The 144,179-nt window shown below is 47.6% G+C and overlaps 1 protein-coding gene across 1 annotated transcript; it reads left to right on the top strand.

Moving 5' to 3' along the window:
- Window positions 1-46,171: 46,171 nt before the first annotated feature.
- Window positions 46,172-132,336, top strand: LOC140386865 (TNF receptor-associated factor 4-like). Its single transcript, XM_072469651.1, has 7 exons — window positions 46,172-46,597; window positions 109,955-110,006; window positions 122,077-122,181; window positions 122,805-122,966; window positions 125,174-125,335; window positions 126,574-126,729; window positions 130,103-132,336. Exons 1-7 carry the CDS (start codon window positions 46,455-46,457, stop codon window positions 130,733-130,735), a joined length of 1,413 nt encoding a protein of 470 aa, XP_072325752.1. The 5' UTR covers window positions 46,172-46,454; the 3' UTR covers window positions 130,736-132,336.
- The last annotated feature ends 11,843 nt before the right edge of the window (window positions 132,337-144,179 follow it).

Raw genomic sequence — 144,179 nt, 5'->3', positions numbered from 1 at the left:
TGGGGAGAACGTGCAGATTCCGCACAGGCAGTGACCCAAGCTGGGAATCGAACCTGGGACCCTGGAGCTGTGAAGCAACTACTAACCACTATGCTACCGTGCTGCCCAATGTTTCTTACACTCTGGTGCAGAGCGAGGGAAGAGTGAAATAACTTTGCCGAAAGAAAGACTCGCTTATTGTCCACTGACCAAAATGGTTGCAAAAGAGTTGGGAGCTGTGTTTTTAATTTCTTTGTGGCACCTGCTTCGTCCATCCATGTTGGTGATTTCTGCTTTCAAATTCCGAATGGCACACAATGTATCTTAATATTGACATGGATGTACTGATTTCCTAATGTCATCATCCGTGCTTTGGATGTGCAGCTGTCTGAACAGATCTGTTTTTCTTTAATATGCTAACATGAATTTGGAGGAGTTGCACCACCACCTCACATAATTTACTCCTTTGGAATGTCGAAACCAAGGCAAGTAGGAGCCTGGACATGACACGTACTAGAAACTTAAAGTGAGGATTAAACTGAACCTTGTTGAATAGACAAGAATTCCATGCACGTCACTTGCTGTGACCTGTGCGATTTGTATCTGTGTCTACATGGATCTTTAACCTTCACAGTAGCTCACATATACCTGTACCCAGTTTACAAAAGCAACCCCAAAAGTAGAATCCAGATAGGTAACATTAATACTGAATACAGTTGCAGTCAATTACTACAAATCGTACACAAAAGGCAAACAGAATGCAAGTAAGTACATTTAAACACTGCAATATCGAGCCCCATGGTACTTCCCTTGATCAATGCACTACCCAGTGTAAAACTGAGCTACACAGATTAGGAAGATCTCTGTTTGATTTGCAAACTGTACTAAGATAGCTGAATGTGGGTGCGGATAGGGGTTCTACAATTGGCCTGAGCTTGGTATAAATGCAGCTCCAGGCTGTGCCCTTGATCTCTATCCAGCGATTCCGGTTGAAAAGTGGACACTGACGTTGGATGAGACTAAGTTGGCCTTTGCTGTGACGCTATCTGCATCGGAACAAGCAAAGGTATACCTGGGTAGGTACATGTGAACTACTGTGAAAGATAAAGACCAATGTAGACCAGCCAAAGGTTTCGCTGCTCCAGTATTACCTTCATGATTGTGGTGACTTGCTGACAACCTCACCATTGAAACGCACTGAATGGCATAACGATGCCACGAAAGCTGCAAACTCAGTTCTCCACAGAAAGTCATTTCGAGTCTTTAATATTCTTCCCATAATGTGACGTGTTAATTATGAAAGTTGCTGCATGGGTTTGTATGAAACTGTCCATTGTGCCAGTGCATGTTGGGTACATGTCATCAGCTTCTCGTTTTGGGCCCGGACACTGTTTTCAAAATAATGGTGAGGCTAATGTTACTTGCCATGATTATGCACAAGTATTACAGCAATTATGGGCAGCTACGGTGGCGCAGTGGGTTAGCCCCGTTGCCGCGCGGCGCCGAGGTCCCAGGTTCGATCCCAGCTCTGGGTCACTGTCCGTGTGGAGTTTGCACATTCTCCCCGTGTTTGCGTGGGGTTCACCGCCACAACCCAGAAAAAAGTATTACAGCAATTATAACTGAGGGGCAGATATGCAGTTAAACTCAAAAATCCAAAACTTGTGGTCTGTGTACCGTTCGCTCCCTCATTAACATCGTGATCACAGCAACTTGCTGACAACCTCTTGGCATTATTAAAGTTGCTGTATTTACATGACAGTGTTAATTACTGCTAATCAACCTCCCAGGTATCGAAAAGGATCCCACAATGTGGTGTTTCCTTTTTAATCATTTTTTTTCCTGTCTTCTACTCATTATTGCCCTTCTGTACCTGTTTTGATATTGCATTCACCCACTCTAAGGCCAGGAATTTCCAATCCCGCTCGCAGCCTGAATCGGAATGAAAGATTTGATAGACCAGTCCATTGACTTTGGACAGGATTTTCCAGGCTGGTTGTGGGTGGGACTGGAAAATCCCTGCCTATCCTGCACTTGTTTCTCAGTCCTTGGGTTGTTAATTTAACAATTCTAGGGGCGACATGGTGGTGCAGTGGTTAGCACTACTGCCTACGGCGCTGAGGACCCAAGTTCAATCCTGGCCCTGGGTCACTGTGTGGAGTTTGCACATTCTCCCTGTGTCTGCGTGGGTTTCACCCCCACAACCCAAAGATGTGCAAGTTAGGTGGATTGGCCACGCTAAATTGCCCCTTAATTGGAAAAAAAATAATTGGGTACTCTCAAATTAAAAAAATTAATTTAACAATTCTTCCATGTGTTTAGTTGAAGAGATAATAACAATAATAATCTTTATTGTCACAAGTAGGCTTACATTAACACTGCAATGAAGTTACTGTGAAAAGCCCCAAGTTGCCACATTCCGGCGCCTGTTCGGGTACACAGAGGGAGAATTCAGAATGTCTGAATTACTTAACAGCACATCTTTTGGGAGGAAACCCACGCAGACACGGGGAGAACGTGCAGACTCCACACAGACAGTGACCCAAGCCGCTAATCGAACCTGGGACCCTGGCGCTGTGGAGCAACAGCATTAACCACTGTGCTACCATACCGCATGCCACAGATACAATGTTGTCTGCCTTGGCCACTTGGGTCCCTTAATGTCCTGTTTCCCTCACTGAGCTGATATCAGCTCACAATTTCAGCAATTTGCCGCAAAGCACTTAAAAACCTAAATGTGCCAAATCCCATCTAACTATATGTTGGGCACTGTTACATGGCCTGTCAGAGCAAAAACAGCCCATTTTATTTTATAAATTTATAGTACCCAATTCCTTTTTTCTAATTAAGGGGCAATTTAGCGTGGCCAATCCACCTACCCTACACACCTTTGGGTTGTGGGGGTGAGATCCACGCAGACACGGGGAGAATGTGCAAACTCCACACGGACAGTGACCCAGAGACGGGATCGAACCTGGGACCTCGGCGCCCTGAGGCAGCAGTGCTACTCACTGTGCCACTGTGCTGCCCTTCATTTTCTTTTCTTAAGAGTGACAATAAGGGTCACTAAAACCAGATCTGACTACAGACTTGTTTCAGTTTTGTGATCACTTGAGCGATTTAAGGATGATTGTTTGACATCAGCGAAAAGTGAATTCCATAAATGCCAAAGGTTGACTGTAAAGCATTTCCCTATAGCTACATGGGTTTATTTTACCAATGCTATACTGTGTAATCAGTTCCAGAAATGGCCCCGTCCCAGCGTTATGATTTTTAATACACTGGGTAGTGAATCTCCCATGGCTTTATCATAATAAGTCATGTTTAAAGTGATCGGAGTGTTAGACTCAAATGCACAATGTCTTCAGCTAGAGGAGATCTGTCACTAACATGGCCTGTACTTTTAAGGCCACAAAATCTAGCCCCTGTAAATAAATACAGCCCAAGGTCATTCAGAGTTTAAGTGCTATTTGGTGAAAGACATTTTCTGTTTGCAAGGTGCATATAAATTGCCAGCGCTAAGACAGAGAAAGCAGCCTGAGTTTGACGGCCTTTCTTTCAGCTTCTTACAGTCAACATTTTGAAGTGTCAAACAGACAATGTCAAACTTTTATATAGACAGCGCTTGTCATGATATGCAGACATGCAGATAATGATATACAGACAGGCACAGACAGGCAGCTAATGAACACAGAGAACAGGACATGACCAATGAGCAGGCAGGACACTCAGGGGTGGTATGTCACTATAAAAGGCACGAGGCACTCACACTCCATCTCTTTCCACTGATGAACATCTACAGAGTGAGTCAGGGTGTATGTACAGTATCACATCTCCAGCACGTGGCTAAGAGCTAGTCTGGTTCAGTCAGACAGAGTAACCACACTTAGGTTAGCAGAGAGTCGAACTCATAGAGAACTGTGCTAACTGTGTGACAGGTTCAATAAATCAGATTGAACTAACTTCAAGGTCTGGAGTATCTTTTGGTTAAAGCTGCACCCAGTTGCAGCCTGTGTTATCCCAGAGTACATAACATGACAGCACTCACTCACTGTATCCATAAAATTCTGTAAAGAACAGCTTGAAGTGCTTGTCATGTGATGCCATTGCCTAGCTTTCAGGTCAAAAAATACATAAGATGCAAAAGTCATGGTTCCAATCTCATGGTACCTCAATCTGAAAATTTGCAATTAGAAAGCTGGCCACTACGATAAGTGAGGTGCAAACTCCACACGGACAGTGACCCAGGGCCGGGATTGAACCTGGGACCTCGGCGCCGTGAGGCAGCAGTGCTAACCCACTGCGTCACCGTGTCGCCCTCACCGATAAGTGAGTTTGATTGCGTAATCATATCTTCTGAAGACATTACGAACCACTCAGACTTCATTAGTGAATTCTAGATTTGAATTACGACTTTGTTTTTGAAAAAAGTACTTGAGGCATCTTTTGTAGATGTTTCTTTGTCTCACTTTTCCATGGTTTCTCTGCAGATTTCTGCCCTGGCCACCTGAAGGCGTCGATGCCACCATTGGAAAATGGTCAAGCGGGTGATTGTCATTAGGCGGTTGGGAACCTTGGCAAGATGTATATTTTTCCCTTTTCCGGACACAGGGGCACAATACCCCAACTCCTGATGGAACTGAGAGCAGCATAGTTAACTGGGCCTAACCTGGCCCATGTGTGAATCACAAATAGTGCTTTTACCTCTGAGTTATTGGAGAGCTTAATTTCTACTTTCCCTCCTCCCGGCGCCATCCAGCATACTCAGCAGCCAGGGGGTTGACAAGTCCTATCTCTGTCTCTACTAAATGGCCATTTTGCACACCAGCCCAAGGTGGTTCAACGTTCGCTTTGCATTTCCTTGGTGCCTGTGTCCAAGCAGAGACTCTTATCTTTTGATCTTCACCCTTACTTTTTTCACCTCTTTCCCCACACTCTGGGTGGAATTCCCCCCCCCCCCCACGCTGGGTGGGAGAGTCGCCGGGTGGGGGAGGGGGGGGGGGGCGGCCTCAAATTGTGTCTGGATCGTGATCGGTGCCCACCGATCAGCGGGCCGGCCTCTCTGAAGGAGGACCAGCCGACATCCGATGTCCATCCGACATCTTCTTGCGGGGCGGCCTCGGGGAGGACGGCAACCGCGCATGCGCGGGTTGGTGCCGGCCAACCCGCACATGCGCGGATGACGTCATTTACACAGCGCCAGCCGCGTAATTTACATGGTGCCAAGGCCCGGTGCGCGTAAATTACGCAATGCCACTCCTAGCCCCCCGGGGGTGGGAGAATAGGGGGCTGGCAGCGGGCTCCATCGCTAGAGTGAAACACTTCGGTTTTCACTCCGGTGTCAGCACTTAGACTCCCGATGGGAGAATTGCGCCCTCTGTGTTTGTCTGTCTTAAGGGTGTGTGGGTAGAGGGCGGGACAGTTAAAGGAGTATAGTAGGTTAGCTTGTTGTTATCCAATTGTATACATAATCCATGAATACTGAAATACTATGCAGAATGTGTTCGCTAGAAGCAAAAGAAAAAAGCTCAAATAAGCAATATTCAATGATCACGCAATGAATGCAGATTTCTATGGCAAAACAGCCCCTCTAGTGAAACACATGAGTAATAAGAAAAATAGTGCCATTAGTACACAAGAGGAGTTTAAATTCCATAGAGATAGTGGGAACATGACCATGCCATCAATCCTCAGAATACCCAGCTTCCCGAGATTGCCTCAAACCTTCAGAAATGCATTTCAATTTAGAATATCAGTGGTGCTGTCAGAAAGACTGCAGAACTGATAGCTCAACCAATTTTTGGTGCATTTGAAATCTGGGGATAGAAAATGTGCTTAAAAGTCAGAAAGTGCCCTCATGTCCCTCTCGCTGTATTTTACCTGCAAGAAGGACAATCCCACCGTCCAATAAAGCCTGCCGATGCAGAGCGATGACACTATTACTATTTAAATTCTCTGGGGTGGTACCTTCTGTGAATGAAAATTGAATATATTCTCATGTAGACAGGGCAGGAGGGCAGCACGGTGGCGCAGTGGCTAGCAATGCTGCCTACGGCGCTGAGGACCCGGGTTCGAATCCCGGCCCTGGGTCACTGTCCGTGAGGAGTTTGCACATTCTCCCGTGTCTGTGTGGGTTTCACCCCCACAACCCAAAAGATGTGCAGGATAGGTGGATTGGGCACTCTAAATTGCCCCTCTATTGGGAAAAAATAATTGGGTACTCTAAAAGAATTTTTAAAAAAATAATGTAGACAGGGCAGGAGCAGAAAAACAAATTTAGTTTCATTGGAGCTGAGACTCTGACTATGTATTCATGTCTTATGGCGTTTCGCTCTCAAAAGTAAGCATTTCATCAGAGTTTGGGTTTCCAGAATTGACTCTTCCTTAGAGGCAGTAACAGACTGGACTGGATTAATCTGCTGTAGTTGTTTTTAGGTGTTACAACACCCTGGGCTAGTGTGCAGTCACTTATAGCCCCGCTCATCCGAGTCACAATACAAGTGAATTAACCAATAATCCTCATAATAATTCCCTACGTCTTTGGCCTGTAGCCGCCCAATGATTACAGTCATCAGGTTTGTAAATTGAAACACAATTACTGTTTATTTGTAACACGAATAATGATGGATTATGTATACAATTGGATAACAACAAGCTAACCTACTACATTCCTTTAACTGTCCCGCCCTCTACCCACACACACTTAAGACAGACAAACACAGAGGGTGGGGAAAGAGGTGAAAAAAATAGGTGAAGGTCAAAAGATAAGAGTCTCTGCTTCCAATGGTGCTTCTGTAGCAGGCTTTCCTCTCAGCATGCTGGTTGATCAAAGTCCAGGTTAGCATGGACTTCTTTGCAGACCCATTCATTCAGTACAAGACTTACAGGCATTGGGCCTTCTGGAGAGTCACTTTAGTCCTTATCAAACTGGGCCTTCAACACGAAGCTCACTTTCAGGCCTATTTCTTTCATTTTCTTTTTATAAATTTAGAGTACCCAGTTCATTTTTTCCAATTAAGGGGCAAGTTAGCGTGGCCAATCCACCTACCCTGCACATCTTTGGGTTGTGGGGACGAAACCCATGCAAACACGGGGAGAATGTGCAAACTCCCCATGGACAGTGACCCAGAGCCGGGATTGAACCTGGGACCTCGGCGCCATGACGCAGCAGTGCTAACCACTGCACCACCGTGCTGCCAGGCCTGTTTCTTTCATGAGGCACTTTATTCCGCATCAAACCTTGCCTTCAGAAAGGGGTTTGACTTCAAGCCTTTGCAGTCACAAGAAAATGACACCCAGTCTTGTTGGGGAGAGAGGGTCAGCCCTCACAGTGACCTTATGACGAGAGTTTAGCTGGATCTTTTGGGAGAGAATTAATTAGATTCCCCCATCCAAGCTGCAGAAAACTCCACCCTTGAAGCTCTGAAACATTCCAGTGGGATCAGATCCAATCACCACCTGTTACCGGGCAGATCACAGATTGGCCTTTGGGCCAATTAATTCAAACCAAGTCAGCATGGATGTCAGCCAATCTGCAATCACCAGTCTAAAATGGCTCAGTCCCCTGGAATTTGCTTGTTTGATTTAAAGATACAGGCTCCTCCATGTTAAAGGCATAGGTCCATTAAACATCCATGGATCAAAAATGCAACGGCAAAAATAAAAGAAAGTGGAAATAAGGGAGTAAACAGGAGCAAACAGAAAGGACCCTTACATAGGGATGGGACAGGGCATTGGGCCTGGGTGGGGTGCTCTTTCGGTGGGGGGGGGGGGTCCGTGCAGACTCGGTGGTCCGGGTGGCCTCCTTCTGCACTGTGGGAATTCTATGGTTCTATGGAACGCTATGGTTCTATAGTCAATGCAGTTAGCAGGTTGGAGTGAGAGTAAAGCCAGAATCATTATTAGAAATGTCGCTCAGGCCATCTCTGTTTGGTTATCAGTCAGCTGTGGGTCATTAGGTAGCACTTTCATCTCTGCATCTGAAGGTTCTGGGTCTGAGCCCCACTTCATAGACTTCAACACAAAGTCTATCCTGACATTCCAGTACAGTATGAGTTGTTTGGTAGCATAGAACATGAGAGTTGCTGAAATAAGAGACAGGCTGTCAAAGTTTTTCATCTTGCACTCATCAGGACAGACAACAGACACCCGTCTGGCCAATTCTGCCCTGGCTCATGCAAGTCAAAAAGCTTTGGCAGCAAGTCTCTTTTTCCATGAACTCTCTTTCAGGGAGATGGTAAATGAGATCCCATCATCTCTCTCAGGTGGATGTAAAAGATTCTCTGGCACCATTTTGAAGAAGAGCTGGCAGGTTATCCTTGATGGTCTAATCCATTTTTACCACTCATCCAGCATCATTTTGGGGTGGCCCAGTGGTTAGCACTGCTGCCTCACAGCATGAGGGACCTGTCTTTGATTCCGACCTCGGGTGACTGTCTATGTGGAGTTTGCACATTCTCCTTGTGTCTGTGTGGGTTTCCTCCAGGTGCTCCAGTTTCCTGCCACAGTCCAAACACATGTGCAGGGTAGGTGGATTGGCCATGATAAATTGCTGCTTCAGGGTTGCAGGAATAGGGCGGGGGATTAGGCTCTTTCAAAGGGTCGGTGCAGACGTGATGGGCCGAATGGTCTCCTTCTGCACTGTAGGGAGTCTATGAAAAAATGATTTATCTGGTCATCATCACATTGCCCTTGGTGGGATCTTGCTATGTATATAAATTGGCTTCCCCATTTCCTACATTACAACAGTGACAACTTTAGAAAAATACTTAATTGGTTCTAAAGCATTTTGGGATTCCCTGAGGTTGAGAACGATACTGTACAGATGCAAGCCTTCGTTATTTTTAATGTAGCCAGTTATTCATTTTTCAAGAAGACATAAAATTACCCTCTGCTTTGAAGATTAGTAAAACTGTTCAAATTTAATGCTTAACCTGTGGATGTGTAACTTATTCAAGCCGTGTCACCCAGCTATAATTTCTTCTGAAGTCGTTATACTGACTTTCCCAGAGCGTTCATCAATATTTGCATTAGATATGGAATACCTTTTTACAAGTACACTCGTTTACAGAATAAATAAATCGCAGCATGGATTGAATGCGATTGACATTCGTACCAAATGAAGCAATGTTCATGGTGGACAGTGCTTTAAATTATTTTGGTCTACCATCTAATTCCAAACAGTAGAATTGCACAAATGACATGGGGACAATGTGGAACTTGATACCAAGTAGACTAATTGAGGCAAGTAGCAGAGATGCATTTAAGGAGAAGCCAGACAAGTGCATGAGGGCGAAAGGAGTCGCGGAAATGCTGATGGAGTTGGATGAAGCAAGGTGGGAAAGGCTGATGTGGAGGGCATAAATACTGGGACAAATCAGTTGGGCTCAATGGTCTGTTTTCTGTGTTGGAAATTCAACGGGTGGAAGATAAAATTGCTGCTCTCTACCAGCGCAATCTTGTTCGATTCTCCCGGTGCAAAAGATAATCTCATGGGCAACACGGTGGCGCAGTATGTTAGCCCTGCAGCCTCATGGTGCTGAGGTCGCAGGTTCGATCCCGGCTCTGTTTCACTGTCCGTGTGGAGTTTGCACATTCTCCCCGTGTTTGCGTGGGTTTTGCCCCCACAACACGAAGATGTGCAGGGTAGGTGGATTGGCCACGCTAAATTGCCCCTTAATTGGAAAAATTAATTGGGTACTCTAAATTTTAAGAAAAGTAAATGATAATCTCATCTATTTCATTGCTGTGCACTGTTAATGTTGCTGCCTGCCACCCGTGTAATCTCGTTTGCCTGTCTGATCCTTTTGTCTCGTGAGTGGTCAGAGACCATGCAATCTCACTTATCCTGCTACCTTGTCTAGCCCATGACTTCGAATAGTAATTTTGTCAGTGGTATAATTTTTATCACCTCATATCAATGCTGCATAATTTTTGACAAGACTTCCAGAGTACACCTTTGCAAATGAGACAGTTCACTAATAAATTCAGCTTGATCATTTTCTTGAATTTTACCAGTCTAAATGTTGTGTTGAACTGAATATTTAACTGGGACCCTTATGCTATGCTTGTAGCTGCGGTGTATAAATCTGAAATTAAAGCCATTATTTCCCATGTGGCCCTTAACTGCATGATCTCCGTTGAGACGCCCCCATCCTGACGATGCGCTAACATTTACCTGTGCCAGTACTCTCTGATCAGTTGTTAAAATAGCCTGTAAACCACCAATATTGTGTTATGAAGAGTGTAGAAGCTGCCAGTCGTACCCACCAACTAATGAAAACTTTTCTGGGTCAGTAACCACACGGGCCGGCACAGTGGTTAGCACTGCCGCCTCGCAGCGCTAGGGACCCGGGTTTAATTCCGGCCTTGGGCGACTATCTGTGTGGAGTTTGCACTTTCTCCCCTCCGTGTCTACATGGGTTTCCTCCGGGTGCTCCGTTTTCCTCCCACAGTCCGAAGATGTGCAGGTTAGGTGGATTGGCCGTGCGAAATTGCCCCTTAGTGTCCAAAAGGGTACTGGATTATGAGGATAGGCTGGGGGAATGGGCCCAGGCAGGGTGCTCTTTCAGAGGGTCGGTGCAGATGCGATGGGCCGATTGGCCGTCTTTTGCAAGGATTATATGAATCACACACACTGACTGCTCTTGTCGACTCTGAAACCTAGAGGACTAACCTGCAGGTACAGGCCTACACATGCATCATGATGTGTGGGGTTTTCAATTCTTTGTGATTTATATGATGTTTCTTGATGCAAGTTGGTGGAAGGTTAGGTTCATAAAGCTTTGATATTAAAACAATATATAAAGCAGTTCAAAGCCTAGTGTCATTATTGTCTTGAATATACATGTATTGTATGTATAATGAAGAGCTATTAAGATCACAAAACCTGCACAGCCTGAGATTAAGGATGTACATTGTTTCTCCTCCCTTCTTGCTGTAGCTAATGTTATCTAACTTAGCCTAGAACAAGAATTAGAACTTGGAGCCTTCTGACCTAGTTTAGACAGATTATCCCATGATCCCTTAGCAGAGCTACACGTAATTCATATTTTTTTGAAAAAGTAATATTGTACTTTACACTGTATGGAAATTCTCAGAAGGGTTATTTTTGTAAATTGCAGCAGTTCTCTTGAAATTGCTGGATTGCATTTTGAGACTTAATGCGCAATTTGAAATCTCACTCGGAAGTAATTATAAGGAACAATGCTTTGGTATGTTCAAAGATGGGCTGATAAACAAGTACATTTAGCAACAATCTGGACTCAGACATTTATTTTCATTGGGACCAGATGCTTGGTATAGAATGATTTATACATGCTCAATGTAATCCGCCCATTCTTTATGTACTGGTAACTCCTTGAGTACTGGTTTCTAATTCCACCTTCGAAGGAACACAAATTGCTGGTAATATAATAATTACCAAAAATAATTTGCTGCGAAACATTGAATTCAATTTGAATTATTGTGTCCCTTGCTCCACCCACAGTTTGAAATTGCTGTTCTACAACTGTTTAGTGTCCTTGGTGTTAATAGTATCATAGAGTCACTGCAGTGCAGAAGGAGGCCATTCGGCCCATCAAGTCTGCGCTGACCCCACCCCAACGCAATCTCGCGAGACGTTATGGGATTACCTTTTGATAAATCTGCATGTTAGAGCGAGGCAGTAAGCCTCACTGTAATATGCAGATTCCCGAAGTACCTGAGGCTTTGAGATTCATCTCCTTTGCCTCAGAGACCTCAGGCGATCACCGTTCAGCACTGGTTCCCACAAACAGGGACTAGGTGGAATGGCACTTGTGGGAGGGGGGGCTCCCAGGGGAGCAGAGGCCCGCAATCGCATGCCCTTTGGGCAGGGTGGTGCCGAGGCACCTCTGGTGCCAACTGGGTACCGTGGCAGTGCCAGCCTGGCACCTTGGCAGTGCCAACCTTGCACCTTGGCAGTGCTACTTGGGTGCCAGCCAGCCACTGCCAAGGTGCCCAAGTGGCGCTGCCAGCTGCCATGGGCACTGCTAGGGTGCCAGGTTGGCACTGCCCAGGTGCCATGCTGCCATTTTCTGCACATGTGAGGCAGAGGTGCTAACCCGCTGTGCCAGCGTGGACTTAATGCTCCAGATGGGGATCACAGTAGTGACATTCCCGAATATAGGACAATGGTGAGGTACCTTGTCCACCATTAACATGATTTGGAAATCCGTGGGCATGCTGCCAACATTTTCTTAAACAAGCGGACACACAGGAGAGGTGTCTTCCCACCGGGGCGTAGTGTGGAAATATAGGTAACCTTGTGACAATTAGTAACTTCATTGCAGTGTTAATGTAAGCCTACTTGTGACACTCATAAAGATTATTATTAAACTATTGATTTGACCCAATGCTGATCTTGTAATTTTCTTCACCAGTTGGGTTTGCAGTGTTGGTGGTATCATTGTCCCGTTTAAATGTATGGTTATTGTGGTAGAATGGGTTTAGTTTACTAGCTTTACTCCTATGGACTCCATTTTAGACCAATTGGATAATAGCACTGTTTCTACCAGCTATGAGGAGTCTCGTGAAATTAGTTCTCGGTGTCCCACAGTACAAGGCTCAATATTTGCCATAAATTGTGAGTTCTGAGGACCGTGTGAGTAAGAAAAACATTCTGGGAAGCTGCTGTTAATTTGTCAGCATTTCTTCCAGATTTTTTAGCATTTGCACATTTCTATTTTGATCACTAACTAAATCAGCAATTTGATTTACAGCAGCCAATATGATGGCTCGTATGTGAAAATTCTCACTAATACTCGGGGGATAATGTACAATGTAGAGAGTTATCCGGTTGTACTGTACTGGAACGAGTCCAAAATAATCAGTAAACCACTGATGAACTCAATGATTGTCTTCTTACAGGAAAAAATATAAATTCTTACTCCCCTAACTACCTGGGCGGGATTCTCCCAGCCCCGCGCCAGGCCAGAGAATCCCCGTAACCGTGCAACGCCACACCGGCGCCGGCACGCGATTCTCCGCGGAGCGCGCGTTTAGCACGGTGCCGGTCACGGGCCGCTCTACGTGGCCGGGCCGCCGATTCGCCGGCTCGGATGGGCCGAGCGGCCGCTCTGAAAAGACAGAGTCCCGCCGGCTCCGTCCACACCTGGTCGCAGCCGGCGGGAGCTCTGCGCGCAGGGTCAGGGGGGGGCCTCTTGTGTGGGGGGGGGGCCTCCAACACGGGGGGGGGGGCCTATGATGGGGCCTGGCCCGTGATCGGGGTCCATCGATCGGCGGGCCGGCCCCTGTGGTTGGGGGCCTCCTTTCCTACGCGCGGCCCCTGTAGTCCTGCGCCATGTTGCGTCGGGGCCGGCACGTTGAAGGAGGTCACTGCGCATGTCCTCGTTGGCGCCGGCGCCACTGCGCATGCGTGGGTCCCGCGGAGCAGCACGAACCGCTCCAGCACCATGCTGGCCCCCTGTAGGGGCCAGAATTAGATGTGGGAGCGGCCCGTTCACGCCCTCGTAAAACGCGACGGCGTTTATGACGGCGTGGACAATCTGATGCGGGATTGGAGAATCCTGCCCCCTAAGGTTTGGCCAATCATCAGTTTAGTTCCAGCTCATCAGCTCAAAAGTGATCCACCCAGATTAATTCCACTTTGCTGCATTTGGTCCGGCAGATTACGGCACCCCAGACCCCTTTACAATGAGTTGACAGTTTCTGCCTCCCTTTTCAGGCAGTGAGTTCCAGACCCCCACAACCTTCTGGGTGAAATATATTTTCCTCACCTCCCCTCTAATCCTTCTACCAATCTCTTTAAATCTATGCCACCTAGTCACTGACCTCTCTGCTAAATGTAATGTGCCCTTCCCATCCACTCTATCTAGGCCCCTCACAATTTTGCACATCCCAATCCAATCTCAGGGCAGCACAGTGGCTTAGTGGTTAGCACTGCTGCCTATGGCGCTGAGGACTCGGGTTCGATCCTGGCCCCGGGTCACTGTCCGTGTGGAGTTTGCACATTCTCTCCGTGTCTGCGGGGGTCTCACCCCCACAACCCAAAGATGAGCAAGCTAGGTGGATTAGCCACCGTAAATTGCCCCTTAATTGGGAAAAAAAGAATTGGGTACTCTAAATTTTTTTTTTTTTAAATGGCAGGTAGTGGAATTTTTAAAAAAAATTAAGTGGCAATTTAGCGTGGCCAATCCACCGAACCTGCACATCTTTTGAGTTGTGGGGGCAAAACCCACGCAAACACAGGGAGAATGTGCAAACTTCACACTGACAGTGACCCAGAGCCAGGATCGAACCTGGGACCTCAGTGCCTTGAGGCTGCAGTGCTAACCCACTGCACCACCGTGCTGCCCTAGGTAGTGGAATTTAAACGCAGTTAATAAATCCGAAACATACATTGTCCTTTAGGGAAGGAATCCTTACCTGGTCAGGCCTATGTGTGACTCCAGACCCACTGCAATGTGGTTTACCCTTGACTACGCTGCAAAATGCCCTAGCAAGCCATTCAGGCCAAGAGAATTAATAAAAATAACCTTTATTATTGTCACAAGTAGGCTTACATTAACACTGCAATGAAGTTACTGTGAAAATCCCTTAGTCGCCACACTCTGGAGCCTGTTCAGATACACTGAGGGAGAATTCAGAATGTCCAATTCACCTAACAGCACTTCTTTTGGGGCTTGTGGGAGGAAACCGGAGCACCCGGAGGAAACCCACGCAGACACGGGGAGAACGTGCTGACTCCGCACCGACAGTGACCCAAGCCAGGAATCGAACCCAGGAATTAGGGATGGACAACAAATGCTGGCCAGTGACGCCAACGTCCTATGAAAGAATTAATTAATAAATTGGGGTGGGTTTAGCACAGTGGGCTAAACAGCTGGCTTCTAATGCAGAACAAGGCCAGCAGCGCAGGTTCAATTCGTGTACCGGCCTCCCCGAACAGGCGCCGGAATGTGGCGATGACGGGCTTTTCACAGTAACTTCGTTGAAGCCTACTTGTGAAAATAAGTGATTTTTATGATTAAATAAATCTCCTCTGTATCCTCTCTACCGCAATTGCAACCTTTCTTAATGAGGTGACCAGAACTGCACACAGTACATGAGTTGTGACTGAACTAATGTTTGATGTTCTTCCAGTATAACATCCCTGCTCTTATATTGTATGCCTCGGCTAATCATAGAATCCATACAGTTCAGAAGGAAACCATTCGACCCATCAAGTCTGCCTGATCTGCTGAAAAAGCACCCTATCGAGGCTCAAGTCCCCACCCTATCCCCGTAACCACAGCTAACCTTTTTTTGGGACACCAAGAGGCAATTTAGCATGGCCAATCCAACAAACCCACACGTCTTTGGACTGTGGGAGGAAACGGGAGCGCCCGGAGGAAACCCACGCAGACACAGGAAGACTATGCAAACTCCACACAGTCACCTGAGGCTGGAATTGAACCCAGGTCCCTGGTGCTGTGAGGCAGCAGTGCTAACAACTGTGCCAACGGATTTGTTATGTTGTAGGTGCAACATAAGTGGCTTCCTTGTGGGGCACTTGACAAAGGAAGGTTCAGACGTGGAGATAACTTTCACACGTTTATTAAACTATTTACACTTCTATTACTCGGGTTCAACACTACTGCTAATCCTACTATAGCTACCCAGACTGACTAACCAGCTGCTGCAATCCACGTGGTGGGTGTAATATTGAATCAACCCTGTGTCTGTCTTCACTGACTGTCTCCACTGGAAAGAGGCAGATCATGTGTGTGGAGTCCTTTATATATGGGTTGGTGTAATGCCCCCCGTGGTCGTGTCACCTCCTTGTGTATCGTGAATGTTTATTGGTCGTGTCCTATCTACTTGACCTATTGGTTGAGTGTGTGTGTGTGATGTTTCTGGTGCTCCCTCTAGTGTCCAGCTAGCTTACATGCATTTACATTGATGCACATCACCACATCCCCTCTTTTTTATATGTTCATATTTTCTGTACAATTTAAGAAAATTGAACAAAGAACAGGTAGAAAAGGTAAGGTATAGACAAGTCATGGGAACAGTGGTTAAACAATAAGTCCAAATCATTTGTGTGAGTCCAAAAACCATCAATCATCATGGTCAAATGTCTCGTTTGGTTATGAACGCCATCAACGTCCCTGTCTTTTTTCGATGTTTGTGATGGTGATGTTGGATGGCATCTTGTAGCTGATAAGTCATTGACGTTAAAGAGGTACCATCAACAGTATCATTCAAGGTCATGGATGTGCCATATGTTGAAGTTGGATAAGACTGTACATACTGGTTCTGGCCACGTGCTGCGCTGGAAGGGTGATCCTGCTGAGAACCGTTGAAGCTTGTCGAATTGGAAACAGAATTGTTGCTCGCATATATACCTGGTGATGGTGTGAAACTAGAACCTTGCATCTGATAGGAATATGCCGTCTGGCCAGGCTGGGGTGCAGCAAATCCTGGACTGTAACTAAGGCATCCAGTCTGTAGTGCAGATTGCGCTTGCGGGAGTCCTCCTTCGGTCTTGATTCCATTAGTGGGCAATCCGTAGTGCTGGCCTGTTTGAGAATATGCTGCATAGACTGCTGGCTGCTGCATGCCTGAATACTGGGTTTGTCCAGCATGAGCTGTCATTGGCTGCACTGCTGGTGTGGGAGAGATGTGTGGATATAGCTGTGGTGAATATTGGTGTATTCCTCTTGGACTGTAGCCACTGCTTGTTATTACTGACCCAGTGTGATTGTTAAGTGATCCATCTCCTGTCGGTGTGGCATTGCTGTCACCCTGAGCGAGACATCACTGAGGTTGCAGCACTCCCTGTCTAGAGTAAAGTACGGCTTACGTGAATCAGAGTCGGCGATTGTTTGCCCTCCATCTGGAGTCTGGTCTGTTTTAACTGATGATGTGGAGATGCCGGCGTTGGACTGGGGTGAGCACAGTACGAAGTCTTACAACACCAGGTTAAAGTCCAACAGGTTCTGGAACAGACCTCTTCATTCACCTGAGGAAGGAGCAGCGCTCCGAAAGCTAGTGACATCGAAACAAACCTGTTGGACTTTAACCTGGTGTTGTAAGACTTTGTACTGTTTTAACTGAGTCAGTGTTGTTTTGTTGATGCTCCCTGTCCGCAGTCTTAGCAGGTTCACTGGAGTCAGCTGAGATTTCTTGAAGCTGCACGTCTGGAGTCGGAACATGCAGGAATGCATTGACTTGTGTAGAGGTTTGAGCGAATGAGGGTGGAAGTATTGTGGTGTCATCGGAGTCACCAGTGGTCTCACAGTGATCGTCGAGTGCCTCTGTACACACTAGCTGAGGTCTGTCACTTTGCACATCTTGCATGGGAAGTGGGATGCTGTCGTCACTCATCTCACATACCGTGGGTATAGCCTCAGTAGCTGCTTGTTGTTCACTTGTGTAAATTGTCACAGTCTTCATCTGGTGGCGCAAGCAATGTGGGTGGACTGTCATTGTCTTGCTATTGTCCATCATTTGGGCTTGGACTGTCATCGTCGCTTTGTTCTTCACTGTAGCATGATAGACCGTCATGGTCGTCCTGCTGTGCACTGGAGCGTGGTAGACTGTCATCGTCTCCTTGCTGTTTGCTTGAGCATGGCAGACTTGCATCGTTTGCCGCTAGTTGGTCAGAGGAGGTTGCTAGGCCCTCATGGTCTTGTTCCTGCAAGGACTGCACGTCGGAGCCTTGTGTTGCTTCTATCTTGGAGGCTGTCCACGAGCTCGCTGCAGAGGCTTGTGACACTGGAGTCACATCTTGTGTGTGCAAGGACTGCGCTCTGGAGTCTTGCATTTCTTCTATCGTGGAGTCTGTCCACGATCCCGCTGTGGAGGCTTGTGACACTGGAGTCACTTCTTGTTTATGCAAGGACTGCGCTCTGGAGTCTTGCATGTCTTCTTTCGTAGAGTCGGGAACCCTGAGCGATGTGTGGAACACGCTCTGTGTGGCAGCAGGCCGCTCTCTGTGGGCTTGTACCACTCTCTGTCTCTAGGTTTCTGGCTGCAGCATCATTCTGCACTCACGAGTTGGGATGTCATATCTGCTGGGCTGAAGATCCTCAAATCCGAAGAACGAATCCGCGTCTGCGTCAGATTCAATACGGGGGTCGCCAATGTGCAACACGTCTAGTTGCGGTTCGGATTTGGTACTGGGGTAGCCTCCCAAGGTGAAAGGTTCGTCCGAGTCGTAGTCTTCTAGGACCGTATCATCACTGTTTGCGTCGGAGCTGGCATTGGGCTCGCGAGGTCCAGAGAAAATCTAGAGGTCGGTATGGAAGTATTCAAGGTCGAAATCATTGGTTTGGGTGTCGGTAACTGCTTGTTGCAGGGTTCTTCGGAGGTTAATTTCATTTCCTGGTTCAATTTGAGGCATTGTGCTGTCATTCCAGGTGAAGGAAGGTTGTTTTACGGCTTTAAAAGATTTTTTCTTTGATTTGGGATGTTTCCCCTTTAAATGGGCGTGGTCCGGGGCCTCTGACGTCATGACGCACGTGACATAGCGCGTAGGAAGCGATTGCGCATGCGCAGATCGCTGTTCCTTTACCGATGGCCGTTTTCGTGATTGCGCATGCGCGGCTTCTTGCGCATGCGCAAACGGACCTTCCCGTTCTGTGCGCTTCTCGCGCAACTGTGCAAGTGCAGACCCTTTAGAAAGATCGCCGCCAATCAAAACTGTTCTCTGCTCCGGGATCTCGGCATCGTGGTGAGTACTGGTACTTCTCTTACCTTTTCTTGCTGGTTGGAGTGTGTTTTCCTCACAGTATTTGCCGAATTTGTCCAGGACTGCCTGGAAGTCGCTCCTGTTTTGCCCCTTGGAGAACTTGAATTTTTAAAAGATTTCTTCTGCGCTGGCACCGGCGATGGTGAGGAGAAGCTCTGTCCTTTCAGCATCGGCCAGGTCTTCTATTTCGGCTGCCACCAGGAAGATTTCAAACCTTTGCCGGAATGCCCGCCAGTTTTCGCGGAGATCGCCGTGGCACTGGATCTGCTGCAGAACCCGGATCTCGAACATCTTGCCTGGGTATCGTTGCTGGTTGTCATTGTACACTGCGGTATGGCTATATGGATTGAAACAGTTCAGTCCTGGTACCATGATTTGTTATGTTGTAGGTGTAACATAAGCGGCTTCCTTGTGCCAAAAGGAAGGTTCAGACGTGGAGATAACTTCAACACGTTTATTAAACAATTTACACTTCTATTACTCGGGTCCGACAGTACTGCTAATCCTACATATAGCTACCCAGTCTGGCTAACCCGTTGCTGCAATCCACGTGGTGGGTGTAATATTGAATCAACCCTGTGTCTGTCCTCACTGACTGTCTCCACTGGAAAGAGGCAGATCATGTGTGTGGTGTCCTTTATATATGGGTTGGTGTAATGCCCCCCTGTGGTCTTGTCACCTCCTTGTGTATCGTGAATGTCTATTGGTCGTGTCCTATCTACTTGATCTATTGGTTGAGTGTGTGTGTGTGTGATGTTTCTGGTACTCCCTCTAGTGTCTAGCTAGCCTACATGCATTTACATTGATGCACATCACCACACCAACCTAATGAAGGAAAGAATGTAATATACCTTTGTGACCACCTTATTAACCTGGCTTGCTACCTTCAGGGATCTGTGAACATTTCGACCAAGGTTCCTCCCTTTCTCTAAGCCTCTCAGCATCCTCCCATTTATTATGTATTCCCTTGCCTTGTGTACCCCCAAATACATTACTTCAAACTTCTCTGGGTTGAATTAATTTGCCATTTCTCTACCCACCTGATTAGTCCATTGATGTCATTGATATAGATAACACATAGAGCTGGATTTACCTCATCCCCATTCTCTTGCCCTCTCCCCATAGAACCTGGGGCGCGATTCTCCACTCCCACGCCGAAGTGGCCGCTCCATCGTGAACGCCGTCGAGGTTCACGACGGCGCGGAACGGCCCCGGTCCCGACCGATTCAGGCCCTGACAATGGGCCAGGATTGGGGCCGCGTCATCTACACGCGCCAGGCCTTGTCGCCCGCGTAAAAGTGGCGCCGCATAGATGACGCGGCCGGCGCCGCATAACAGGCGTCATCAGCACATGCGCGGGTTGGCCGGCGCCAACCCGCGCATGCGTGGTTGCCGTCCTCTCTAAGTCCGCCCCGCAAGAAGATGGGGGACGGATCTTGCAGGGCCGCGGAAGGAAGGAAGTCCTCCTTCAGAGGACCCCACATTCCAGGTAAAGCCCGGTGCAGGATCCCCCCTCGCCCCCCCACAGGCCGCCCCCCCAGCGTTCACGCACTGCCCACGACTGCAGCGACCAGGTGTGGACAGCGCCAGGGGGAACCCGCCGTTTTGGCCTGGCCGCTCGGCCCATCCGGGCCTCAGAATAGCGGGGGTGCCGGAGAATCGCCATTTTGGGTGTCTCCGGCGATTCTCCGGCCTGCGGCCCGCGAAACTCGACCGGGCCGTTCCCGCCGCTTGGGAGAATCGCGGGAGGGCGTCGGACCGGCGGCCCCGGAAATTTTGGCGGCCCAGGCGATTCTCCCAACCGGCGTGGGAGTGGAGAATCTCGCCCCTGATCTCCTTGTTCATCAAGAAAACCCTAAATTAACAAGAAGACCAGATTTGTGCTCGAGGTGCTGTTACCTCCAGGGCTACAGACCAAGAGCTGGAAGGTGGAATTAGGTGGAATAGTTCTTTTTTTAAAAAATATTTTGTTTCTCCTCCTTTTTCACATTTTATCCAAATTTACATTCCCTAACAAACAATCAACAGTAACAGATACAATGTCAATCCCCTGGCCAACAATTCCTTTCTCCCACCAACCCCCAAACAACCCCCAACATTTTAATTACAAAAATCAAAGAAAAGGATTCAGGAATCCACCATCCACCCCATACCTAGTCATCAACAACATACGCAGTCCAACTCTTCCCCCCCCCCCCCCTAATGTTTGATGTCATCCAATTCTTGAAAGTGCATAATGAAGAAAGCCCATGAATTGTGGAACCCTTCCATCCTTCCTCTCAACTCAAACTTCAGCTTTTCGAGTGCTAAGAGCTCCAATAGATGCCCCCCGTCATGCCAGGGCACAGGGTAGAGAGACTGACCTCTACCCCAACAGGATCCGCCTTTGGGCGCTCAGCGAGGCGAAGGCTAAAACATCTGCCTCCGCACCCGCTTCCAACGCCGGCTGATCCGAAATCCCGAATATGGCCTCCCGAGGACCTGGCTCAAACCACACAAGTACTACCTTCGAAATTACCCTGAACTCCTCCCTCCAATACCCCTCCAGCTTTGGACAGGACCAAAACATATGAATGAGGGCAGTGCCACCGGGAAGCTCTGGATCTCCTTCCATGCAAAATCTCAGACCTACATATACTTAAACATTTCTCCCTGCCCCAACCCATATTTCGCTCACAACTCACTGAATCCTGCAAGCCGGCCCACTAGAAACAAATCCTTCAATGCCGTGACTCCCTCCTCCTCCCATCTCCGAAAACTCCCATCCCACTTCCCTGGCTCAAATCTGTGATTCCCCCGAATCGGCATTTCCCTTGACCCTGCCCCCAGCCTAAAGTGCTGGCGCAACTGCCTCCAGATTTTCAATGTGGGGCAATTTAGCGTGGCCAATCCACCTACCCTGAACATCTTTTGGGTTGTGGAGGCGAAACCCAGGCAAACACGGGGAGAATGTGCAAACTCCACACGGACAGTGACCCAGAGCCGGGATCGAACCTGGGACCTCGGCGCCGAGAGGCAGCAGTGCAAACCACTGCGCCACCATGCTGCCCTCACAGCACCTTCCTAATCCTAGCCACCTTCTCCCCCCCACCCCACACATAAACAAGGCAATCATCTTTCTGACGTCCTTGAAAAATGCCTTTGGCTGGAAGATCAACAGGCACTGAAAAATAAACAAGAATCGCGACAACATGTTCATTTTAATTGCCTGTACCCGACCTGCCAGCGACTGAGGGAGACCAATCCACCTTGTCAGATCTGCTTTCACCCTCCCCACCAGACTAGTAATGTTGTACCTACGGAGCCCCCCCCCCCCATCCTGTGCCACCTGCACCCCCAGATATCTAAAGTGAGTCCCGCCCTACGGAACAACACTGTGCCACTGTGCTGCCCATATTTGTCGTGTTAGTGAATCCCAGAGCAACACATCCAAATCAATTCTTAAAATTCATTGTGGTGTTGTTACCTTACCCCTTTGGTGTTGTTTTCAGAATAACTAAAAGTTGCCTCACAGACCTACAGAGACTGCGATGCCTCCGATTTCAGACCCGATTCACACAATATTATTCTGAACATTGCTATGCAACAGAAAGAATGCATTGACCTAGCATTTTCGGTCTAGCATTTCAAAGTGCTTGACGAACAATGGGGGCAGCACGGAGGCATTGTGGATAGCCCAATTGCTTCACAGCTCCAGGGTCCCAAGTTCAATTCCCGCTTGGGTCACTGTCTGTGCGGAGTCTGCACGTTCTCCCCGTGTCTGCGTGGGTTTCCTCCGGGTGCTCCGGTTTCCTCACACAGCCCAAAGATGTGCAGGTTAGGTGGATTGGCCATGCTAAATTGCCCTTAGTGTTGGGTGGGATTACTGGGTTATGGGGATAGGGTGGAGGTGTGCGGTTGGGTAGGGTGCTCTTTCAGAGAGCTGGTGCTGACTCGATGGGCCAAATGGCCTCCTTCTGCACTGTAAATTCTATGATAATGAAATGCAATGATCAATAATACGTTTTATGTACAGCAAAATCGAGAAAGCAGCAGCGATGAATCATGAACTCATTTTGCTTTTGGTGATGTATGTTGGGGAAGGAGATGTTGACCAGCAGTTGTTCCAATTTGAGTATTGCCATAAACATAGACAAATACAACTTCAACGTCCACTCGGCACAGATACAACATGGGCCTTCGTTGAACATCTCATTCTAAGGGACAAACATCTGGATTCTTCGGCCGCGCCGGCCACAAGATCGCCACGGACGGGACAGGGACCATGTAAAGGGCCGTTGACCTCGGGCGGGAATTTCCGGTCGCCGGGCTGGGGCGGGCCAATCCACCTACCTTGCACATCATTGGCTTGTGGGGGTGAGACCCACGCAGACACGGGGGAGAATGTGCAAACTCCACGCGGACAGTGGCCCAGAGCTGGCATCGAACCTGGATCCTCGGCGCCGTGAGACAGCAGCGCTAGCCACTGCGCCATCATGTCGCCCAGGCTCAAATGCTCCTGTGTGGCCAGAATACCTATGGGTAAGTCAGTGAAAATGGAATTTGCTGACCCCCACCTGAGCAGGAACGACATGGTTAATATACGAGGAACATTGCTGAAAAATGAGACAGACTATCAAAGCTTTTCATTTGTCACTCATCAGGTCAGCCACACAAGACAAAAGGATTCAATAGTCCAAAGATATGCAGGTTCGGTGGAATGGCCACCTTGTCAATGGCTTAGTGTCCAAAGATGTGCAGGTTAGGTGGGGCTACGGGGATAGGGTGAGGGGAGTGGGCCTGGGTAGGGTGCTTTCTCAGGGAATGGGTACTGACTTAATGGACTGAATTACCTCCTTCTACACTGTAGGGATTCTAAGGATCCTGTGGGTTCTATGTCTCCTTTTTCAGCAATACTCAATTTCTGTAGTACCAAATGACAAAGTATGGAACACCGATTATGTTTTTAATCCTCTTAATTTATGGGTTATATTCTAGATTATACAGAACTGGGAATGAGAATTAATGATCTATGTTAAGGGCAAGAAAATTACAAGTTAATTTCCTCATAAAACTCTAGAAATAATCCATGTGATGTGGGCACATAAAAAGTAAAACGTGTGTGGAGTGAAGACAGTAAGTATTCGTATTTGAGTGCAAAGATGTGCTTCTCGAGAGTTAATATGCTGTCTGACGCGAGTAATAAGAAAAAGCATAAAGCATAACTTTAATGCAGAAATACTGATTGCCCTAGCTTGCAATGATTCATATCTATATAGAGCAGAACTACTGTATCTATCGGGATGTTTTGAGACTAAAAATCCATTTTTCACATATTGGGCGAAATTCTCCCCCAACGGCGCGATGTCCGCCGACTGGCGCCAAAGCCGGCGCCAATCAGATGGGCATCGCGCCGCATCTTTGGCGGCCTAGCCCCAACATTGAGGGGCTAGGCCGACGCCGGAGGGATTTCCGCCCCCCAGCTGGCGGAAATGGCGTTTGCTGCCCCGCCAGCTGGCGCGGAAATGCGGCGCATGCGCGGGAGCGTCAGCGGCCGCTGACAGTTTCCCGGCGCATGCACGGGAGCGTCAGCGGCCGCTGTCAGTTTCCCGTGCATGCGCAGTGGGGAGAGTCTCTTCCGCCTCCGCCATGGTGGAGGCCGTAGCGGAGGCGGAAGGGAAAGAGTGCCCCCACGGCACAGGCCCGCCCGCAGATCGGTGGGCCCTGATCGCGGGCCAGGCCACCGTGGGGGCACCCCCCGGGGTCTGATCGCCCCGCGCCCCCCCCCAGGACCCCGGAGCCCGCCCACGCTGCCTGGTCCCGCCGGTAAATACCAGGTTTGATTTACGCCGGCGGGACAGGCAATTTCTGGGCGGGACTTCGGCCCATCTGGGCCGGAGAATGCAGCGGGGGGCCCCGCCAACCGGCGCGGCCCGATGCCCACCCCCGCCCATTCTCCCGTACCGGAGACTTCGGCGGGAGCGGGGGCGGGATTCACGGCGGCCTACGGCCATTCTCCGACCCGGCGGGGGGTCGGAGAATGACGCCCATTATCTTTACAATGGAAGATGTGAAGGCAAAAGCCCAGGAGTGGGATTCTCCACCGGCGGTTTCTCCATTCCGCCGGCAGCACATCCACGCCCCTGTGTGTTTCCCTGCGGCGTGGGGTGGCCACAATGGAAAATCCCACTGGTACGTGGTGGGAACAGAGAATCCCGCTGCCGGCGGAAGCGCGCTGCCGAGGAACACGTGGCTGGGGGACCTGAAATCCCGCCCCAGGATTTAACCCAGTTTGTTGGAAAGTCAGCAACACCATTAGAAAGAAATTAATATCCCAGAAGCTTGTGAAATAATGAGTGATGCAAATGCACAATGTCCGGGGCAACACCCTTGGGGTTACCATTGATCAGAAACTCAACTGGACTAGCCATATAAACACCGTGGCTACAAAAGCAGGTCAAAGGCTAAGAATCCTGCCATGGGTAACTCCCTCCTTGATCCCCCAAAGCCTGTCCACCATCTACAAGGCACAAGTCAGGAGTATAATGGAATACTCTCCACTTGCCCGGTTGAGTGCAGTTCCAACAACACAAGAAGCTCGACACCATCTAGGACAAAGTAGCCTGCTTGATTGCAACCCCATTCTCAAACATTCACATCCCCCACCACGGACACACATTGGCAGCAGTGTGTACCATCCAAAAGATGCACTGCTGGAACTCACCAAGGTTCCTTAGGCAGCACCTTTCAAACCCACAAACTCCAGAAGGACAGGCAGCAGATACATGAGAACACCATCAGCTGGGAGTTCCCCTCCAAGACACTCACCATCCTGGCTTGGAAATATATTGCCGTTCCTTCACTTTCACTGGGTCAAACTCCTTGCACTTCCTCCCTAACAGCACTGTAGATGTCCCGACACCATATTGACTGCAGCAGTTCAAGAAGGCAGCACACCACCACCTTCACAAGGACAATTAGGGATGGACAATAAATGCCGGCCTAGCCAACGATGCCCACATCCCATGATTGAATTTTTTTAAAATCAGTAGAATGCCAATAATCTGCCAGTTGTCACTGGTGTTCCATTCTGCAATAGAATTAAAGTCTGAAGAATAAACAAAACAAATTGGAGCAACGGAGGGGGCAATGTGATCCTCAGCTTTAAAATAGTCTCGTCGGGACATTGAACTGTCTTCTAAAAAAAAATAAGTGCTTTTATTGGATTTTCACATTTTGTATTCACAACTCGTACGTTACACTTTACATAACCGCACCAAGAAGAGGAAAATAACACAAGAAAATAAAGGAGATAAAAAGACAGGCAGAGGTCAGTACAGATATTCACATACTACGTTCTGTAAAATAAGATAATAGAAGTGTTTGATCCAAAACATCTATAACAAAATGTTCTAATAACACAAAGCAAGAGTAAGTTAACAGATTCTCCAGTGAAGCTGTGACTTCCTGACATGAGTAACGTAGATTTGGAGGCAAATACGGCACTTTAGTTATATTGATAGGAGTGCAGCTGACAAGAGATGCCAAGACCTAGTCCCTTTGTTGGCAGTCCATAGGGGAACTTCCCCTTCTCCCATTGTGTTCAGGAAACAGAGGACATTATCGATCCATAAGAAAGAGGATCTATGAATGTGCTGTGATGTTAAGGGAAGCAGTTTCAGGAAAGAAAACACGGAGATCTGAACATCCTGTAATTCCACCGATCTCAATCTCCACTATTACCCCTCAAACTGGCAAAAGAGTTTAGAAGAGGTAGCACGATGCACAGAGCTAGTTTTCCCGAGAGAAGAGTGGTATTGCGGATAATATGAAGGAGTTTTTGCAGTGTGTGGCTTGGAACATTTTTATTGTCCCCTGCTACTCTTGCTGAGGTATGGTCACCCTTCTTTGGATCTTTTGCACACGCTTATAGCGCAAGAGCAGACCATTCAGCTTAATGACCAAAGTCTTCCGTCCTGGTCCATGGATGGGGTTTTCCACTTCCGCTGAGGGTGAGTGGAGTTTTGGCTAGAACGCCAAATTGTCCGTTCTCGCTCGCAACGGATCCCGCCTCAGGTGAGACCAGAGAATCCCGCCCAGTGTTTCGGTGCTGCCTGTTTGAAGGAGATACTCAATTAATCGCACTCCCCAGAGTCCTTGTCCAAGTAGTTGTCCAATTCTCTTTTGAAAGGAACTACCGAATCTGCTATCATTGTCTTTTCAGCAACTCACCAAAGTTCCTTCGTCTGCAGCTCCCAAACCTGCGCCCTCTACCGCCTAGAAGGACAAAGACAGCAGATGTACGGGAACACCACCACTTGCAAGTTCCCCTCCAAGTCACACACCACCCTGACTTGGAACTAAATTGCCGTTCCTTCACTGTTTCTGGGTCAAAACCCTGGAACTCCCTCCGTAACAGCACTGTGGGTGTACCTCCACCACATGGACTGCAGCGGTTCAAGTAAGTGGCACACCACCACTTTCTCATGCACAAGTAATAATAATAATCTTTATTGTCACAAGTAGGCTTAAATTGGAAAGTAAGTTACTGTGGAAAGCCCCTAGTCGCCACATTCTGGCACCTGTTCGTGTACACAGAGGGAGAATTCAGAATGTCCAAATTACATAACAGCACGTCTTTTGGGATTTGTGGGAGGAAACCCACGCAGACACAGGGAGAACGTACAGACTCCTGTTGCTAACTTTTGGTTGGTTCAATTGGCTCTGTTTCAACCATTGCTCTCGAGTCGCCAGGTATCTTTATGATACCGCCACGAGGTTCAAGTTCAAGTAATGATCAATAACTCAATACACCAATTAGTAAGATTCAAATCAAAGCACATTTATTATACACAGTAATCGCTACTCATGCATAAATCACTTCCAAGCTACTTCTACAACTAACAGGCCTATACTTAGCTTCGGACTGGCCCGCCAGGTCAGGGGAACAAATCGCCTTTCGTTCGGGTTCTGAGTCTGCGGGATTCAAAGTTGGTACGGACTGGTAGCTAGGAGCGCCTATCTCGTAGCGAGCATTGACTTAAGACTTACTGGCTCTTGGCGGCAGCTGAACCGGCCACTGTCAAGGGTTGGTTGGCGTTGCTGAGTGACCCGGTCAAGAAGAACGATTTGAACTTGGGGGCTTAACTTTATAGTCCCCAGGGGCTTCCAGCCTTTCGGGGCAAACCCTGTACCTGGTTCCAAGTGATTGGACTTTGTTCCAATCGCTTGGTTCGATTTCTCCAATACTGGAGCGGTTCCCTGATCGATGGGCGGTCTTGAGGTGTCCGTTAACCTCTTTTGTGTTGGCTCATGCTGGCGCCGAGGAGTCTGGCTTGGCTTTGTTTATCCCAAATGTTTTGATTGTTCCCGGAGATTGTGCATTAGTATGTAGATGGCTGCTACATTATTATGCAGATGGCTGCTTGTATCGATGCTGTCTGGGCTTTTGCAGAGTTTAATACACAGTAAACTTGCACCTGCTAGTTTCTGCCTGTGTTGGCTGAATTTCCCTTCAGCCTTTGCTGTTCTTCATTTTACGTCGGGAGTTGGCCAACCCAGGTGGCTACACACCTTCCTTGTGATCCTAACGCGAAGCGTGAAGGATCACATAACTGCGTTGTTCGTCATTCCCTGACCCGGCGAGCACTCTTCTATGGCCTCTACACTGACCATAACTATGCAAAAACATTTAACTGACAATTCTGAGGGGCGCTATGTCAAACAGGGACATGCATTACAAAACAAGAAAATCGGAACCTCTAACTACCCTTAATAAACTACACTCACTCAAACATTTCATCACACTAACTTCCTAAACCACACAAACAAAATCATAGCAGTATTATACACATTTTTCTGGCTTGGCAGTCAAGCTCAGGATGGTACAATTGCTCATGAACATTTCTTTATTTACAACAAATCGCAAACGAATGCTCTTTATTATAGATCATGGGGGTCAGGGGTCTGGTCATATCTGAAATAGGGGATCTTACTCTATATACCGGGGTGCGAGCGCGGTAGGCTCTCCTTCTCCATTTTCTCAGACGAATAGTCTGCACGATGCAGCAGAGTATCGCCAATACTAGTAGGGATTCTATTAAGTAGGACAGGGAGTACCAAGTTATAAACCTGTCACACCAAGATGGTGTGGTGTCGCTTGTGACTGGGCTCTGGGTACTGTGGGGAAGTGACTCATTAACGGCTGAGGGGGGGGGTTCGCGTTCGCGCGCAACTAAATGTCCATTAGGGCGATGAGCCACGCGGAGGATGTCCTCGTGGTTCTTCTTACTTCTCTTCTCTTCTCCTGTCCTGGAGCTTCTGGAGTTCTGTGGGATCAAGCATAGTGTCTGTACTATCTTGGTTTAATATCTCGTATGATAGCCTGTCTGTTCTTTAGTGCCAATTACTCCCTTTATAATTGGTCACTATGTGTGACTCCCTCATTTTTTATTTTATTTTCAAAAAACCGAATTTCAGGACAAGACACACTTACAAGTACTGAAACAGTGCGAGCCGTCTCGCAGACTGTGCGGTTTACCATCCAAATGTTTGAGGATGTAAATAGCATCAGGTTGGCCACCTAAGGGCTACCTGAAACAAAACAAAACCTTTTGAACCAAAATCTTCCGAAATGAGGTGCGTATGGGCCGCGACGGATAAGAGTTGGATGGAGTCCCCGGGTAGGACGGCGACCAATGCCGTTTGTGCCCTACCCGAGCGTAGCTAACCAGAGGGGGGTTCCCAGGCAGGGCGGGTCCCAATGCCATTTCTCCACTGCCTGAGCAACCGACAAGAACGGGCAAGAAATGTAGTCATCGTCGGGGGTTGCCATATTGGTTCTTCCTTTGAACCAGAAGGGCAGTTACGATCGGGGGTCTGTGTTTCAGTCGACAGATGAGTTCCTCTGAACTGGCGTCTGGGACATTAACAAGTCTCTGCGGACAAGTTCTCAGAGGTTTCGGCCAAAGGGCGTGGGGCTGTGGGAAAAAATGTTTCCGGTCTAACATACAACATTTAACAGAACAAGTACAAACAACATCAAACATGCTGCAGGTTCCATCAGAAAGGACACCGTTTTCTCCCAAGCGGTTCCTTTTAAAACATCATCTGGACACCTCAGTTATCGGTTGCAAACAGGGTCGCAAAGGGGTTCTCATTTTGGGAGTCAGACTCAAAGTCGTCATCTTCTCCCGGATGCCAAACCCTCGAGTGTATCAGGGCTGATACGGCTGCATAGTGTGATCTGGGATCGCTCGTCATTCCGGACAAGTCTGTATGAATTATCACGGTGCCAAAAGGTGGTGTCTAGTTCTGTGGGGACGGAATCGGGGTCGTCATTGTAGGTCGGTGGTCGGTGGTGGGATTTGTTTAGGAAAGTGATCGTGAAGGGATCACTCGAATCGTGGTCAGAATAGCTGGGTGTGGGTCCTGTTGCATGGGGATTGTAGGGAGGCGTGCTGTGGCTATTGTCAGAGTCACAGTCGCTGTCTCTGCTGCTGCAGTCTGTGGGTGTTCCGGGGCGGAGTCTATAGTTCGGGGGTGGAGTCGGGGTTGAGTCCGTGGCTGGGCTGGACATGTTTGGGGAGGGTAGGGTTATGTTGGCTGTGGGCGGGGCGTGGTCTGCTGCATCGAGCATGATGTGGTGTGCGTGGTTAGACTGTGTTCCATATGCCTTCATCTGGTTGATATGGAACCACGCAGTCTTACCATTGGGGTACTTTATTTTGTAGATGGAAGGGCTTACTTTGTCTGCAATGGAGTACAGACCCGAATACTTAGGGGACAGGAATGTGCTGGGGTTGTATACAGAGAGCATGACTTGCTGTCCTACACTGAACTCAGTCGCATGCACTGTCTTATCGAAACAGGCCTTGCTCTGTTTCATTCTGGTGCCCAATTTCACTGCGGCTGCTAGCTGAGCCGTTTTTACATTTTCCACTAATTGTTCTACTGCTTTCTCGTGTGTGAGGGCCGTCACTTCGGGGCTGGTCAAATCTAAGCCTAATAAAAATTCTGTGCCTTTCATGGGGCGTCCGGTCATGAGGGTGTGTGGGGTATAACCTGTGAAAGTTGAAACTGTATTTTGCAAAAACATCAGCGCAAAAGGGAGGACTGAGTCCCAAGTGGTGTTGTTTTGCTGGACCATTTTTCTGAGGGTGGATTTTAGGGTCCGATTCATGCGCTCCACGATGCCACTCGACTGGGGGTGGTATGCAATGTGGAATTTTTGGGTCATGCCAAATATCGTGAGGACGTTCTTCATGACACGTCCCGTAAAATGGGAACCTTGGTCGGATTCAATGCTGCGGGGGAGTCCCCATCTCGTAAAGATGTGGTGGGTTCGGATCTTGGCTGTGGTCTTTGCCGTGTTTGTTCTGGATGGGAATGCTTCCACCCATTTTGTAAATGTGTCTATCACCACGAGTACATATTTATAACCATTCCTGCAAGGGGGCAATGGTCCAATAAAATCAATCTGGAGGTTAGTCCAGGGGCCATTAACGGGTCGGGTGTGACTGAGTTGAGCCTTTTTGGCGTATCTGTCTTGGCACAGATAAGGCAATTCTCAACGTAGTGAGTTACGTCTTCTTTCAAATTCGGCCACCAACAGAGCTGCCTGAGGTGAGCTGTAGTGGGATCGATTCCCTGATGTCCATGACCGTCATGGAACAAACAAATCAGTTGATTCCTATCCTGTTCAGGAACCACATAAAGGGTGTCTTTTAACACCACATCGTCATGTGTGGTCAGTGTACTCTTAAACCTATCATAGGGGGCTGGATAGTTTCCTTTCAAAATCTCCCTGAGATTGCTATCCTGCTTCTGGGCCTGCACTAAATCCTCGATCCTAGTCTGCGAGACCTGAACTGCATTCACTGGTGCGCTTTCGGGGGGTGTCCAAAAATATCCGTGCCTGGACCTGCTTTAGCCAGTGCGTCGGCTTTTACATTTCCAGGGGGGGAGGAACGATGGTGACTTCGAACTTTGACTATTCCAAAAGTCCTATTCTGCGCTCTCTCTAAAATGTGATGGAGCAATGGGGCTGAGGGGAGGGGTTTTCCGTCTGTGGAAACAAATCCTCTTGCTTTCCACAGGGGCAGGAATTCTGTAAGGCAGTTGCAGACATAGAGGCTGTCCGAATATATGTCTGCTGGGCTGGAGAAGGAATCTGGGTGTTCCACTATGTATGCGATGGCCGCTAGTTCTGCTGCCTGCGCGCCTAAGTGTCCTGAAAGTTTTATTGCTATTTCTTCTAGGGCGCATCCCTGCGCGTCCTCAACATAAATGCCACATCCTGTTATGCGCTTCCCTTCTAATACTGTGGAAGATCCATCCACATATATTCGAATGGGTTTGCACGTGTCAGTGTGCTAGGGGCTCTGGGTTTAACTACCTATCTTTCTGGGAGGTATTTTAGCAATAAAGGGGCCTGTGTTGTGGTGTGGAGAGATCATTTCACATTCATGGGGGGTTCCGGGGTACTGTAGGTTATCGGCAAAAAAAATGTGGGTCTTTGTCTTTTTAACAGTGATGCCCCAACCCTGCAAAAGAAGGGTCCACCTAGCTGCTCTTATTTGACTGACGGTAGCGTCTTTAAGTCGTTTGTCCAGTAAAAGTTGGGTGGGTGTGTGTTCCGTGAGGATTGTGATGGGGTTCAGTCCGGTTATGTAAGAAAAATGTCCTGTTCTTTTGTAACACTGCCCTAACCTGCTTGTCCTTGCTAATTGTAGTCGGGTTAAACCAAAATTCGCCTACTGCGCTAATTTTGTTTGCGTATTCACCTATTGTGAGCGTTGCGGGGGCTGAGTACTGTGTACAGTTCTGGTTGCCTCATTTTAGGAAGGATGTGGAAGCTTTGGAAAAAGTGCAAAGGAGATTTACCAGGATGTTGCCTGGAATGGAGAGTAGGTCTTACGAGGAAAGGTTGAGGGTGCTAGGCCTTTTCTCATTAGAACAGAGAAGGATGAGGGGCGACTTGATAGAGGTTTACAAGATGATCAGGGGAATAGATAGAGTAGACAGTCAGAGACTTTTTCCCCGGGTGGAACAAACCATTACCAGGGGACATAAATTTAAGGTGAATGGTGGAAGATATAGGAAGGATATCAGAGGTAGGTTCTTTACCCAGAGAGTAGTGGGGGCATGGAATGCACTGCCTGTGGAAGTAGTTGAGTCATAAACATTAGGGACCTTCAAGCAGCTATTGGATAGGTACATGGATTACGGTAAAATGATATAGTGTAGATTTATTTGTTCTTAAGGGCAGCACGGTAGCATTGTGGATAGCACAGTTGCTTCACAGCTCCAGGGTCCCGGGTTCGATTCCGGCTTGGGTCACAGTCTGTGTGGAGTCTGCACATCCTCCCCGTGTCTGCGTGGGTTTCCTCCGGGTGCTCCGGTTTCCTCCCACAGTCCAGAGATGTGCAGGTTAGGTGGATTGGCCATGATAGATTGCCCTTGGTGTCCAAAATTGCCCTTAGTGTTGGGTGGAGGTGTTGACTTTGGGTAGGGTGCTCTTTCCAAGAGCCGGTGCAGACTCAATGGGCCGAATGGCCTCCTTCTCCACTGTAAATTCAATGATAATCTTTGATTAATCTAGGACAAAGGTTCGGCACAACATCGTGGGCCGAAGGGCCTGTTCTGTGCTCTATTTTTCTATGTTCTATGTTCTTGCGGATTTTGCCATTTTCCAGACACATTGGTTGACTGGATCAAAGGATAGGTTGTGGGAATTCATAAAGTCAATTCCCAAAATGTGTTCTGCTGTGTGGGGTAGATCGACTAAGACTACGGGGTGTTTGGTGGTGATGTTGCCGATTTGAATGGGTACAGGGGCTGTGATGTGTCCCTGCTGTGAGTGGCCTGTAAAGCCGCTGAGGGTGATGGTGGCTGTAGTAGGCCACGTGTCCTTTTGAAACATGGTGGAGGAATTTATTGTGGTGCAGGACCCTCCTGTGTCCCAGAGAAACTTGATGGGCTGTCCCCGTATTTTTGCTGCAACTGCCGGTCGGCCGGACCTATATCAAAGGGTGTCGCAGGCCCAACTGGGGGGGCCCGAACACTGTCAGTCCGTTCCGTTCAGGTCCGTCTGATTTGAACGGGTGCTCACACTATGTATGGGTTCTGTCTTATTCTTACTTAGAGTGCCCGTCTGCTGGGCTCTCTGTGGCTTTCGTGGGGCATTGCACTCTCTTGCAAAGTGTCCTAAATGGCCACAGTTGTAATACTCCTGTGACTTTTGTGGGGGGCTGTTCTTGCCTTCGTTTACCCATGCGGGGTTCTGGTGTGTTGTAACTGCTTGTATGTCTGCTTCTGCCTGATTTTTTTCGGGATTTTTAACTGCGGGTTTGTTTTGTACAGACTGTTCCCAGGCGCGTGACAATCTTTTTATGACCCATTTCTCATTATGAGCCTCCTCTGAGGGATCATAATTCGCACAAGCTTTTTGTCCTGTTTCTGTGGCATGGGAGATAAGGGTGTGGGTCCATTTGGCCATGTTGTCTGGGGACAAATGGGCGCGGGTTAAGTCTCCAGAAACTGCTGCAAAATGGATCCACAGGCATCCAGCAAATGCTGTGGGGTGCTCGGTTTTCTTTTGCCTGCACTTATTGAGGCCATCTACGGGGTCACCCCTGTTATACCCGATCGCGTCTAGGACCGCGGTATGCATTTCTGCAAGGGTGCCTCCTCCTACATTCTGTGGGTCGGGAAGGGCTGCTACGACCGAAGGGTCCAAACTCAAAACTGTGAGCTTTACATGCTCTCGCTCATCCAGGCCGTACATGGTCGCCTGCTGCTTTACTCTGGCAAAGAGGTGGCGGGGGTCTGAGGTGGGGAGGAACGGTGTGATTTTCTCGTACGCGTCCCGTAATTGGGTCACTGTTAAGGGGGTGGTGTACTGAAATTCCGTGTCGTCCGATGTTGCTGTGCGGTGGGTGGTTACTGGGATCATTGGAGCCTGAACTATCTGCTCTGTGGGGGGTTGGGGCACTTTTCTCTTTTGGGGCTTTCCCTGCGCACATGTTCCCTGAACATATCTCTGCGCTGTCTCATTGAGCTCTTCCCAATCAGGGCCGTCTTCCTCGTCTAACTTTGATCCAAAGGTTTCCTGGAATCCTTTTTGAACAGAAAGCAGTGACTGCAGCTCTGCAATCTGCTTCCGGCACTTTGCGTGGTCTAGTGAGCTTTGACTTTGCTCCGTGGTGGCAGCATGGAGTGCTCTTAATGCTGCCTTCAGGTCACTACACTGCCTCTGCAATGCCTCTACCTGCTTCTCGGTTTCTTCTCGTACCAGGACTGCACGTTGTGTGGCCTGATAGGCCTTTTCGTACTGGGACTGGAAGCTGCTTAAGTGCGCCAGACAAGACTGGTGTGCCCTCTTGGCATCATCCAGCTCTCCTTCTTTTGCTGCCAACTGCCTCCTCAACTCTAAGTTCTCTCTTTCTACCCCACTGACATCGACCTTGCTCATTCGGTACAAGGGTTCTTTAGGCGGTGGCAACCGTTCTTAGACCTCCTGGCAGAATGGTAGACATTGGTCAATGGCAGCAGCAACTCGGGGGGGGGGGGGGGGGAGTTAACTTTATTTTCGTTTTTGTTATTTACACTGGAGAGTCTGAGGGGGCGTATATACCTGTTGTGTTAAGTCGGGTGTTAATGTTAATTTATGATTTATGTACAGGGGGAGGGGGTTATGGAGGGCTGTTCTTCTAGACTGCGTTTTGTACTTAACCCTGTTGCATTTTGTAATTGATATTTTATGAAAACCTTACTAGAAATTTTTTTTTTAAAACAAGAGTTAGAGGATCAGCTACGACCATATTGAATGAAGGAGTAGGCCTGAAGGGCCGAATGGCCCACTCCTGCTCCTATTTTGCTATGAGACTATTCAGGCCTCCATGTCCGTGCTAGCTCTCTGTAGACGAGGCATCCAGTCAATCCTAGTCCCCTACTCTATCCTCCAAGTTTGTTTCCCTCGAATGCCCAGCTGATTTCCTTTTGAAATCATTCCTCATCTCTGCTTCCACCACCCTCGGAGACAGCGAGTTCCAGTATTGCGAAGCTGAACTGTCGGTCACAAAAGGCAGGTGCAAATCCGAGATATTTTCCAAGGCTTGAGGGGCTACCCATTTTTCAGCCCTGCCAGGGTGTATTCTTCAGAGCAACGTGAGAGACTTCCAAAGTGCCTCGTAAGGGTCATTTACGTAAACCTAGCACGATGAGGAGGTGTTCACCCTCCCAAGGGCATCTGCTCATGTCCCTTCCTCAATCTCCTCTCCCAACTCCTCCTCCCACTTACCTTTCACCTCCACCACCGAGGCCTCCTCCTCCTCCTGCATCACCTGGTAAGTTTCCGAGATCTTCCCCACTCCCACCCACCCCCCCGAGAGCACCCTGTCCTGTACTGTGTGTGGCAGCAGCCGTGGGAATTCCACCATCTGCCGCTTGGCAAACGCCCTTACCTGTATGCCAGCGACCCCCCCCCCCCCCCATCTCTACTCCGCTCCAGGAACACCCTACTCACTCCCGGAGTCCCTCGCGCCCACACAAACCCCATTAGACTACTGTTGACCCGCCTAAAGAAGGCCTTCGGTATAAACACGGGGAGGCACTGGAACAGGAACAAAAACCTTGGGAGCACCGTCATTTTGACTGACTGCACCCTACCCGCCAAGGACAGCGGCAACGCATCCCACCTATTGAACTCCTCCTCCATTTGCTCCACCAGTCTTGTGAAATTAAGCCTATGCAGGGCCCCCCAGTTCCTGGCCACCTAGATCCCCAAATACCTGAAGCTCCTCTCCACCCTTTTTAGTGGGAGCTCGCCAATCCCCCTCTCCTCCCCCAGCTCTAAGTCCACCCAATGCGGGGCGTGGTCCGAAATGGCTATCGCCGAATACTTGGTATCCTCTACTCTCGCTATCAGCGCCCTGCTCAAAATAAAAATGTCGATTCGGGAATAAGCCTTATGGACATGTGAGAAGAATGAAAATTCCCTAGCCCCCGGCCTTGCAAATCTCCAAGGGTCCACCCCTCCCATCTGGTCCATAAATCCCCTCAGCACTCTAGCCGCCACCGGCTTCCTACCGTCCTAGACCTGGAGCAATCCAGTGCCGGATCCAGCACCGTGTTAAAGTCTCCCCCCATTATCAGGCCCCCCACTTCCAGGTCTGGGATCCGACCCAACGTGTGCCGCATAAAACCCGCATCGTCCCAGTTCGGGGCATACACATTGACCAGTACCACCCTCTCTCCCTGCAGTTTACCACTTACCATTACGTACCTACCGCCATTATCTGCCACAATGCTCGACGCCTCGAATGACACCTTCTTTCCCACCAAGATCGCCACCCTCGATTTTTGGCATCCAGCCCCGAATGAAACACCTGACCTACCCACCCTTTCCTCAGTCTTACCTGGTCTGGCACCTTCAGGTGTGTCTCCTGGAGCATAACCACATCCGCCTTCAGCCCCTTCAGGTGCGCGAACACGTGGGCCCGCTTGACCGGCCCATTCAGTCCCCTTACATTCCAGTTTATCAGCCGGATCAGGGGGCTACCTGCCCCCCTCCCCCTCTACCCGCCCATAACCCCTCCTCGGCCAGCCACGCGCCCGCACCCCACGCCCGGCCCGTTCCCACGGCGGCAGACCCCCGTCTCGACCCCTCCCCCACTCGCTCCAGCTCCCCCTTGACCATAGCAGCAGCAGCTCGACCCCCCCCCCCGCCGGCTAGGACCCATCCTAGCTGTTTTACTCCCCCATTGCAATTCCGCAAGTCAGCTGACTCCTGCTGACCCCGGCCACTCCCGCCTCTCCTTCGACTCCTCCCATTGTGTGGCACACCCTCCTCTTCTGTTCCCCATCCACAGGCTCCCCACTCACCCTTCCATCCTAAGCACGGGAAAGAACCCTCGCTTCCCCGCCCCCTCCAGTCTTCAGCGCGGGAAAAAGCCCGCGCTTTCCACCTACCCGGCCCCGCCACCTCTGACGAAGCTCCTTTTACAGGCCCAGTCCCCTCATCCCCGACTGGGGCCTCCCCCTCCCCCGTGGGGCCCCATCTCACCGCTGGCCATCCCCACCTGTTCCATTTGCTTACCCCCCTCCAAGAGCCCCCCCCCCGACCAATCCAACCAAAACAGTGCCCAACCCGCCCTAACCACCCTCACCGACCAGAAAGAGAAAAACACAAAGAAAAAGAAACCAAGAGCAAAGGACCCCCCCTCACAAAGTAACATATCAACCGCAGTCCCCAACGCCCATCCCGACCCTCAATCTGTGTCCAACTTCTCGGCCTGAACAAAGGCCCACGCCTCCCCCGGAGCCTCACAATAATGGTGCTGGTCCTTGTAGGTGACCCACAGTCGCGCCGGCTGCAACATGCCAAACTTCACCCCCTTCCTGTGCAGCACCGCCTTCGCTCGATTGTACCCGGCCCTCCTCTTCGCCACCTCCGCACTCCAGTCCTGGTATATCCGCGTTCTCCCACCTGCTGCTCCTCTCCTTCTTGGCCCACCTGAGCACACACTCCCGATCAGCGAACCGATGGAACCTCACCAGCACCGCCCGCGGAGGCCCGTTAGCCTTGGGCCTCCTCGCCAGCACTCTATGGGCCCCTTCCAGCTCCAGGGGCCCCTGGTAGGACCCCGCTCCCATCAGCGAGTTCAACATGGTGACCACATAGGCCCCCCACGTCTGGCCCCTCCAGCCCCTCCGGGAGGCCCAGAATCCGCAGATTCTTCCGCCTCGACCGATTCTCCATCTCCTCGAACCGCTCCTGCCATTTCTTGTAGAGCGCCTCGTGCGCCTCCACCTTTACTGCCAGGCCTAAGATTTCGTCCTCGTTGTCGGAGGTCTTTTGTCGGGCCTTGCGGATCGCCACCCCCTGGGCCGTCTGTGTCTCCAGCAGCTTATCAATAGAAGCCTTCATCGGCTCCAGCAGGTCCGCTTTAATCTCCCTGAGGCAGCGCTGGATACCCTCCTGTTGCTCCTGTGCCCACTGCATCCACGCTGCCTGGTCCCCACCCGCCGCCATTTTGTTCTTCTTCCCTCGCACCTTCTTCGGATACACCACCACCTTTTTGTCGCCCCGCTCCTAGTAGAAGCCATATACTATCGGGGAATTGTTGTAATCTCCCTCCCACACCGGGAGACGTCGAAAAAGTGCTGTTGGGAGCCCTGAAAAGAGCCCAAAAGTCCATTTTTGCGGGAGCTGCTGAATGTGCGACTTAGCTCCGCATAGCCGCAACAGGAAGTCGGCCTGATCCTCTATCTCAACACCATACCCCTGCACTCTCCCCATACACCTTGATGCCTTTAGAGTCCAGAAGACTATCTATCTCCTTCTTAAATATATTCAGCGACTTGGCCTCCACGGCCTTCTGTGCTAGAGAAATCCACAGGTTCACCACCCTTTGAGTGAAGAAGTTTCTCCTCACCTCAGTCCTAAATGGCCTACCCCGTATCCTTAGACCCCTTGTTATAGAGTAGACCCTTCAGCCAGAGGAAACATCATCTCTGCATCCATTTTCCATCATCATAGAATACCTACAGTGCAGGAGGCCATTTGGCCCATGGAGTCTGCACCGACCGTCTAAAAGAGCACCCTATCCTCAGCAACCCCGACACCACCCCCCCCCCCCCCCCCCCCCCATCCTAGCCCCATAAGTCCACCTAACCTGCACATCTTTGGACTCACTCAATCACTCAGTGACCAATAGCTTTTCCCTACACGACAAAGTGCATTACACTGAAATTCACTGTCATATTTGTGAGATCCACCTTGATCGTAGCAAATCACTGGAGCTTAGCAGCTATGTTATAAAGGCATAAGATGGTGGGAAAACTCAGCAGGCACTGAGAAACTAAACCTTGTGCGTTGCTCTCCCTGGAGGTAATGGTGCCAAATAATGGAGCCAGAAGAGTTCTTGTGTTTTGTCATCTCAGGAGGTTACTGTTGAAATATTCAACACGAGTTGGAACAAAAACCACACCCTTCTTTCAGTAAATGCCTTGGTTATTAACACTTGATTTTGAAGCACCCATCTGTGAGAAACAGTTTCATTGTGTTGCCTAAATGCTATTTGATGATGTCTGCCAGTCCCTCTCCTCAACGCAGCCAGCCCCATTGTCAAATGGAATGAGTGGGCTGCACCTTAATAAACTCCAGGGTGAGTGGACCTGAGGAGTTTGCATTAAAAACACAGGTGACGGGCAGCACGGTGGCCTAGTTGTTAGCACAGCTGCCTCACGGCGCTGAGGTCCCGGGTTCGAGCCCGGCTCTGGGCACTGTCCGTGTGGAGTTTGCACATTCTCCCCGTGTCTGCGTGGGTTTCGCCCCCACAACCCAAAAATGTGCAGAGTAGGTGGATTGGCCACGCTAAATTGCCCCTTAATTGGAAAAAATAATTGGGTACTCTAAATTTAAAAAAACACAGGTGAGGCTGGATCGGAAACCGATTTTTGCATCTTTTACGAGGCGCTAACTGTGTGATCCTACCCACTTAAAAAATGTATAATCCCCTCAGGGCAAGTGCTGTTCGAACAGAACGTTCACTGATCCACACGTACCCCGTTTCCTTGGTGAAACCTTCATTGTCAGATCCCAGTCTCCAGTGTGAGGTTTATTAACCCTGTGAAATGTGGGATTATCTCACAGGCAGTAAAATGTCAGGATACACAGGTTTTTGAAAAGGTGCTCCTACCTTAATGTTTTCCAAACCGGTTATCTGGAATTAATTATTTTTCTTTTAAAGGTACTGTCAGGACAATTGGTCTTATGTGGAGCTGCCGTGCAGTGAAAGCGTGCCGCCTTGTGGTCAGTGTACACATCTCGGAAAGCTGCTCATGTGGAGCCATAGAACCCAAACAGTACACTCATCGAATACAACAGACTCCTGCAGTTGCATCAAATTAACTTGAAATAGCACACTTTTGTGCATAGTCACGAGCAAATCTTCAGAATAAGCTTTACTTTTCTTGGTTATTTGGCGATACATTAGAATCATAGAATGCCGACAGTGCTGAAGGAGGCCATTCAGCCCATCGAGTCTGCACGGACCCTCTGAAGAGCACCCCACCTAGACCCACTCTCCTGCCCTATTCCCGTAACCCCACTGCACACTAAGGGGCATTTTTAGGATGGCCAATCCACCTAACCTGCACATCTTTGGACAGTGGTAGAAAACCAGATCACCCAGAGGAATCCCACGCAGACACGGGGAGAACGTACAAACTCCACACAGTCACCCAAGGCTGGGATCGAACCCGGGTCCCTGCACTGTGAGGCAGCAGTGCTAACCACTGTGAGGCAGCAGTGCTAACCACTGTGCCACCCTGCCACATTAAAAACCAACAGAAGGCAAGTCAGCTAGGAGACACAAATGAATAAGAAAAGTAAAATTGGGATGACAAATTATTTATTTATTTATGTTTCTTTTTAAAAAAATTTAGAGTATCCAATTCATTTTTCCAATTAAGGGGCAATTTAGCATGTTCAATCCACCTAGCCTGCAGATCTTTTGGATTGTGGGGGCGAAACCCACGCAAACACGGGGAGAATGTGCAAACTCCACACGGACAGTGACCCAGAGCCAGGAGCGAACCTGGAACCTCGGCGCCGTGAGGCTGTAGTGCTAACCACTGTACCACCGTGCTGCCCTGGGATGACATATTATTAACCAGAAACGTAAGGTCTGAATTTAATCTCACTACCAAACTGCTAAATTAATTTAGTCCAGTTTTCTGACCTGGATTTCAAGCAGTTGATGAGGTCTGTACCATGCTTGTTTACTAGATGCTGAGTTGTTTTTTTAAGTGTTAGGTGAAACTCAATGAGCCCCACATTTACCCAACCTATTTAAACAATCACTGTCACATCTTTGAATGTGAGTCTTAGCAATTTAAACATCGAGTGGTTTAAAAGAATTAAGATCAACTTGACATTCCTTTGATTTAAGAATGTTCAAGCACTCTGTGTGATTGACATTACTGGCGGCTGTGATGATGCAACTTCTGACCAACATTATGAGACTTGAGATACCTTGTGCAGCTGGAGCGGAACCATACTGGGTCAATAATGGTACTAGTTAATCTGGCGATTAACAAGCCAATCCTGAAAATAATTGAGGTCAGTACACAGCTAGTTGATCACTGTCTGTAATGGAGAAAGGATCTTCGATTTATAAAGGGCTTTGCACGTCGTTTGGACTTCCAGCCAATTAATTACTATTGGAGCACAACATGGCAAGCACCTTGCATAAAGTCAGGCCTACAAACAGCAATGTGTTAGTGTAAAAGCTGCGGATGCTGGAATCTGAAACAAAAACAGAAAATGCTGGACAATCTCAGCAGCTCTGACAGCATCTGTGGAGATAGAACAGAGCTAATGGTTCGAGTCTGGAGGACTCTAGGTCAAAGCTTTGTCAAAGAGTCATCCAGACTCTACACATTAGCTCCCTTCTCTCTCCATTGATGCTGTCAGACCTGCTGAGATTTCCCGGTATTTTCTGTTTTTGTTTCAGATTCCAGCATTCGCAGTCATTTGCTTTTATCAGGTGAACCAGCCTGTTCTTGACAACTTGGATTTGTGGGGTCCATCAATTGGATACAATTTGAATCTGAATTGGCTTTTGGAGCAAGCAAGGAGATGGATCGAGTGCCTGTCCTGTCCATTCTGCTCATCGGCTTTGTAACTCTGAGAAAGGAATACATTTTTCAAATAAGGTAGCACTCTTGCTTATGTCACAGCTCTGCAGGTCCAAATCCCATTCCAGAGACTAATACTTTAATGCTGCATTTTCAGAGGTGCAATCTTTCAGTTGAGATATTAAACCACCGTTGATGGACGTAAAAAGAAATCCTCTTGATATTGTTTCAAAGAAGAACTGTATTGACTACAGTAGATAATCTGGTCATTATCACGACTACAGTAGATAATCTGGTCATTATCACTGCATTGATTGTGGAACCTTGGTTGTGCGCAGAATTGGCTGCCACATTCCCAACATTGCAACACTGACTCTGCTTCATACCTCTTCATTCACCTGAGGAAGGAGCAGCCCTCCGAAAGCTAGTGATATCGTAACAAATCTGTTGGACTTTAACCTGGTGTTGTAAGACTTCTTACTATGCTTCAGGAAGTACTGGACAAAAGACAAATACTGAGGATGGTAGAAACACCCCGGGGCAGGCAGCATCTTAGAGAGACAAATAGTTGATATTTCAGGTGAACGATCATTGGTCAGAGTTGAAAGAAGTTAGCAACTTCAAGCAAGTACTGAGGCAGTGGGAAGGTGGAGGGGAGAAGGAGAAATTGAAAGGTCTTTGATAGAGTGGTGGGGGGGGGGGGGGGAATGCAGGAGCGATTAGCAAAACAAAAAAGATTAGTCGCTTGGCAGTACAGGAGCTGGATATTCTGAAAAGAGAGACATGCCGTTGAAGCTTTCTGCTATATATACACACAGAGTTTGTATATACATACTCTGCACCTCCTGCTGCCTGGGGAAAGCGGGCAGCATAATCAAAGACCCCTCTCACCCAGGTTATTCTCTCTTCCATCGGGCAGGAGATACAAATCGAGAGCGCACACTAACAGATTCAAAAACAGCTTCTTCCCCGCTGTTACCAGACTCCTAAACGACCCTCTTATGGACTGACCTGAATTCTTCACACATCTTCTCTGCTGAGTAGTCCTGTATGCTTCACCCGATGCCGGTGTCTATGTATTTACATTGTATATTTTATGTTTGCCCGTTGTATTTTCTTTTCATGTACGGAATGATCTATCTGAGCTGTAACAATACTTTACACTGTAAGCGTGACAATAAACAAATCTAGGTGGTGCAGTGGGTTAGCCCTGCTGCCTCACGACACCGAGGACCCAGGTTCAATCCTGCCTCTGGGTCACTGTCTGTGTGGAGTTTGCACATTCTCCCGTGTCTGCATGGGTTTCGCCCCCACAACCCAAAAGATGGGCAGGTTAGGTGGATTGGCTACGCTAAATTGCCCCTTAATTGGAAAAAATGAATTGGGTACTCTAAATTTTTTTTTTTTAAACAAATCCAAATTTCAGCACAACTTTTAAATTTGATATCGCTTCTCGGCCTTTTAGCTAAGGCCAAGCGTCAGATCGAGCCCAAGATGAGGTGCAATGCCTTTTCTTATCACCTTGGATCTTGTGTGTCTCTATTGTGGAGACCATCAATTGGCTTGAATTTTAGTTGCTTTTTGGAGCGGGCGATAAAATGGATTAAGCGATTTCCCTTTTCTCTTTGCGCACTGGCTTTGTAACTTTAAGGATGGGATAATAAAAAACATTTTAAAAAAATGTTTAGACTTGGTTTTTTCCCCCAAATAATAGAAGTGGCATTTTTCTTGGTCCTGGGGGAACGATGCAAACCAGTGTCTAGAACCTGGACGGTATGGATTTTTCTGTGTGTGGATAAAAAGCTGGGTAACTGTAGCAACGGTCAATGAACACAATCAGATGATAACATCCTGAGTGCATTAACTGACGAAACTGCAATGAGAGCCACACCCCGTAAAGTGAATGGTTGGTCAACAACCGCACCTCATCTCGGAGCCATTCATATTTACATAACAAGTTCAGCCTTGTTAACTGTTCAGCATCTTTTAATATTCAAAGAGCGGGAGCTGGAAAATGTATCAACGCTTCAACTTGTATCAACCCCCCCCACCGCCCGCTTAAATGTAGCTCCTTACATTAAATGTGAAGATTTTGATTTGAGTCACTTTGATGTAAGACTGACTGGCGTCTTACTCGACATGCAGATCAGAGGCGGAAATGTGTGTAGATTCCTCCTCTCCTCAAACAAACCCAGATGAAACGCACGGTGGAGATGTTTCATCTCGCTCCCAGGCAGAATGCAATATTTATGCCGCCGAGCACTGCAGTTTCCGAGAGCTCAAAGTGCTGAGTTTGGTGCAATAAATGCGAGCAAATCGCATCTCTCCCACAGAGCATAGGAAGGAATGTGTTTAAAGAAAAATACACACAGCGGTTCCTTGATTCCCAGCCAGGCTGCACCCCAACAGTTGTGGAAAAGGCTCCCCCCCACCCCCCCCGCAGTCTCTCTTTATCGGCATACAGTAATTGTGTAACATACAGTAACCGTGTAGCACACAATAACCGTGTAACAAATAGTAACTGTGTAACACACAGTATCGTGTAACCCTGTAACACAACCGTGTAACACACAGTAATCGCGTAACACACAATAACCCTGTAACACAGTAATCATGTAACACACAATAACCCTGTAACACAGTAACCGTGTAACACAGTAATCGTGCCACATACAATAACCCTGTAACACAGTAACCGTGTAACACAGTAATCGTGCAACATACAATAACCCTGTAACACAGTAATCATGTAACACACAATAACCGTGTAACACAGTAACCGTGTAACACAGTAATCGTGCAACATACAATAACCCTGTAACACAGTAATCATGTAACACACAATAACCGTGTAACACAGTAACCGTGTAACACAGTAATCGTGCAACATACAATAACCCTGTAACACACAGTAATCGTGTAACACAATAACTGTGTAACAGTAACCGTGTCACACACAGTAATCGTGTAACACAATAACCCTGTAACACAGTAACCGTGTAAAACACAGTAATCATGTAACACACAATAACCCTGTAACACAGTATTCGTGTAACACACAATAACCATGTAACACACAGCAATCGTGCAACACACAATGACCGTGTAACACCCAGTAACCGTGTTACAGTAATCGTGTAACACCCAGTAACCGTGTAACACCCAATAACGGTGTTCTTAACCCCATTTAAAAGATTCAGTGAGCTGACATCCAGCGCCGTTCACAAAGGAATGCCTCTCTCATTCGAGAATCTCTTAACCTTCTCGTCGCGCTGCCCCAGTATGAGGGTTAAAGGTTCCAGATGCAGCTGCCGCTTTTTAAACATTTTTTTTTGCCAAATTGTGGCGGAGTAGCCGGAGACAAGGGAGTGTTCTGTGCTCATGTAACCCTGGATTGAAGCTGGCTGGCGGCTGGCCCTTCTCCAGCTCGAATGAGAAGCGGGGGGGGGGGGGGGGTCAGAATTATAATTCATCGCTTCCCCATTTACACATTGAGCCATTGACGGTTCTAAATCCCGTATCCGTGCACGAGACAGGAATGGAACAGAGTGGGAGGAGGGAGGTTGGGATGGTGGGTGTATGCCCCAGTCTCCTGCTATACATCCTGTGTATGCTGCATGTTAAACACTGGAGTATACAGCAGAATTAAACACCTCTGATCTTCACATGTGTTTACATACTACCACAACATGCAAGGTGATACAAAAAACACACCCACAGCCCCACCAGCACCGAATGCGCGCCTCTGGCAAGATTAAAGACATTTGATCAACCCTGATCCTTCTCGACTCTTTCGTTCCGCGTGTCACTAGGACCCAGGGGCGCTGGCGGCCCAGTCTCCTCCCTCCCGATAACATATGAACCACCTCCAGGAAGATCACCTCCAAACATCAACAGAGTGAGCCTTCTTCAGTGAGAGCCGGCAGGCGAGAGAGAGGGAGAGGGGAGCTCGCTGCTTAGACCGCCTGTACCTTAGTCACTGGAGCCCAGCCAGAAAAATCTAATCTTAATACAAAGGAGGGGGGGTTACAGTCATCGCAGCCCTGTCTTAAAGAGACTGTACGCCTATGTGCGTCTGAGAAGTTAACTGAGCGACCGGCGCACTTCACATCCCCTTGCCGAGCAAACAGCCACCATGCCCGGCTACGACTACAAGTTTCTGGAGAAGCCCAAGCGGCGCGTTCAGTGTCCCCTGTGTAACAAGCCGATGCGAGAGCCCGTGCAAGTCTCGACCTGTGGCCATCGCTTCTGTGATACCTGCCTGCAGGAATTTCTCAGGTAAAAGGGGGGGAGGGGGGGGGGGGGACAAACAAACTTGGGAGCAACGTCACAAAAACCTCAGCACCCACCCAAGGGGGAGAGAAATCACCCTCTTGTTATTTCAGATGTGTGTGTGTGTCAATATCACACCGATTGTGGGAAACACCGGGAATGCATACACCGGTTATAAAAATGGGAATGGTGCAAAATTCGGCGTTAACTCCTCCACAATACAAGCACTGTCGTTACCGGACATGAAGTTTGGTGCGGAGGGGGGGGGGGGGGGGGGGTGTAATTTGAAATCAGACTGTAATCTGAATCGATCTGCAGTTTGCTCTGTTTCTAAATGATGCTAAATCCCACCCGGGTGGGGGGTATTTCTTAAGTTGTGATGGTGGGTCCCACAAGTGAACAGGGGGAATTGAATTGACACACATTTCTCCTATTTTGTTGACCTCTCGTTTGGGTTTCGACCAGGGATCTGTCTCTTTCTCTCTTCCCCGCCCCCCAACCTCTCCTCAATTACTTAAAATAGCTGGGACACTGCCGGTAGTGAGCGGACCTTTGCCTTTTAAAATCAGTTAATGGGAGCTGGGAATCTCCCCCAAGCTCTGTGTTGGGGGGGATAACAGTGCGTTGTAACCACTCGAATCCTGTAACTGACACAGGTCGTGTAGTCCCCCCCCCCCCCCCCCCCCCCCGGTCGTGGGGAAAGGTTTATGGAAATTTGCAGGGATTTCCAGGCGATTTGGACTGAGCGATCGGTGCATCTTTAAAAGGGGGGACATCCTGGGATCTCCTCCACTTTTAGGTCTTTTTTTTTTCGGAATAAGAGCCAAGGAAATGGAGGATGAAATAATGCAAATGTTTTTTTCCCCCCTTGATTAATGCTTGCTCGGGTTCGCCTGTCTGAGTTTATTAGCCACAGGAAGCACACTAATGTCTGTTGTTTTTGAAGTTCTCATTGTCCAACTTGCTACTGTTGTCGGATCTCGCCTGACTTATTTCCCCCGGGAATGTCCCTGGGAGAGAGGAGCCGTCACCAGCAAACTAGGCTTTAGCATTAATGTCAATCATCGGAAAATAATTGAGAGGGACAACCCTTTGAAAAAAATAACCCAGCACTCTGTGCTGCTCGTTTCCCTTTTAATAGATTTGAACGCAGTGGGATTATTAATGAATGGCTCGGGGCTAAACTCGATCCATATTTGCTGGTGGCGTCTGCAAACAATGACACCATCTCCCCATGAACCCCGTCTTATCATCATTACATTGGAGACCGCAGCCTGTTTGGCCCATGTTTCAGTGTGTGTGCTCATTTATAACTGCTGCCTTTCATAAATTATGTACAGTGCTGTTCTTTGTGGATCAAGGCTGTGTGTGTGTCTCCCCCTGTCACTTCCTCTGACTGTCTCTCCCACTCTTTTTCAGTCGCTCTCTCTGGCTGTCTCCCCCCTCTTTTTCTCTCTCTCTCTCTCTCTGGGCGCTGTCTCCTCTCTTTCTCTCTCCCTGTCTCTTCCCTCTTTATCTCTCTCTGGCTGCCTCTCTCCCCTCTTTCCCTCGCGCTGTCCCCCTCTTTCGCTCTCTCCCCTTTCTCTCGCTCGCTCTCCCCTCTTTCTCTCGCTCGCTCTCCCCTCTTTCTCTCGCTCGCTCTTCCTTCTCTCTCCCTCTCCCCTCTCTCGTGCTCTCTTCCCTCTTTCTAGCTCTCTTCCCTCTTTCTAGCTCTCTTCCCTCTTTCTCTCGCTCTCTCTTCCCTCTTTCTAGATTTCTCTTCCCTCTTTCTAGCTCTCTCTCTCTCTCTCTCTTCCCAGCTCTCTCTTCCCTCTTTTGCTCTCTCTCTTCCCTCTTTTGTTCTCTCCCTTCCCTCTTTCACTCTCTCCTTCCCTCTTTCTAGTTCTCGTCCCTCTTTCTCTTGCTCTCTCTTCCTTCTTTCTAGCTCTCTCTACCCTCTTGCTATCTCTTCCCTCTTTTGTTCTCTTTCTCTTCCCTCTTTTGCTCTCTCTCTCTCTCTCTTCCCTCTTTTGCTCTCTCTCCGGCAGTCTCTCTTCCATCTTTTATTTTCTCTCTCTGTCTGTCTCTTTATGACTATCTCCTCTCTGTGTTTCTGTGAATGGTATTGCTCGGTGGCTAAGAGGAAAATAAGTTTGTGAGCATTGGCAAGAATAGATTTCTGCTGGTTCACATGGTTTACCCCCACTGGGGTGATTTCCAAGGCTAACAAATAGCAGCATTTTTTTTTGGCTTCATTTGAAGATCTCTTTTCTTTTCTTTTAAAAAAAAAAAATTTAGTGTACCCATTTCATTTTTTCCAATTAAGGGGCAATTTAGCATGTTCAATCCACCTACCCTGCACATCTTTGGGTTGTGGGGGGCGAAACCCACGCAAACACGAGGAGAATGTGCAAACTCCACATGGACAGTGACCCAGACCCGGGATCGAACCTGGGACCTCGGCGCCGTGAGACTGCAGTGCTCCCACTGCGCCACCGTGCTGCCCCGAAGATCTCTTTTCTGTTGTTAATTTATTTGTGAATGAAACCACGAGGGGAGGAAATTAAATTGATAATGAGCTAGCTTAAAAAAAACACATTATTGTTCTTTTTCAAATTTAGCGGATGAGATTTCCTCTGTTGATAATCCTTGCCCTTAGGTTTGCATCAGAAACATATGAACAGCAATTGCAGAGCTGTCTTCTCAAGTAGTTGGCTTTGATGGAAATTATGTTCCATACATAAAAGCAGCAGAAATGGGCTGTCAATCTCGTCAGCCAGAGATATAAAGTGCTTGGAACAAATTAATCCTCTGAACAGTGACTTTCTGTTGCTTCCCCCAGTATGCAGTTGAATAGTCATTGACAGTGTTTTAAAAAACAGCTTATACACTTCTGAGCATTAACTCTTGTCTGTTTATCATACAACATCCAGTAAACTGGAGTAAATTAAGCTGTCATCTTGGTTAGTTTGCGCTAACTTGTGAATGGGAGGGGTAAAGGAGGCAATTCCGTCACTAATGACACGGAATTAAAATTGTGTTCCTGGAAATCGCAGCCTTCAGAGGACTGCATTCACACAGCTTCATGTGTCATTCGTTGGGTGGAAGAACAATCACTCTCCAATGTTGTTCAGCTGAATCGTCACACATTACAACAGTGGCGGCCTTTCAAAATAACCTCATTGGCTGTAAAGTGCTTTTTGAGAGTCGCTTACGTCGGTTGCTGCACACGAAAGGGAAGGCCAGTCATCCATATAATCCCCACAATGCAGAATTAGGCCATTTGGCCCATCGAGTCTGCTCCGCCATCTGTTCCTCATCCCCATTCCCCTGCCTTCTCATGATGCCCATATTAATCAAGAAATCTCCTTATTAATAAAGGAGACCAGATTTGTGCTTGAGGTGCCTGTTACCTACAGGACTACAGACCAAGAGCTCCAGCTGTTGATGAAATCAGACAGAACAGCTCTTTCTTACAACATCAGAACCAGGAGCAGGAGTAGGCAATTTAGCCTCTCGAGCGTGCTCCACCGTTCAATACGATCATGGCTCATCTCATCCTGGCCTCAACTCCACCGTCCTGCCCTTTCTCCATAACCCTTTAACCCATTAGAAATCTGTCTAACTCCTCCATAAATTTACTCTGACCCAGTATCCACTGCACACTGGGATAGCAAATTCCATAGATTCACAACCCTTTGGGAGAAGTAGTTTCTCCTCACCTCTGTTTTAAATTTGCTACCCCTTATCCTGAGACTGACCTCGTTCTAGAATGTCCAATTGGCAATTTAGCGTGGCCAATCCACCTGCACATCTTTTGGGTTGTGCAGGGGAGAATGTGCAAACTCCACACGGACAGCGACCCAGAGGCGGGATGGGACCTGGGACCTCGGCGCCGCGAGGCAGCAGGGCTAACCCACTGTGCCACCGTGCTGCCCCTTATAGACCTCAATTTGATCTCTCCTCATTCTTCTGAACTCCAGCAAGTATAGGCCTAAACTGCTCAACCTCTCGTCATACGACAAACCCCTCCTCAATCTAGTGAACCTCCTCTAAACTGCCTCCAATGCCACCACATCTTTCCTCAAGTAAGGGGAGCAAAACAGTGCACGATACTCCAAATGCGGTCTCATCATGGCCAGAATTGAACCTGGGACCCTGGCGCTGTGAGGCAGTGGTGCTAACCACTGTGTCCTGATGTGATGGAGATCAAGCAAGATGGGATGAGGCTTGTGTGGATCATAACCATTGGTGTAGACCTTTTTGGTTGAGGGTCTGTGTTTGCACTGTAAATACATGTTGTTTTCCACTGAAATATTGATTGGCACAGGAATGATCTTTCCATTCAATCCAGATTATATCCAAAACATAATTTAAAAAAAAAAATGATGTTTGCTGACCCGTGATAAGGACTTTGTTTGGGGCTGGGGCTGGCAGTTCTTGAGATTACGTACTTTCATCACTGGTTAACAAATGACTTCACATTATCTATTGAAGTTTTCAAATGAATTGCTGACACTGGCAGCGGGATTCTCCGACCCCCCCCGCTGGGTCGGAGAATCCCCGGGAGGCGGCGCGAATCCCACCCCGACGCCGGCTGCCGTATTCTCCGGAACCGGTTTTCGGACGGGGTTCACGCCACGCCGGTCGGGGGCCGTTGGCAGCGCCCCCCCCCCCCCCGGCAATTCTCTGGGCCCCGATGGGCCGAGCGGACGTTCGTTTCTGGCCAGTCCTGCCGGCGTGGATTAGACATACGCGGGATCATGCCGGCCCTTCGGCGCATGCGCGCGAAGTCTTGCAGTCCCTTCGGCGCCGGCTGTAGCGGCGCCAACCCCTCTGGCGTCCACCTAGCCCCCGGAAATGCAGAGAATTTCGCACTTTTGGGGCCTGTTGATGCCGGAGTGGTTCGCGCCGGTTTTCCGGCAGGCTTAGTCCCCGGAAAGGAGAATCTCGATCTGGGTTTCCAAAGTTATGGCATTCCCGGACCCTGTGCACGTGCCAACAGTATTATAAAGGGGAACTACATAGACATGTTTGAGGACCACCAATCTCTGGGTGGCGTGATGGCACAGTGGTTAGCACTGCTGCCTCACAGCTCCAGGGTCCCAGGTTTGATTCCAGCCTCTGGTGACTGTCTGTGTGGAGTCTGCACGTTCTCCCCGTGTGCGTGGGTTTCCAATGGGTGCTCCGGTTTCCTCCCACAATCCAAAGATGTGCAGGTTAGGCAGATTGGCCATGATAAATTGCCCCTTGGTGTCCAAAAGGTTAGGTGGGGTTACGGGGACAGGGTGGAAGCCTGGGCTTAAGTAGGGTGCTCTTTCCAAGGGCCAGCGCAGACTCGATGGGCCGAATGGCCTTCTGTACTGTAAATCTATAGGACAAGCTGGATTATTAAAGGATATAATTTACTGCGTTTAGGTGTCAGAATGGCTGGTATGGGGGACTAAGTGAAGATGAGCAGTACACGCAAGTGTGAGGCAGGACCGGAATTGTCAGGCAAAAGCAACATGGGATGGACGCGAGCAGAGCCAACATTCAATCAAGGAAATACGAGCAAGAGACTTCAATGCAATCTGACTTGAATCATCTCTAGTTTAACATTTCATTACACTGGAATCTGTGCAACTATTGGCTGCTTGCCTCCTGAGGCAGTAATTAATGAATAGTTGGAGTAAAGTGAAGCGTGAAATAAGTTTGGTTTTGGGGGGTGCCAGTGGCAGCTTATGAACGATGATGCATTTATATTTATTTATTGCTGGCTGATGGGCAAAGTGCAGACGTTGCTTTTCGACTGGAAATCTCAGTTCGGGCTTTGACCTGTAAATGTCAAGTTACAAGTCAGTGCTTTGGTAGAAGAAGGCTGCAGCTAGAAGCGGCTGTTTGTCTGTACTCTCAAAGGATTAAAAGCTCTCCACAGTAAAATGTGCATGCCTGCTTATCTTTGCAAATAACCAATTCGAAGTTTGTACATTTAAAAAAAAAAAAAACTAGAATGGTCGAAGGTATGTGAGCAATGTTTGCAAATATTGATCTGCTCCTAATGGCCCTGGGCAGATCACACACCACCTCCCAATGATTTACAGTGGGTCAGTGATCAGTTCAAATTCAATTTAGAAAGAAACATATTCTGACCTTCTTTGTAAATGTGCAGAATTAATTGATGGTCTTGCTGCGACACAGCCAGCTAAAATGAGGTGACATTTGCTGCCCTGACAAGAAGTCAATTGGACACTTGCGGATGGTTTATTGTTGCTCTTTAATTGAAGCCTCCCTGCACTGCTGCAGCCTTTTACAAATCAGATATGGGCGCATTACCTTTTTTAGGGGGAAAAAAAAAGCTTTGTCCTCTGTAGGCAACACCAAATGTGACCTCAAGTCTTTGACCTGGGGGCAGCACGGTTTGGCAGTGGGTTAGCACTGCAGCCTCATGGCGTTGAGGTCCCAGGTTCGATCCTGGCTCTGGGTCACTGTCCGTGTGGAGTTTGCACATTCTCCCCGTGTTTGCGTGGGTATCGCCCCCACAACCCAAAGATGTGCAGGCTAGGTGGATTGGCCACGCTAAATTGCCCCTTAATTGGAAAAAATGAATAGGGTACTCTAAATTTTTTTTAAAAAAGTCTTTGATCTGGACGATCTCCACTTGGGCCCTTGGGCAAATTGTAAGTCATTTTGTTTGGAAAGCCTGTGGGCTCCTATCAAGATGTAGCCCTCCTTGTGCATTCAGTGTTTTGTGGTGAAAGTGTGCTTGCAGTCAAAAGGCTGAAAGGACTGAATTGTTGTCTTCAGGAATGTGCCCGGTACAGTCCATTCCTGTTCGATCCTGAATACTTCCCCACATTTCAAAACGTTCCTGTTCGCTGACAAAATAAAAATGTGCATGTGCGTCTTGTTAATTTTATTAGTTTAGTTTGATTTTTAAAAAAATATTGAGCTTTGACCCAGAAACCTGCTGACACCTGGCTCCTGCACAGTTGGCTGCATCCACGAGCCTTGATCCTGAACGACAGGCGGCTCGGAAGCCCCCTCATTGAAGCAAACCGTGGCAAATCCCAACAACTTTATTTGTGGGCTGCAGCTGACAGTGCAAGTCCCTGGCGTTGGGAACTGGTACCACCATGAGGGCAGTGACTCAGTACAAAAGCAGCTTTTGCTTCAGTGAGACAGATTCACCCTACCATTGTTTGCAATGACTAATTGGATCACGACTAGTTCAGTAACATTTACTTTGCGGTACATGAAAGTTTGGATAGTGTCTGCTTCTGGATGTGATAAAGCTCTAGCAATATAATCATAGATCTGCTGCTTGCAAAACATCTTAATATCTGAGTTAGCATCTATTAGTATCTGTTTTGAACTAAGGAACATTATAATTCCCGTACTTACAGGCTGCGAAAGCTGGTGAGAGCAATTTGAAATATCATGGATCGTTTTCACTGAAACATTGGTTTTGCTGAGCTTTTTCCTTCGAGAAATCTATTGGCACCAATTCATTATATGTGCCGAGTGACAATATTTCTCTCAACATTGAATGCTATGAGGAGAGTAATTATTAGGTACCAATTCTTTGTTTGCATGTATATAGAGAGTCACTGATTTATTGAGACATAGTGTTCACGGGCTTACCTAGTTGTACTCAAAAGTGTGATTGATATGCTGCCAAATTTAGCCTTGGTACTGGTGGTTACTGCAGATAGAACAGTCCCTTATTAAATTAATCGCCCACCTTCATGAATCTGGCACAGTGGAGTTGCAGAAGAGGAGGTGGGGAGAGAGAGAGCTAATGGGAACTGGGAGACAATGTCCAGAGTGTATTGAGAAATTCGGGTTTAATAGAGGCGAGGTGACTGTTCTGTTTCATTTACTCCTTTTTCTTGGTCGCTGGTCTAACTGTATCCAGTATGTATACTGTGAATTAGCCCAGGCAATACTGCTGTGCTGTGGGACGTGTGATTTAATTGCTTAACAACCAATGGTCTTCAGTAGGTTCACCATTTTATGTTCTATTCCAGAGAGCCAGTTGAAGGGTAATACTGGAGCCAGTCTTTATTTGGCCATGTAATTTATTTAGAGTGAAACATTACAAGTGTGTACCTCAACTGTGGGATTCTTTACCACAGAGAGCTATAGAAGCTGGGTCGTTAAGTATATTCTAGGTTCAGACAGACAGATATTTAATTAGTAAGGGAATCCAGGGTTATGGGGACAAAGCAGGAAAGTGGAGTTGAGGATTATACCAGATCAGACGCGATCTCATTGAATGGCGCGGCAGGCTCGATGGACCGAATGGCCTACCTCTGCCCCTACACCTAACCCATACATACACACCACACTTTCTCCACCCGAAAGAGTTAAACACCGAACCGGTGCACAGTTCGCACTACGAGGCATTGTGTTCTGGTAAACTGGGCTGGTTTAGCACAGTGGGCTAAACAGCTGGCTTGTAAAGCAGAACCAGGCCAGCAGCACGCTTCAATTCCTGTACCAGCCTCCCCGAACAGGCGCCGGAATGTGGCGACTAGGGTCTTTTCACAGTAACTTCATTTGAAGCCTACTTGTGACAATAAGCGATTTCCATTTCACGTGCATGACACACTCTTGCTTTTGCAGACTAGGCATTAAAAAAAACTATTGCCAAAGGCTGGGTGAAAACAAGTATACTGTCGTGTGGTTAGGCGGCGAGAGGTATACGGTTCAATCTGCAGAGCGATGCTCTACCCACTGGGGGAAAAAAATTCAAACAGCATCTGATCTGGGAACAAGCCAAAACCAGTCGAGAGAGGATTTGCATTAATGTTGCTGATGACGTATGGTTTCGGTTTTTTGAGTTTCAGTCAATCTAAAGACAACCCTTGTTGTCAGCTGATCCTTGTAAGTCAAAATTCAGTAAGTCACCTGAGGCTAATTCCGGTAATTCGACCTGCAAAAGGCCTGGCAATTTTTCTTAAAAAATCATACGAGTCAGACTATTTCGGCCTTCGGGACGCAGTCAATGGCAGCTTGCACTTATATGTCACCTTTAACGTGGTAGGCCTTCCTCAGGCACTCCACAAGAGCACGATTGAGCAAAATTTGACCCTGAGCTCGATGAAACATTAGGACAGGTGACTAAAGGGTGTCAGAGAGGCAGGTTTTAAGGAAGAGAGGTTGATAGAAGTGTAAAAGGGTTCAGGGAAGGAATTCCAGAGTTAGGGCAGTTGAAAGTGAGGCCGTCGATAGTCGAGCAATGAAAGTCAGATTATGCACAAACTCTCATACTGACAGGAATGTAATCAGAGAGTTTACTGGATAAATTGGAGAGGCCAAAAAGGAAAGGTAACTAGTTTCCCTTCCTCTCTATAGGTCTGTTTGCACTAGATAACCAGTGCAAGGCTGTGTTCCCCACACTGGACGTGAGTGTAAAGGAACGGGAGTTGAACTTTTTTGATCCAGCAAAGAGTGCCCTTTACAGCTCAGATAGACCCACACTGAAATATGAAAGATGCCTTCACTAACCTTTCCACGCATGTCGTATAGTTTTAGCACGGATTTGATCCTGTGTGGATATTTACAGTAGGGATAGATTAGACCAGGTGACCAGAGCTATACATTAATTTGATACCTGTATTGCTAGACTGAACTCTGCCAACCCGGTAGGTAGTAGATTGGCCTCTGCACTAATATCAAGCTGACTGGTTGGTTGTACGGGGTTTGTAGATCACTGTTAGTGGGTGGTAGATGGGGTCATGTTTTAACATGGGTGAACTGCTTTGAGTTGAGTCATTAGGAACAAACTGTGGCCCCAGATTGGGCCAATTACAGATCAATCTGGTACTCCCCTGCTGTAATTTGGGGGAAGGAAGGTGTTGGTGTCGGTGGGAGGAGATTGAGTCTTTAAAGTGGCTATTGCTGTCTTTATTCTTCAGTTGCTCTGTGTTCCTTTCCCCCCCTGTGATGAGTGGTGAATGTGTTTCTTGTTTATGATTGAATTTGCTTGAGCAGGCGGCTCCAGGACCAGTAACAACTGACCACAGCAGTGTGTGTGCGCGAGTGTGTAAGTGCGAGCGCAAGTGTGTGCGAATTTAGCCTGCTGATTAAACATTCAAATTCTGTCCTCCTAAATAGAAGCAAAATTCTAACCATGACAATGTTTAATCAGAAGAGTCTGCAGGTTAAACTTTTACAATATTCACTAATGTAAATGTACTTCAATATGACTAGTGGCAGCCTTTTGCCATCACAATTGATTTAAAGCTGATTTAGCAGTGTGCACTTGATTGAAATTCTTATTTAGCTTGTGAGAGCTGTACAGCCAGTAGTTATTAATGGCATTTAACCCGCTGGCTCATTTGTCATCGCAGTAGCCGTCCTGGTGTATATGCAAGTTTTGTGAGACATTAACTTCTGCATGAAGCTATGAGCTTTGAAGTTTGCAATCTGATTGAGCATGGCGCTCAGCATGTCTCGAGTGCTGCGAAGGGAGTTGTTTTTGTCTGCAAGCGAGATTTGTCTTGTCACTGTAGTGGCAGATCCAGAATGGTGAGTGGGTTCACCGTGCTAGCCGGTGGTCAGAAATTTCAGCTCAATTCTTTAAAACTGCCCTTGTAGGCCATGCTCTTTTGGAAGGTTGGTACAGACCCGATGGGCTGAAGGCTTCCTTCTGCACTGCAGGGATTCTATGATAATTTAAAAATCAAGATGTTGATTGACTGATAGCGAGTGTGGGTCTGTGAGCACAGAAGTGACAGATGGAAGGGTGGGTGTAAGTAAGAGTTAGGAGGCAGGCAGCAAAGCTTTGAATGATCTCCAGCGTGGGGTGGGGGGGGGGGGGGGGGTGCAGGCAGAGTGCGGGAGGCAAACCAGGAATGAAATGGAATAGTCCAGTCTGGAGATACCAACAGCAGATGAGCTGAGGCAGATGGACAATGTCACGGAGGCGGGATTAGATGTGAATGTGATCAGAAGCTCATCTCGGGGTCAAGTACGACACCCAAGATTGCAAGCAGCCGAGTTGAGACGGATTGATCCTTGGGAGAAGGATGGAATTAATATTTAAGGAACGAAGGCTGGAGCAGTCTTGCCAATATTTAATTGGAGAAAATATCTGCTCAGCAGGTACAGAGAACTAGTTTGATAATTTGAGAAAGGTGGCAGTGAGGTAAAGCTGAGGATTGGCAGTGTGTGGGAAGTAACACTGCGTTTTTGGATGATGCTGCCAAGGAACAGTATACAGGTGCGAAACAGGAGGGAGCCCAAGTCAAAATGCATGGGGGACACCAGGAATAATGGTGCGGGAGCAGGCGGAGAAACCATTGCAAGTGATACTGATGTAAATTGTTACCAGATTAAGGATTGGACCAGGCAACAGCAGCCCGCCCAGCTGGATCACAGTGGTGTTGGAGGAGGATGGTGTGGTCAAAGGCTGCAGACACCAGGAGGTCCAGGAGGGATAGTTTATCTTTGGCATCGCCATTTTGGATGACATTTGTGACGTTAGTAAGGACTGTTTATAAAACAAATCCAAGACAAAGAAGGTTTGTGAACTTCAAAACTTTTGTTTTTTGGAAACCTTTCACCACCTTACCCTGCCCGTCCCAAATCACGTATTCCACAGATTTAATCTCCTAGACATCAGATTGGGGCTGTATTGGGGTTACAGGATTTGGGGCTGTAATGGGGTTACAGGATTTGGGGCTGTAATGGGGTTACAGGATTTGGGGCTGTAATGGGGTTACAGGATTTGGGGCTGTAATGGGGTTACAGGATTGAATGTGTGAACGATTGATCCACTTGAACTCACCTTGGAGCAGGTGATGTCCAGGTGAGATGTACTGAAGAATCACTTTCTCCAGCATCTGCACGTGTTGTTTCCACACTGTGTACGTCAAGACAGCTGTTTTCCTGTTTTAACCGGGTAGTGGAGGTGACCATTTATTCTCCAGTTAGTGGACTGCAACATGAGCCCTGCTCAAGGTGGATTGTTTCAACATGGTGAGGGATGGGCTCTGTTTACGAGCCCCTCGGGCCTGCCTTTTAAAACCAGATTGACCTTTTGAGAGCTGCCTGCCATCCAAATCAATGTCAGCATTTCATTATAGGATTAGAGGTGTTAACGGGTATCCAGTTTAAAGAGATTGTCTGCAAAAGCACAATTCTGATGCAGTCTGCGCTTATTGCTGAAGGAATGGATAAAAGGAGCAGTTTGCTCACTGGGAGGCTTTTAATTGTTAATTAAACAGAATGTCAGGAACAATGGTTTTAGTTGGCTGAACCAGATAAAGTAAGATGACCACCAGTTCAGTTCTTAGTCTAGGAGGAGTTAGCTGATCTTAATTGGGATGGCAATGCGAGTTTGACCATGGACAGGGCTCCTAGATTAGAGAGCACTGAATCAGTGAAGGATTCTCAGAATCCTAGAGTGCAGAAGGAGGCCAATCGAGACTGCACCGACCCTCCAAAAGAGAGGTCTACCTAGGCCCACTACCCCCAGTCCTGCCCCTGTAACCCCACACATTGATCATGGCCAATCCACCTAACCTGCACATCGTTGGGCACTTAAGGGACAATTTAGCATAGCCAATCAACCTTTCTTGTACTTGATTGTCATCCGCTGACCTTGCAGTGACCACTGACCTTGTGGGGAGAAGATGGGATGAGTTGAGTGGAGGCCCGCTGCTGTTAAATAGCAGCTGCTGAGGGCCACCTGTGAAATGATGACATCTTGTGTCAGCACTTCATTGGAACCATAGTGCAGGAAGGGCTATTGCATTGAAGCAAAAACTGGCAGCCAACTAGTGATGGGGCAGGGATTGGAGGCTTGTCAGTGTGCTGGGATTAGTTGTCTTATTTTTAAACCTATCCTGAAAGGGTTTATAGAAAGCCTGAAACGCTTCTACAAAGTGACCTGGGGTGGTAGGTATTGTAATATTCATAGACTTTTTGTGCCAAAGATTTGAGGTGTTGATTTTTGCACGTAAACCATTCAAATCAAGTTGTTAAGGTGACCGACGAATAGGTGGAGTGGGATTTAATACCCACGTGTATATTTTGTTTAAGGAGCAATTTAGCGTGGCCAATCCACTTACCCTGCACATCTTTGGGTTGTGGGGACGAAACCCACGCAGACACTGGGAGAATGTGCAAACTGCACACGGACAGTGACCCGGGGCCGGGATCGAACCCGGGTCCTCAGCGCCGTGAGGCAGCAGTGCTAATCACTGTGCCGCCCAGCAATGTGCAAATTAATGAGTAACCCATTATATTGCAGTAGGAAAAGATCAACGCCAACTCTCCAGGATGTGTGATAAATATATTTATATTGACTGTTGCTTGGACACCCATTCACTCTCTATCCAGTGGCTTTACTCAATCGATAAGTTCAAGGGAAGGGAGAGCTCAGAATTCCTGCGAGCTACTGAACCTCTGGAGTACAGTCAAAAATGTGCACCCAGTCGCAAGTTAGACGTTGGTGCAAGCCCAAGTTGATGAACGTTGCTCTTACAACTAATGCGTTGTGATCTTTTTGATTGGGAGCTTTACTTTTAAAGTCTTTTAAAAAAAATCCCTTTTCTATATTAAGAGGCTGCTCCCGTGTTTAAAAAAACGATCCAGTGCATTAGAGGACAATTTGCTGTGCAGCATTTTGCCGCAATTTGTTCAAGAGTCTGACCAAATGGGATAAGTGATTAATAATTATCAAAGGTGGTTAGGAGAGGGAAATAAATGGGCTGACAGAAAGGCGTATTAAAGCAAATTACAGGCTAGTGAAATAAGAGCAGCAAAGTTCCGCAATCTGCTTTTATTTTGCCCGTCAAAATTACGGTATTGATGGACAGCTTCACGTCAGTGTCGGATTAACAGCTGCAATAAAAAAATACACTCTTCTACAATTTGGTGTTCTTTATTAATGCTGACCTTGAACGTAAGCCAGCCTCTAGCTAAGCACCACAGTCTGCCTCCTATAAACGTGAGCCTACATTTCATACTGAATGTTCACTGAGGTAAATGGCTCTGCGCACAATGCTGCAGTTTGTAGGGGGAAAGATGCCGTTAAACCTTGGCAGTTTCTCATGTTAATTCAAGTTTCCCCCTCAGTACTTCAGTAGGAGGTACAGTTATCAAAAATGGTCACCAGCCCAATTTGTCTTATCACCTAGCACTATGGTAACCTGAGCAGGGTTGTGGTTAGCCTTTGTGCCCTCTGAATCACGTCTCCGGGCAGCACGGTGGCACAGTGGTTAGCACTGCTGTCTCATGCCGCCGAGGATCCGGGCTCGATCCCTGCCCTGGGTCACTGTCCGTGTGGAGTTTGCACATTCTCCCCGTGTCTGCGAGGGTCTCACCCCCACAACCCAAAAAGACGTGCAGGGTAGGTGAATTGGCCACGCTAAATTGTCCCTTAATTGGAAAAATAAGAATTGGGTACTCTAACTTTATTTTTAAAAATGAATTCCGTCTCCTGCCGCCAATGATGTCCAGACTAGCCCCCCTCCCCTATTGGTTTCTTTCATCTTTGTGGGCTCCTGTTGAGGGCAACATTGTCTTTAAGACTCGTACTGGCTAACGAGGTATGTTCACGAGCTTCCTTTCTCTGAAAATTTCATAATGGGAATTGTGCTCTTTTGGGATAATATTTTGGATCTATAATCCTGAAGCTGCTTATCTGTATAACGTAGAGGCTATGCTTTGGGATGTATAACACACTTCCCAGACCTGGATTATATGCGGTTGAAAAGCGTTAAGCTGGTTTCAGAAACCGATGAATTAGGTTTGTTTATTTAATTACAGTTAGCTCACTGTGAGTTTGGAGAAGGTTGACTCTGTTGTGGAGCTTTGTGCCATGCTAATGACATCAGCTTGGCGAATGGTTCCTTCTTGGAGCAGGGTTCTGGGCGAGCTCTTGTCAGAATGGGGCTACACATTTTCTCTTATGTGAACAGCTGGAATAGCTTTGTTTTCCATTCTGGTGAGCAAACTAATTGGAGTGTGTGATACACCACCTTTGTTGCAGCTTTAACCCTTGAAGAGTCTGAAAGCAGGCAACATAAGAGACTTTTAAGCGACTTATGAAGATTTTTCCCACCAAGTTGTCTTGAATGTAATAGTGTAATTGCACTTACTAGGTCGTTTTCTATTCTGCCAATAAGCTTGATAGACCACAGTGACTGATTTCCAGCATTATTTGTCGCGCCTTGTGGCTCATTGCGGCTGATTCATTGCTAATTTTAGTTTTAATGTCATTAACAGTATTCAAATGCTAATATTTTGGGCTTTTAAAATGCCGACTTCTTGTCTGGAACAGTTTAAACAAGTCACGGACTTTGTCTTTCACCCTATTCCAATTGAAGTGAGCTGGATAATGTGGAGCCAGGGGCAGTGTAAACAGAGCCTCTCTCTCTCTGCTGTCTGCTCAGAAGTGGATAAGTGATACTGAGCTACAGTCTGCTCCCAATAATCCAAAGCTATCTTCTGTGCCAATAAAAAGTCAAACTGTCCAATGAGTAGAATTGAGCATTGCAAGAAACTGGGAATGAATGCAATTAAATAGAAAAAATTCTAAAGATTTGATCTGCTCCCCTATGTGAGTAGTTTACCCTTTTTGCTTCTCACTGAATAATTTCGACATGTGTTTGGTATCCATTCCGGATAATCCATTGCGAATGAAGAACGCGTGGCAGTTACCGGGAGGTGCCCTTCTGGATGGACACCAGATCAACAGCCCAACCCTTTAAACCTAGAGTCTTGTTCCACACACATAGGCAATCGAACGTTTGCTGCAATAAAATGAACGTGGAGTTGAATTTAAAAAACAAAACAAAATTCAGCTGCCAGATTTGAGTACAGTTCTTGCTCAATATCTTGGATGACCATTCTCCTTTAGGGAGGGTGGGAGAGGAGGAGGTAAATAACACCTCGCCGCTTTGGAAAGTAACCCACCTGGCAATAGTTGATGAGAACCAAGTTGATTCTCCTGTTTCAGACCCAGTAACCCATAACTCAGCAGGGCGTATGCATCACTTTAAATGGTTGACCAGACAGACAGCCATTGGGAGCTGGTCACTGAGGGCTGGGATTTGTTCCGTTGTACTCCTGATGGCCCTGCAAGTTAGTGTCTTTATGGATAAAGTGGTTCTGGTTTGGAATAGCAGTGGTGGGAATGTTGTCCAGTGCTCTGCATGGCTTTAGCTGGCCAAACTGGAACGTTACTCGATGCTCGCCGTGGGGGAGGGGAGGCAGTGGGGTGGGAGGGGTGGGGGTGGGGGGGTGCTTGAGCCTTTTGACTCTTTCCCAATTGCAGCACAGCTTTCAGTACTTGAGAGGGTGGTGGAGGGAGCAAACTCCGTGTTGTGCAAACGGAATTTCGATCGACGTAGATTTCTCAATAGCCCGGTGTGAAGTCCAGGGGCTGGTTTAGCCCAGGGCTAAATCGCTGACTTTTAAAGCAGACCAAGGCAGGCCAGCAGTACGGTTCAATTCCCGTACCAGCCTCCCCGAACAGACGCCGGAATGTGGCGACTAGGGGCTTTTCACAGTAACTTCATTTGAAGCCTACTTGTGACAATAAGCGATTTTCATTTTAATTTTTCAGAAGGAAGCGATGATTCACCTCGGCTGCGGCGTCCCAGCAAAACACTGCAGATACTGGAAATCTGCAATAAAACCAGAAAATGCTGGAAACACTTCAGCCGGCCAGGCAGCATTTGTGAAATGGAGAAACCGTTAATGTTTTCGGCCTGCGGTGCGTGACCTGTCACCGGGATGGGGAAAGGCTTGACTGGAAGAGATTTCAATCCAGTGAAAGGGGGAGGTTGGGAAGAAGAACAGAACGATTGTGGTAGGATCGAGGGCAGGAGTGATTAAATGACAGCAAGGCCAAAGGAATGGTAATGAGGCAGTTAAAGAAACAAAAGATGTGCCTGGAGGTGGTGTGAATGGTAGGCATCCCGAATAGTTGTCATTTAGAGTCCTAGAGTTTTACAGCACAGAAAGAGCCCTTCAGCCCATCTTGTCTGTGCCGGTTATCAAGCACCTGTCTATTTTAATCTCACTTGGTCCGTAGTCTTGTATGCTATGGCACGTCAAGTGCTCATCTAAATGCTGCTAAAATGTTGTGAGGGTTCCTGCCTCTGCCACCCTCTCAGACAGCGAGTTCCAGATTCCCACCCCCCTCTGGGTGAAAAGGTTTTCCCTCAAATCCCCTCTGAATCTCTTGCTCCTTACCTGTAATCTATGCACCCCCCCCCTCCCCACACGTTATTGACCACTCTTTTAAGGGAAACAGTGTCTTCCTATCAATATAACTCATGATTTTGTACACCTCGATGAGGACCCCCTCAGCCTTCTCTGTTCTAAGGAAAAAAAAACCCAGCCTACCCAGTCTCTATTGATAGCTGAAACGCTCCAGCCAGGCAACAACTTGGTGAATCTCTTCTGCACCCTCTCTAGTGCAGGCACATCCTTCCTATAATGTGGCGACGAGAACCGCACATGGTACTCTAGCTGTGGCCTAACGAGCGTTTTATAGCTCCATCATCATCACCCTGCTCTTATATTCTGTGCCCGGCTAATAAAGGCAAGTATTTCATTTGTCGTCTTAACCACATTGCTTACCTGTCCTGCTGCCTTCAGGAATCTGTGGACATACACTCCAAGGTCCCACTGGCCCTCTGCACTTCTTAGCATCCTGCTGTTCATTATATATTCCCTTGCGTTGTTCATCCTCCCACAATGCATCACCCCACACTTTTCAAGGTTAAATTCCATTTGCCACTGTCCTGTACATCTGACCAGCCCATCAGTATCAGACTGTAATCTAAGGCTTTCCTCCTCGCTATTTACCACACCACCAATTTCATGTCATCTGCGAACCTACTGACCATACCCACCACATTCGCGTCTAGATCATTAATGTGCACTACAAACAGCAAGTGACCCAACACTGATCTCTGCGTTCACCACTGGACACAGGCTTCCATCACAAAAACAACCTTCGACCATCACCCTCTGTCCCCGGCCACTTAGCCAATTTTGGATCTGGTAGGCTTTTACCTCCTTGATCAGTTACCCATGTGGGACCTTGTCCGAAGCCTTACTGAAGTCCACGTGGACTATATCAACTGTCGTGGGGTGGCACAGTGTTTAGCACTGCTGCCTCACAGCGGCAGGGACCTGGGGTCGATTCTGACCTCTGGCAACTATCTGTGTGGAGTCTGCACGTTCTCCCCCGTGTTCGCGCGGGTTTCCTCCGGGTGCTCCGGTTTCCTCCCGCAGTACAAAGATGTGCAGGTTAGGTGAATTGGCCATGCTAAATTCCCCTTTAGTGTCCAGCGTCCAAACTGCACTGCCCTCATCAACATCCTTAGTCATTTCCTCGAAAAAGTCAAATCAAATTTGAAAGGTAAATGAGGAAAAGTAAAAGCGAAATGAGAGTTTAGTAAAACAACAAACAAATAAGCACACAGTGGGGGAGGACAGAGGTTATGATCTGAACTCCCTGTTGAGTACAGAAGGGTGTAAAATGCCTAGTCAAAAAAATGATTTCATTCCTGCATGTTCTAGACCCGTGGCTCTCAGACCTGCGTCCATGGGCACCTTGGGGTCAGCAGGGAGTCGGCAAAATAATATGCAAGTGCTTCTAATGGGTGACTGCCCTGGGTGCCATTGTTAGGACCTCACGTTGCCCCAACACAACCTCCTGCATTATACACTGTCACCTGCGGAGATGGGTAAGGCTACCGAACATGACCCAGACCATCAGCTGGTCTCTGGTTGTTCTGAAAGGCCACTGTTTTACCAGCCCTGTGGGTAAATCCAGTCCCATTTGGGTTGCATGGGATTTTTATGGATATTATGGGAACAACATTCTGAAAAAAACAAGCATTGGTTTTCATATAGAATGATTTATGTCTTTGTCAAACGTCACACCAAGGATACACAAACTCAACAATGAGAAACAGCCACACCCACACACCCACTGATCTATAAGTAAATACCTGTTTCCTTAAAAGCATTATTAAAACACTCTTCCAGTGCACCACTTCCGTATTCTGTGATAACATAGGTTTGTTTATTTTCTTTCTTTAATATTTAGTTGTGGGATCTGTGATTAACCCATTTTAAAAAAGGAGCACTTCTAACTAAAATGGACCGCTATGCTAGACATGCAACTGATCCAAACAAAAACTATTGTGACTTGTTTTTATTAAGGTTATCTTCAGAAAATGGGCCCATTTTAAAAATAAAGTCACCGCTGCTTTGTATCTACTCAATACAATGCTAACCGAGGTCATGGACACACTTAAGCACATGTTGGGGAGAGCATTGCGCGAGGGTCAGTAAGGTTTGTGGGAGACACTTATTATTTGTCTGCCCACGTGTTCTGAGCTTGAGTTCTGAACTATCTCTGATTTGGATAGAATTCTCTATAAGCAGAACGTGAGTGATAGAACTTGTATTCGGTTTGAAGTTTACACAGCACCCGCTCATTTATTGGACAGTGTTATTTTGAAGCTCTGAGCACGGGAATTTCCCAGATCAGGCCTTCGGTTCACCAGTTTGAAATCTCTCATCGTGACCTCTTTTTAAAAAATCCCCTCTCTAACTGGGCACAAAATCCCCTCTCTAGATGAGGCTGATAAAAAGAGGCTGCTAGCAATGGCTCGGAAGCGACAACCCGTCAGATTTGTGGCCAGTTGTAAAGGAGCCAGGTTCATTCGCCGGGTCTGGGAGAGAGGGAGCGAGCATTTGTGCAAATCAACGGGAACAAAAGTGGCAGTGGTCGGGAAATATCGTAAATAATGGGGCTTTTCACAGTAACTTCATTGAAGCCGACTTGTGACAATAAACTATTATTATTATTGTTATACAATGTTTTTCTCTCTGACACATTCCTCCTTCCACATTAATCTTTTTTAGAAAAAGTATTTAGATTAGTATGCAAGAAAGCTGTGTATGTGTGTTCATTTACCCTTTTTGAAGAGTAACTTTCTTTCTTAACAACAAAATAATTGAGTTTTTCAGGTTTGAAAGACAACCCGTTCAGCCATAATCATATTGAATGGCAGCGTAAGTTCGAAGGGCTGAATGGTCTACTTCTCCCAAGTCCTATCTTCATTTAACCATATTAATCCAATAAAAATATTTTCGGTGTGGGGTGGGTTGTGTCTGTGGAAACTTATCATAGCTCTGTGGGGGAGGTGGTGGCATAGTGGTATTGTCGCTGGGCTAGTAATCCAGAGATCCAGGATAATGATCTGGTGACTCGGGTTCAAATCCCACCACGGCAGGTGATGGAATTTAAACTCAATAAAGTATCTGGAATTAAGAGTCTAATGTTGACCATGGAGCCATTGTTGTAAAAAAAACCATCTGGTTCACTACTATCCCGTAGGAAAAGAAATCTGCCATCCTTACCTGGTCTGGTCTACGTGTGACTGCAGGCGGGCCTGTGCCGTGGGGGCACTCTTTTCCTTCCGCCTTCGCCATGGTCACGTAGACCTGGTCTGGTCTACGTGTGACTGCAGACCCACAGCAATGTGGTTGACTCTTAAATGGCCAAGCAAGCCACTCTGTTGTAGTCAACCGCTACACAAAAAAGGAATGAAATTAGACGGCAGCGGTTCAAGAAGCCACTTTCTGAAGGGCAACTAGGGATGGGCAATAAATGCTGGTTAACTGGCGATGCCCACAGCCCGTAAATAAATAAAGAATCTGGTTCTAGTTGCAGCTTTTTCTAAAAACTGTTTAGGAATAGTGTTTGACCCAATCTCTGAGTTGTCACTGTGCACCGATACAGAGAGTTCTGTGCAGATTTAATATTTGTTTGCTCAAGAGAAAGTATATCTGACACGAACAGGGTGTACTTGATGAGTCACCTAAACCTCTAAATTCCACAGTGTTTGTAGGCGAACCAAATAATTACATTAATAAGGTTAATGTAGGTGTGATAGAAATGAGTGGTATTGAACTAGGCAGAACCGAGGGAATATGTAGGAGGGATGGAATCCTCAATGACTCCTTTCCCTCTGAATTGTCATATTAAATCATGACTGAAGTTGAGATTTTATTTTTCCTTTTGCAAGTCAGTAATTTGAATTCTAGGACATATACTTTGAGATCTGCTTTGTTCTTTATCCTGTGCAGGAATTGAGACAAGTGATCTGCATTCAGACTAGCTATCTCCCATGATGGTTCCTTTGGAAACTAAACTGCTCCATGTGGAATTGAAGCCTTCGTAGAATTTCCCCAAGTTTGGTTTTCCTCTGATTTGTGCAGAGTAACCTGGGGCGGGATTCTCCGACCCTCCGCCGGGTCGGAGAATCGCCGGGGGCTGGCGTGAATCCCGCCCCCACCGGTTGCCGAATTCTTCGGCACCGCATATTCGGCAGGGGTGGGAATCGCGCCGTGCCGGTTGGCGCCCCCCCCCCCCCCGGCGATTCTCCGGCCCACGATGGGCCGAAGTCCCGCTGCTGGAATGCCTGTCCTGCCGGCGGGCCAAGGCGGCGCGGGCGGGCTCCGGGGTCCTGGGGGAGGCGCGGGGCGATCTGGCCCCGGGAGGGTGCCCGCACGGTGGCCTGGCCCGCGATCGGGGCCCACCGATCCGCAGGCGGGCCTGTGCCGTGGGGGCACTCTTTTCCTTCCACCTTCGCCATGGTCTCCGCTATGGTGGAGGCGGAAGAGACCCCCTCCACTGCGCATGCGCGGGGATGCCGTGAGCGGCCGCTGACGCTCCCGCGCATGTGCCGCACGGCAAAATCATTTCCGCGCCAGCTGGCGGGGCACCAAAGGCCTTTCCCGCCAGCTGGCGGGGCGGAAATCAGTCCGGTGCGGGCCTAGCCCCTCAAGGTGAGGGCGCGGCCCCATAAGATGCGGAGAATTCCGCTCCTTTGGGGCGGCGCGATGCCGGACTGATTCGTGCCGTTTTTGGCGCCGGTCGGCGGAAATTGCGCCGATTGCGGAGAGTCACGCCCCTGATCTTGGCTAAACCGCTGGTAGAGTTGCTGCCGTTGACCTCGACTTCGGGCTCCACCATCTCACTGTGTCTCACTCAAGTGGCCATTCCATGGTCATGCATAGTGCAGTGTTGGCAGCAAGGTGTTCCTAACCCGCACACCACCTTTGCCTCCCGTGACTATGCCCATACATGCATATATGCTGTCCCATCAGAAACATTGGATAGGGATCAAGAAGAGGAACCCTGAGTTTGCCTGCACTCAAAATCTCAGCATGGTCAAACTGAGGCCCATGTTTTTTTTTTCCAATCTTTCCAATTAAGGGGCAATTTAGTGTGGCCAATCCACCTATCCTGCACGTCTTTGGGTTGTGGGGGTGAGGCCCACGCAGGCACAGGGAGAATGTGCAAACTCCACGCGGACAGTGACCTGGAGCCAGGATTGAACCCAGGTCCTCGGCGCCATGAGGCAATAATGCTAACCGCTGCATCACTGTGCCGCTCAACTGAGGCCAGTGTCGATGGCCGCACCTCTGCAATAGATGAAATCTGCCAACAGCATCTATTCCTTTTCCCCGAATTCCTTTCTGGCATCATTATCCTGCTGATTGGAGAATAAATCTGGCTGGGGGGGGGGGAAAAAATCTAATTGGATTTAAACCTTTTTTAACCGAGTGTGCTCCAGTGTGTTTCCTTTATTTACACTGTTGACGAAACGAGCTAGCAAAGAAAGTTTAATGGACATAAAAACAGCTAGCGGCTGATTTGGATAATCTAACCTTTTACATTATTTAAAAAGCAAGCCTGCAAATCTATCCTCGTTATTTTAGCTAAAGGAAAGAGAAATCCATTTAGGACTCCGGTTGTACATGCCCATCCACACCACTATGCAACTGGTGCCCACCTAACCATTGCTTTTTAGCAGATGTGCGTGACATTGAAGATTTTTAAGGTTAAATTAGTTTAATATGCAAGTCTCTTTGAATGATTACTCATGTGGTAATCATTTCTTCATGTTTGGCAGATTATGGTCTTTTATTTAACTGCTGAAAGGTGCCGCTGGCGTTTGCTGCAAGTCTTTACTGGCAGAACCAGCAGGTGCTGCTTGCAATTTTATCCCACCCCAATTCCTGCAAACCCTGGGCAGCATTATTACAAATCTGAAACACCATCTCTGCAGAGTCATATAATGCGTTTTTGCCAAGCAACACACTTGTTTGGGATTTATTCGAATCACTAGGTTTCGGAGCGCAGCTCCTTTTGTCAGCTGAGTGAAATGAAATGGAAAAAAATGAAATGAAATAAATCGCTTATTGTCACAAGTAGACTTCAAAAAATGAAGTTACTGTGAAAAGCCCCTAGTCGCCACATTCCAGCGCCTGTTCGGGGAGGCTGGTATGGGAAGAGGTGGGTTCCAACGCCACATATATAGACGTCTATATATGTAGTTGTGGAACCCACCTCTTCACTCACCTGAGGAAGGAGCAGTGCTCCGAAAGCTAGTGATCCGAAATAAACCTGTTGGACTTTAACCTGGTGTTGTAAGACTTCTTACTGTGCCCACCCCAGTCCAACGCCAGCATCTCCACATCCTGGGATTTATTGACAAATGTTAAAAGAACAGCCAAAGCTCCAGTGTTTGAAGCAAGATTGGTCGGAATATCTAGTCTCCTGCCTTGGCAGCAGTTGAGGGGTTAAACGCCTCTGAGACTCTGAAACTATGAACTCATACCTTTGACCAATGCAGTAATCATTCCAACGATATCAGATTGACAGGACATGACATAATTTCTCCTGGGTGGTGTAGGCGGAGGGGGAAAGGATGTGGGTGGCAACATTTCTAGGCTCACCTTGTCAGCTTTTTAACGTATAATAATTCCGAAATGCCGAGCAATGGCCAGTTATTTTTAAAATTCAGGCGCTTGATTTTTAAGAAAAATAATACCTCCTGCTGGGGAAGAGATGGAATGAAGCATAAGGATATGTTGTTTTTAATGATGAGATTCTAGATTGTTTACAGCCTCTCGTGAGCTCCCATGTGGGGTGTGTGCATACAGTACACTGTCAGGTAATGAATTTAGATTATAAAATGATTAAACATTGCCTTGCTCTGAAATCACTGATGGCTGACAGAAGTTGCATTTCCAATTTGATTGCTTGGTGTCTCATTGATTTCAGTGGGGAATGGGAGTCTTGTGAACAGCAGGCTTACACTCTGCACTATATTATTTAGATTTACTTGAAAAGAAAAACTTCTCCTGCCCGAAGCCATTCTGACGTGGCTTCCCTGGCCCAATATTGTTCGATACATTTCCCCACCTTTTGTTTTCCCAACAGTCTGTCCACCTCGTCAGAAGTTGGAAAACATGTGGGACCCCTGACCTCGGAGCTGGCAGTAGCAGCTGAGATTTATCATTTAGGCTGTTCAGTGGCAGACCACGGCCTATCGGGCAGAAGGTTGAGAGGAGCACCGCTCTATCCTCGCTGCAAGCCATTGTCATTCTCCTGCACTGTCAGGCCGATTGATTTAGCGCCCTGCCCATGAACGTAGCCACCATCACAATGGCCTTCTGCAGTCAGACACCATGATGAGACAGGTCTTCACGCCCTTGACACCAAACCAAGCGGCTATGAGGGTGTCCTTGGCCCTGCGTCCCATGTGGGCCTTGGCCGTCACTTGAGGTCCTTATTCCTCCGCGGGTTGCCCCTTGCCCCTCCACTCAACTTCCTCCTCACCCGAGGAGATGTGGCACTCCTCCATCTCCTCCTGGCCCAGGTGCTCTCCCGCCTGCACTGCTGGGTTGTGCAGAGCACTGCAGACCACTATGATGCAGCACACCCTTTGGCGCTATATTGGAGGACTCCCCTCGACTGGTCCAGGCACTGGGACTGCTTCTTGAGCAGTCCAATCACCTGGTCAACAGCGCACAAGTTGACGATGAGCCTTGTTGCAGCGAGTCTTAGTGGATGTTTGTGGCCTTCATACTGGCATCATCATTAGTCTCCTTCTGAGTCCCTTTGTCCCAAGAAGCCATCCCTCTCCCTCAAAAATGGCTGGAATCTGCGAGCACCCATGATGTAACTATCATGGACGCTCCCCGGGTAATGGGCACAAGCTTGATGGTGAGCATCACATGGTCATGGATGATCTGGACATTAAGGGAGTGGAGGCCCTTGTGGTACACAAATGGCAGCCCTCATGCGGATGAAACGAACCTTCCAACTTGAACAGCCAGCCACCCATACACAATCCCTGACAGCCTGGCCTCCATGCCCAGTGACCTTGAACTTCCATATAGTTCATGCCCTCAGGCTTCAAAGTACCGCCTGAGTGTTGTGGTTCATTCTGACTGCATTTCCTAATTCTCGCCATATTTTGTGCCGACATCACCATTCTCGCTGACTGCTAACATGGGCCATCTTGTCTGTCACACTGTCCTTGCTGAGGGTTGATTGAGTAGTCAGTCTACTGTGGGCCCCAGCACTCAGTGCTCATTTACTGAAGGATTAAAGGCAAAAGGAAGATGGTTGATAATTTATTTGAAAGCTTGGTCTGTGCTCAGTGAATCTCTTTTGTTTTTTCTTGAGTGGGGATCAGGTTCGGGGATTAGTTTAATAGCCTTGAAGCACTGGACGGCCTAATTAAATGTGGCTGCTCCCATTCAGGAGGATGGGCATGGAGAATAAATTCCACTGTAAAGATGGCCGCAGCTTAAACGTTGCCCTTGATTGATATATACAATGACGTGGGACCATCTGGTTATCTGGGGGGCAAATAGCTCGCTGCCTTGTGCGATTTGCTTCACCTATTAAGAACTGATGGAATTCATCTGGACTTCAATTTTAAAAAGCCTTCAACTAAGGGTCTGGTTTAGCACACTGGGCTAAATAGCTGGCTTGTAATGCAGGACAAGGCAGCAGCGCAGGTTCAATTCCCATACCAGCCTCCCCGAACAGGTGCCGGAATATGGTGACTAGGGGCTTTTCACAGTAACTTCATTGAAGCCTACTTGTGACAAGTGAATATTATTATTATTATTATTACTAATATGGTCAGGATCCATTTAAATTTAAAAAAAGAAGTGACAGATTGTACCCCGTCACCAAGCGGTCCATTGGGATAGATTCCAGCAGTTCACCCTGTGACCATTCTTAATGTCCGTCTCAACAGAATAATAGTCCTGTCTGTATGTGTGGGCATGGGTTTATTTTGATATCAGGGTGACTGGACGGAAATCGGGAATGGGAGCCGTAACTGATTTTTGGTCCTTGCCCAGGGCTACTGAGGTAATTTGCGATGGCCACGTTGTTAACCCTGTAGAGATCGGATAATTCAAGAGCGTCGAGAGAGTGAACTAGATATTGGTCTAGTCAATTCCCGACTTCCCCCTGCCCTGCCAGCTCTTTCCCATCGAATTCCTTGAGAGAGGCAGCGATGTTTGCAGTGGTTCCCAAAGTGAGTCATAGTCTTGAGTTATTAACAGAGTGAGTGCGATAGCTGTTAGCGTGTCTCATGGTTTCTCAGTGTGAGCGTTCAGGCGTTTTTCTTGCTGCTTTTAAACTGGAGTCACGAGCTGTGAGGACTCCTTTCCCATTTCACCCGCGGGACACGAGAATGTAGGAACAATTGCTGCAATTTCCTTTCAACCAAGGAAAGCTGACATGGAACATTTTCCCATACTTTTTGGAGCAAATGCTGATCTCCTTCATATTATTTTAGTATAGTGGATTAGGTGGATAAACAACTAACGAGATGCATTTAAACTAAAACCAGGCGCAGGAGGAAATACAGTGGTGATTTATTTTTGTGATTGAGGATCCGGTATGAATGTTGGGCCAATATGTAGTGGTCGAATAGTCTCTGCATTACAATGTTGGATACGTTTGGTTAAGTTTATTTAGAGACCAAAAGGACCCCACAAAACACTTTATAGCCCCTGGACTACTTCTTGATGTGTTAGCACTGTTGGAATGTAGGAAGCATCTCGTGCAGTAGGTAAAACTTCAGTAGAAATCACTCTCCTGTTTCTGTGTTGTATTACATTTCTTTTTTTAAATTAAATATTTTATTGAAAATTTTTGGTCAACCAACACAGTACATTGTGCATCCTTTACACAATATTATAACAACACAAATAACAATGACCTATTTTATAAACAAAAAATGAATAAATAATAAATAACAAAAATGAAAACTAGCCCTAATTGGCAACTGCCTTGTCACAAGTAACACTCTCCAAAAATATAATTTAACAGTCCAATATATAATTATCTGTAGCAACGACCTATACATACTATACAGTATATATTAACAACCCTGAGAGTCCTTCTGGTTCCTCCCCCCCCCCCCGATCCTGGGCTGCTGCTGCTGCCTTCTTTTTCCCATTCCGTCTATCTTTCTGCGAGGTATTCGACAAACGGTTGCCACCGCCTGGTGAACCCTTGAGCCGACCCCCTTAGGACCAACTTAATCCGCTCTAGCTTTATAAACCCCGCCATGTCATTTATCCAGGTCTCCACCCCCGGGGGCTTGGCTTCTTTCCACATTAGCAATATCCTGCGCCGGGCTACTAGGGACACAAAGGCCAAAACATCGGCCTCTCTCGCCTCCTGCACTCCCGGCTCTTGTGCAACCCCAAATATAGCCAACCCCCAGCTTGGTTCGACCCGGACTCCTACTACTTTTGAAAGCACCTTTGTCACCCCCATCCAAAACCCCTGTAGTGCCGGGCATGACCAAAATATATGGGTATGATTCGCTGGGCTTCTCGAGCACCTCGCACACCTATCCTCCACCCCAAAAGATTTACTGAGCCGTGCTCCAGTCATATGTGCCCTGTGTAATACCTTAAACTGAATCAGGCTTAGCCTGGCACACGAGGACGACGAGTTTACCCTGCTTAGGGCATCTGCCCACAGCCCCTCCTCGATCTCCTCCCCCAGCTCTTCTTCCCATTTCCCTTTTAGTTCATCTACCATAGTCTCCCCTTCGTCCCTCATTTCCCTATATATATCTGACACCTTACCATCCCCCACCCATGTCTTTGAGATCACTCTGTCCTGCACCTCTTGTGTCGGGAGCTGCGGGAATTCCCTCACCTGTTGCCTCGCAAAAGCCCTCAGTTGCATGTACCTGAATGCATTCCCTTGGGGCAACCCATATTTCTCGGTCAGCGCTCCCAGACTCGCGAACTTCCCATCCACAAACAGATCTTTCAGTTGCGTTATTCCTGCTCTTTGCCACATTCCATATCCCCCATCCATTCCCCGCGGGGCAAACCTATGGTTGTTTCTTATCAGGAACCCCCCCAAGGCTCCAGTCTTTCCCCTATGCCGTCTCCACTGTCCCCAAATCTTCAGTGTAGCCACCACCACCGGGCTTGTGGTGTAGTTCCTCGGTGAGAACGGCAATGGGGCTGTCACCATAGCCTGTAGGCTAGTCCCCCTACAGGACGCCCTCTCTAATCTCTTCCACGCCGCTCCCTCCTCCTCTCCCATCCACTTACTCACCATTGAAATATTAGCGGCCCAATAATACTCACTTAGGCTCGGTAGTGCCAGCCCCCCCCGATCCCTGCTACGCTGTAAGAATCCCTTCCTCACTCTCGGGGTCTTCCCGGCCCACACAAAACCCATGATGCTCTTTTCAATCCTTTTAAAAAAAGCCTTCGTGATCACCACCGGGAGGCACTGAAACACAAAGAGGAATCTCGGGAGGACCAACATCTTAACCGCCTGCACCCTCCCTGCCATTGACAGGGATACCATATCCCATCTCTTGAAATCCTCCTCCATCTGTTCCACCAACCGCGTTAAATTTAACCTATGCAATGTGCCCCAATTCTTAGCTATCTGGATCCCCAGGTAACGAAAGTCCCTTGTTACCTTCCTCAACGGTAGGTCCTCTATTTCTCTACTCTGCTCCCCTGGATGCACCACAAACAACTCACTTTTCCCCATGTTCAATTTATACCCTGAAAAATCCCCAAACTCCCCAAGTATCCGCATTATTTCTGGCATCCCCTCCGCCGGGTCCGCCACGTATAGTAGCAAATCGTCCGCATACAAAGATACCCGGTGCTCTTCTCCTCCCCTAAGTACTCCCCTCCACTTCTTGGAACCCCTCAACGCTATCGCCAGGGGCTCAATCGCCAGTGCAAACAATAATGGGGACAGAGGGCATCCCTGCCTTGTCCCTCTATGGAGCCGAAAATATGCAGATCCCCGTCCATTCGTGACCACGCTCGCCACTGGGGCCCTATACAACAGCTGCACCCATCTAACATACCCCTCTCCAAAACCAAATCTCCTCAACACCTCCCACAAATAATCCCACTCCACTCTATCAAATGCTTTCTCGGCATCCATCGCCACTACTATCTCCGTTTCTCCCTCTGGTGGGGCCATCATCATTACCCCTAACAGCCTCCGTATATTCGTGTTCAGCTGTCTCCCCTTCACAAACCCAGTTTGGTCCTCGTGGACCACCCCGGGACACATTCCTCTATTCTCATTGCCATTACCTTGGCCAGGACCTTGGCATCTACATTTAGGAGGGAAATAGGTCTATAGGACCCGCATTGTAGCAGGTCCTTTTCCTTCTTTAAGAGAAGCGATATCGTTGCTTCAGACATAGTCGGGGGCAGTTGTCCCCTTTCCTTTGCCTCATTAAAGGTCTTCGTCAGTACCGGGGCGAGCAAGTCCACATATTTTCTATAGAATTCGACTGGGAATCCATCCGGTCCCGGGGCCTTTCCCGCCTGCATGCTCCTAATTCCTTTCACCACTTCTTCTACCTCGATCTGTGCTCCCAGTCCCACCCTTTCCTGCTCTTCCACATTGGGAAATTCCAGCCGATCCAAGAAGCCCATCATTCTCTCCCTCCCATCCGGGGGTTGAGCTTCATATAATTTTTTATAAAATGTCTTGAACACTCCATTCACTCTCTCCGCTCCCCGCTCCATCTCTCCTTCCTCATCCCTCACTCCCCCTATTTCCCTCGCTGCTCCCCTTTTCCTCAATTGGTGTGCCAGCAACCTGCTCGCCTTCTCCCCATATTCGTACTGTACACCCTGTGCCTTCCTCCATTGTGCCTCTGCAGTGCCTGTAGTCAGCAAGTCAAATTCTACATGTAGCCTTTGCCTTTCCCTGTACAGTCCCTCCTCCGGTGCTTCCGCATATTGTCTGTCCACCCTCAAAAGTTCTTGCAGCAACCGCTCCCGTTCCTTACTCTCCTGCTTCCCTTTATGTGCCCTTATTGATATCAGCTCCCCTCTAACCACCGCCTTCAGCGCCTCCCAGACCACTCCCACCTGGACCTCCCCATTATCATTGAGTTCCAAGTACTTTTCAATGCACCCCCTCACCCTTAGACACACCCCCTCATCTGCCATTAGTCCCATGTCCATTCTCCAGGGTGGGCGCCCTCCTGTTTCCTCCCCTATCTCCAAGTCCACCCAGTGTGGAGCGTGATCCGAAATGGCTATAGCCGTATACTCCGTTCCCCTCACCTTCGGGATCAATGCCCTACCCAGCACAAAAAAGTCTATTCGCGAGTAGACTTTATGGACATAGGAGAAAAACAAGAACTCCTTACTCCTAGGTCTGCTAAATCTCCACGGGTCTACACCTCCCATCTGCTCCATAAAATCTTTAAGTACCTTGGCTGCTGCCGGCCTCCTTCCAGTCCTGGACTTCGACCTATCCAGCCCTGGTTCCAACACCGTATTAAAATCTCCCCCCATTATCAGCTTTCCCATCTCTAGGTCCGGAATGCGTCCTAGCATCGCCTCATAAAATTGGCATCATCCCAGTTCGGGGCATATACGTTTACCAAAACCACCGTCTCCCCCTGTAGTTTGCCACTCACCATCACGTATCTGCCCCCGTTATCCGCCACTATAGTCTTTGCCTCGAACATTACCCGCTTCCCCACTAATATAGCCACCCCCCTGTTTTTCGCATCTAGCCCCGAATGGAACACCTGCCCCACCCATCCTTTGCGTAGCCTAACCTGGTCTATCAGTTTCAGGTGCGTTTCCTGTAACATAACCACATCTGCCTTAAGTTTCTTAAGGTGTGCGAGTACCCGTGCCCTCTTTATCGGCCCGTTCAGCCCTCTCACGTTCCACGTGATCAGCCGAGTTGGGGGGCTTCCTACCCCCCCCCATTGTCGATTAGCCATCACCTTTTTCCAGCTCCTCACCCGGTTCCCACGCAGCTGTATCTCCCCCAGGCGGTGCCCCCCCGCCCATCCTCTCCCATACCAGCTCCCCCCTCTCCCCAGCAGCAGCAACCCAGTAATTCCCCCCTCCCACCCCCCCCGCTAGATCCCCCGCTAGCGTAATTACTCCCCCCATGTTGCTCCCAGAAGTCAGCAAACTCTGGCTGACCTCGGCTTCCCCCCGTGACCTCGGCTTGCACCGTGCGACGCCCCCTCCTTCCTGCTTCTCTATTCCCGCCATGATTATCATAGCGCGGGAACCAAGCCCGCGCTTCTCCCTTGGCCCCGCCCCCAATGGCCAACGCCCCATCTCCTCCACCTCCCCTCCTCCCCCCATCACCACCTGTGGGAGAGAGAAAAGTTACCACATCGCAGGATTAGTACATAAAACCCCTCTTTGCCCCCCACATTCGCCCCACCACTTTGTTCGAACGTTCTTTTTAATAACCCGCTCATTCCAGTTTTTCTTCCACAATAAAAGTCCACGCTTCATCCGCCGTCTCAAAGTAGTGGTGCCTCCCTCGATATGTGACCCACAGTCTTGCCGGTTGCAGCATTCCAAATTTTATCTTCTTTTTATGAAGCACCGCCTTGGCCCGATTAAAGCTCGCCCTCCTTCTCGCCACCTCCGCACTCCAGTCTTGATAAACGCGGATCACCGCGTTCTCCCATTTACTGCTCCGAGTTTTCTTCGCCCATCTAAGGACCAATTCTCTATCCTTAAACCGGAGGAATCTCACCACTATGGCTCTGGGAATTTCTCCTGCTCTCGGTCCTCGCGCCATCACTCGGTATGCTCCCTCCACCTCCAACGGACCCGCCGGGGCCTCCGCTCCCATTAACGAGTGCAGCATCGTGCTCACATATGCCCCGACGTCCGCTCCCTCCACACCTTCAGGAAGACCAAGAATCCTCAGGTTGTTCCTCCTTGCGTTGTTTTCCAGTGCCTCCAACCTTTCCACACATCGTTTCTGATGTGCCTCCTGCGTCTCCGTCTTCACCACCAGGCCCTGTATATCGTCCTCATTCTCGGCTGCCTTTGCCTTCACGACCCGAAGCTCCCGCTCCTGGGTCTTTTGTTCCTCCTTTAGCCCTTCGATCGCCTGTAGTATCGGAGCCAACAGCTCTTTCTTCATTTCCTTTTTGATCTCTTCCACACAGCATTTCAAGAACTCTTGTTGTTCAGGGCCCCATGTTAAACTGCCACCTTCCGACGCCATCTTGGTTTTTGCTTGCCTTCCTTGCCGCTGTTCTAAAGGATCCACTGCAATCCGGCCACTCTCTCCTCCTTTTTCCATCCGTATCCAGGGGGGATTCCCTTCTGGTTTACCGCACAGTGTTTTTAGCCGTCAAAATTGCCGTTGGGGCTCCTATCAAGAGCCCAAAAGTCCGTTTCACAGGGAGCTGCCGAAACGTGCGACTCAGCTGGTCATCGCCGCACCCGGAAGTCGTTGTATTACATTTCAAGTGCTGGTGAGTACATTCCTAATCATGTGATTGTGGAAAGGTACCTGGGCTACTTAACACAATAATCTACCGTGCAAGCGGTTGGGGGATTTTGTCACGTTGGGGGCCTCATTGTCGTCAAGTATCCTTTGATCCTCCACACTTCGGATTGCTGGACTGTGGTGACGTTGCCAACTTAGTGGGATGGATGAATTCAGAGGTCAATTGCCGTGCAGCATTTGTCACCACTTGCGTACATGTTTTGTCAGAGGAGGCATTGGATGGTACTTGGCAAAATTTGGATAACTGTCTACTCAGTTACTTATCAACCAACCAAAAGAATCACGGTTCCAAACCAACCAACCAACCAACCAACCAACCAAAAGAATGAGCATTCTCAAAACCTGCTCTATCCATTTCATCTCAGTCAGTTATGGAGAAATATGAATGTCTCTCATTTTGGGCCCAGTGCAGAGTGTGATGTTGGTTGGCGAGAAAAGATAAATGTGTTCGAACACGAGGCTAATTTTAACACCTTTGGGATCCCAGCCTGCTATTACAATTGTCACCTTGGACTGTTGGTTTTACTGCTTAAAAGGAAGTAGGAAAGTAGATTGCGTGACCGCTTTTTGGGTGACCCTGATCGGTTGCCTGTTGCTTTTAACTCTACCTCATTCCTGCTCTGATCTCGCTGTCTTTTGCAACCTGCTCAGTTCCAGTGAAGGTGAGCAGCTGCTGAAGAAACAGCACCTCATCTTTTATTCTTTTCAGAAGGTAACAGTTGATGATTATGTCGCCTGTAGACCCATTTCTTCTTAAGTGTCTTTGCTTGTCTCGTTCCCGTCCCGTTTAGTCGTTTAATCATTCTACTCTTTCACCTTATCACAGATTTTCCGATTCATTCTTTGCCTCTACCCAACCCCTTCACCCCCCCCCCCTCCTAAATTGGCCCTTAATTGGAAAAAAAAGAATTGGATACTTACATTTTTTTAGAAAGGGGAAGAAAGTCTTGAACCCATTTGTAGAGTTGCGGTTCGCAGCTTGGGTGTTTCAGTAGACGTATTCTAAAAACGTTTTCAGAAAAAAGCTAGTTTCCTCCTCCATTTTTAAAATGAATTTAGAGTACTCAATTATTTGTTTCCAATTAAGGGACAATTTAGCGTGGCCAATCCACTTAACCTGCACATCTTTGGGTTGTGGGGATGAAACCCATGCAGGTATGGGGAGGGCGTGCAATAGTTTCCTTACCATGATCGTTCTGAATTGCAATCTGAATGATTATGTTTTAAATGACTCCAGGGCTGTTGATTCCATTTCGCCCACTTCTGCTCTGGTTAACGTAAAGCACGTTTCAGAACTTTTCAGCCATCGGTCTAACATTTGCCTTTCACCCTCTTTTTCTGCTTGCTCGACCGACCTTAAAGCATTACTATGGATCGGCCCTTTCACTGTACAACTGATTATCTGATATAATCACTGACTAATACGGCCACAGTAACTCTTGAAGCAGAGATGACTAAGGCGTACACAGAATGCTCCTGGTACAATAGAAAGAGCTATAGATTCATTAGAAGATAAAATGTTAGGGCAGCACAGTGGCGCAGTGGTTAGTGCTGCTGCCTCACGGCGCCGAGCTCCCAGGTTTGATCCCGGCTCTGGGTCACTGTCCGTGTGGAGTTTGCACATTCTCCCCGTGTTTGCGTGGGTTTCGCCCCCACAACCCAAAATGATGTGCAGGGTAGGTGGATTGGCCGCACTAAATTACCCCTTAATTGGAAAAAATGAATTGGGTACTCTAAATTTAAAATACAAAAAATATTTTTTTGAACTTTACAGTGTTGAAATTTTGGTTTCTGTAATCCCATACTTTGTTTTTTTTGGCTCTTTCCCATTGCAAATTTTATGTGGCTGCTATTGCTTGCACATGTTTTTTTTTCAAATCAACGGCAAAGTTGCTGAAAAAAGTCACTTGCTGTCAAGCCTGCTGTCCAGTTTACCCTGACTGCCTGCGTTTTAAGGGAGCAAATATTTGCACAGCAGGAGGTCAAACTCTCGTTCAAATCAAATAATTGCTGGGCACATTCTTAAACTTTCAAACTACTGACTGTTGGCCCGCATAGACTATCGACCCATGAATCATTTGCGTACAGAGCTAAATTGCTGCCATGAATTCATGGATTTCATAGAATTTACAGTGCAGAATTCATGAGGCTATGTATGTTTGGTAATGTGGTAACGGTGGTGCAGTGGTTAGCACTGCTGCCTCACGGGTCGAGGACCCGGTTTCGATCCCGGCTCCGGCTCACTGTCCATGTGGAATCTACACATTCTCCCCCTGTTTGCGTGGGTTTTGCCCCCACAACCCAAAGATGTGCAGGGTAGGTGGATTGGCCGCGCTAAATTGTCCCTTAATTGGAAAAATCTAAAAAATGTTGGTAATGTGGTAGAAATAATGTAGGACAGTATCCCAGTGTCTCTGGCATATTTATTCAATGTGTATTTGCTCGGGCTAAACAGTAGACTAATGAATACGGTGATCATTAAATAGGTCCTATTGCTTTTGATGAAGGTCTATACATTTAGAAGTAAATGCGTTTGCAAAGAGAGTTCTAACTTCAGTGAGAGATTAATACAGCCCCGGCCTTAGTACATTGGTTACACAGTTGCTTAATGCCTTTTCATTACAGGACTGTATAGTTAAAACAAGGAGACCATCTAAAGATATAACCACCTCACTGCTTTTTAGTTCTCATGGGTAATTAAGGATGTGCAATAGAAATGCTCACCCAGCCAACGATGTCTGCCTCTTGTGAAAGAATACATTTTTCAAGACGTTGCTTTTGTGCAAGCTCAACCCAGCTTGTAAAGTGTGACTGAGTCAAGAACTTGCCCAAGGTGCGCATTGAAAGTAGCTTTTAAATGAGAGATAGTTCAGTGCTTCACCCCAGATTTCGGTGTATTTTTTTCCCAAGTTGGCACTTTGCAGACAGCCTGCATGATTTTAATGAGACTTTTGTCTGAGGTACAAGTGGGAATAGAGGATCTAGGGCAAGAAATGAGTCCGCCACCAGTCCCATGAGCCTTCAAAGTTCGCAGACTGACCTCTGCTACCAGGGTAACCATTAATCCAATAGGTGCAAGTTAATCCAGGTGACATTGGGACTTGTTTTCCCTGTGGTTTAATAGATTAATGCCTGAATCTCTCAGTGGTACTTACAGTACTAGGCTGTAGCTTAACAGAACCATCAGTCTCCCTTATAAATGTGGATTTAATCATGTGTAACATTGGATTAGGTCTGTCTTTAAGCTGGGGCTTCTCATTCGTTTGATATTCAAGGCTTGTTGGTACTCTCTCATTTTGTGTGAACAAGTGAATTGAATTCAGCTCCAAATTGAGTTTGTGTCACCCTTGACATGGCCTATGGCTATTGTTTGTGCAAATCCTGTTTACACAGAGGTCAAGTCAGGTCAGTTATCCAAAGAGATACTTCAGATGGATGCTTAATGTTTGTAAAGAGCCTAAAGAATTCCATTTTCCTGCAGCCTGTTTTCAATACGCGGACCAGGTTTAATTTTCCCCCGGCATCTAATGACCTCTGACTGCTAACACTGAAAGAACATTTGCATTCTTCTCTCCTCCCTGGTATACTACCTTTAAAGTCTTCTATTTGACGAAATGGCTCAGTAAGGCTGAATTATTAACCCATTGTGACATTGCATATGTAATTGAACAGAAGTTTTTCCCACTTTTTTTATACCTCCTTTCAAAAAAAAAAAATAGAAATAGGCAAACTGAATTTGGTTGTGATTCTTGCACTTTCAGGCAACCAGTAGAGCTGGCTTTGATAGAATGAGCCTGTCTGATTCTGAATCACATGCTCCGTTTTGCAGCCCTCAATGTTCAATGGCAATGTGTAGAGTAGAACGAAACTGAGTCGTATGCCGTCGAATGAAGGACTTGGGCCCAGCCCCTGCTCCTGTGAAGCTGCTTGATTATTGTCGGAGCCCCCGTGCTGGCACCACTCGCTGACTGCACAAGGAGGGTACAAGGAGGCTGCAGCACAAAAGGTGCGATCTCAGGGCAGTGACGTTGACTCCACTAACCGAAAGGGGGCACCCACTGGATTGTGTAGGATGCTGGGTTTACCCTGCCCGATAGCGCACCCTACCTTTGCCCGCAACATTCCCGTTCTCTGTTTCTCGGTGGCCACTTTAGGCTAAAATTGTCACCACTGAGACTTGAGACTTTTAAACAAGAAGGCAAACCTGGGTCACCGTGGCAATTTTTACCCAGCATGTTTAAATTCCATTTGTCGCCGACTGCAGGAAAGCATTGCTTCAAAAGCCGAGTGGCACTGGTACAAGTGTTGCTTGGTGTAAAAGCAACTTGCGCATTGCTACTCCGTGTCCCTCACCAAGGGCAAGTTGACCAATTATTCAAGGCGTTTTGTGTATTTTGTGATGGGGTGGGGGCGTGGTGGCATGAGGCAAAGGGGAGGGTCAGGCTTCATTTTGGAATGTCAAGGAAGCTCACTTGCACTTATTGCTCTGGCTCCTTTTTCTTTGTGAGGTAAAGTTAATTGGGATGGGCACGTTGGGGGTGTGACTACTCCGACCTACCAAGGTCCCTTGGTGGAAAATCAGAATAAGTATCCCTTCTGTTTTAGCTGGTCTACCCCAATGCTGGAGGTACCATTGAGTTAGCAAATCATAAATATGCTTCCTCAGTTGAGGGTTTGGAGGTGTGGGAGGGGAGGTGAAGCAGAGAGGAATCAATAGCTGGCAACATGAAGCTCGTAATGGTATCCTCACCTTGCGTGCCTTCGATCCTTCTGTTGTGATTTGTGCACCGGAATCCTTGAACATTCTGCGTACTGGTTAAAATTTCACGTTGGTAAAACCCACTGGGCATTCAAATATAATTCGTGTGACATTTCTCCGAAGCAGTGCAATCTGGAGGGATTGTGTTGGTTATATCCAATTCCCTTCCGAGGTTTGTTGAGATTATGCCACTAATACCCAGTAGATTGCTGAAATCATCCAATAAAGCCACCAGCTTTGGACAGAATTACCAGGAGACGACTTAGACCCGGGAGGGTCACAATGGAGGCTGGATGGGAATAGAAATGTGCCTCCTTTGGTGAGTGATATCTGTTTACCTTACATTTGAAATTCTAACAATCAAAAGTGGGGATGTCAGTTGTCTATATATTTTTTTAGGCTTTGAGTGGACTTGGAATAGTGTGGACTTGGGGCAGTGGCTGAATTTAAAAAGTGATTCTGAGGGTCGAAGGGAAAAATGCTTTTTTGCCGAACTAATATTTAATTTACTGGCACTGCTCGGCACAGGAAAAAAATTAGTGCAATTGAACAGTACAGTGTTACTTGCCATGTCACTTTAGATTTACACACACGCAATGTGAAACGGATTTAGTGCTTCGTATTAGAACCCAGTGATACTTAACAGCTGTAATTGCTTTTATTTAAAGGCTGGGAGACCATTTTTCGCATTTTCTGAAGATTGCTTTTGGAAGCCCGACTTGCTGTTCGCTGGATTTTCTCCACGGCCTTTGCACCAATGATGGGAGCAGTCAGCAGATAGAAACATTATCCCTTTCCTGAAAATATGCCTTGGTATTATTTATTGTGCTATAAATATAGCTCTCATTATATTTACAGTAAGCAACATTTCCGTCTGTGGAAGATCTTGATGACCATGAGACATCTTTTGGTCATTTTTTCCATTAGGCGCTGTGGGCAAACGCATTTCACTCGACAGAAATGCAGCAACATATCAATGAAGATTTGCCATTCAAATACTCTCTCTACCTATTTTTTTTAACCGATTCTCGTTTTGGTTTTTCCAGAGCTCCAGATGCCTCCATCAAATGGGCCAGGGCCCATAGCACCAAATTGCCCCATCTTCTGTACAAAATTGGGATTCAATTAATGGTCTCCCATACCAGACACTAGACGGTTAGTGTGGGAAATGGCTACTCTGGTGCAGCAGCAGGTGCTTGAGGTTGAGGCGCCTGGTGTAGAGTGAATGCCAACCGTGCCTCAGTTGATCGCACTCCTGCCCCCCCCCGAGTCAGTAGGTTGTAAGCCAGCTGGGAGACCTCCCAAAGAGCCGGTGCACCTGGTCCACGTTTGTGGAAACCAGTGCTAAACGGCGCCCACTCGGAGTCTCCGACCACCTGGTGGGATCCAGATCGCAACTCCGATCTCACGAGGCGCGATGAGGCCAGTAAATCTCGCGAGAGGCTGATGGATCACGCCCAAGTGTTTTGCCATTGCAGTCCAGAAGACTCACCAATTGGGGAAAGCCCCAAGTGTATTTGTGGATGTTGCATGCTCCTTCTCCATGATCACAGAGAACAGAGTAGCCACCCTGAGCTTTATTGTGCATCAAACATCTCTTAAACTTCACACCACAAAAACTTAAATGCTTGCTTGAGTCTCCATATTTCTTGCCAACTCCAATTATTCAGAATGTCTTTAGGAAATGGTGCAATGGCGTCCGAGTGTGGCCACAACCTGACGGTGGGGAGCGGCTATTAAAGGTTTCTGTGCTGATTCATTCCCAGTCTATTTAAAGTCTTAAATCCACATGGATTATTTCCTGTCAGATTTCTGCTTTCACAGAAATGGCCCCAGGTTGTGAATCTTTGACATTCTCAGGATGTGAATATTCAGTGTCTCTGGTATATTCACGACAACGCTGATTCTGTGAAGACGGAGGTAGATTTTTGGGCAATAACAGAATGGGGGCAGGGCAGGAAAGTGGAGTCCATGTAAACGATCAGCCATGATCTTACTGACTAGCGGCGCAGCCTCGAGGGGCTGGGGGGCAGGGATAATCTTCTAGGTCAGTCCGTCGGTGTTGTAGATGCTGGGAGGCTGGTTGAGCTCACAGGAGAGACTGTGAGCTGCTGTTGTGTGCAGTTTCAGAGAAAATTAATTTACCAAAGATGGAAGCGAGGCTTTATTCTGTGAAATAACCGTGCATTTGTTGGGATTTGATCTCATTTAATTGCTTCTTCAATCTTCTATATTCTCTGTAAGGTCACATTGGACCATGTTATTATGTGATATCCTTCCGCTGCACCGCTTGTTGTTGTTGGCTTTCACTGGGGTGTCACGTTTATCTGTTGCTGCCACATTGAGTATCTATTGAAGTGTTAGCCTAGGCAATGAGAGCTAGTAGGTTATCTGACCATGGGAGACATTGTGACAGAGTCTGATCCCAACACCCCCACAAACCTGTGTTTTTTTCCCCCCAATGGAGCCGCTGCGCAGTAATCAGGATCTGGCTCCTTTTCATTTCCTCATGGATTAATCCAGCTGATTCAGTAGCCAGATACCAGTTGTTCAGCACCAAGGGTCACCTTGCTTTCAGAGCTAGCCGCCGTGTTTGCAAGACTGTGGCTAAGTCAGTGTTGGCTTTTATGTGTTAGTAGTGTTACTCAATAACAAGCGAGTGACTGCACACAACAGGCGAAGCATCTTGCCTTTCCCACCCCTGACTGTTTGGGTTATTGAGGGCAGAGAGCAAAGTCTCTGTTGCTGTTGAAACCTGCAGTGTGTAGACTTTGGAAACTGGAAGCTTGCGAAAGTCTTTGATCTTGAAGGTACGCTTTGCTACAGGTACACATGCCTCTGTCAGGTTTATCTAAGCAAAACCGATGCCATGAAAAGGAGCATATGCTGAAGCTGTGTATCATTGAACAGTCCCGGCTTTTCAAGTGTACACCGTTGAGACAATTGTTTGTTCACCCAGGTCAGTAGAACAGAGCGCAGCTGTTTTTAAAAGAGAAACTTGCAACCAGCTTGTTGGCAAAATCGGATGCCACGAAACCACCCACCCCCCTGGAGATTGAATAGTACTCGCATGGCAGGACTCGCATAGCTGGTGAGGGAATGACATCTTTATGCAAAAGGGTGCAATTCATTGTCCTGTTAAAAGAATATGTTCGTTTTTATCCCCCAGTGACTGGGGCTCTTATTTTCTGAACACATGCTTTTCAAAAAAATTTTAAGTACCTTTTTGGGAGGAAAAGTGACCAGGAAGTCTGGAGTTAAAGTCCCTGAAGTGTTTTTTTTATTCTTGTAAATTGTTGCTTCTAAGTTTCATGTGTCCTGCTGGCTCCCAAGGATGGGACTGTCTAACTGCTGAAATAGATTGAGATTAGTGGTGTTGGCAATCTTTGACTACATTGGATACAAAGGCCTTTACATGTTCAGCCACTCTTTCTCTCTTCCCCACATCCCCTGCTACTTTTCCACTGATCGAGGCTGCTCTGTGTTAACTTGTGTACATGGGCTAGTTTAATCCTGCTGTCGCTTGGCTACACATTGCCCAATAGATGCAGTGGGATAATGTTCCGGGAGCTGATGCTCTCTACCTCCCTTCCACTCTTCCCCATGAAGAGTCCCCTCGGTGAGATCAGTTAACTTCAAGAACAGCAATCAGATTCATGACCTTCCTGCCAAGTCCATCACTGGATGGTTCACTTGCTTCCATCAAAGTGCCCAGTGAGATCAGGAGTAAAGGACTGGAACTGCATCAATCGTGTGCCGGAAAACTCTCCAGGCCTGAAATAATCTGTAGGATCCAGATTTTGGGAAAGCGAGGTCATCCCAAAATTTCAAAGGAACGTTGTTCAGTGCCAAGAGGTCGCATCAGCACCACTTCAATGGACGTACATGAACTCAAATTCGCATTTTCTTTAGGTTTGCAACTTGGAATGCTGAACATGACACAAGAAGTAGAACTGGAGACTGTTCAGAGATTTAGTCCGGGATTCCCCGACCCTGCGCCGATCTCTGCGAATCCCGCCCCGAAGCCGGCTGCCCTATTCTCCGGCACCGTTTCTCGGGGGCCAATGGGATTCCCGCCACGCCGGTCAGGGGCCATTAACAGCAAACCTCCCGGCCCCCCCGGCTATTCTCCAGGCCCCGATGGGCTGAGTGGCCATACAGTTTTGCTCAGTCCTGCCGGCGTGAATTACTCACCTCCACACACGGCGGGACCTGGCAGGTAAGTGTGCGGGGACATAGCCCCATTTTCAGAGAACCCCGCCCATGGAGTCTGGTTAGTGTAAGTTTGTGAATATATACACAATTTAATTTTGGAAAAGCGCTGGAATGTTTGGAGAACTGGATACTTGGATGGAGTGGTGGGGTTGTCACTAATGATGCATGTTGCAAACTTCTCTAGAAACACAACCGGTATTTATTAATTAGAAAAACTGTACAGAGTCCAGCAGCCACACTGGTGATTACCCACTCCCTTTTGCGGAGGGACCAAGAATTGGATTCAAATTGAATTTGAGTTAGTTTTTGAAGCAAGCGAGGCGATGGAGTAAGGGCTTGCCCCGTCCACTCTGAGCACGGGCTTCGTAACTCTGAGAAAGCAATGACATTTGTTTTTGAAGTTAATGTACACACGCTCGTCCAGCTGCAAAGAATCTCCTGCTCATTATTCTTGAAGCTTCATCCATATCAACTTGGGCTTTATGATGCAGCCATATTTAATTATTAACAAAAGATACACATCCTCTCATTTTCACTACCTCACTCCTGTTTGTTATTTCCTGGACTAAACCCTAACCCTGGGTGCTCAAGGGCATATTCTAATGGCCAACCACTAGTCAGGTGAGGTAGATTGCACTTGGCTTCTAAAGCAGGTAGCATTTACTAAAATGTGCTGTAAGGTTTTGTGATGGCTCCTTATTTTTCCTTGTTCCTTGGTGTTGGGAGGGGTGAAAGCTGAGGGTGAAGACTTGAGCAAGTGTTGATGCAACAAATGTTCTAGGGTGGGGGAGAAAGGGCTTGTCAAAGGCTGCTTCATTTGTTCCGACGGACAAAATCTATTGGCCAAGTGAAGGGGTGGGAAGTGTATGTCTACTTTTGTTTTGAAATGCATCCGATTGTACCGAGATGAGCGAGTTGAAGAGTGGCACTTCTCCAGCTGCTTAGAACAAACTTGCTTCGACACTTAATACATTTCCCAATGTTTGCTTAATAGCAATAATTGGATAAATGGAACACTTTCCCCTCATTACGTGGGTGTTGCCATTTACTGTCTGAAAGCTTTACGGTCCATTTACCTTGCTGCTGATGACAGCTCAATGGTCTGCATGGAAATTGTGCGGCCTGTTTGCTTCTAGTCACCCCCTGGCATCAAAAGTAATGGCTTCATCCCTTGCCTCTAAGCAGCAACACCGTATCTGACTAGCTTGCCCCGGAGGGAACTGCAATGGCGTATGGAGGGGAACGAACCCGGGGCCTCGGCGCCTTGAGGCAGCAGTGTTAACCACTGTGCCACCGTGCCGCCCTTCATAAAACATTGTACATCGGTGGCCAATTACTGTGATGCCAGAAACTAAGGAGCAGCAACACCTCTCTTCTCCTCCCCCACCCCCCTCCCCCGAGCTCTTAGTTGTGCCTGTTAATCCAGTATCTCTCCAGCTCGGCTGGATGCTTCCATTGGTGTCTTTTACCTCTGGCTGTTGGGGGGGGGGTGAAAGGGAAATGTCTTTGTAGGTGAGCTCGGGGCGATTCCCTACAACCTGTGTGATCGCTTTAGGGAACCTTGCCTTGTTTCCATCAGCTGGAGAATATATTCCCCCCCAAAAAATGAAGCCTCCACTTTTCAGGCACCTGGAAATGAAGGCCTCAAAAAGAAGAAACGATCTCGGTGGAAGATTTGCGATGGGATTGTTCTGAATTGCAACCTTGCTGTCAAATTTGCGTTCCCCTCCTTACTCCACTGCTGGATGGTACTTTTCATGAATAACTTAATGCTGTAACTTTTTATTCTCCTCCGCTTGGTGCACGTACTTTGTTGAGCTTTAATCGGTAATGAGATTTTGAATCTTGATGAGGAGGAATTATATATGCCACGGCATGTATAATGCATCTTGTGTAATTGTACTTGCAGGTGAATATTAATTTATCGAGATGTTGGTTGGATATGATAATTATACAAAAGTCTCTCAAATCCCAGCGCGCGCTCTTTCAATCCATGCAACTTAAATTATTTATCACTCTCTTTGCCATTTTGAGTAACGGCCTTGTCATGTTTGCTTCATTTTGAAGCCACTTCTGGGCCTCTTCCATGTCGCACAGTGGTAGCTGAGTGATTGAACTAATCCCATCAGCCACCCGATTTTCCCCTGCACCCCCACCCATTTGTATCTGACTTTCCATAGACGTTGAGTGAGGGCGATTTAACAATATATCTGTGATTTTCATCAACCGAGCATGAATTTTAACATTTAAAAAAAGTTGCTTGAGTTTTAGCGATGAATTGGCTTGGGTTCCAAAAATTGGCTTGAGTTCCAAAAATTCAACACCTTGCCCTTGGCTTCTGCGTCGACTCTGCTTACCCCGGAAGCACATCTGTTTGCTGGCTTTTTTTTTAACTAAGAGCAATTTAGCATGGCCAATCCACCTAACCTGCACATCTTTGGGGTGTGGGAGGAAACCGGAGCACCCGGAAGAAACCCACGCACACACGGGGAGAACATGCAGACTCCACACAGACAATGACCCAGCGGGGAATCGAACCTGGGACCCTGGAGCTGTGAAGCGATAGTGCTAACCACTGTACCTCCCAACATGTTGGGGTTTGCTGGCTTTTTTGCTTATGCTGTTCTATCCTGACAGCAGACTTTGCAGATCTAGTTTAACTGGGAGTCTCCAACTCTGCCAGCAGGCTAAGGAAGCTGGAATGTATAATGTGAACGCTGGAAGCTGGGATCACGGCTGCAGCTAGCTCTCTCCGAATCGACAGTGAAAGCCGCTTTCATCGACTTGACCAAATGGCCCAACAGTAACCTGATCAAGCTCTTCTGTTGACTTCCCCGTGCTGCCTTCTTGAGTGCTGAGCCCTTGTTAATGCTGAGCTGATGTTTGCTGATCAGTCGGCTGGATAAACACCGGCTCCCTCGGCCTTTCACACCACCTCTCCTGAATGTGTCAAGCAGACGCTTGGGACCGACACTTGCTGATCAAATGGTCTGCACTCTGTGGCTGGGAATAACAGGCCCCGCAGGCCGGCTGGCTTTGTTCACCAGTCACGTGGCTTCACGCCGATCATTTTTGTCCCACCTTGCACTAACCTCTTTGCCTTTCACGAGAGGGAGTTTAAAACACGTGGTGACTTAATGAACCCTAGGTGGTAGAAGGTGATTTCACTATGAATAAGAGCTGCAAATGCTCGACAACTGTGACTTTTTGTTTTGTGGGCGTGCCCAGTTTGTCTAATGCAACGATAACTCCCAATTTGGCCTCTTCCTGATACAAAGGACCCTCGCTGGGTTGTTGTGGAAAATGAATTATTGGTAGTAGGGGTGGGGACATACTCTAGTCGGCTGGGCTTTGAACCTGACCCAACAATCATTGAGTTTGAATGCTGGTAACATTCATTGATCATTTTGTTTTGAGGTGGTGAACGGGGGGGGGGGGGGTGGATCCTGGGTCTGAGCAATGTTGACTGGACTGCCGACTTTGTTCTTCCTGGCAAGAGTCTGGAAATATGTTTTTTTTTCTTTGCGCCCTGTCTTCACTCTGACTCTCTTTTCTCTTTGGTGAGGTCCACCAGTCCAAAGCAAGCTTTACAATTGCTGCAAACCATATGGCGGTTGCAATTGTATAGCATCGTTCATACCCTCCAAATGTTTTACTTTTTAAGTTTACTTTGTTTAGGCAGCGACCAGCTTACACACGGGAAGGCACTGACAATGTGAATGGCTAATTAATTTTGGTGGGTGAGGGCTGAATGTTGTGCAGCACACCCGGGGGGAGAAACTCCTGACCTTTTGAGTTGTTCCTTTCCGCCCACCTGAGGTTAGATGGGCTCTCGGTTCAACATCTCGTCCAAAAAGAAAAGGCACCCGTAACAATGAAGCATGTCTCCTCTTTCATAGGAGTGTAAGAACTAGGAGCAGGAGTAGGCCCCTCGACTTGCTCCACCATTTAATGGCTGATCTTTTTGTGGACTCAGCTCACCATAACCCTTAATTCCTTTACTGTTCAAAAATCTATCTTTGCCTTAAAAACATTTAACAAGGTTGCCTCGACTGCTTCACTGAGAGGGAATTCCACAGATTCATGACCCTTTAGGTGAAGAAGTTCCTCCTCAACTCAGTCCTAAATCTGCTCCCCCTTATTTTGAGGCCTAGTTCTAGCTTCACCCGCCAGTGGAAACAACCTCCCTGCTTCTATCCTATCTATTCCCTTCATAATTTTGTATGTTTCTATAAGATCTCCCCCCCCCCCCCCCCCCCCCCCCCACCTCATTCTTCTAAATTCCAATGAGCATAGTCCCCGTCTATTCCGCCTCTCCTCATAAGCTAATCCTCTCAACTCCGGAATCAACCGAGTGAATCTCTCCTGCACCCAGCCAGTGCCAGTGCATCCTTTCTCAAGTAAGGAGATCAAAACTGTGCTGGTCTGAAGTGCCGTCTGGATTAGGTGCCCAGGTGCTGGAGTGAGACTCAAAATCACACTCTCCCTTCAGATGTCAGTGTGAACGCTTCGCCAAAACCATCGGCTTGCAAACCCAGGCTGCTGCTGTGCCTTATTGATGAGTACAAGAGATTCATGGCTTTGTAGTTGTGGCCCTTCATTCTCTCATTGTGATCAATCATGACAAGAGTATGTGTGTGTGTGTGCGTGTGTGTGTGTAGCACTATTTCTTTCTCATTTTGCTCCCTCCTTCTTGCCTGTCGCTAGTGTAATTCTCAAAGCTAAGTACCGAGATGATTAAGAGCAACTAGGTGACTCAGCTCCCAGCTCTCAGTGGAAAATATTGTGCAGATTTAGCACTCTTAAAGCCGTTTGTAGATAATCTGTCTCTTTTTAAGCGCTGTAGGAATGCAGCCAGGTCAGATGAGTGATCATTTTTTTTTCCTGTTGGCCAATCCTCCTCGTAAGAAAGTAAATGGTGCTGCAGACCCACCAACCTGCTGTTAAGCGCATCCATTCCTGCACGCCATCACTTTCCCAGCCCCCGCCTCAGCCATTTGATGTTAGTTGATCAACTGGATCTGAACACCATGAAGTGAAATCCAACAATACAAGGGAAATGGGCACCTAGCATCAAGTCAAGTGGGCGGGAGAGAGGGCGTCGATGCAGGCCCGTTGTTCGCAGGGGCCCATTTTAGTTGGTATGCGTAGAAAGGCATTCTGGCTCCGCGATTTGAAATAAGAAATTCTGTGCACGCTGATGTGCGAGCCGTACCCGGTGGTGTCAATATTCTGGAATCTGGGAGTGGCAACGGTAATCTCTTTAATTTTGTCCGAACCAGGTTCAGCTGGCTCACCTTGGAATAGAATTGGTCCCCTGCTTTTCAGATGTAGGTGAATTGCTGACGAGATGTAACTAGGCTAATTACAAAAGCCGATCATCTTGAGATTTAATATATATTCAATTAAAATAAACTCATTTGCCCTGATTTTTAGTGCGTGTGTGTGTGTGAAATGCGAGCTGAACAGTAGAGTTGGAATGATAAAGAGGGATTGAGGAGCCACATTCTTTCCCAGAATGGGGATGATTTTTTTCAGGCTTGATGAGGTACCAGGGGGAATGCAGCTGAGGTAGGCAGATGAAGTTGAGGTACAGACCAGCCATTATGGGCAGCACGGTAGCACAGTGGTTAGCACAGTTGCTTCAGAGCTCCAGGGTCACAGGTTCGATTCACGACTTGGGTCACTGTCTGTGCGGAGTCTGCACGATCTCCCCCTGTCTATGTGGTTTCCTCCGGGCGCTCCGGTTTCCTTCCACAGTCCAAAGATCTGCAGGTTAGGTGGATTGGCCATGCTAAATTGCCCCTTAGTGTCCAGAAAGGTTAGGTGGGGTTACCGTGTTATGGGGATAGGGTGGAGGTGTGGGCTTTCCAAGGGCCGGTGCAGACTCGATGGGTCAAATGGCCTCCTGCACAGTAAATTCTATGAATAATCTGAATGGCGGAGCAGGCGCGAGGGGCTGAATAGCCTCTTCGTATTCATTCATTCCTCTTCACACAAACTGCAAGCTCAGCTTGTCCAGATCTCCTCTTGCCTGTCCCACTATATGTCAGTGTGTGCTTGATAAAATAACTGTTCAACCTTGAGGATTTAAAAAAAGCAGTAACTTCGTGCAATGCGGGCCCTGTCACAACCAAGCCCTGACGAGACGGAAAATGAAGCCCATTACTTACGAAGTACAGTAGTTTAGGATTTGGCCTGTTGTCACTTAATTTGTGAAATGGGGTTAGGTTGCAGGGATGGGGGGGAGACATGGAAATGAAACAGATACCAGGGCACTGACAGCTTTGGCATTCTGCCCGGCACAGGCAGCTTCTACTGAACTTTTGTAAATGTGCCTGAGGATTACACACTGGAGGGAATGTACAAAACATGCTCTTTTGCAGAATTGAGATAGAAAGTAAGCGATGGAAAAAAAGGGAACCTTTTGTATTCGATTTTAACCGTCAAGATCCAGGCTTCTTTTTAATTGCTGCTATTTTAATCTGGTTTCTAGGAGACCGGTCCCTGAGCCAGCTCCCTATTGGTCTGTCAAATTGACTAGCCTCATCCATCGAGGCCAAGGCAGATCTCACAAGAAATCGAGGCCGATCCTGTGGCCAGAATAAGGGAGTCTGGTTTTAACCCTGAACCTGAGGGAGCTGATAAGTGGCTGCCAGTTACTCCAACTCCAAACCAAGGGAGCTCTGATTTACTTGGTTAAGGAATCGTTGGAACGTTTTCAGTTTAACATTGACTCCAGTCATTGATGCTCTTACGGTAATCCTTCTGTGGTACCCTCAATAACGACGCTTAGAGTGTAAACAGTAAAGAAGGCTTTAATAAACTAAGAACTAAACTAGTGCCGAGACGTGTGCTAACAGCTGCACTGCCCACAAGGCGGCCCCTTATATACAGCGCCCAGATGGGCGGAGGCGGAGTTCCCCAGGGTTCCAAGCCCGGTCTTAAAGGGGACATCACCTTGCATGATGACAAGGGTACAGTGTTACAGTAACCGTTCATCACACCTTCATTTACCGAAGGGACGGTTTTTCCTCTGTACGCGAGTCTCTAAAGAATCTGCTCCAACCGCTGCGATCACGTTACTTTTATTTAACCAAACTGTTGCTCAGTTTGTTTGAACGTGTGGGGCTGATGAACAGGTCAAGTGATTTTTTTTTAAATGATGTGACACCCCTTTGATATCCAGAAATTGCTGTGCTCCGATACGAGCTCCTCAGTGGGAAGTTTTAGGCAACCCTCCTTCTGCAATTTTCCATAAAACCAGTGCAAAACTGTTAGCCAGCCACCTCCTGCATTGGGACACTGACCTTGTTCAGGGTCAGTGGCCTGGTGAAGTTACTGAGGCACGGGGTGGTGGCCTATCTGACTGCAAGGTGTATCGCAGCCTGATAGGCGCCCTTGTGTTAAGCAGGGGTCACTCTATCACAGAGAGATATATCTGTCTCCAGAAATCTGAAACTTTTAAAAACTAGAAAATCTGGAAACACTCAGCAGGCCAGGAAACATCTGATAATGTGTTCCGGATATGGACCCTTAGTCAAGATTCAGATGTTGCAGATGAAACAGTACAAGGGCAAGTGAGGGACTGGGGTGGATCAGAATTTTAAAAGAAACGAGAAAAGAAATTGTGACCTGTAAATGTGCTGAGTGTACAATGCAAGACCAGAAGAAATAGGAACAGGAGTAGGCCATTCAGCCCTTTGAACCTGCGTCGCCATTTGATGAGATCATGGACGGGATTCTCTGTCCCGTTGCGGCGTGCCTCCGCCGGTGGCGGGGTTCTCTGTCTCGCCGGCCGGCCAACGGGGTTTCCCATTGTGGGCAGGTCGGGAAATCCCTGGGCGTGGGTGCGCTGCCGGCAAAACGGAAAATCCCGACAGCGGAGAATCCAACCCATAACTGATGTAAAAGGAGATGGTTAAATGGCAGAGTTGATATCGGCAACCCAAGAAAATTGCCCTGTTGGTGATTGGCTGTATAAGTGTGCCGCTCAGAACCTACTCGGAAAAACCACCGTGTCCACTCGGGTGAATGTTCGTCCACGTACAAGTCCTGGCCAAACGAAAGCACCTGGAGCAAGGCCAAATGTATCCCTCAAGTTACTGATTATGGCCGGAATTCAAGGCTGTTGCGATTCAATTTTCCCGTTGGCATCACACCTCTGCTCACGAGTGTCCTGTCAGCGTGGAGTGGCTTCAACAGCAAATCCCATTGACAAGCGGCGGGTGTATAGAATCGCGGCGGCAACGAGCGACGCACCGTCAAGAAACACGTGGCTGGGGTAACCGAATTGGGCTGAGAATCCAGCCCAATAACTCTGAAAAACAAAGAAATCAACTGCAATGTATTGTTTTTAAATCCGCACTATATATATATTTATATATATATAATTGCACATCTGCCCGTACCGTTTTAGAAAATAAATATCATTTTCCTGTTTGAAGTTTCTTTTTTATTTCACGTTGTAACTTTTAGTCTTGCATCAGTAGCCTTATCATTTGTTAATTGAGACAACAGTGGGCGGTAGCTGAAGGGGTGAGGGTATAGGTTGGTAGAAAGACGAGCATAAATAACTGGTGAAGTGGAACCGGCTCCTGGGACCTAGTAGAAAGAAAGGTCGGTGTGAAGGGTGAAGGCCACTTTTGTCAGTGCTGGCGTTTCAGGGATGGGGGTCAAAGGCTAGGGTTGGTGCTTGGGGGTGGGCAACACCCACAAGTGGGAACACTGGTGCCAGAGGCCCACAGGTGCCACGCCCAAGCTTGTCACTTGATCAGGATAGAAGAACTATCGCTGCCTGCTGGCATATACCTGGATGCCCCACCTGGGACTGGGAGTTGCCCATTGCGTAACCGCAAGTCTGGAGACGGCCCAAAGTCCTGCTGATAACCAAGTCAACCGTGTCGCTTAATGAGGCGGGGCAAAAAGCCAGTTTCTGGGTCAAACGGCAAGAATGGTTCCTGTGAAAGAGTTCGCAGTCACTCAAAGGCCTCCACATAAACAACTTTGACGCCAATTATCCCTCCCCAGAATTGCATTTAAGTGTTTGACCTGCTAGTTAACTTTTTCCTCTCGAAGCTACTCATGGCTACAGCTGAACAAGGAAAGCGATGGTATCCGCTCCACAGAACGATGACTGTTCCCTGTAGGTCCACACTGACTGCTCAGTAGCTATCATTTTTTAATATCACTGTTCTAAACCCAATCTTTATACGTCAGTACAAGTACACTTTTACAGCTCGTGTCTGCCTGCCTGCTCTTTTAAATGCAATTCAATGACAATTAGGCTGGGGGAAAACAATGCTCTGTTTTTAAATTCTGGATATATTTATCGCTTTACATCCTGACATGCTGTACTGCGCCCTGCACCATTAGATGGTTTCTATATTCACTCTTAATTGGATTGTAACATCTTCAGCCACTTAACCTCAATTCCTCAGTGCTCGGATTTAGTATGGTGGACCGATCAGGACAAAAGGCTCCTTGTGGCCCTCTTTTCACCTTCCTTATTGCTGCATTAACCCACTCTGTCCGCCTTGACATGTTTATATGCAGATCTGCACCCTAATGCCTTTTGTGATTGTGCATTTGGATCCACGACTTGGAGTTGCCATTAATCTGGCAGGAACTTTCTCTAATGCACTGTTGCCATCAATCATTTCCCTGCATGCAGGTCCTGGTAGGCATGGGGGTGTTTGACAGAATCCACAAGTGTAGGCTCTGTACTGAAGCTGACACTGCTGGTAACTGAGTCATTTGTCATCAAAACCGCAGCTATTCTGGCTGTCGATGATTCTGATGTTTAATTTTTTTTTGATGTAGCGGTCGTCAGTTTAACGAGCTTTCATTGATCTTGTTGGCTCCCGATACTTTTCGGTTTCAAAGATATTTTAGGAGGTGGCTTTGGACCATAGTAAAACCAGTTAGAACCAGTGTCATAGAATCACTGAGTCGCTGCAGTGCAGAAGGAGACCACTTGGCCCATTGGGTTCGCACTGACCCTCTGAAAGAGCACACCACCCAGGACCAATCCCCCACCCCATCCCCACCTAGGGGCGATTTATCATGGCCAATCCACATCTTTGGGCTGTGGGAGGAAACTGGAGCACCCGGAAGAAACCCACGCTGACAGGGGGAGATTGTGCAAACTCCACACAGTCACCTGAGGTCGGACTCAAACCTGGGTCCCTGGCCCTGTGAGGCAGCAGTGCTAACCACTATGCCAACATGCCGTCATCTCAGTTCGGCTGTTCACACTCTTGCCATTTGAGCTAAAAGATTACAAGTTCAAATCTCTTGTGGGCTTGAGCAACCACTCCATGATGATGCTTACGCCCGCAGTATTGAGGGAGTGCCGCATTATCTGGGTCCTACAACAGCAAAGTGTTCATTCAATTGCTGCTTTTAGAGGTGACAAGCTTTTTGGCTAGTTTGCTATTTTGGCTAGTGAGCCTTTCAACACTAAATCAGAGTGGAGTAGGTTTGCGACAGACTTTGTGTGCATGTAAAACAAATTAAGATTTAATTTTGTGTTACTTGCACAACAAAAACGCTTCCTTCGGCTTGTGATGTCTAGAGCCACAGGGTGACTTGGATTTGGGTTTATCTAGTTTTAATTATGGGTTTCTGCTATTTTTAAGCAGTGTTTCGGTGATGGCGTTCTGTCATTTCATCCCACCTTTTTGTGTGTGCCACCACTTAAGAGCGTACAAGCATGCCATGATTTCTGGGTAACATACTTGTCTAGCGCGAGAGATGAAGGTGGGGGATATTGCAACATTCTTCACTGAACATCAGGCCTAGTTCACCATCATTGTTTGCTGCCCCCGATTCAAGATGGCACCCACGCAGGGTCATGTGCTTCCGCCATGGGGTCTCCATGTGATTGAGCAGGCCGGTTCTCGACCCTCAGATCTTTGGGCACAATGGGGTAGGACAGCCAACAGGTAGAGGGATCGGGACTGCAGGGTATGCTTCCATTTCGTCCGTCCCCCCCACCCCCCCCATTCTGAAAAATTAGCGGCAAGCTCTTCCGAATCATCAATGTCAATGCCGCCATGCTTCAAGGAGAGCTTCAGAGTGTCTTTGAAGCATTTTCTTTGTCCTGCCCTGGAACGCTTGGAGTCTTGAGAAAACAGGACCTGGCGTAAGGAAATGTGCAAACTCCACACGGACAGTGACCGGGGGAGGCGCAATTTAATTGGCGCTGTGAGGCAGCAGTGCTAGCCACCGTGCCGCCCTCTTCAGCATCCTTGAGTGTTGCTGATGCACAGTCCAGATTTCACTGCAATACAGGAGTGTGGTGACAACCACCTTCATTGACTTGCAGAGGTCTTTTTCTCGTGAAAAAACCCCATTGCCATGCTCTGTAGAAGGCACCAGGCCTACATCAGCTCCTGGTAGCAAGTGCAAAATGTCTTTTTACTGCCTATGTTTCAACATTCGAGCTGTTGAAACTGGAATCTGAATCAGCCCCATGGGCCAATGAACCTGCATTGGCAAACGCTTGCTGTCACTGAGACCACAGGGAGACTTCGAATGGCAATGCCGTACTGGAGGTGACGCATTTTCAGCTTTTGCTTTGCCGATGTAGCTTGCCACAGAGAATGAGCAAGAGGGAAAGCATAACATTCACAGGGAGATGTGTATAGTATGGCTGACAGCACAGTGTTGTGAATAAACATAGAATGATGCAGTGCTAAGCTTCTAGCCCATTTCACAAAAGCAAAGCCAATTTACTTCATTTTTAAACGATAAAGTGTTGACATTTGTGAGCAAGTGTTTGCATTTCTTTAACTGTTCCTCAACACGGTTTAACTTGTGTTTCCTGGTCTCTCTCAAACGTCAAAACAGTGGGAGAAAATACACTTGGAAACTTTACAGGTCGAGCATTCACCCAAGGCACGAGCCACAGTCGCCTTGACTCCAGTGAGGAAGAAATGTTCCATCAGCTGTTAATAGAAATGTGCTTCGTGGAAATGTGACAAATCCAAAAATGTAGGCAACTCCCTGACCTAATTCACCCTTTCAAACACTGTTTGCAAGTGACGTGCTTTCATATTGAGTCAGTTCAGGGCACAAGGTGAATGATAAATGTTTACATCATTTTTAGTTTTGGAGATGTGTTTGTGGTGGGCGTTTCTGTAATTAGTGATTCAGAGACTTCCAACGTGAACAAGAAACTCTACCCACGTCTGCGATTGATTATCTGACCCACCATGTTGGAATCCATTGAATCAGCACTGGTTTAAACAGGACATGCAAATGAGGTGTATGTGCCTGCTGCATAGTAACCGTAACTGTTATTACGATGCAGAAGGGAGCCCTACAGCCCTTTGAATCCATGCCAGCTCTTTATAAGGCATGGACGCACAGTGGTTAGCATTGCTGCCACACAACACCAGGGTCCTGGGTTCGATTCCGGCCTCTGGTGACTGTATGGAGTTTTCACTTTCTCCCCGTGTCTGCGTGGGTTTCCTCCGGGTGCTCCGGTTTCCTCCCACAATCCAAAAATGTGCAGGTTAGGTGGATTGGCCATGCTAAATTGCCCCTAATTGTCCAAAGGTTATGTGGGGTTATGGGGATTGAGTGAGGGAGTGGGTCTTGGTAGTGTGCTCTTTCAGAAGGTCGATGCAGACTTAATGGGGCGAATAGCCTTCTTTTGCACTCAGGATTCTATGAATCCAGTCAGTCCATTCACCAGCTCTAGGCTTGTAGCTCTGCACGTTTATTTCTCTCAAGCGCCTATAAACCTTCAGAAAATGAACTAGACCACCTGCCAAAATATCCAACTGAATCAATTTTTTCTAAAAAAGGAACAAGTTAAATGTAAATTTAAAATAAAACTCACTTTGTTTAGTCACCCAACACTCAATTCTGATATTAAAACTGCAGTAACCGCATTCTATAAAAACTCATTTACTGTAAATCCCTAATCTAGAGAATGCATCAGCAAACTTCTACAACAGTGTCATCTTCATTTTAGTTCATCACGAGGATAGTGGTCCATTTTCGTAAAACTTCGGATTATCACCGCAGTTTCCAGATTCACGCAATTGCAAGTCATATTTCAGTGCGCTCCCAATATTTGACAATTGGAAGTACAGAATTCCTGTAGATTTCTTGAACGTTTCCCCCAATTTTTACACCCCTTGTCGAAGTACTGCTATATATGTTTGGGTAACTCTTAATACCTCCCACATGTGGCCATACTTGATCCACGAGAGTGGACAGAGAGAGTCTGTAGACAGTTTGAAGCAGAGGGCATTTGCCAAATCTGCAAGATTTGGCTATTAAGAGTTTAAACGCACCTATCATCCAAAACAATCAGATTAGAGATCAGCAGAATTTCAGGCTGTGGGATTAGACTTCAATGAGGATTAAATAGTAATTATTGAAAAAGGTCCAGGAAACCGCAGCTACATCCAGTCGAGAGCTGAAACAGATTTTATTTACTCTTCTCAAAGAGGCTACAAAGTGAAGATTGTACAAAGTTTGTTCCTGGACAGTGGGTGATTTCATGCATCTCCACAACTCTAGAATAAGTGTGTTTTGCACAGTTTCTCCATTTCTCAAAACATTTAAACAACAGAGATTGTGTTGCTATGGATGGGGCTCAGCAATGGTTCTTGGTGCCAAATTCATATCGTACATCCACAAATCAGGTTCAATGAATCGGGCCGCTACTCTGGGACTTGATTCTGGTTGAGTTTTTCAGAAAACGTTTCTTTTTAAGCAGACTGGTGACATGTCTTGCTCCACGTGGGTTTTCTAAAGAAGTCCTCCCTCTACATTTATAAGGCATACACACAGGTTGTTAGCCATATTTAAAATTGGAATTAAACTTGCAGGGCAGACATGGGTGCGAGGGGGTGGGTGTGGGCGAGGGGTGGGTCTTGTTGTTTTTGCATTGTTGTTGTGTATGGGCAGAGCTATCCTCTGTACTCCCAAATTGCTGCACAAATTAATTTTCATGAAGCCTTCTAATCCGTAAGTTAAGCTACCAGATCTAATAGAAGAAATTCATTGCTGGCTGCTCATGGTTAATGTGTCTCAACGCTCCTGGACCCTGATTATGCAAAACGTAATATTGTCAAATGTTTGCACAGATGATAAATAATGCTGCCTAAAAATGCATCCACTCTTCAAGGCATCAGAAGGTTGATGAGAGAACTCCCCCAGCCGTGCCTCGTATTCTTCCAAAGCCTGATTTCACACCCTCATTTTTTATTTTCTTGCCTGCCCTGCTCCTAATATTGAAACTTTGTTGAGGTGCTGTTCTCTGGGTAACGCTCACTTTTTTTGCCTAAGTGGTCATTTTTCTGCAGCGCTGGCTCTACCTTTTGGCCAGAGGTTGGCGTGAACCTCATTTGCCTCACATTAATAGCATGCCTCCCCCACCCCCACCCCACCCCGGCAGGTTCTCTGCGATGCCAGTGGGCACACACGCCAACATGGAACACCATGGTGTGCAGATGTCGGGATTCACGTGAACAATGCCCAGGGCTACCTCCGGAGTACAGGGTAACCCTGGACCCTAGAACACCACAGCATTGGGTGGGGTTTGGGGGGGGGACATCCACAGGTGGACTTTCCAGATTTGCTTGTCCTGGTGGCGGGTCCATCGTCCAGCCTCAGAATATTCCCAGAGCTCCATTTTCAGGCAGATCACGTTCTTTCCTCAATTGTGGGTCAGTGATGTTGGACACCGTTTCAATGTGCCACCCGGACACCAATGTGCCACTCGGACACCAATGTGTCATCCAGGCCTGCCCCCGCCAGAGTGCGGTGTTAAACATCCTGATACATCCCCCCGCCCCCCTTGTAAAGTGAACGTTCCAGAGACCGAGTTGGAAAAGGAAAATACCTCCAACACAAGTGCAATTCCCATATCTACCCCAGGTACATAAATAGCAGAAAACGTAACATGGGGTAAAGTAGAATATTGAGTGTTCCATCCACAAAGCAACAGATCAAGTTGTATATTGCTGAGCCAATTCATCCTATCCCAACGCTCTTTGCCTGTCACTGGCCCCCTTACGTTACGTTAAAAACAGCGACTCTTAACTTCTGGTGGTTTTTAAATGTTTAAAGCAGCTGTTCTGAAATTTGCAGCAGCCCCTTTTAATTCATTATTGCGGCTAAATCTGTTCGTGCCAAAAGGGAGACGAAGTTACAATGTGACTCTTTTGAGGACACCAGCGGTAAGGCAGTTCTTTAGAGGGGCAACACCAGTTTTCCACACATTGCTGTTCTGCTAACGTGGCTGTTTGATGCAGATTTATTCAAAGAAGTGATGTCTCTTCAGTCTTCTGTTGCACGGCTGTGGTACTTTCTGAATATCTGAAAATACAAAAGAGCAGCCCCCTGAAAAATATGCCGATAATTTTAATCTCGCCCTGTTGGGGGTGGATTACATAGACAGGCCGGAGTTGGTGCTTTTTGATTCCTTTTTTGCTTTGTTAGTCGCCTTGATGAGCTTCAAATGCTGGAACAGGATCTAAGTGGGGCTCCTTGGTAAATGTTTTATCTCTACAACACTCAACATCATTTTCTCAATGGGAAGTTGTACTGTCTTAATTAACTGCAGAATGCGCCAAAAGCAAATTGTAAGAACCTCTGGCTCCCTCCAATGGCTCTTATTTTTATTGAGCAAGGTTTTCACTCCTGATTAGCTTTGTCATTCCTAGTTTTCTCACGTAGGAACAGTACTTTGCATCAAAGTGCATTTGACACAACGGAAGCACTTAGGGATGCTGGGGCGGAGGAGAGAGTTGATAGTGCAGTGTTAAGTGTGAATTTATGCATCTGTACGTTACAGCTCAGCAATGCAGGTGCGAAGTGAGGACTGGATTAGGGCAAGGATGCCCCTTGTATTCAAGTAACACATTAAAGCTCACTCGCTGTCAGAACTCTTATAGGAATATGGCCTTGTGGGCAATGGACTGCAAAATGTTCTGCTTACCCATGGGGAGAGGTGTATCCTCGCAAGGAATCAGTATCGTAATGGTAATGTCACTAGACCAGTAATCCAGAGTGTCAGCCTAATGCTCTGGCGACATGGGTTCAAATCCCATAACGGCTGCTAATAGATTTTAAATTTAATGAATAAATCTGGTCTCGGTCATGGTGACCAACCATCTCTGAAGACGAGTCATGCTGACTGTCATCGATTTGTTGGTTTAAAAACTCAGCCGATTTATTAATGCCCTTCAGGGAAGGATATCGGTCATCGCTACACAATCGGGCCTACATGTAACTCCGCACCCACAGCAGTGTGGTTGGCTTTTAACTGCCCTCTGAAATGGCCTCGCAAACCGCCTCGGTTCAAGGGCAATTGCCGATGGGTGACAAATGCCGGCTTTTGCCTGGTGACGCCTGCAGCCTGTGAAGGAACAAAGAAATAACAAGTTTCAGAAGAGGGCAGTGATATAAATTGGTGAGGGATGGAGGGGGGGGGGGGATGTAATGGATGTCGGTCACGCAGTAGCGTGGCTCCCGTTGTGGCAGGCAGCAAGTTCATTTTCTCTCGCGCATCATTCGGAGTGCAAAATGTTGCAGCATCTATAGCCCCAGCCCCATCACCATAACCTCTGCCAGGGCCGGGCTAATTGAACTCTTCCCCAGCAGTTGTGTGAATACCCTTGCTGATTCGCATGGTCTGACGGCTCCCACAGGGAGCCATTTTGGAGAAGATTATTTGTGTGTTTACTTAGTACAGTCAAATGACCACTTGGGACATCTCTTGACATTTTGACCAGTTAACTGTCAACGGCTAATCAATAAACATTATACTGACCCAACAGTTTTTTTAAAAAAACCAAGGTAATTATAGGCCAAGGACATCAGTCTGCTGCGAGAGGGTGAAGTGCTTTTGTGGGATGTACTTGAACAGAGTACCATTATTAGTATGCACTTAATAGAGTGGGTTTGGATAGAAATTCATTTGGAGGTGCTGTGGGGCAATGACGGGAACTGTGATGTTAAATAATAAAGCGTTTAACAACTACACAGCAACGGTACTGATGCTTAAATTGGCGAGAGCGTGGAATTGGATTTAATTGTCAATCCACACACTCGAAGCACTTGTCACATCATTTGTAATGCCGGAGTGGACACGCATCATTGGCAGTTTAGCGGCATTAGGCTTCCAATTTGGATTTAAACGACGGCAAAGTTTCCAGAGATATGGGAATCCCCTCCATCATCCACCCAAACCCAATTGAATAATAATTGAACTAGAGGGAACTATCCTTTAGTAATTAGCAGCAGATTGGCATTCAGTAACTTTAAAGTGATCGCGCTGAAGGAGTAGCGATCGGGATGTAGGCGCCATTAACACACTAATAAACCAGAGTGTCATGATACACTATACTTAAAAGAAATGGGAACTATATATAATCAAAACCTTTCCAAGTGCGTAGCATTTATTTAGGTCACAGATTAACCTTTTCCAAATTTAATATATTTGAAAGGGGGATTGGCATTACAGTTAAAAAGATTAATTATTGCAAGGCAGTGGGGAAAAGGTATGGCAGTCGGGTTAATTGGATAGGTCTTTCAAAGAGTCGTCGCCCACTCGATGGACCGAATGGCCATCTTTTGTATGATGCTGATACCCGGACACTTGTGTTGTCTTCGGGGCCAGGCAGCTGTTTGGAGTCAACAGCAATGAATTGGATTTATATAGAACCCTTTGATATAAAACATCTCAATATGCTCCAGAGGAGCATTATAAAACAAAATACGACACCGGGCTACATAAGATATTAGATCAGGCGACCAAAGTCTTGGTTTTGTGCGCGCACTTTCTTGACATGCAATGCATTCTGGCCGTTGACTGCGGAACTGAGATGACGGCAGTCAATCACAAGATTGCATGGATCACATGGTCTGATACTTTCCCTCCAATTTGCTCCTTGCCTTCCTAAAAGAGTTGATTTGCTGCGTGTGTGCGAGCTACCGTTTGAATCGGGAACGCGAGCTGTCGCTTTTTTTTCTTCTTGAACTTTTCTGGACTTCTCTTAATTTTCTCCTTTTTCCTGACGGTGTTAACCCACTGTCGGCGTGCAACCCCATGGTCCGGAGTGCCTCTGCTGCCATCTCTGTGTTAAACGCTGCGGGAAACAAAAAGGCTTAGAGATGGTGGTGGGGGCTGGCGTGCGAGAGAGAGAGAGAGCGGGCTTAATTTTAGAGCAGGCCTGAGTTAATCAATTGTTGGTATTTTCTGGCTATAATTAACCGCTTTCACAAAATTAAGCCACATGCGATGCTGGAAGGAGGCCATTGCTCGCTGGCAGCTGAAACGACACCTTCTTCTCCCCCTCCACGTGTTCAGACCATGGAGCCCCCCAGGGTCTTCTGCACCAGGGACACAAACTCTGTAAGTGAGCACGTTGTCTGCATTTTCAGAGTGCACGAAGTGCATGTCAGCAAGGAAAACCTGCATATCAGCCTATTCTGCCATTTGGGAAATCGAGGGTCGGTAGTTTGTATTCTAGGATTGCCGAGAAGCATGGATTGCCTGTAACTTCCCATTCCTGATAAAGTGACTGGCTGTGTTCTGTTGGACTTGGCAGGGAATCTGGTGTCTTTCAAGTTGTCAAAGACCCACGTTTTGAGTCAGATATTTATTTCATAGTCATAGTATTTACAGTGCGGAAGGAGGCCATTCGGCCCATCGAGTCTGCACTGGCTCTTGGAAAGAGCACCCTACCCAAGGTCAACCCCTCCACCCTATCCCCATAACCCAGTAACCCCACCCAACACTAAGGGCAATTTTGGACACTAAGGGCAATTTATCATGGCCAATCCACCTAACCTGCACATCTATTTGAATGAAGAGCTCCTGTAAGAATGAGGCGATTATTTGTCAAAGCAGTTCCTTTGTGGCGTGGACCCCTTGAACAGAGGATTGCTCCAAGCAGCGGCAGAAATCAACCAATCAGGGACGCCATGTGGTTAGCACTGGGACTGCAGCACTGAGGAGACCCCGGGTTCGGATTCCGGCCCTGGGTCACTGTCCGTGTGGAGTTTGCACATTCTCCCCATGTCTGTGTGGGTTTCATCCCCACTGCCCAAAAAATGTGCAGGGTAGGTGGACTCGCCACGCTAAATTGCCCCTTAATTGGGGAAAAAAAAATTGGGTACTCTAAATTATTTTTTTTTTTAAAACATCAACCGATCTGATCGCAGAATCCAAACGCAGTCAACACCTGTTGGGTGAAGGCCCTCAATATCTTGCACCCTCCCTAAAGTGTGGTGCACTGAACTGGACGCAATACTCCATTTGAGGCCACACTAGTTTGACATAATGTATAGGCGTTCAACGTTTATGGCACAGGAAGTGGTCACTTGGCCCATGTGTTTGTTGGCCAGAATATGATCCATCCAGCCTAAACCCCACTTTTCCAGCATTTGGTCTGTAGTTAGGACTGAGACGAGGAGAAATTTCTTCACTCAAATGAGGGTGGTGAACCTGTGGAATTCCCCATCACAAGAGGCTGTGGAGGCCAAGTCACTGAATATATTTCAGAAGGAAATAGATAATTAGCCTCTAAAAGGTGTCGAGAGAAAGGGCGGGATTATGTTGTTGAGATGGAGGATCCGCCTTGATCATCTTGAGGTGGCTCGAAGGGCTGAATGGCCCACTGGGCCCTATTTTCTACACCGCCAGTCACATTAACAGGAATAGGATGTTGTAGGTGTCATGATATTCAGATAAACATCATGGTGCAGATAAACATCATGGTGCAAACACACATACACACTGATGGACAGATCAACGGACCAATCAACACACACGCAACATCACAGCCAATCACAAGCAAGAGCACACGCACTGTAAAACGGGGAACACCACAGTTCCCGCTCATTCCAGCAGGAGACAGCTCGGGGCACAGAGCTCACAGCAAGCCACTCAGACATACACCATGTGCTGAGTGCCTCTCCAAGATAGTGTAAGGGCTGGGTCTACAGGTTAAAGGGTAAAGAACGAACCACAGTCATAAGTTTACAGATGATGTTATTGATAGTAATAAAACAGAGTTGTACTATCTGCAACCGTGTTGGTTCGTCTGTATAGCGGAACACCCAACACGACAGTAGGTAATCCGTGCTTCTAGACAACCAATAGCGATGAGGGGGAAAGAGACAAAACTACTTATGTTTTTCTTCTTTTTTCTTTCTTCAAGCTGTAGATGTTTGCAGCACAGTTTACAAAGAAGGTTTTTGAAGTTGTTAGTGCACTCCGCTGCATGAACGATTCACTGCTTCTCACCAACCCAGTCATAGAGAACCGGTTGTTAAATGGATCTTTCCATAATTATAAAATTATTGCTGATCCGTGCGCGGACATAAAAATGAATGACTCTTTTAATCCACATTATGAAAATAGAACAAAACTTTTAAAAAGAGAAAGTTCTGGAGTCTGTACCAGCCCCGATGACCCGCCTGGGGATGAAATGATTGCAGTTGGAGGTCGCATGATAAACAAAATTAAACTGTCGTCTTCCTCTACAATTGGCAAGGTTTACATCATAGAATCCCTGCAGTGTAGAAGGAGGCCATTCAGCCCGTCGAGTTTGCACTCCCCCTCTGAAAGAACCCTCTACGCCCTATCCCCGTAACCCCATGCATTGATCATGGCCAATCCACCTAACATGCACATGTTTGGACTGTGGGAGTAAACTGGAGCACCTGGAGGAAACCCACGCAGACACGGGGAGAACGTGCAGACTCGTCACAGTCACCCGAGGCCGGAATTGAAGTCCCTGGCACTGTGAGGCAGCAGTGCTAACCACTGTGCCAGCGTCTTGATTACCTACACTTAAATGGTCGCTTTGAAATTGTACTTGGAAAATTGAATTCATTCAGCAAGAGGGAGTATGTTCAGCAGCCTTGGATTGTGTGAAAACCTTTGCACAGCCATTGCTCACTTTCCACATCCTTGCAGGCTGGTGGCTTGGAGCAATTCGACCCCGTTCATACTCATACACCACTGACGGGTCGAACTGGGGTGTGTGGACTGTATGGCCTTGTGCGTTCTGAGCTCTGCCATCACTGTGCATGTTTATACACGGATAATAATAACGTGAGCACACTAGTTTCCAATGTGGTGGCTGGAAGTGTGAGGAGCTAATTTTACTTTGAGCACTTTGCACCTGACTCCAGTCGGCCTCCCAGTGAGCTGTTGGGCCAATTTTTAAAAAATGGCGGGACCGGCATCTGTGGAAATTGGGAGTGCCAACTCTGGCTCATTTCATCACCACCAACTGCCCCACCCACTCCATCTGTAACATTTTTATGACTAATAATAAATAAGTGCCGAAGAGAATGAAGAGGTAGAAACCTCAAATATGTTTAATGCCTCTGATTCTTCCCCCCCCCCCCCCCTGGAGTTCAGACGGGAACATAAAACAGAATTCGATTTTTCTTTTGAATTGGTCTGCTTGCTCATCAATTAATATAAGCACCCCACCCCATCCAACGTTGTGACGTGCTGAGTTGTGATTCAGGGTTGTGCACGTGTATGATCTGTTGTGTAGAGCAGGTGAGTACACGCATAAATACAGCATTATGTTAATACTAAAAACCTGCATCTCTAAATGCCTCATTAGCGCTAATGGTAAAATTGCCACGGAAATGCTTGGAGGGACCACAGATCTCCCTCCCCTCTTGTCAGTTACATATTAAATTATTAGTCCTGTACACAGCCTGTGCATTTACCAGTTCTTCTTTCTCTCTTTTATTGCAGTGAGGGCGTGTTTAAATGTCCCGAAGACCAGCTTGCACTTGACTACGCAAAGGTAAATGACCATCGCAAATGCAAATTGCCCTTTTCTCTCACAGCAACTTTAACTTTTACTTGCACTAATTCGGCAGTCTGAGTCACTGAAGGTAATTTTCTGCAGCTCATCTGCCCGTACAGCACCTCTCCCTAGTCAGGGCTGTTGTATCTTGGGGGTCCTGCCTTTGTCGTTTTATTCTCCAATAGCACTCAGCTGCAGCTCTGGTAATTGTTGTAATGAGCACGCCTTCAGGCTCACAATCATCTTTACCCTTTTATTGTGCAGCTTACAAAGGACGCTCGTTTTTTTTTTAATGGCCCTCTTCCTGGTTGGCTGCTGTGCTTTGTGAAATGAATAAAGCTGTCACGGTTTTTCTTTCTTCTCTCCCCATTCGGGGTTTTCTCCCGTGCACCTTGTCTACCCTCTTTCCACGTGCTCTTAGATGGCGAGTTAAGCTTTTGCTGCGAGTCTGAATAGGCCTAACATCCTAACCGGTGCAGATACGACAGGCGGGGGTCATTGGATAGCCATTAAGTGCCGGTGCATTTCTCTCTCGCTGGGTTCCCTCTCCCCATTGGCCCAGGACATCGAGGGCAGTTGTCAAAACCCAACTCGGCACAGAACATGATTGAACCTGGCAGTGGGGAGGCAATGGCCTATTGATATTGTCACTGGACTATTAATCGGGAAACCCAGGTTAATGCTCTGGGAACGATGTTCGAATCCCATCCTGGCCGATGCTAAAATTTGAATTCAATAAAAATCTGGGATTATAAGTCTAATGATTACCATGAAACCAGTCTCGATTATTGTCCAAAAAACCCCCATCTGGTTCACTAATTTCCTATAGGGAAGAAATTCTGGTCTGGCCTAAATGTCATTGCAGATCCACAGCAATGTCCCTTGATGACAATAAATGCTGGCCCAGTCAGCGATGCCCACGTCCAGTAAAGTAATTTTCAACAGCCTTTTGGCCACCAGGACCAGTCACACACACGACTCGTCCAGTTGTCCATTAAACCATTGGCAGAAACGGTAGCACAATGGCTTCACAGCGCCAGGGTTCCAGGTTCGATTCCCGGCTTGGGTCACTGTCTGTGAGGAGTCTGCACGTTCTCCCCGTGTCTGCGTGGGTTTCCTCCGGGTGCTCCGGTTTCCTCCCACAGTCCAAAATGTGCAGGGGTAGGTGGATTGGCCATGCTAAATTGCTCCTTCGTGTCCAAAAAAATAAGGTAAGGTGGGGTTACGGAGATAGGAGGAAGTGTGGGGATAGGGTGGGGGTGTGGGCTTGGGTGGGGTGCTCTTTCCAAGGGCCGGTACGGACTCCATGGGCCGAATGGCCTCCTTCTGCACTGTAAGTTCTGTGATTCTGTGAAAACTCCAGGATTACTACAACTCTGTTTTGGTTGCTACTTTTGGGAGAACACTCCTTCTGATTTCTGATGGTCTGTCTTGGCTGCTAGTGTTTGTCTTCATTTTATTGTGGCGGGGAGAAGGGAATGGCTGAGGGGAGAAGGGAATGGCTTACAGGATGTAACCGAGAGCAGACACTCCACCACAAGTGCATGGCCAGTTTGTTCAAATATTTGGCAGTCGTCATTTCTTCCAGATTTTTATGACGGGTATAATAAATGGGGACTGGGTTATTTTGACCAGAAATTGAGAGGAGCTAAGGAATTATTTTTTTTTAATAAAGTTTTTCCTTCATGTAATGTGCCGCATGTTCTTGCATTTCAAAGTTTTCCTGTCACATTCTATTAACTAGTGCCCAGTAGCAGCACTTGCTCAGGATTTCATACGTTGCTCCGTAGGTCCAACTTGCTTACGACATTAGAGAGTGGTGAACAAGTTTTCGAACAGTGATGCCCTTGATAATGGCCCATGTTTGTCACCCCCCCCCCCCCCCCCCGCCCCCCTGCAGCTTTTACTTAATTGGCTGAGAGACCACTAAGTAGCATCGGACTTTCAGCTGAAGAGCCAAGCTCAACTTCTCTCTGAAAAGAGAGAAATGGGCATTTGTCTTGGCGGTTTGCAGAGGACTGCAGGCGCTATTTATTCTAAACTCGTCACCAGCTTTCGCTCCCGTGATACGGTGCCAAAAGGAATTGCGATTGAAATCACTTCTTCATTCATTCAGTTAGTAGATTGAAAAATTAGCACAGTGAATGCAGCTATTTGTCAATAAACGCTCGGATGCACTTTGTGATATCGCTTCCCTTCTTCCATCTGAGCAGGCAGTGAAACCCCAAAGCAGGGAGAGGTATGGGAAATGCATCTTATTTGTTCTCGCAGTTTCTATGAATGCAGATTTTGTTTGTTGTTGTTGTCGTATGCCTTTACCTTCCCAATCTCTTGACATCAGCAGCGGTTTCATTTCCGAAAACATTTGTTCCAGGAAGCATTCTTTTTTTTTAAAATTTAGAATACCCAATCATTTTTTCAAATTTAAGGGGCAATTTATTGTGGCCAATCCACCTAACCTGCACATCTTTGGGTTGTGGAGACGAAACCCACGCAAACACGGGGAGAACGTGCAAACTCCACACGGACAGCGACCCAGAGCCGGGATCGCACCTGGGACCGCGGGCGCCTTGAGGCAACAGTGCTAACTACCGTGCTGCCTGGAAGCATTCTTTTTTTAGATGTCAATCCTCACGTGTTCAACTTTTTAAAACTCTTGCTCCCACTTCTATCCAAGCTGTGAATCTTTCAGCTCGCTCTCTCTCTCTTGCCTTAACCTTTCTGTTGGATCACTGCCCATGTGGAGTTTGCACTTTCTCCCTGTGGCTGCGAGGGTCTCACCCCCACAACCCAAAGATGTGCAGAGTAGCTGGATTGGCCACACTAAATTGCCCCGTAATTGGAAAAAATTAATTGGGTGCTCTAATTTTATAATTTAAAAAAAACCTTTCTGTTGGCTTTGAAGTACATGAGGCGATGGTCTTTTATATTTCCCCCCCCCCACCCCCCACTTTCCATTCTCCTCTCCACAGCTGTTGCCAACTGGCCCTAAGGGAAGGGGTCTCTGGGCCATGGACTACCTGTTGTCACTCATAGTTCTGGCGTTTTATACCGGGTGTGGTTCTTGCTGGATTCTGTCTGTCTCAGCTACTGATAATACATCCAGCATGCACTTGGCACTTCAACTAATGACCCAACAAAGAACTGCTGAAGCTCTTAAACTGAGGGAAACGTCCTTGACTTTTGACCCCAAAACAAATGCAAGATGCGACAAGCCTGTCATTAAAAACAGAAAATGCTGGAAGCCGTTCACATCTGTGCCAAGAGAAACAACAAGAGTTACTACTTTAGATCGATGACCTTTCATCATAATCACTGACATCCTGGCTTTACCTCAAGTAAATGGTCAGTTTTCAGCTACCCTTTCTTGAAATTGTTTGCATTAAGAAAAACAAATGAGCTCTTCCTGCGGGACATGTGGCAAAATCTTGCTTGTGGCCGAAAAATACACCGGAGGTTTCCAGGTTAAATCCCTCGTCTGTACCGAAAGAGGTGTTATCAGGCAAAAGCAAGATCCCGCGGTTGCCGAAAATCTGAAATACAAACACAGAAGATTCTGGATAAACTCTGGTCTGACAGCATCTGAGAGCAAAACAGAGTTAATATTTCAGAACTAAATGATCCTTCCAGAGGACTCTGAGCTGTTATCAGGACTGGGCATCATAATTGGCCTTGGTAGTCCTGGAGTAGGGAGTGGGGGATATAGGAACATAGAAACAAGAGTTGGCAATTTAGTCCTCAAGCCTTTTCCGTCATTCAGTGAGATCATGAGCGATCTGTATCACACCTCCATTTACCTGTCTTGGTTCTATATAGAACTGCATAGAAGTACAGAAGTAAGCCATTCGGCCCATCTATGGTGTGTTACAGTTCATTCAGAGTCCAGGTTGCTGTGGCAACTTGCACTTTTACATTCATGTAGTACTTCAGAGCTATGGATAGTGATGGCGGAGGCTTCATCATTCTTTCCATTGCTTGGTTAACCAGGAATCTCTCCTGATCTTAAAACGCCTGTCATTGGCATGTGTTGGAAAGATTTGCAGGCTGAAACTTGACCTGTTTGGCCGTGACCAACCTGGGGTTAGTCTCAACCCGGAACCTCTGGCCCAGGGGCTGGGATGCTACCCATTGTGCCACAAGGTCTCTTCAGTAGTGCAGATAGGGAAAAACTGTTCCCAGTGGTGGGTGGGTCAGTTACCAAAAGACATGGGGCGGGATTCTATGTCCCACCGTACCCGCTTTCTGGTGCAGCGTGCCCCCGCCGCCAGCGGTATTCTCTGTCCCGGCATTCGGCCAATGGGGATTCCCATTGTGCGCACTCCCGCGCCATCGGGAAATCCGCGAGCGTGAGTGCACTGCCGGCAAAACAGAGGATCCCACCGACGGAGAATCCAGCCCATGGAATTAATACAATTGGAGGAAGAGTCAAAATGGGGTTGGGGAGGGGTGGGGGGAGAGCAGCAGCTGTAATAATCCTCAGCTGGTTTCAGTGAGGTTCCTGGACCAGAACGTGGGTGCCCTCCTAGAGTGTGTGCAGATGTGGCGAGGACAGGTGTGCATCCAGCTGTGCTGCCCCTAAGAAATCAACATTCTGCTGAGAATTGATTTCTGGCCTGGTACCTGATCTATAATGAGTGGGTTTTGGGCGATGGTTCCTGAGGGCTGGAGTTGCTCACGACACAGACTAAAGCAGGAGCTGGTGCTGAAATTGGGATGGGCGAGCAAAATAACGGGAACTACAGTTACGCGCTTGACTGACTTGAGCTCTTGGGTACATGCAATTATCTTTGAAAGCCCCCAGTGTGTCCCTTTCCTCCTCCTGCGAGTGTGTGTGTGCGTGCACACTGTAATAATGCAGGATGAATAGGATGGTTTTATTCTGCTTTGTTTTTACATCAAACGCAAGCCTTTCCCCACACTTCCTTTCTGGCCCGGAATACATTTGTTCATCCGCCACTGGGGACAATAAGGTTTCTGTTGGGGTTCCAATATCTTTCAACAGGAAAAGCCACAGTCTGTTTCAGTAAATGCTTTCTTGTTGCGTGGTTGAAGAAACTGCAGCTGCAGCAAATCACCACCGGGGTCACAGATTGCAAGGAAATGAGGTAAAGTCGAACAATCTGAGCATGAATGATGGGACTGTCCTTCCACATCAGATCTCTTGTGGAAAAAGCTGCTTTTGGTGCTTGTTTCCATCATCCTCTGGCACAAAGTCTGACTCCAGTGAAAAGGAAATCTGTCTGCTTATTCCCCCGATAGATGAGCCGCAAAACTTGCGATTTTTCCTTTTTGTTGTTGCTGTGCCAGGGACATGAAGCTAGGATGTCGGCGTGCAAGTTAATTGGAAAATCACGCTGAGGCAAAGAATTATGAAAGGCTTCCAAGATGAAAAATCGCTTCGATCTACTTTTTGCTTTTTCCGAGCTTGCTCTTTGGGTATGGGATGTATCACTGCTGCCCCCCCCCCCCCCTCACTCCCCACTCACCCTAGCCAAAGGCTGTCTCATGATCCTCTCCACACCAACCCTGCACTTCCAATTGCATCGTTTTTCAAAAAGGAAAATGCACGTTTCACAATGTCAGAATATCGTAACCAATTAAATTTATTTTCGTGGCACGGTCATTTTTTGTAATGTAAGGAGAAGGGAATAGCAGGGGCCTCGCAAACAGCTAGGACCCTAGGAGTGGGTACTTTAGCCCCTGAAACTGTCCTGCCCATCAATGATGGGGAACCTCTCTCCATATACTAACCCTTACCCCATTTCCTCCATAATGCATTGTTGATACAAATTTACCCATCGCCGATCAATTGTTAATTTTGAATCTCTGATCACTCTCAGTTTCTGGAAGTGAATTCCAAACTTCTATCTCCGCTTCTATAAAGAAGTGTTTCCTAATAGCACAGTGGGTAGCAATATTGCTTCACAGCTTCAGGGACCTAGGTTCAATTCCCAGCTTGGGTCACTGTCTGTGCGGAGTCTGCTTGTTCTCCCCGTGTCTGCGTGGATTTCCTCCGGATGCTCCGGTTTCCTCCCACAAGTCCAGAAAGACGTGTTGTTAGGTAATTTGGACATTCTGAATTCTCCCTCAGTGTACCTGAACAAGCGCCGGAATGTGGCGACTAGGTGCTTTTCACAATAACTTCATTGCAGTGTTAATATAAGCCTACTTGTGACGATAAAAGATTATTATTATGAAATCACCCCTCAGGGCAGCACGGTGTTGCAGTGATTAGCACTGCTGACTCACGGCGCCGAGGTCCCAGGTTCGATTCCGGCTCTGGGTCACTGTCCATGTGGAGTTTGCACATTCTCCCCGTGTTTGCATGGGTTTAGCCCCCACAACCCAAAGATGTGCCCTGGTAGGTGAATTGGCCATGCTAAATTTCCCCTTAATTGGATAAATTAATATCACCCTTCAAAGCTTCTGACTTGACGATATCCCTGAGTTCTACTCTCCCCAGTCGGCAGAAATGCTTTCTCCTAATCTATCCTTACAGTTCCCCTTGAAATCTTGAAAACTGATCAAATCATCGCTTAACCGTCTAAATTCCAGGGAATGCCATCCTAGTTTGCTTAATCCCTCCTTGTGGCTTAATCCTTGAAGGCCAGGAATGGGAACGGTAATCTTTCGATGATCCTCTCTGCCGGGAGCACAGACTGGCCCTTGGGACAGCCCTCCGATCGTGCATTGTTCCCTCTGAATCTCGTGTATGCGCACACGCTTGTGAGTTGCCCTGGCCTCTGGATTACTCGACCAGTTACAATACCAACAGGCCATCGCCTCCCCAATCCATATTCAACGACACTCTTACGAAACGGAAATCTGCACCCTCTAAATGCTGGCTTCTTTTGTCAATTTTCTATTTTACACTCTTCCTCTTTACCAGTGAAATATTGGTCCCCATCAAACCATTCAAACCTCTGAACTGTATCAAAAAGGTGCATTGTGAGTCAGAGTTGAGCTGCTGACAATATAATGGCTTTCATCAGTGGCCAAGTTAGGAAACACACACACACAACTCTGGAACCTACCACAGCGAGTATAAATAAAACCATCTACAGGACGCCTTAGAATTGAGCACAAGTAGCATAAATAAACCCTTTTCTACTGCCAACAGTTCCTTTCAATTTTCTAATTTCATTCTGACGGAATTCCTCATTGAGTGTGCCCAATCCTGTACTTGACTCTTAAGTAATAGGCAGCTTTATTCAAATAAGCGTCAAGGTTCTGAATCTCTCTTGCTTTCCAGTCACTGTTTTGCCTTTGTGTGAGTGACGTGGGTTTTGATGCTTCTCTTGGGTATGGCTCATGCTAAAGTGAATTGTACATCGCAGGAAGAGGGGGGATCAGGTCCCTTCCCTTTCACAACAAGCAGATTAGTCCAGTTCTTTGTCCGCTGCCTGGCGAGTATTGTAACTCGCGCTTTGTGGTGGAAAGGAGCCTCCTGAGGTTGAACTGATGCCAGTGATGGAGAGGGAATTGAGGCGTATGAGGGTTTTTAAATTCTCAAATGTTGGCATAATGACACTTTTCCATCACGGTGGCACCGTGGTTAGCACTGCTGCCTCACGGCGCCAGAACCCCGGGTTCAATTCCAGCCTTGGGCGATTAGCTGTGTGGAGTTTGCACATTCTCCCCGTGTCTGCGTGGGTTTCCTCCGGGTGCTCCGGTCCAGAGTCCAAACATGTGCAGGTTAGGTGCATTGGCCATGATAAAATTGTTCCTTTTGTGTCCAAAGATGTGTAGCTTAGATGGTGTTACGGGAATAGGGTGGGGGAGTGGGCCGAGGAAGGGTGCTTTATCAGAGGGTCAGTGCAGCTTAGATCGGTCGAATGGCCTCCTTCTGCACTGTAGGGATTCTATCAAGTTAAAGGCCATTCTCCTTTGTAATTCCTTTTTGTTTGCCTCTCCCCTGGCCTAGGTGATCGTCCATCCAAACTCAGAAGGGGGTCAGGTTGTATTAATTGAATTGTGGTAAAGGTCATTTGTTTTTTTCTTTAAAGCCAGTATGGCTTTGAGGGGCCAAACGTGGGGCATGCGGTGAAACCTATATCTTCCTTATTGCCTGGGCTGGTGCACAGAATAGAATAGACTGGACTCTTGTGCAGTGCGTCACCAAAGCCTGCAGAGGTTTGCACCTTGAACTGCTGGATGTAGAATATGGCGCAGGCGTGGGTTCAAGTGGCTGAGGCTCCCCCCCCCCCCCCCCCCACCCCACTCAAAAGGGGAAAATCAGCCTATGTTCATCTGGGACTATGGCAACTTTACCTTTACTACAAGGTGGTGGACTGGCTATCCTGTAACTTGTGTGCTTCTAACGTTGTCTATTAAGAGCAAGGTGTTGCTGTGAAACTGAGATGCAAGTGAAGCTTGCATGCTTCACCAGAAGAACCTAGAGTTCTGAGCGACAGGTTCACCCCGGGTTTTGTGGTGTAATTGGATTTCATTGCAGTTACCATTCAGTTGGGCTTCAGCTTGTTAAGTGTCAACTGCCTTGGTAACGATGAAATTAGTATTTAATTCAGAACCCAGGAATGGATGGGGTGAAGCGAGTGCTGTGTTCTACCCGGCCAGTCCCACAAGAATATATTTTTCTTCAGTTACTGGCTGTGGGCAAACCCTGTTGGCACTTGAAGATGGCGGTGGGCCACTTTATTGAATAAGATTGAATGGCTTACTATGGCAGTTAAGAGTCAAGCACATTTCCTGTTAGTCTGGAGTCACATATGGACCAGACAGGGTAAGGATGGAAAATTTCCTTCCCTAAAGGACATTGGTGAACCAGAGTTTCAAAACCAGGTTTTTTTCAAATATAAATTGAGTACCCAATTTTTCCCCCCCAAAAATCAGGTTTTTAATGATAATTGGGTAGCTTCATCTAATTGAATGTAAATTAACTTTTGCATTGCCGCTAATGTTGAAGTTGCCTTGTTGACTAGCTAGGTGCATCTGAATGAAGTGAGATGTGGTGTGTGAAGCCTTTCTTTGCATGCCCCCCCCCCCCCCCCCCCCCAAGTCCTATGTATGTCAAGGCTTTGAATTATTCTCCTTCTGTCTCAATCATGTGTAGAACTAGTAATTCGGACAACTGCTTTGATACACTAACTTCAGGGATCATGCACTGACTTTACAAATTTGCATCATGTGCTGTAGCAGTAAGAAGTCTTAACTTGTACCTGGCTCAAATCTACTTTGCATTGATTCAATTGGAATCCTGTTTGAAATCCGGTTTCGTGCCTCTTAATCGTTGAGGTTTAGTCCCTCTAGCAATGACTTTGAAGTGCCTGTTTTCCAAAAGTGCAACATGAATTTTGGAATGAGTTATAGGTTTCTAGCATGCATCATGATTTTTTACTTGCTTATCTTTCTCTCCTTGTCCCAGCTAATGCATCATTTATCAGGCAGCATTACTTGTTTGCATTAGCGCAGGACATTTAGTCTTTTGAATATTGTCTGTGCTGCAGAATTAGATTGATTTTTAAATGTAAGTTTTCAGGTGTATTAAAGAAACAGGGGCAATGGGACATGTTCCAGGATCATCCCCCTTATCCAGTTCCTTGATCGTAGTTGCAGCCGGGACTATTAACATGAAATTAGTCATGTATATTTTAAGAGTAATAAATCTATAGTCTTTGGGCCGGCCGCACATTTTCATCAACTGTTTCCTGGATATTAAAATACTGTAATGCCCAACAAATGTCCATCATATTTCTGACAGCTTTGCCTACATTTTAATTCTCTACAGTTCCCCTTGTGTCACTGGGAGTAAAGGGGACTTGTGCAGGAGTGCCATCTATCTGGCAATACATACCTGTTGGCTCACACATTTGAAGGTTTTAACTGGCCAGGCCACAGATTGGTGGGTGAAAGCATAACTGCACCATTTAGACCAGACGACCACAGGTTCGATCCCTGTCCTGTGCTGAGTTAGGGTACCTCCCCCTGTATCCCAATTTGTGACTGGGCAAATTGTCCCAGCACACCGGGGGGTGAGGTTTACCTGATCTTTATTCCTGCTCGGGGGGGGGGGGGGGGGGGGGTTGCATTTGGCCCGTTGTGTCTCGCAACTGTCCTTTGCGCACGCTCTTTCTAAATTGTTCCCTTGTTTGAGAGCTTGCCCTTAAGAGCTAGCAGAATCTTAATGTAGCACCGCAATCTGGCAAGGCAATCAATGTCCCAACAATACTCTGTGTGTTCAAAGTGTATTTTTGTAAACGCCCCCCTTTGCTACATTTGCGATCTTCACGTATTTTCCCCAAGGGTGAGTCCACAAATCCTATCCTGGTATAATGCAGTAAGTAGTCCCTTGTGCTTAAACGCTAAATTCAAGGCAGCCTGTATTTACCATCTGACTTTTCAATTCACCAATAGAAAAGGCCAATAAACAGTCTAATTATGATGGATTTAAAGCCCACCTAACTGTCTTTGAAATTCTTTGTACCGTTTTTCAGTGCCTATTTTTGCTGGTAAATGATTCCAGAGTCCTTGTGTCTTTTATTTGTGTTTAAAACTGTTCCCCTGCCTTCCCCCCTCGCTTCCAGCAGCCTTGCTGTTAACCTGACCGACTGCACTGAGATTTAACACCCATTTCACCTGGAGTTTGTAATTCAAATTGCAGTTCAGACACGTGTATATAAAAAACCCATAAATCATGATGATGGCAACTTCTATTGTAGTTTGTCCAAGATTGTCAAATCATCATAGCTAAGATTTAGAATGACTTTACAACATGGGGGAGCGCCAACGGAAATGCCAAATTGAAGGCAATCATCACTGGCAGTGAGTGGAGATGACATTCAGACGATGCAGCAGGTCACCTCATTCCAACGTCTGGGATATGTGTGACGTCTCAAGCCCACGTAAACCCACCGTTTCTGACACATGATCCTGGGCATGCCATTAGGTTCAGAGCATGTAGGCACTTGGGGTTCCTCTGCACGGTGATTACAGCAATCCTCGTCACAGGAAACCCAGAAGCCTCCTAACAGGGCCGGGGGGAATGTCAGCTGGCGGGAATACACAGCGAGGCTTCTTGGTGGGATGTGACTCACGAGACTGAAAGGCAAGTCCCAACTTTCATGTAGCAGATGGCCTGCACATTTGCTACACGTGGCAGAGGGTTTAAAAACACTGGCACTGCAACACGACACAACTGTTTCATTTAATCTGCCTGCGTGTGGAGAAGCGATTACCTATTGGCTGGCAGGCAGCAAGCAGCGAGATGGCCTTGTTATTTATATTACATCTGAAGCACCGTTTCTGGCTTTCAGCTGAGGATAAAATTTGTCTGCTGCTCAAATCACTCGAGTCAAGACACTTCCTTTTAAAATGAGATCTGCAAAAAAAAAAATATTGTGCTGTAACTATTTCACTCTGAGGACCTCTTGTCCTTCTGCCAGCTGGAACATAACAACAACCTGAGTTTACGTAGCACCATTAATGTAGCAAAACACTCTGAGGTGCTTCACAGGATTATTTTAATTTGCATATTTAATTTTTTTCCTAAAGGTTATTTCCCAAAGTGTAAAGAAGTATCTTGAGTATTCACAATGTCTCACAAATCGCAAAAGCATTAAATGGTTTGATGTTGGCGAAGAGGTTAATTGCGTGGGTGCACCCCCCCCCCCCCCCCCCCCCCCCCCACACACACACGCGCCCACTCCCCTCCCCAGAACAGAGCAGATTCATTAATTTCCAAATACCACCTTGGAATCTTTTAAATGCAGCAGAAGAGAGAGGTGAGGTTGGTTAATGTCTCCTCTGTGAGTCAAGGTTTCTGACAATGGACATTAAACAGAGAGTCCCCAGAGTCGATCCCTGGTTTATGGTGAGTTAGTTCATCTTGGTTTCAGAAGTGATGGATCTGTGCCCCTGGGTGAAGGGCTCTGCCACCAGAGGAATGAAAAAAGATTTTAATATGTCCTAGCTTGATTACTTTGCATTTTTGTCCCTGAAATCACTGTTTCTGGTTAAACTGGCATTAATAATCAACTCTCTCTTATTGAGTCACACGCAAATATATTTTATTCATTGAAGGTTAAGCTTCATGTTCTTGCATTTGCAGATCTATCCTGATCCAGAGCTGGAAGGCCAAATCCTGGCCCTACTCATTCGCTGCATTCACAGTGAGGAAGGCTGCAGGTGGACAGGGCAAATTAAACAGCTGCAGGTAAATCTTTTTCCAACACCTTACTGTGGAATTGGAAAGTGATGTTACACTAGAGCCCCAATCTACAAGACAGGCCATTGAACGCCTCTTTAATTGAAGGAACCTCCAGTGGATCATGCATTGTCAGTGCTGGGCAATTGAACAGGAGCCCAATTTGGACAACCTGCTCACCCGTGGCCTACCCTTCACCCCTCACATACTATCTTCTACACCAGACTGGTCTTGAATTATCAATTGATTTGATATTAAGCCATACCATTGGGAGGTGGATTGAGACTGCCTCAGCTCACTTTCGCAATGACACCTGCAGCTATTGAGGATCTTATCCCATCAGTCTGTACTCCTTTGTAATGAACATTGGGGGAGTTCTCAAGTCCTTGCCAGTACCCCAATAACAGGGGAGAGGACCTATAGCATCAATTATTTCCTCGCCCTCACTTCCCTCTGTGCAGGGTTACAGTGGTAGTGCTGCTAGGTGCCTTGTGGGTGAGCCAACCAAGGGACCATTAGTCTGATTGGCACGGTTACTAACTGGGTGAACCCCCGGGGACCATTTGGGATTCCACGCTTTTGGTGTGACTCTTTCCAATCTTTTCTTTTCTAATTGACATTTTAATTGACAGCTCCATCTTTCGACATGCCCATTCAATGTGATACCGTGCCCAAACCGATGCACAATCAAGTTGAGCAGGAGGGACCTGGCTGAACACCTGCAGCACGATTGTCCGAAGCGTCGCGTCAAGTGCGAATACTGTGGCAGTGACTTCACTGGGGAAGGTTATGAGGTGAGGACCCCAGAGCAGTGTTGTGTTGACCAATGCAAAGTGCTGACAAGTTGCAGGTCTGGCATCAGCAATGCTATTTTAGCCACATGCGCTCATTAAAGCAGCAAATACCTGGGCAATACAAATAAATGTACTTCACATATGCGTATTCACTTTACGAGCATCTACCGCCATTCATTAACCAATGATCAAAAAGTGTTGATCAGGGCAGCACGGTGGCGCAGTGGGTTAGCCTTGCGGCCTCATGACGCCGAGGTCCCAGGTTTGATCCCGGCTCTGGGTCACTGTCCGTGTGGAGTTTGCACATTCTCCCCGTGTTTGTGTGGGTTTTGCCCCCACAACTCAAAGATGTGCAGAGTAGGTGGATTGGCCACACTAAATTGCCCCTTAATTGGAAAAAATTAATTGGGCACTCTAAATTTAAAAAAAAAAAAGTGTTGATCAAAAACTCAGCTCTTTTTCAAAGCAACAAATATACAAGACGGTTAAACCTCTGTGTACATACCATGTGAATGACGATTGAGATCACATGTCCAATATCCCGGCCTATTTATTTCCTCATCAGAAATGCAATTGGCCACATCTGGATTCCAAATTAGCCACATGTGGATAGCAGCTAACCTTTTGGAGAGCACTGACCTAGACTGTGCTGCGGCAAGAAGCATTTTGTGTGCATTGAGATTCATTTTTTGCACATTGCAAAGCTGTTGACTCAGATAGGATCTCGCTTGATGCTCCACTCCGATGAAAGCGAGCACATAAATCCAGTAGAATGTGCTGGAATGAAGAGTCAACAAAAGACCCCGTGGGGGCTTTGGTCTCAGCTAGACAATTGAAGACCAAATGTTTCAGTAATTCTCAAGCCACCCTCAAAAGCACAAGCTGTTTTTCTCATGTTCCTTGCTCGAGTGTGTGTGTTTTTTATGTAAAAACCGCACTGCCTCTTCCCATAATTTAATTTGTCGTGAAGTATCTGTAGTCCGGCTGCAATGTCTTTGTTTGACTGAAAATTATCTGTAACTGCTTTCCCTCCTTGAATGCAGCGCGACTTAAGCTTTTGTACGCACTCGATCCAAATATGCCCCTTTGGTGCTGCACATAATCCTGTGTTTTTAAACCTGCGCTAAATATGCACTCTGTTTCCAAATTCAAATCAGGGCATGGGAGAGTAAGGGAGCTAGATGGAGCAGCCTCATCGATCTAGATCTCTACCTCTCCAGTGTGATTGTGCACAAAGTAAAGCCCTTTTCTGCTTTCTGAATCAATTGAATGGTTTTCTTTTTAAAAGGGGATTTTCTTTTCCACTTCGGTAGTTAAGTGTGGTCGTTGTAGGCCGCCAATAGTGTTTCCACTTATTACAGCCCTTGCAAAGCAATAAAGTAAATGAGATAAGTGTGCAGTCAGGCGCGACGTTCATCTCTTTGGTCTCTGACCAGAGGTGGTTATTCAATTTGCTGACCTAAACCAGAACTTTTCAGCCAAGGCCTTGTGAGCAATCGTTTTAAAACAGCCCAATTTGCCTGTGCCCCAGTTGCCCAAATGCTGTTGGAGCTGTTCCACCAGTTGTGCGCTTTGTGAGGCTCTGCCATCTGGCCCCTGCGTGCCTCCGCCTCACTGCCGCTCGGATCGAGATGACTTGCATCGCATTAGTACGGGCTAGATTCTGGAGGGGAAAGGCCAGTGTCTACCACCACCAGAGCTTGGAGTCCTTTCTGATTCTATCTCTTGCGCAGGCCTTCTCATTCCTTTCTTGTTTAATTGCTTGAAATGGAATATGGTTGATTCACAGTTTAGGCTGTTGGGAGTGGCTAGCACTGTGCCAGGCTGGAGATTGTAGCCATCTCAGATGGCTACCTGCAAAGGACCATGGGAATTATAGCCAACCCAGGACTCAGACACACTCCGAGCTTGTGTGTGTATTTGCAACCCAGATAGCTAGACGCGATCGAAACCCCCGCCCGTTTGCATTCTAATGGCCCATTTCCCCAGAACAAGATCATGGAGCCCTCACTCTTTTTCACAGCTCGCGAGCTAATCCGTAACTCATTTCTATCCACCTTTTAATAGTTGGAAGTGGTGGAGCAGGGGGTGGGGGAAGAGGTTGCGGATCAGCATCATTCATTTCTGACCGACTTTGCAAATGTTCAGCTCTCTGATCTGTTTAAACAGAATTGGAATTGCACTCATGTGGTTCACTTCTCCCACAGAATCACCAGGGAATTTGCCCTCAGGAGAGCGTATACTGTGAAAACAAATGCGGGGCCAGGATGATGCGGCGCCTGCTATCACAACATTGCCTTACAGACTGTCCAAAGCGCACACAGCCCTGCAAATTCTGCGGCAAGGAGTTTGTGTTCGATACGATACAGGTTCGTCTTCCTCGTTTTGCGAGTCCCCCCCCCACCCGCCCCTCCCACCTCCCCCAAAAAAAGGCACTCAGATTCTTGGGGTGAATGAAGCAGGCATTTGAAAACACCCAACAGATTTTCACAGTTACTTAATGTTGTATTTTTCCGGTGCATGGGATCATTTCATGGTGTACAGTGTGAGCTAGATATGACTCTTCAGAAAGGTTAGAGTCTGACATTCTTTGAATGAATTGCAGATTCAAAAATAAATGTGATGATCGAACCCAAGTGCACACTCTGGTGGGAGCTGGTGCTTCACAAACGCCTGTTCATAAACGCAGGGCAGTGGTAGGAATGCAGATACAGCAAGATGGCGCCTTGGCCTTTTTTGCAAGGGGTTTGGAGTACAAGTCTTGCAGGGTTTTGGCTTTGACCACACCTGGAATACTATTTTGGACTCCACATTTAAGGAAGGACTTACTTGCATTGTAGGCAGTACAATGAAGGTTCACCAGATTGGTCCCTGAGGTAAGATGCGGTTGTCCACTGTGAGAGCTTGAGTAATTAGGTCTATATTCGCTGGAGTTTAGAAGGATGAGAGAAGAGTTCATTGAAACGTACACAATTCTGAAGGGTGTTGACAGAGTAGACACAGAGAGATTGTTTCCTGTGGGGGGTGATGCGGCATATCCAGGCCCCCCCTCCTGAATGCTATTGATTGGTTTGTGCTGAAAAAGACGTGTGTGGCTGTCAGGTGAAGACCAGTCTCCCAAGGTAAAATAGGCTGTCGACATTAGCAGTCTAGGCCCCTCAGTGTGAAACAGCAGCTTGGATGTGCCACGGGGAGCTTTCTAAAGAGGAAGAGGGAAAATTTGTGACTGGAAGAGTAGAAATTTCTAGGGGGCCCTGATGATCCACAAGCACAGTGCGAGATGGACTGGGTGGACGGAGTTGTCATATGGGCGGCGGGTGTTTAGCATTGTTGCTTCACCGCGCCAAGGTCCCAGGTTCGATTCCCGGCTTGGGTCACTGTCTGTGCGGAGTCGACAATAATAAAGGATTATTATTATTGTCTCTACAGACGGAGTAGTAAGGGACACAATTAAGACACTTCCCTGCCAAGGGGGTGAGCAGTTGAGGAGTGAGGACAGGTCACTTACTCTGGCAAACGTGCAGTGTGCATCAGTAGATATATTGAGAGGCAACATCAACCTATAACTGACACTACCTGATCTTTGTCCTCAAACTGTTTTGAACAGAATCACCAATATCAGTGCCCACGATACCCGGTAGCCTGTCCCAACCAGTGCGGCGTGTCAAACGTTGCCAGGGAGGATCTTGCCAATCACTTGAGAGACAACTGCAACACCGCCATGGTACTTTGCCCCTTCAAGGACGCAGGCTGCAAACATCGGGTAAGAACAGAACTGAATTCTTGGCTTCAGGCCCTCAAACACGAAACATGGCAGAAGCTTTACTCTGTGTGAAGAGTGTGGATGTGATTTTGTTACAGCTGGAGAAACGAGCCTTCCCCTATCTGTCACCCGACACAGTTTCAGCTTTTACTCCCATGGATCTGAACAGAAGCTATTTTTAGACCAGTAGAATTTTTATGCAACCATTGCTATAATTAAACGGCGCTGAACAATTTCTGTTTGAAGCCAGATAACTCCAACCCTCAATTATCCAAAATACATCCAGTTGCTGCTTTTTTTTTTTAACTACAATATATATACACACACATACACACATATATTGTAAATATACATACCTACATATAGTATATACACACACATATGTACAGGGCTGGATTCTCTGCCCCGCGATGCTGACAACGCGGATCAGGTGGAGAATCGGGTGTCCGACTGAAATTGAGGTTCGTGCCAGGCGCCAAACCAACTACAGTGCACCGGCCCCCCCACTGGGGGTGGGAGGATATTAATGGGCGCAAATGGGTCCTAATGAACTATTTGCATTCATTTAGCGGGCTTAAATTGCGAGACCCCCACCACGGGGACTCCCTAAATAATAATAATCCTTATGAGTGTCACAAGTAGGCTTACATTAACACTGCAATGAAGTTACTGTGAAAATCCATTAGTCGCCACATTCCGGCGCTTGTTCGGGTACACAGAGGGAGAATTCAGAATGTCCAATTAACCTAACAGCACGTCTTTCGGGGGGAAACCGGAGCACCCGGACGAAACCCACTCAGACAAGGGGAGAACGTGCAGACTCCGCACAGACAGTGGCCCAAGCCGGGAATCGAACCTGGGACCCTGGCGCTGTGAAGCAACAGTGCTAACCACTGTGTTACCATGCCACCCATCAATAGGGAGATTCCCCTGTCCACTGGGACCCCCTGAATAGGGAGCCCACCCCCCTCAGGACTCCTTATTAGGGAGAATCTCCTCCCCCAGGGACACCCTAAATAGAGAGCCGCTCATCTAGGACCTGCTAATAAACCCCCCTCCCCCCGCCCCCCCCCCCCCCCCAGAAAAGAGACCACTATCTGGAAGCTAGAAAGCAGTCCAGGCAGGGGCAGTGAAAAAAAAGTACAGTGTTAACACTCACCTGGAAGCACCATGTATCCATTCCATTCCTGGAAAGAGAACAGCTGTGACCCAGTTAAACCCCTCAGATCCTTCAGCTGCAAGCCATTCACTCATTTCTGCTAGAGGGCTGTGATTGACAGCTTCCACAAAACAGCTGTGAGCCTCGCTTCATTCACCCTCTTCATGGATGAGTAATCCATAACTGCTATAACCGTAATGCTTACAAACATCAACCACATCAAAGAGAGTTAATTGCATTCCAATCACACCCCTTCACGCTTGAGTGATTTTTGAAGCGCTGAGCTGGAAATTGACAGCACTTAACTCTCTTTGCTGTTCAGCAGGCACCACCCACTGTGGTGCTGTCCTGTAAAACTCAACAAAGTTGAAAGGAGTAGACTTCCCCAACAATGCGTCTCCGTTGCTGACTGGGGCCGGTCTGGAAAAGCTGAAACTTCGCCCTTGAAACCCAGTTTGTTTTGGGTGTTCCTTGAGCACCGTGGATTCTCAGCAAAGTGATGCCCAGGTTCTTTTTTTTCTTCTTTTTTTATAAATTTGGAGTACCCAATTAATTTTTTCCAATTAAGGGCCAATTTAGCGTGGTTAATCCACCTAGCCTGCACATCTTTGGGACGTGGGAGCGAAACCCACACAAACACGGGGAGAATGTGCAAACTCCACACGGACAGTGACCCAGAGCCGGGATCGAACCTGGGACCTCGGTGCTGTGAGGCTGCAGGGTTAACCCACTGTGCCACCATGATGCCCAGGTTCTGATGCCACTCTCCTACCTAATTGCATTCAATTTAAATGTCCTGCATGTTGTGGATGGGACCCTGCCAGAAAAGCTCCATTTGCCCCCGTGCTTGCACTGAGCCCCCTGCGGTTCCCATGGCCGCAGTCATTCCATTCCTTTTACACGTGCTGCACCCAGAGAATCTTTTTTGCTTTCAGCGTGTTGGCAAACTGAAATTCTTTTCAACTCCGGGCCATGACATCGTCAAGGTTACACAGCCTGAAACTGTTAATTTATTTGGTGGGAATTTTATTCTAAGTGCCGCTCAAGTGAACACGACCTGCAGTCAGTCGTGTGTGTAATGGGGTTGTCAAAGTTCACAGCTGACTGCACGAAAGGAAAAGCTTCTGATAACATGCCATGATAAGCTAAGGATGGTGGTGGTGCTGGGGTGGAATGTTTGGAAGGCTGCGTAATTATACTTTTAAAAGAATATTAACAATCCCGGTGCCTCCTGAGGACCCCCTCAGCAACATCCGGAAGTCGGGATTCTCAAATCACTGCTCGGTGTTAAAATGAACAGAATGAAGGAAGACATGGATCCTGTGTCAGTGGCGCAGTGTTAATGTTTTTTTTGCGTTTGCAGTATTGAAAGACGAATGCCCAGATTAATATTGATTTCTCAGTCCAAGTTATTATTCCAAGTATTGGACTTGCCCTGCATGTCATGGTGTTGTGAACAAACGAGGAATTCTATTAAAAGCCTTAGTTACATGTATTTTTTGAGTGCTAGCAGGAAGGCGACACCTGCTCGCGTTAAGTATTCTGCATTTCTCGATGCTGAAGTGAGGTGTCTTACTTGGATGAATCAACCGCTTATAAATGAGCTTTAAGTTCGAGATTCCCATACGATTTGTTCAACAAGTGTCCTTACTCCGTGCCGAATCGAACCCAAACACATTAGGTTTGATATCTGAGCCAAGGCAAGAGCTGCCAGAGCGGGGCAACGCGGTGGTGCAGTGGTTAGCACTGCTGCCTCACGGTGCCGGCCAAGAACCAGAATCACTACAGTGCAGGAAGTGGCCATTCAGCCCGACGAGTCTGCATTGATCCTCTGAGAGGGTACCCTACCTAGGGTGAGGCCCCCACCCTGTCGCCTTAACCCAGTAACCCAACCTCTAACCTTTTGGACATTGGGAGGCAATTGATCATGGCCAATTCAACATGCAAACTCCACACAAACAGTCACCTGAGGTTGGAATTGAACCCACGTCCCTGGCACTGTTGAGGCAGCAGTGCTAACCATTGTGTCCCCAGCAACAGGCGACCTCTGAGAATGAGGGGAGAAAATTGAAGGGATCAGTGATTGACTTGTGCAGATTGATATTGCCTTTGATTTTGATTATTTTGCATACGAGTGCACAATCACTCAAAGGTGAACAACCAAGAAAACAGCTGAGGGTCTCATTAATGAATCTTTTGTGTCTTCCACTCTAGTGCCACAAGATTGCAATGAGCAGACACATTGATGAAAGCGTGAAAATGCACCTGAATATAATGTGCAGTCTTGTGAATCGCCAGCGCCAGGATATCTTGGAGCTACGTCGGGAAGTGGAGGAGCTCTCGGTTGGCAGTGATGGTGTTCTGATCTGGAAGATAACCGACTATTCGCGCAAGCTGCAGGAAACCAAACTGCGCAACAACTATGAGTTTTTCAGCCCCCCGTTTTATACCCACCGCTATGGCTACAAGCTGCAGGTGTCGGCGTTCCTCAATGGAAACGGGAGCGGGGAGGGGACCCACTTGTCAGTCTACATCCGTGTCCTGCCCGGCGAGTACGACAACTTGCTGGAGTGGCCCTTTGCTTACAAGGTGACCTTCTCCATAATGGACCAGAGTGACCCGTCACTCTCGAAACCGCAGCACATCACAGAAACCTTCACCCCTGACCCCAACTGGAAGAACTTCCAGAAGCCTCTAAACTCCAGGAACTCCATGGATGAAAGTACACTTGGCTTTGGATACCCCAAATTCATTTCTCACGAGGAGATCAAGAAGAGGAACTACATCAGGGACAATTCTATCTTCATTCGAGCTTCAGTGGAGATCCCACAGAAGATTATAGCATGAGCATAGACTGGAAGGAAATAGACCAGCTGCCCCTGCTTTATCCTCAAAAGCTTTTTTTTAATATACACATATGCATATATATTGTGATACAAGCGAGTTGCTCGAGAACCAAAATATCTGAGGTACTTTTGAGATTTCTCCACTGTGCACTATGAACATTGCCGATTGTGCATGTGTAAATTGGCATGATATTTAGATACTGGGTCTGCCCACTTCAGGGAGACGAAGAATACCTCTACAATGTTGTTTTTTCAACTTGTGTGTCTATTGATTTGCCATAGTTTCAGTATCAATGGTCTCAGAGCCATCCGATTCTCTCCTTTGGGGAGAGAAAGCTGTTTGGCCACAAGTCATCGTTCAACCTGATGAATATTCCCATATTATAGGATTGGTTTGAAAAACGGAGACGACTAGGGAGCGGAGAGATTGGTGGGGGTGGGGAGGGGGGGGGTGCGTTTGTTGAAGTCTGAAGGTGATTTGGGTTTAGGAGATGGCATTTTCATTCAGCTATGACTTTGACCAAGGACACGTTTTTAACAAGGTGCAGATTCAAAGGGATTGGGCACTGTCAAGATGTCCATTCGCGGGGACCTGGGCACAACCTCTTCCTCAGTAAGTAACGGCCAACCAGACAGAAGGGGTGATTCCAACGCTGCCAAAAAGGGTTTGTAGGTCTTTGTACTGTAATTTAACCTGCTCAGAGTTGGCTTCTCAGGTGGCCAAACCGTACAAAACCCAGTCTCCAGTATTAGTGAACGTTAAACTGATTTTCTTTTTCGGAAGGAAAGTACTAGCTTTCTCCACTGCATTTAAAAGAAAATAACGAGTGCAGCTGGTAGCCAGTTTTCAGTCAGCGTTTTTAACAGCACAGTGGGAAAGAAACATTTTGAGGGGGAGGTTAGGAGACACTTTCTTATTTCCATCCCAGTGTTATTTCTTTACAAGAAAAATGACATTTTATGTACATAATGTTGCCATTTCGGTTGTGGTTCATTGAAACGCCCGTTAAATTGTTTGTGATAAACTCCAGAAGTAAAGGCCAAGATTCAAAGATATGTTTAGTCAAAGTGACTAATCTATAATGTTAATACTAGATGGTCGTCGTCGTCGTCCCCCCCCCCCCCCCCCCCCCCCCCCCGCGCGCGCGCGCGCGCGTTCCCTCTCAGAAGTTTGAATATTTTGCTACATTTGAACTTGACTGGGGGCAAAACTGTCTTATGTCCGCGTTAACCGTTTTTGAAAACAGAAGAATTTTCTACAGCTGTATATTTTAAATAAAAACCACATCTAGAACTGCAACTGTTTTGTAGTAGAATAGGGACTCGAGTGTTTTTTTTTTTGTATTAAATATCAATGGAAAGCTGGAAAAATCTCAATGGCATGTTCAATGTAATTCCAGTTTATGGGTCGGTTAAACCCATTTGGAATTTGTGGAAGCAGTCTTCTGCTTTACATGGTTCCCATGTATAATTTCCCTTCTAAAGCTATTTATTTTTTAGCTCTGTTGTTTGATCATTGAAGTAGACGTGTTTGAAAGCCAGAACAAGGGATGATTGTCTGTACGTCGTCTTTTTCAAAATAAAACGTGTATTCATGCACAACTTTGTTTAATTTTTGAGCCTGTCTGATAAATCGGTTATGTTCCTGTATAATTTTTGTTAGGAAAAAAAGCACCAGGGTTTTTTAAAAAGCAAAGCGAAAGCTGCATTTATGTAGCACCTTTCAACTGAAGCATGTCCCAAGACGCTTTATTGTCAATAAAGCATTCGCTCATGGAGGCGTGGGCATCGCAGGCTGTGCCAGCATTTATTGCCCATCCCTGGTTTAGCACAGTGGGCTAAACAGCTGGCTTGTAATGCAGAACAAGGCAGCAGCGCGGAGTTCAATTCTCGTACCGGCCTCCCCGAACAGGCGCCGGAATGTGGCGACTAGGGGCTTTGCACAGTAACTTCATTGAAGCCTACTTGTGACAATAAGCGATTATTATTAAGAGTCAACCAGTGGGTCTGGAGTAACATGTAGACCAGATCAGGTAAGGATGACAGATTTCCTTCCCTAAAGGACATTGGTGAACCAGATGGGTTTTTACGACAATCGACAGTGGTTTCATGATCATTTTTGATTTTAGAATTCCTGATTTTTATTGAATTCAAATTTCACCATCTGCAATGGGATTTGAACCTGGGTCCCCAGAGCAGTACTCTGAGTCTCTGGTTTACCAGTCCAGTGACAATACCACTATGCCACCCCTTTCCCCCTGCGTTGGTGTGTAGTCATTGTAGTAATGGAACAGCCAATTTGAGCAAAAAGACCCAAATAACCATCTGATTATCAGATAATCTATTTCGGTGATGTTTGAGGGGCTAAATATCAACCGGTATAACAGGGAGAAAAGCACTGCTCCTCTTCAAATAGTGCCGAAGGACTCATTTCCCCCAAGACGGTAGATGTGGCCTCTATGCAATGTCTCGTCCAAACGACATCACATACGATAGTGCAACGCTCCCTCCGTATTGCCTTAGGCGGCAACGTCAGCTCTCTGGAGTGGAACTTCAAACCAGAACCTTGAAGTCTGTCAAAATGTGAATGCAAGTGGCCATCCTTCACGTACCTGCCTAGGTCGTTGGCGTTAGCAACTGAGAGGTGACAGCACCATTAATCCCAGGCCTGCCTTCCCGTGGGGTGCACTTTGCAGCAGGAATCTTAAGGCAGCAATCGGGTGCATCGACCCTGGCTGTTGCTTTATGTCCCTATTTATCTTTTTATATCGCAGTAGGTAAGTGATATGCTGCCAGTTCGACTGCATTTCTGATTTTCCCTCGCCATGATGTTTTGACAAGTATCCTATAATGGATAGAAGATGGGAAATGGCATTTTTGGACTGAAAGTTCTGCAGGAAGCATTCATGATGCAAAGGATTAAATGTCACAAGTTGCTGGTGTGGCAGGCCCCAGGACCTGGGGGAGTGTGATCGATATTGACGGCATGTTTTCCACTGTCAATAACTCTCTTGAAAAGCAGGCACTGTTCAGTACCGCGAACCAGACTGGATATTTCCATATTGCACTGGTCTCGATTGGAAGTAATTCCTACGTGACCGACGAGCCAAAAACAGTGTCAACTGTGATCTCCCTAAGCACAGCCACGAGCTTCCCTCTCACTGGCATCGGTTAACTGGGGCAGCACAGCAGCACAAGTGGATAGCACTGTGGCTTCACAGCGCCAGGGTCCCAGGTTCGATTCCCCGCTGGGCCACTGTCTGTGCGGAGCCTGCACGTTCTCCCCGAGTTTCCTCTGGGTGCTCCGATTTCCTCCCACGGCCCAAAGATGTGCGGATTAGGTGGATTGGCCATGTTAAATTGCCCATAGTATCCAAAAAGGTTAAGTGGGGTTGCGGGGATAGGGCGGAGGTGTGGGCATGGGTAGGGTGTTCTTTCCAAGGGCTGGTGCAGACTAGATGGGCCGTATGTTCTCCTTCAGCACTGTAAATTCTATGATTCTGATCTGTGCAGATTTGAAAGGTGCTTAATCCCACACAATTGTCTACGCCGCTTTGCTGGTGCAACGGTTACAGAGGCTTTCTTCCTGTTGGGGTTGATTGCACAAGAGGCTGGAATTCGAGGAGTACAGATACCTCGGACAGTTGTGGGGTTGGAGCGATAGGTTGGGGCAAAGCCATAGGCATTTGCAAATAAGGGTGAGCATTTAAAAAAAAAAAAAAAAAAATGTTTTTATTCTCCATTTTCACATTTTCCTTCAGAATTTACACCCCACCCACAGACAGTAAACGGTAACAAATATAAAATCAATCCCCTTAACAATACCAACAATCCCATCCTCCCACCACCCCAAACAACGGCCCACCTGTCAATATATGCATCCAATAAAACAAACCCTCCCACGGTGCCCCCCCCCCCCCCCCCCCGCCCCTACACTCAATGCCATCCAACCTCTGAAAGAGTACCGTACATGATACCCAAGAGTTGTAAACACCCCCCCTCCTCCAACTCCTCCCGTCCACTGCCTCTTTTAAAACTCCTCTCCCCAAACCTCTATTCCTTCCCCCCAACTTTCCACCCCGGCTAGACCACTCGGACCCTGTTCTGCCAGGCTCCGATGGCCGCAGCCCCTCCCCCCACCTCACTCCCGTTCACTGGCCGGCTTAAACCGGCCAGCGTGGAAGCCCCCGCACGGGTCCTTTCCCCCTTGCCCGGCCCTAGGAAAGCCCAGAAATCCCCTTTAGCACACAAACCCTGCATATCCACCTACACCCCAGAGAGCCCTCCTTTTGAGTGAAAGTCCCATCACTTCCCTTGTCCAAATATATGCAACATTGGCTCCTTTAGCCTCTACACCCGCGCGCAGTGAAACAAAAAAGAAGAAAATACAGTCATGAGGTTACATCGGCACATGGCCATTTCTCAATTTCTCAGTTCTGTCACAGTCCTGCCTTTGCAAACTCCACCGCTGCTTCCGCCGTTCTAAAATAAAGTCCTTGAGCTTATAAGTCACCCTCAGCTTCGCTGGATATACAATGCCGCACTGCACCTTGCTAATGTACAGTGCCCTCTTCACCCGGTTGAAGGCAGCCCGCCTCCTCACTAGTTCCACCGTAAAGTCCTGGTATACACGTATACCAGCTCCAGCCCACTGCACCACCCGCTTCTGCTTGGCCCAGCTCAGGACCTTCTCCTTCGCACTGTACCTCCGGAAGCACACAGTCACTGCCCTTGGCGGCTCACTCGCCTTTGGTACAGGCCTCCACGGCCGATGAGCCCGATCCAGTTCATATCGGGAGGGCTCCTCCCCCTCCCCCAATAGTTTCACCAGCATCACGGCAAAATACTCAGTCGACCTCGGTCCTTCAACTCCTTTGGGCAGCCCCACAATCCTCAAATTCTGTCGCCTGGATCTGTTTTCCAGGTCTTCCATTTTTCCTCGCAGATCCTTGTTAATCTCCATCACCTTCCGCATCTCCTTCCCCATTGAGGTAAGTTGATCACAATCCTGCAATAACGTCTCCTCCACTTCCTTCAGCGCCTCCCCTTGCTCCCGCACCTCCGCCACCGCCGTCCTCACCGGGGAAATCGCCTCCTCCACCAGCACACTCAAAACCTCCCTCATCCCCTTTCTCATTGTCTCCATGTATTTTGTAAACTGCCTTTCGAATTCCGCAGCCATCACCTTAGTTATTTCTTCAGCCGTAGGCAATGCGGCCTCCCCTGGTGCTCCAGCCGCCATTTTCCTTGGTGACCTCGCGGTGACCTTTCCACTCCCCGATAGACCTTTAGCTGTTTTTTGCTCACCCTCGACATTTTCCTTCGCTGTGCCTCTTCTTTGCCTTCTCCCTGCTTTTGCCGCCTCCATGGACCCTGGGACCGGGCTTAAAGCCCCGAAAATGCTGTTCCCGAACGGGAGCCCTCCCACCCGCCGTCACCGGAAGTCGCCAGGGTGAGCATTTTTAAATCAAGGGTGCGATTTCCCCACCGAGCCGGACGTGGTGGTTGACTCGGGGGAAGAGTCCCAAATCGGGCTTCTGACTTGCAGCACTAGGGCTCAATCTGGATCACGACCTGACAATTTGGCTTATTTAAACATCCTGACATCACATACACCAGGCGCCTGGGAGTTAATGGCTGTGCCTGCAAGACCTCAACCCGGTGCTGATTAGCCATGGATGGCACCTTGGGGGACGGGCGGGCTTGGAGGCCATTAGAGCCCTTCAGAGAGATGGGGTAGTACCTGAGCACCTTGACACTGCCATCCTAGCATCCTGGTACTGCCAGGCTGGCAGTGCCAAGGTCTGGAGCCTGGAGAGGGCCATGCACATGAAAGGGAGGTATGAAGGGGCCACAGAACAGTTAGCGGGGTGGGGTGGTGGGGGGGCAGGGGAGTGTAGAGATCGATGAAGTCTTTCAAAATGGCACCCCGATCTGTGAGGAGAAGGTCCCGCTGGCGAACTCGGCTCTCCGGTCCCTGAAACATTTCAAAAGTGCAGGTTCAACGGGGAGAAACTGCCCAAGCCCCAAAGAAATTGGCCAAGTGCCATTGAATAGCGGTCTCCATCTCGGCAAAGCAGCCATTTCAAAACGCCCCAGCAAACAAGCCCGGGATCACACTTTGAAATTCTTCCGGTGAACCGCGCCGAATGTGTTGATTGACCAGGAGCTAATGCAGTCCAGTGAGCAAAGGGGTGAGGGGAACAGGATTTGGCCAAGTTATGACATGGGCAGTAGAGTTTTGGATGACCACATGTACACAGAAGAATGGGGGAGACGAGTTAGAATGTATTGGAATAGTTGAGTCGAGCGGTACAAGGGATGAATGAAGGTTTTGAGCACACACTAGTTGTCCTGAGACACTTGAGGAGCCTGTCAAGCTGACCATCAAAGTTATCCGGGATTGTTCGTGTTTAAATTTCCTCTCCTCATGGGGAAAATGAAAAAGATTTTGGTCTCAAAGGGGCATTGAAGAAAACCCACTTAACACTATCCTAGAGTTCACATTCTGGTAAAAGAATTTTAAATGTTCCAAATGTCTTGAAGTGTTTTAACCAGCCTTCATTCATTCAAAGCTCAAAAAAAAGTCAGTTTTAACTCCTCAACCTCATGTTCTCTATTGGCTTGTTTTGCCTTGGAGTAATATATTCCGTTTGTGTTTAACCATTCTGCACCTGAATGAGGTGCTGGTTTCTCTGGCCTGTAAACATTTCTAATCCCGCTGCATAACTATTCCCTTTTACACTTGGGATCATTCTTGCTCTTGTCTACATCCCTCCCCAATGGATGTACGTCACTTTTGAAAGTGTCACTTGGGCCAGGTCCCCTGCCGCGATCCTTATATCCTATTAGTCAGTGGCTGCTACATGTTCTTCAGGTTAAAACTGCATTGCAAGGCAGCACGGTGGCGCAGTGGATAGCATTGCTGCCTCACGGCGCCGAGGTCCCAGGTTCGATCCCGGCTCTGGGTCACTGTCCGTGTGGAGTTTGCACATTCTCCCCGTGTTTGTGTGGGTTTCGTCCCCACAACCCAAAGATGTGCAGGCGAGGTGGATTGGCCATGCTAAATTGCCCCTTAATTAGAAAAAAAATGAACTGGGCGCTCTTAAGTTTACTTTTTTAAAACTGCATTGCAGTTACCACTCGATAGTAGAGAAGAATAATGAGATGCAGCTCCTGTTGCTGTAGAATCTGTTCTGTTCGTATTGTGAAATTGTCTCGATGTGAGCTTAATTCACAGCGAAACAACGGCCAGCATGCAATAGCTTTAATATTCCAAATAGTGAAAGTTTCTTGAAGGCAGAGCAGGCTCGAGGGGCCAAAGGGCCTTTGCCTGCTCCTAATTTGTATGTTCCCCTGTAGTCGGGGAAGGTCCATACTGCTCCGCAACTATCGATCTGCCTCTCCCCTCTGTGCTGGGTCAGACAAAATCCTTCACTCGCTTGACCCACGAGCAACGATTAAACACTGAACACTTCTGAAGATATTTACCTTTCTGGATTTCCATTGCCGTCCGAGACACAAATCAAAATCACCCCGTCATGATTCATCCTGCCTTGTTACAAAGTAACCCGGCAGGACATCTACGTTAGTAGTTGCACAAGCCTGTTGTACCACTCGGGAGGTGAGGAGATGGTGTTGCAGAATCAGCCCATATCGTAAGCCAGTTTGACACCAAGGCCTGGAGGTGGAAGCTCCCAGTGCAGCAGACTAACTCCACGCTATACCCAGCTGGAGATTCTCCATCACTGAAACAATTATTGTTTGAATAACCCAAGAGTGGAGTAAAGCCCCCAAGTAAAGGGAATGGAGACAATCAGCATTGTGACAAAGATTTTTTCTAATGTAAATTTAGAATACCCAATTCATTTTTTCCAATTAAGGGGCAATTTAGCGTGGCCAATCCACCTAACCTGCACATCTTTTTTGGGTTGTGGGGGCGAAACCCACGCAGACACGGGGAGAATGTGCAAACTCCACACAGACAGTGACCCAGAGCCGGGATCGAACCTGGGACCTCGGCGCCGTGAGGCCGCAGTGCTAACCCACTGCCAAGCCGTGCTGTGCCAACAATTGGTATTCTCACAAATCCGTCCTGATGAGTGCAAGATGGAAAGATTCAACAGCACAGCTCTTTTTTCAGTAATACTTACGTTCTGCACTACAAAGAGACACATGGTAAGGATGTATTAAAGCTAGTTAAGTATATGCGACCCCAGTTAACCCAATAAGTGCAGTGGATGAGTGTGGTCAAGTGCAACCCGCCAGGTGCTGCCACTCCTCAGTGCATCATAAGTGCAGCTCCACTGCAGCAGAAGCAAGGGAAGAGCAGAGCTCACACTGAAGAGATGGTGGATCTTGGCCTTTGTGTGTGTTCACCGTGCTTTTTTGGTTTTATTTGATAAATTTTTTCCAATAAAGGGGCAATTTAGCGTGGCCAATCCACCTACCCTGCACATCTTTGGGTTGTGGGGATGAGACCCACGCAGACACGGGGAGAATGTGCAAACTCCACACAGTGACCCGGGGCGGGGTCAAACCCGGGTCTGCAGCCCCGTGAGGCAGCAGTGCTAACCACTGCGCCGCCATGCCACCCGGGATCTATGATTATTCGTCATGCTCAAACAACAACAGGCCAGGAAAAATAAGCTGGCATTAATACAGGAATTAGCACCCCTCTCAGTAACCTCTCAAAGAGGTATTTGTGCAGTCACCTTTGTCGTGTTGGATGTTCTGGTCTACAAACAGGTCAACACGGCTGGAGATGGTGTAACTCTATTTTATTAACAACTCAACTGTAATAACATATTATAAACTTGGGTACCTGCATTACCAGCTTATCTGTGGACCTTGTCCTATCACTATCTAGGTGAGGCACTCAGCACATGGTGAATGTCTGAGAGGCAGGCTGTGAGCTCTGTGCTCTGAGCTGGCTGCTGCTAGAAGGGGGCGGGAACTCTGGTGTCCCCTGTCTTTATAGTGCGTGTGCTCTCACTGGTGATTGGCTGCGATGTTGTGCATGCTGGTTGGTCCTACTGTATGTCCATCTGTGTGTGTGTGTGATTGCACCATGATATAGAATTTACAGTGCAGAAGGAGGCCATTCAGCCCATCGAGTCTGCACCGGCTCTTGGAAAGAGCACCCTACCCAAGGTCAACACCTCCACCCTATCCCCATAACCCAGTAACCCCACCCAACACGAAGGACAATTTTGGACACTAAGGGCAATTTATCATGGCCAATCCACCTAACCTCACATCTTTGGACTGTGGGAGGAAACCGGAGCACCCGGAGGAAACCCACGCACACACGGGGAGGATGTGCAGACTCCGCACAGCCAGTGACCCAAGCCGGAATCAAACCTGGGACCCTGGAGCTGTGAAGCAATTGTGCTATCCACAATGCTACTGTGCTGATGTATATCATGACAACCTTGAAGTAGAGTTACCATCCGAAGTGGTGGCAGCCATTTTACACAAAGGAAGATGCAATCAGGGGGACGATTTAGCAACTCTTCATTTCTTCTTGGGATGCGAGCGCATTGGCACTAAGTGCTCTTGAGAAGCTGCAGTCCCTATGGAGGAGAAATGTAGATACACCCACAGTGTTTTCAGGGAGGTCTAGGATTTAGACCTAAAGAAGGAAGGGCGGGATTATTCAAAGTCAGGAGGGTTTGTGGCTTGGAGGATATCGTGCAGGGGGTGAAGATCCCATGTATGTGGTGCCATTGCCCTTCAAGATGGTGGAGGTTGCGATTCATAAAGGTGCTTGTTGAATGAGTTTGACAAGGTGCTGCAGTGCATCTTGTGGGTGGTACACACTATTCCCAGTTGTGATCAGCTGGCCCAGTACAGAGCTGGACTGAAATGGAACCTCCACAATCTTGAGAGGCATTGGCCTGCACTAGAGAGTGCATTTGCCAACTGAGTGCTCAAGGTCAGTCCTCTTTGAAACTTACACGTAGAACGACAAGGAATTTAGATTTACTTCCTTGCAATGACTCATTTGTATCATTCTGCCCAAGCAGGACAAACTAGTCTGAAACAGGAAGCCTTACATGTATTGAGGGTGCTTGATCTTTTTTAAAATCTCTGAGCCAGTTAACAGGGTATTGCTAGTATTTGATGATGATACCATTCTAACATCTGCAAGAAACCAGTTTCTCTTTACTTACTATTTAAACCCTTCATATCAATTCACAATAAACAGCATCAAAGCAATTCCTGAAATATACCAGCACTTGCATTTATGCAGCACCTTTCACAATCTCAGGCCTCTTATATCCAATTAGGTATTATTTTGGAAATGCAATTACTTGTAAACATAGGAAATGTACATTTGCTCTGGTAGCACACTTGCTTCACAGCGCCAGGGACCCGGGTTCGATTTTCGGCTTGGGTCACTGTCTGTGCGGAGTCTGCACATTTTCCCTATGTCTGTGTGGGTTTCCTCCGGGTGCTCCGGTTTCCCCCCACAAGTCCCGAAAGATGTGGGGCACGATTCTCCGCTCCCGCGCCGGTTGGGAGAATCGCCTGGCGCGCCATTTTTCCCCGCGACGCCGGTCCGACGCCCTCCCGCGATTCACCCACGTGGCGAGAACGGCCCCGTCGAGTTCTGCGCGGCGCAGGCCAGAGAATCGCCCGGGACACCCAAAATGGTGATTCTCCGATATTCTCCGGCCCGGATGGGCCGAGCGGCCCAGATGGGCCGAGCGGCCTGCCCAAAAGGACGGCTTCCCGCCGGCGCCATCCACACTTGGTCACTGCCGGCAGGAACAGCGCGGGAACGCTGGGACGTGCGGCCTGTGGGGGCGCGAGGGGGGTTCTTTCACCGGGTAGGACTCAAAAGGGGTCTGGCCCGCGATCGGTGCCCACCGATAGGCGGCTGGCCTCTCTGAAGGAGGACCTCCTTTCCTCTGCGCCCCGCAAGATCCATCCGACATCTTCTTGCGGGGCGGCCTCGGGGAGGACGGCAACCACGCATGCGCGGGTGACGCCAGTTACGCGGTGGATGACGCGGCGCCGCTTTTATGCGGCGCCAATGCTTGGTGCCCGCTGACGACGCTGCTTTCACGACACGCCCCCCGAGTTTCTCGCGGCCCCAATCCTAGCCCATTTTCGGGCCCTGAATCGGTCGAGATCGGTGCCGTTTCGCGCCGTCGTGAACCTCAATGGCGTTCACGACGGCGTGGGCACTTAGTCGCGGGAGCGGAGAATCGCGCCCGTGCTGTTAGGTGAATTGGACATTCTGAATTCTCCCTCAGTGTACCCAAACACGCGCCGGAGTGCGGCGACTAGGGGATTTTCACAGTAACTTCATTGCAGTGTTAATGTAAGCCTACTTGTGACACGAATAAAAAGATTATTATTTTAAATTTAGACTACCCATTCAATTTTTCCAATTAGGGGACAATTTAGTGCAGCCATTCCACCTACCCTGTATATCTTTGGGTTGTGGGGGCGAAACCCACGCAAGCAAGCACAGGGAAAAGATTATTATTAAGATTATTATTGATAAAGTCATATCCCAGACAAGGGGCAATATTTTTGGGCCTACAGGAGAAGAGCAGGGAAATGGGATTAATTTCTTCAGGATCACTCGGTTTCAAACCTCCTGGCAGTCTTGGTCCAAGCAAGAGAGTTGAATTTCCAAGGTGAGGGGAGAATGATAGGCCTTGACATCAAGGCAGCTGGCAACCAAGTGTGGCATCAAGGAGCCCTCGCAAAACTGGAATCAATGGGAATAAGGGAGAAAACTCTCCACTGGCTGGATTCACACATGGCACCAAGGATAACAGTGCGGTTGTGGGAGGCATCTCAGTCGAAGGGTTTCCTGGGCCAACAACCTTCAGCTGCTTCATCAATCAATGGACCTTCCTGCCATCATAAGTGGGGATGTTCACCAATGTTTGCACGTTGTTCAATTCAATTTTAATTGCAACTCCTCAGATACTGAAGTAATCCATGCCAACATGCAACAAAATGTGGAGAACATTCAGGTTTGGACTGATAAGTGGTAATTAGATACACTCCACACAGGTGCCACACAAGTGATTATCTCCAACAGTAGTCTGTCTCCCATATATGAATCCTCCACTATCAACATCCTGAGGGGTTACCATTGACCAGAAACAGAACTCGACAAGCCCTATAAATAGTGGGGCTATGAGAGCAGGCCAGAGACTGGAAGTTCTGTTGGGAGTTACTCACCCCCTGGCTCCCGAAAGCCTGTCCACCATCTACGAGGCACAAGTCAGGAGTGTGATGGACTACTCTCCGCGTGCCTGGGTGAGGGCCGCTTCAACAATACTCAAGAAGCTCGACACAATTCAGAACATTAATAAAAGCAAAATACTGCAGATGCTGTAAATCTGAAATAAAAACCGAAAATGCTGCATAAACTGTAGAAGAGTCGCATGGACTTGAAACATTAACCCTGTTTCGCTCTCCATAAATACTGCCAGACCTGCTGGCTTTATCCAGCATTTTATTGTACCATCCAGGACAAATCAGTTCAATTGATTGGCACTTCATTCACCATCCTTGACTTTCAATCCCTCCACCACCGACGCACAGTAGCAGCAGAATGTACCATCTAGAAGATGCATTGCAGCAACTCGCCAAGGGTCCTTCGACAGAACCTTCCAAACACAAGGGGCGGGCTTCTCTGATCCTGAGGCTAAGTGTTGACGCCTTCGGAAACGCCGTCGCGTTTCACAACGGCGTCAACATGCCCTCAGGAGCAGCGATTCTGACCCCTACAGGGGGCCAGCACGGCACTGGAGTGACCCATAAGACATAGGAGCGGAGGAAAGGCCATTCGGCCCATCGGGTCAACTCCACATGTGGACCCACGCTGCTCCAGCTGCCGATCCTGGTGTCAGATGGGCGCCGTGGGTCTGCGCTTGCGCAGTGGGACCGGCGCCAAGAGGCTCCCTCTCCGGAGAATCGGCAGACCGGCGTCATGCAATTCGCACCCGTCCCGGCAATTCTCCGACCCGGCCTGGCCTGAGAGAATCCTGCCCAAGACCTCTTGCCGTCCTGACTTGGAAATATATCGCCGTTTCTTCACTGTTGCTAGCTCAAAATCCTGGAACTCCCTCCTTTTTATTTATAAACTTAGTGTAGCCAATTATTTTCTTTCTTTTCCAATTAAGGGGCATTTCAGCGTGGCCAATCCACCTACCCTGCACATCTTTGCATTATGGGGGTGAAACCCACGCAGACACGGGGAGAATGTTCAAACTCCACACGGACAGTGATCCAGGGTCGGGATTCAAACCCAGGTCCTCAGGGCCGCAGTCCCAGTGCTAACCACTGTGCCACATGCCACCGTGGAGCTCACTCCTGAACAGCACTGTGGGTGTACCTACACCACAGGGACTGCGTAAGGTCAAAACGACAGCTCACCAACCAATTCTCAAGAGAATCTATAGAATAGAATT

This window comes from Scyliorhinus torazame, chromosome 12, assembly GCF_047496885.1.
Source record: "Scyliorhinus torazame isolate Kashiwa2021f chromosome 12, sScyTor2.1, whole genome shotgun sequence".
NCBI lineage: Eukaryota > Metazoa > Chordata > Chondrichthyes > Carcharhiniformes > Scyliorhinidae > Scyliorhinus > Scyliorhinus torazame.
This window is presented reverse-complemented; position numbering and strand designations above follow the sequence as displayed.

Excerpts from the sequence above, each read along its gene's own strand:
- LOC140386865 (XM_072469651.1), top strand. The coding sequence starts at position 46,455 with ATGCCCGGCTACGACTACAAGTTTCTGGAGAAGCCCAAGCGGCGCGTT. Across the intron at positions 122,967-125,173 it reads TCACTGGGGAAGGTTATGAG|AATCACCAGGGAATTTGCCC; the intron begins GTGAGGACCCCA and ends CTTCTCCCACAG. Across the intron at positions 125,336-126,573 it reads TTGTGTTCGATACGATACAG|AATCACCAATATCAGTGCCC; the intron begins GTTCGTCTTCCT and ends TGTTTTGAACAG.